At 42.3% G+C, this 144,179-nt stretch overlaps 2 protein-coding genes and 1 long non-coding RNA gene across 3 annotated transcripts in view; 1 reads left to right on the top strand and 2 right to left on the bottom strand.

Annotated features, from left to right (window-relative positions):
* LOC132072882 (uncharacterized) overlaps positions 1-2,313 on the bottom strand; it is a 10,023-nt gene extending 7,710 nt beyond the window's left edge. The window contains exon 1 of the long non-coding RNA XR_009418422.1: positions 2,269-2,313. This is a non-coding gene — a long non-coding RNA (uncharacterized LOC132072882). The remainder of the gene's footprint in view (positions 1-2,268) is intronic.
* A 25,951-nt stretch (positions 2,314-28,264) lies between these two features.
* On the top strand, positions 28,265-99,352 carry TET2 (tet methylcytosine dioxygenase 2). The gene is made up of 10 exons (XM_059471150.1): positions 28,265-28,299; positions 75,289-78,661; positions 80,866-80,956; positions 84,405-84,498; positions 85,609-85,817; positions 86,631-86,781; positions 88,951-89,040; positions 91,531-91,668; positions 93,018-93,378; positions 94,626-99,352. Exons 1-10 carry the CDS (start codon positions 28,270-28,272, stop codon positions 96,041-96,043), a joined length of 5,955 nt encoding a protein of 1,984 aa, XP_059327133.1. The 5' UTR covers positions 28,265-28,269; the 3' UTR covers positions 96,044-99,352.
* A 31,470-nt stretch (positions 99,353-130,822) lies between these two features.
* The window catches only part of PPA2 (inorganic pyrophosphatase 2), a 40,363-nt gene continuing 27,006 nt past the window's right edge, over positions 130,823-144,179 (bottom strand). The window contains exons 9-13 of the mRNA XM_059471215.1: positions 139,484-139,611; positions 137,634-137,719; positions 136,514-136,583; positions 132,058-132,097; positions 130,823-131,004 (exon numbers count right to left, since the gene is read on the bottom strand). Of these exons, the coding sequence (XP_059327198.1) occupies positions 130,976-131,004; positions 132,058-132,097; positions 136,514-136,583; positions 137,634-137,719; positions 139,484-139,611 (353 nt within the window). The 3' untranslated portion in view covers positions 130,823-130,975. The remainder of the gene's footprint in view (positions 131,005-132,057; positions 132,098-136,513; positions 136,584-137,633; positions 137,720-139,483; positions 139,612-144,179) is intronic.

Below are 144,179 nucleotides of genomic sequence, written 5' to 3'. Positions count from 1 at the left end.
AACATCATTCCCTGTGAAAGCAGTTGATTTTTGTCTCAACCTGTTGGTTCAGGTTTGTACTCCTGGCACTGCCTTAGCAAAGAGCTAGGACGGAAAAGGCTATTAAGCTGCAGAGGCCTTTGATCTGCTCTATTATGTTTTACGAGGCTTTAGAGCTGGACAGAAGTTGGGGCCTGCACCTCTCATCATCTTGGGAGGTAGAGCAGCAACAAATGCAGCAGGACAAGCTCCCCCAGCCCATCCTGTGGGCATCCTTCAGTGTCCTTGAGTTTGTTGTAGAATGCACTATGGTCAACCTGGGGACACAGAGTGGGAATTAGCTCTGGGAAAGCAGGGCAGATGATGACTCTACTCCATCCCAGCAATGCAGCATTTCTGGCAGGACACTCTCATCCCCTCCACAGAGGAAGCTTTTGGAGGCTGCAAGGGAAGGAAGAGCAGGATGAGGCAGCAGGGCTGCCAACAAACCTGCCTCTGACTGACTGTTTCTTTGCTTGGGTGGACTTTGCCACCACATGACTTGTCTTGAAGCTTGGTTAAAAGACATCATATCTGACTTTGCCCACATGTAGCCCATTCATCTCATGGGGCTGATGACACACTTTAATGTAAATTGAGTTAGGTATTCTTAATACATGGCAGGGTTTCATTCTGTGTGCACCTCTAAAGCACAAACCTCCTCAAGAAAACTTACTTGCTATTAGCAGAAAGTATTTTCAAGAGACTGCGTGGCAAAGAAAAAAAATAACAAAGGCATCTTCAAAATGGCCCTGGCTACTGGGACAGCTTTATGTGCACTTTAGAAAACAAGACCTCCTGTAGGCCAGGAGAAATCATTTGGTGAGCACATTGCAACAAAGAGGTCAGAGAACGTGGCTCTTTTCCCTCCCTTTTGTTTGAAACAACAACAAAAGCAGCTGCTGTTTTTCTCCCACACTGGCTGTGGTGTGCTCAGCCCATGGGCATATTCCAGAGCTGCAGAGGATCCCACCAGGGCCCGTGGGAAACCAGAGCTCTGCACCTCTGTGAGCCAGTGCCAGAACAACCAGCCTGATGCACACAGCACCATGTTAGAGGCTGCTCCTCAAAGTCTGGGACTAAGGGATGGGGTTGTCTGCTGCAGGGACCATAAAGTCACAATGAGTTTGGAATGTATTATAGTGGCCTTATTAAAAAAAAAAACACCTCCACTTTTCTGTACAGGAAAGACAAGGCAAGTTCTCTCTGCCCCAGGGAGATGCTTACACAGAGAAAACTCAGTCTCTAATGTAACATGTTCACAGAGTTAAAGAGAGTTCTGTAGCATGCGAAAATACCCCAACTATGGTTATGTTATAAACACCTGGAAAAGCAGATTAGATCAGTCTGTTAAAATGCTCAAATAACACCCCAGGTTATTTCTAGGGCAATTACAATTTCCTGCAGCAGCTCATTAATGGAGATGTCAGTGACACTTCACTGGCATGTCTTGCAACAGTTCTTGGTGACCCTCACTGCCCTTTCTCACATCAGTCTTTGCAACAGCAGCAAGTTTGCACTGAAGCATCCACTCCCCTACTTTAGATTCCACAAAATAACAGGAGCATTTGAAAAAGGCCTGAGTTCTCTCTTATTTAACAGTCTCATGCTAACATTATTGAGGATGACTCTCACTCAGACTGTAAACTAAAGCAATAAGATGTGAGGTTTAGCAGGGGCAAAGCATGTCCTACAAACAATAAAAATCCCAGGCAGTTGTCAATTGAACCAAGAAAAAAAAAAATCCCTTGCAGACATTAAGCATACTTGTCCTGCCTGATCAAAAAGTCTTACTGATGTTGGAAAGGGAAAACATCCTGTGGCTGTACCTGCCCTGGCTGATTTCCCTGGCAGGGAAATCCTCTGCATGTGCCTAAGCTGCCCATCCTCAGAAAGGCAGCACAGGTGCCTGTCTGCAGTCAGCCCTGCTCCCCATGCACTGCAGCGCCTTGAGGACAATGTCCCCTGCCCACCCACTCCTTTGTGGCCTCATTTCCCATGCTGGAGAAAACCAGAGCAGCACCCAGCTCAACAACCCTACCCATGCCCAGCACTCAGCTCAAGTCTCCCAGCACCCCAGTGGAAAACTCCTACTCTAGTGTTGGCCTGAAGTACTCATTTGTCTTCTTCCTATTTAATAAGGCAAAGGACATACTCCCAGACTGAAGGGCACTGATGTTTGTTGTCTTATATACCAAGAGTTTTCTTATCATTATAGTGCAAGGATTCCATGTCACCAGGGCTTCATACCTCCTCGATTTCTTGCAGGCTGCTCCTCTGAGCACTGAATCTTCCTCATCCTTACAATAGTCATCTGACTCCTGATCCTACCAATCCACTCTTTTATACTATTGTTCTTATTGGCTACAGGTGTGGCCTGTTGAGATCAGGCCTGCTTCTAATCTTTAGTAATTGGTCCAGCTGCAGCTCGTTGGGGGATAAGATGACATTCTATACCACCTTCTTTACCCACACTGTATCCCCCTACAGATGTTGAAAGCCTTGCCATACATCCTGGGAAGGAGAGCTGAACTCTCCCCATTTTCCATCTGAATTGCATCCACTAGAGCCATCTCTGCTGCCTCAGAGGTGGGGGTGAGAGGTACTGCTTCTTGTTTCTGCTTGGTGTCAGTGAAAAGAAAATTCTCATACAAAAAAGATAACATTTCCCCATGTACAAATAAATACTTGCCTGAAGTCTCCGGGTAAGATACATTTGTGGAAGTCTTTCCAGTGAATGTAGAAATTTGTTAAACATTTCCATCTGCTGAGGAGTCTGGCCATCAATTTGTCCTTCTAAATTCTTAAGTGCCATTAGTCTTCCAACATTGAAAAATGGGAAATTTTATTTGTGGGAATATCCAAACCAATAAATATTGCGCAGACATCACATATGCACATGGGGAGGGGGGAGGAGAAGAGGGTGGGAGGTAATGCACAGGCTTGCTCTTGCCAATTAGTTTAGTACTCCTAAACCCCAATGAGGGGTTTAAGAGTACTCACAAAGTCGTCATGAAAATGGCCTTTTAGGCAGGCTGATATCACCCTGATGTTTTTAATTACAATGACTCTGGGACTAATTTCTCGGCTTATCTGCCACTGCCCTCCAGCACTGGTTCCTGTTGATTGAATCTGCCTCACTATCAGAGTACAACTTCGGCTGGAGAGATTCAGTTTCCTGGTGATTGGGTGTTAAGGCTTCATTGCATTTCCAGATAAGTTAGCACAGACAAGGGAGAGCAGGTCCATAGCATGCTACCTCCTTTGTCCTGATGTATGCTCAGAGGGTGTTCCTGTCCCTCTCTCCACATAAGTAGCCCTATGTGTCCTCATGAGCCAGAAGTCAGTGGAGATGGATTCCAGAGGGGACGAGGACCCACAGCTATGTTGGGGTAAATATCATGTTGAAAGGTAAGAAGATCATTAAACACAAGTTCCTCTGCCCTCAGTGGCAGAAATAGCTCATCCCACAAGCCCCTCTCCTTTCCACAGACAGAAACCTCACAGGGATATGTGAGATCCCGCAGTCTCAGACCAAGCATGTCATGCCACTCCAGCCAGTGAAGGCATCACCATTGGACTCGGCAGGGTGGGAGAAGGTTTAGGGACTGAGGCCCCAGCTCCAAACTGGAACACAACAGCTGTACCAACACAGCCTGGTGCGAAAGCAAAAGCAACATGAATCACTGGCAGCCCAGTGTCCTAGCAGTGGCCAACAAGCAGTAGTTTTTCTTCAAATCCCTCAGAGATTCTCCAAGTTTCAGAGCGCTTTAAAAAGCCCTTATGAGTGTAGAGCAGGATTTGAGCTTATTAAATTAAGTGCAATTCATTTTTTGTAAATCTCTGGGAGGATTTCACATCAAAGCCTGGTCTTGAGAGATATTTTCAGTCATTAATTTTCATTGCTTTCACTGGGGAGGTGTATACTGCATACAGCTTAAACTGTTTCTCTGAGCCCCTTTAAGAAAGCTACATGGAAGAAGAGCCTCTCCTGACCACAGGTGACCCCTAATTTGATGCTCCTATTACATGCGATCTGAAGCAGTCTGTATCTCTGTTTTGGTCCAAGAAGCCCCTTTTCAGGGCAACACTATTAGTTTTTATGAACTTCTCTTTACATATTTAAAGTGACTGTAGCTCCACTAATGGCTATAATTGTTGCAGACACCCATTAATTTTGATTTATTAACTTATTCAATATCCCATATTGTAGTCTTGCCCACACTGTAAGTAATTTACTGTTTTAATATTGTGGGTCAATACTAATCATATAATCTGTAAGTTGTTTAATTAATAACAATTAGCACCTCCCATCAAGAGCTCATTTTCCTGAATGAGCACTGTTAATGTAATTTTTCAGAATCATTACCTGTACCCACTCCCAAGTGACTATTCAACATGTTTCACCAGTAAAGACACTTAAAGCAGCTACAGTAGCTTGTCTTATTCCATGATTTTACCAAGAACCTTGTCATATTTACTTTTCTTAAAGCCTTGGCCTTCCAGCTGAGTAACATCATGTGCACCTCATTTTCAATGTAATAAAAAAGTATTGATACAGCATATGAGTGTAGGAAAAGAGCTTACCAACATAAACAGCAGCTCAAAAACCAAAGGGTAAATAAGAACTAAAATGGCCTCTCCACAGATGTGTGTGAGTGTATACTCCTTTCCTTCTTATGATTTTAAGCTGACTTCTGTTTTTTTTCTGAGCCTGCCATTATTTTTTAGTATCAGCCACTGGCATTACTGTGGTGTTTAACAAGGAATGCATGGGTATAACAGTATTCAAGTCCCTTTCATAAAAGTCTCTCCAACCCCTCTATGATGTGGCCACTTAGTCTTACATGTCAGCAACAAACACAGAAATTAATATTCAAATTAGTCAATATCTATTTGTGGACCAAATACTCATCTTCCATTAGTTTTTCACCAGGGGAAAAAAAAATCTAGTTTCTGAATTCAAACTGAATTAAACCCCCCAAAACCTTCACATTAATATGCAGTGGCTTGCCTGGTGACATTGCAAAGGCAATGAACTGTCATGCATCAAAAGACATGGATTGGTCACACTCATTTTAGCTTAGGAGCTAAGCAGGAATGGAAAACAACTAACACGCAGTGTGTTGGAGATAGGAAAGTGTGTTGGCCAATCCTGGCAGCACATCCTTTGAAAATGCTGAAAGCTCACATAGGTTTGAAAGAGGCTTAGATGAGCTCCTACCAAAGAAATCCCTCCAGCACCATTATGGAAAACCTTCACTGGGGAAGCTTTTGCTGGAAAACCCCACTGTAGCTCTGCTTTACCCCGGGTGCCCACCAGGGCTTTGGCCAGAGGACAAAACACAGCCAGAGGCTGCTATACCCCACCTATTGCTGGGTGTGACTCCTCACCAGCAGTGGGAGTCATTTAAAATCCCGCATGGCTTTTAAATCCAGAAGTGAAGGCAAGGGATCAAAAATCCTGTCAGAGGATGCTGCCTGAAGGGCTCTGAAATGCACTGCTAGCACAAAACACCCCAGCACCAATGGAAGCAAAATAAAAGACAAAATATACACACAGCAAATTTATACTACACGATCATAACCCAAATGATTGTTTCTCATCAGGCTTCCTACACGATTTCACTATGAAGAAGGTATCTGCTAGGTGCAACCAGCTTAAGTCACTTGCAAACCACATATCACTTTTTTTCCCACATTAGTATAAACCCAGACTTTCCATGTGGTCAACAGAAATGCACACACAGGACAGCAGCTCTCGTGCTCTCACTACCTCCTGAACCACGTCAGGAAATGTGGTTAACCCCACGCGAAGTACGGCAACGCTAGCAGTGACACACCAAACAATGCGACATGGGAAAAAAAAATCAATGTTACTATTTTTACACAAATAAAGTAATGCAAAGAGAGGTGAATGACACCTTGAATAGAATGGGGAACCCCACAACAGACCTGAGCCAGGTTCTTTATCCATTCTTCTTCTCTGTGGTTCCTGGCATGGGATGGTCACCACTCTGCACCACATCCTCACCTTTCCTCCCTTGAAACTGGCTCTGTTGTGGTAGGTGCCCATTCCAAGTTTGTCCTTTCCCAAAGGAAAGGGAGGCAAGGGAACAATTAATACAAATACAAAGTTCAGAAAAATACCAGACATGGGGGTTAACATGTCAAATGCTGTCAAAGAGATATTTACCCCAACATAGCTGGAAAATGTGTTGCAATGCAATCCTTGACAGTCACTTTATCTTAATCTTCTATGTTAAAAATTAAAGACTGTATTAACACAATGTCAGACTAACTTAATAGTACTCTTTTATCAAGTTGATATGATGGTAGCTAATTATTAAATGAGTTAATGTATGTCTTGTTATTTAATCTTCCATGACTGATGGAGACTCTGTCAAATACTTATTAGACACTCATTCCCTCTACACCTAGCTGACACTAACATAGCCCACAATGAAACACCCATGCTCCCTCACTGCCAGGCACAATCACAACACTACCCAATGAGCCCAGTAGATATTCCTTGGTCCAAAATGGGAGCCTCATTCTCCATGTGCCTTATACTGACATTTCTTTATCTGGTTCAACATCAGCCTTTTCATTAAAGGTGGTGGCAGTAACTCAGATACAGACAAGATGCTTAAGAAACTCTAGGCATCATCAGGCTCTAGAAACTTCACCAGAACATCCTTGAAGCTTCATTGCAAGAAGCTGAGCTGGAATCCATTCAGATGTGGCTTTTGGTCACAGCACTGCCAAGGGAGATGTTTCCTTTGACCACAACAGGTCTTTCACTGCCAAAGGATGAATGTCCTTCATCAGCAGGAAGTTGCCACAAGGTACTGCTCAGAGCAAGCAAATTTCTTCCCCATTCCTGGAAGTGTTGAAGTTCATGTTGGACAAGGTGTTGAGCAACCTGGAAGGTCTCTCTGCCCATGACAGAGAGGAGGGTTGGAACAGGGGAATCTTCACATTCACTTCCAACCCAAACTGTTCTATGATTCTTGGGCGACACTCTCATTGCTTTTCTGCATTGCCATTCTGTCCATCCAGCAGGAGCATTCAGCTGGATGCAAAAAAAAAACAGAAGGAAGCCACCTACCTACTCTCTTCACACAGACCCACTGGCCACTCCTTTTGGGGTTAGGGTCAAACAGAGCCTCGAAGTAGGAGTGGAGAATGCTGTTGTACTGGAACAAGGCTACTGCTCTTGGGACCAGAAAGAGTGGAGAAGAGGAGGAGGAGCAAGATTCAAAGCTCAACATACCTAGTTTGCTTTAGGTCTTCTCAAATTGCTGCTCTTTCACCACTAAAAGAACAATTGCCAGTCAAACTGACAAGCAACCTAATATTGCATTCACTTCAGACATCAAAAAATACATCCTTCCTTAGCAGGAACTTCTCACAATCACCTAAAGCCAACAACAGAGTGGGGCAATTTCAGACAGGCAAGCACTTTCTGAGCACCTGCATGAGCCATCCTGCTAACAGCCCAGCCTGCCCCCTCACTTTGGCTTAGTTTCAGGGAGCTGAAGGTGAGATAGCAAAAGCTTGGCTTCATCACTCCCTGATGGAGCTGGCTTCAGCTCATGTCCACTTTCAAACCTCCTGGCCAGGGCAGTGTGTCTGCAAGCAGCCCTGAAGTTCTGATGGAGTGTGAGCTTACAAATGGGATTTAGCAAAGCGCCTCTGAGTCTGTTCATACCTCTGGAAAACATCCCAGTGGGCTTTCAGAGGAATCTGAATGCTAGGAAAATGAATGCTTTGAGTTATTCACACACTACTCTCACTTCTCTGGAGAAGTTTTCATAACTTCTAGCAGGCTTAGGACAAATCTTCACCTGGGATTTTGGTTTCTGTATTGTAAGGTGGCCTTGCAACATGCCAGGGCATTTTGAAGTTCTTGCTACTGGGAAAAATCAAGAGTGAAGCAACTGGGTATTTTATTTTATTTGCTGACTTACTTGGAGGAAAGGGCAGAAGTCAGAAAGTATAATATTAAATCCTGTCATAACTTCAGCTCATATACAGTCTCAGGAAAAGGCTTAGTGCTAAAAATGGAAGAAAGTTGTTTGTCTGCTCATAAACAAGTCAATTGAAAATAGATTAAAATATAGACTGTATCAGAAGAGCTTCCCACCTGCCTATGAACGCCTAAGGGAAATTACCTGAAAATGCAGAAACTGTTATATAGATCAAACAAAAGCACTTATCTATAATTACTGGACTTATCTGTTTGTCCCGGGACTAGCAGCAACAGCTCCCATTGTCAGGAATAAATATGGTGCTGTGATTTGTATTCTCTTCTTCTATCTCTTCCACCAAGATCACTCAGAAAGGATTCAGTTTATCAAAAAAAAAAAAAAAAAGTTTCCTCAACTTCACTAAATAAAGGCAGATTGAAGAGACTTGGCCAGATAAATGAGGGAGGGAAAGAGAGCAAGAAGAATAGCCAAAAGCTCTTTAGAGTGGATTTTCTTTCCTTTTAATAACTTTAGAGGTGGACCTGCTAGTATCTCAAAGACTTTGGAAAGTCACCTGGGAAACTCCTCACATTTCTGCTATGTCCTGGCTCTCATCCTACTTATTCAATAAATAATTCTTAAAGTTTTAAGTATTCACAGAGGAAACTTCCTGTTGCTTACACTGAACAGGCTCCTGCCAACTTGACAAGCCAACACCGCATGGATGATACCGAAGCCAAAGGACAATTATCCGGTTTATATGAAGCTGAAGGAAGTGAGTGCCCTGCTGGTTTGTAATCATTTGCTGTTGGCCAGCAGCCACAGGGACTTGTCTCCATCACACACCCTCAAGTTTACAGCTTTCTCCTGGGAAAAGGTGTGCCTGTGCAGCTCCCGCTCAAGGGTGAAAGAGGTTAACCATGCCCTACTAACTACTAGAGTTCAGGAGGCAATTTTAAATACAACAGAATAGAATACCAGAAATGTGTATGTCATGTCCTAGGGATGCCCAAAATGCATCCCAGTGGACAACATAGACATCCAGATGATCTGTGTCACGTTTGGCCCCGCAGGCAGATGGAGACCCGTCCTCTGTGAGTGGTCACACCTCCAACTGCAAACACTCACCACCCTGTGGCTGCTGAGGGAGAACAAGTCACTCCTGCCTGAGCTACTGCCCAGCGCCACTGTGTCCCCAGTGTCACCAAGTGCTGAGGTTCCAGGTGACAAATGAGATGCCTGTGCATTCCTGCACCCCTGCATCTTCCAACACCTCCTTTCCAGTCCTGCAGGCTTCAGTGCCTAACAAAAGACCAGGCACAGCCCTTGTGCCAGGGCCAGGGTGGGAGCTGTTTGCCATGTCTATGTCACATTTACAGTGTTGCCAGGAGATTCTCATGTGCAAGTGGGCAGCATAGAGGGCAGAGCATGGGGCTCAAGCTGGGGGGACAGGTGAAGCTGAGAGGGATGGGGATGTTGGAGGGATGATGTGGGGCTTGCCCAGGGGTGTAAACTGCACAGGCTTGGTGATCAGGGCAGCTCCCAGTAACTTCTAAGCCATGAAACTGTCATTTCAGAGAGGATGTAATTGCTAGAGGAATTACTTAGTTAATCATCAGGGGACAGATCCATTATAAAAAAAGAAAAGCTCTATCAGCAGGGCTCCCAAAAAAATCAATTACTGGAAATGGTCTGCTGGCACTCCCTGGAACCACTATTGGCTTAACTGATTATTTCTAATTTAATACAAATCACACACTCCCCCTCACACTTTCATCCACCCACTTCCTGGAAGCCAACGTGATGCCTGTGCCTGGATAAAATATTCAATGAATCCTGAACCATTGTTGCTGCAGCCTTTTAGAGACCTAAATTCAGCTGTTAGGTATTTTTGAGGACTTGTGTCTTTAGGTGCAGCACTGAGCTCCTCCTCCAGCCCTTCAGACAAGAGCAGGTCCCAGAAAATGCTGAGCCCATTATCCATTTCCAAGGACAGCTCCACCATCTTTCTTTCTTTTTCTCCAAAGATGATAGAAAGTTGGTACTAAGGTGCACCAACAGCAAACTGCGGTGCTCTTCTGTGGAAAAAGGTCCAAGCTCTGGCCATCTTCCTACCACCTTTTCAGAGGAAAGGTGTAAGCAGATAAACACGTGTCTGGGCACTGCAAGTCTTCAGACAAGGGTTAGGACGAATTTCTGAATCAAACACACTTACAGGAAAAAATTAGGTTTCCCACAAAGCAAATTTTTGCAAACCTTTGGCAAGCTTGCTTTTTCAACTGACCATCTAAAATCAGAATCCTTGGAAGAGGAGAAGGAAGAAAGTGAGAATTTTTGGCTATAAAGGTTTGTGCTTTAAATCTCTCTCTCCCAGGAGTCCATCTCATGCTCCCTGGACAGATTTTCCATCACAAACTGTCCCACACATCCCACCAGTAACCCTGGGGGTGATGCACCTGCCTAGCAATGCAGCACTGGACCACCTAAGCCCAAGAGCCTGTGTAGAGAGGGAGGTGAACCCCCCAGGTCCCTTTAGGGAACCCCAGTTTCCCAGGCTGCAGCCACCATCCCCTCCTGCCTCCACCAGCTCTGAGCCCAGCCTTGGCTGCTAAGGAGGAGCATTTCATCGTGCACTACAATCAGGGAGATGACAGGGAAAAAAACATATGGGAAGAAAACCTGGATCCTGATAGCTCTGGAGACTTTCTAAGCAAGTATTTTTGTTATTGTAAGGAAACCAGCTTTTGTCTGCAGCAGCTGTAATGGGTATTTGGGCCAAGCTGTGGCAGATGTAAAAACCATCAGCTTGCCTCTGCACCCTCCCATCCCATGGGTCTCAGCCACTCAGCCCTCAGCCTTCTCACCTTGCTTTCTCCAGCTTCACTGCAGTTCCTTACAAAACAAAGTGCTGCACACTCTGAGACAAATTACCAAAATTTAGCCTTTTCTGTTTTCTTTTTTTTTTTAACAATGGCTACATTCAGAGGCCAAGTGTATTTGTATGGTGAGAGTGCAATAGGATGTGTGATGTCAATGTTTTCCCTTTCAAAAGCAAGTGATAATGAAACTAGCCTCTTCTTAACTTCATCTATTTTTTGCTAGCTTTGGGGTTTTCTTAATATGCAATAGGGAGTCTTTTAGGAAATGTATTCTCTTCACAGCTTTTTTTTTTGTCCTACAGTAACCCTTTTTAAAATGCTGAGTATATGCTTGCTCAGATAAATGTGTATCTGAACACACAAGCAATTATCCTATTTTCATATAATTAATTTTTTTCAAGCTTCTACATGCATTTCCTGCTCATTTGACCATGCAATAATTAATTAGCATTAATTATCTTAGATTATACCTTCTCCATCTACACACAAATTCAATTAGAAATGCAGGCATTTTACAGCCCACTTCAGAGGGAACACCACAAGCAGTGAAAACATATCCATGGTGAGGACATATTTCGCACCTGCCAGAGTATTCTGAGAAACTATTACTATTTTTCAAGAAACACTAAAATCAAAATCAAAACCAGAAACCCACATGGTCTCTGCTGCATCCACTCCAGGGACTGGACCTTCCCCCTTCTCCTTCACTGTCCCTCTTTTCCACATCCATGGGGATATTTTCCTCCCAGAAGAAAGGTTATTTCCTTACTCCAGATAGATGTATTTGTACTTTGAAAGCTCTCCCACTGTCTGGACCAACCTCATGGCTCTTTGATGTCCTCTTGTCCATCTCCAGCTGGTGCTTGCAAACACTCAATTTAAAGCCCTTGTGCTCCTCGCTCACATTACTTCCAGCAGCTCTTTCTCCCCACTTCAGGAGCCAGCAATTACAGCTGAGGACCAATATCTAACCTGGCTGACAAATTAAAGGGTTTCACCTCTGTGCTGCTAAAAGCTGAATATGTGTTTTTCCATACTGGATAGGCATTCTGGTTTCCTTCAGGAGGGACATGCCCACTCAGTCCAGGGAGAGGTGAGATCTTTTTGGTAGTGTAAGACATTTTCAGCCAAACCATTTCCCCACCTTTATACCAAGTCCTGCAGGAGTGAGATTGGAGGATGTTGTGGTAATCACTGCCCTCCTAAATTATTAGGAATGAGGTGGAAGGGAAAATTATCCCTCCTGGATAGCTAATGCTGTCTGGATGCTACAACAAGCCAACCATAAGTTAACATGAAAGGAAGGAGCAAAGTACAAAAACCCAGACAGTGCAGCTTAGCACAGAGAAAGGGAAGTGGTAGCACAGTTTTCTTTAGAAGACCAACCACATAAGACAGTGCCCCTGGGACTAAAGCTTTTGAAGTACCAGCACAAGGAGATTAATCTTGCCATTTAAATCTTGCCATTTAAAAAAAAAAAGAAAAATATAGAAAAAAACACATCTAACCTGAGACTGTGCAGATGAGCATCATACTGATGCAAGAGATGAATCATCTGCCACCTGTGCTGACTCAGAGCAGCAGCATGGGAAGCAGCTGGTGCCAAAGGCTGTGCTGCTGAGCCCCTGCACCCCCACACTGAAACAGACACCCATAAAGCCCCCAGGGGAGAGGGAGGGAGAGAGACAGAGATGATGGGGAATGTGTGTCATGGTGTGACATCTCTGTGCCACTGAGTCAGACCCTGTTCCCTGGTAAAAGCTTTGGGTGCATGTGCTGTACACATGCATATGTGCATGCATATAAACCTGCATATACATGCACGTATGCATGCATGACTGCCTATGCAGCCATTTGTACACCCAGTACACATAACTTGGCAGCTATTGGCACTGAGGGGTGTTTGTGACTTCTGAGAAACTGAGCATCCTTCAGCCACATGTCATAAACCTGTCACCTGAAAAAGGGAAAGGAGTTTCTCCTCAGGGCATGTAAGCAGCTTCTTATCCCAGACTTGCGACCAGGGCTTGGTCCAGTCACTGTCCCCTGTGCGGTCTCTGAGTAGGGGATTAAGTTCCCTGGAAGTGTTTGGTGGTGCTTCTGAGATCTCTGCTTCCTTGGAGGGGAGATGGCAGTGACATAATGGCCCTTTGTCCCTCCCTTATGAAGCCCCTTTCTGGGCAGGAGCCATTTCCTTCCCAACAGATGCTACAAGGAGCAGACTTGGCCTCTAGGTAAAGTGGCATGTGTGCAGTCCCCACACCTGCCCATGCAGCTGGAGGCTCAGCTGTGGCAGGGAGAGCACCACCAGCACCCCTCTTTCCCAAAAAAGCCAAGAGGAGATGGGACGGGAGGTGGGAGAGATGCATGGCAGCCACTTTTCCTGTGTTTTGGTCTGGTCCTTGCACAGCCAGGTGAGGAAGCAAGAGAGCCTGAAAAGAGAATGTTGAGGCTGTATTTTGGAGTTATGAGCCTGCCGTTCAACTGGTGGTCCTAACTTTGCTCCTGGAGCACTTCAGAGCATCTACCAAAACATCCTTTGGTTCTTCTAGGCTTCCTTCATTTGCCTGAGGATTTTTAGCACGTTTCTCCCTAGCAGTGCAGCCATTGGGCAAGGCTGGCACTTGTTTCTCTCCTCAGACTCCCTTGAGAATGCTTTTGGCAGATGAGATTAAACCAAACTACCCAAAAGCACCCAGCAGTTCTCTTCCCACCACTCACATGGGGAGCAGCCAATCCTACTCCCATGCACAGAACTGAAGGAATGAGGAAGGATGGTTTTCACATGTGGGTGGAAAACAGGTCAAACGATGTGCCATCAGCTGGGATGTATCTGCATCCTGTGGCTTCCCAGCCTCCTCCAAAACAAGTGTCTTCCACAGAGGAAATGTGCTCACCAAAGGAGCATCCCTCGAGCCCTTGAGCACAGCTTAGGCACATGTGATGGCGCTCCTCGACTGGGGATGTGTGCAGCCCTCTCTCAGGAGGTAGGCAACAGGACAGCAGTGGTTCATTACAGACAAAAATGAGGTTGCTTATAGAATTTAGTTGTGTAAAGCAGCACCAAGGAGCTAAACTTTGCTGGGCAAATGATTTTCCTCGCACTGGGTAATGATTTGTATACAGGTAGATATGCCAGGACACGGTTACAGTTCATTATCTCATGGAGCCACGAGCAAAAATTAAAAAATACTCCCTCAGGACAAAGTCTCCCAAATCCAGCCCGGCAGATAGCATTTGTAGGAAGGTTTTCCACATCTAAAGATCCTTCCCACATAGCAGACGTAAGGATGCAAAAGCTGCCCTCAGGGTCGGCATCCCAGCCAAATCCTACAGGAAACCTCCTGACACCTTCACTGCTGTGCAAATGAGAGCCTTACACATAAGCATTCAGGAGGGGGAATTCATGTCCCTGCACATTTTAAATCCTCTGGAAATGCCTAGCCCGTGGCTAAACGGAGTAAATGAATGAGTGTTCAGTGCCACCGCAGGCTGTGCCAGCAGCTGGCACCCCGGTGTGTCTCACGCCGCGACGCCCAAATGGCAGCGTCCAGCAGCGCCGCGGGCAGCAGCGGCGCCTCACCTCGGGCAGCCGGGAGAGCTCGTGCAGGGAAATCTCCCGTGAGACCGAGAGGCGACTGCGGGCGCCAGCGCTGCCCGGTGTCTGCAGCACAGAGCCTTTCATCCGGGCAGGGCGGAGGTGATGGGAAGGAGGGTGGGAGGCTCGGGTGGAGCCCTGTTCCTCCAGGCAGTGCCTCCCGCAGCACTGGGATGTGGCCCCGAGGGCCAGGATTGCAGGAGGGCATGATGGCCAGAGGGGGCTCTCCCTGCTCCCCCGTGTTTTCTGCCAGGAGGAGGAGTGCAATACTTTAAGGAGGAAGAACCTCCCTGTTCACATTAGAACAACAACTTCTCTTCCCCTCAGTCTCCCCAGGAAGACATAAGTTTATCCTTGTGCCAAGCCCAAACCCCAGCTCCATGAGACCTGGCTCCCCTGTGTCCCTCATGCTGTTGTCTCCTTGCACCACAAAACCCCACAAAAAGGTTTGTGTCTCTCTGGGCTGCAGAATGTTGGCATCTCCTTCTCCCATGTCTCCTTGGAAAACAAATCCAATAAGGGACAGGGACAGAGAATGAGGATGGAGGTGGGAGCACTGACATCTCCCACACCCAACAAGGCTCACCCTTCCTCTCAGCTGTCCCTGCTGTGGACTGTACCAGCCCAAAAGCAAGCTGTTGTTCAGCCCCAAGGAAGATCAAGCCCTTCCCCATGCTGCCCTCTGGTAACCATAACATTTTGTCAGAACAAGAAAAAAAGCCAGAGAAAAACCCAAAATGTCCCTATCCAATCACTCTCAGATTTTTCTAAATGACAATTTAAATGTCTGCCAGTCTATCAGCCGATAGCAGAAAGCAGATTGCGAGTGTAACAGGATGCAGTCGAGTCAGACAATTCCAGGGAGAGCAGCAGAAGGCTTAATATTAGGACTATTGGCATTCACAGCCTTTGCTAATGCTTCATGACTGTGTGTGCTGATTTGGGCTGGCTTTGCAGTGCAGAGAACAACACTTTCTGTTCAAAGCTGAAAGAGACCATCAAGACTTGATGGTCTGACTATCTTGGTGACAGCTTCCCTGTAAATATATTTTTTCCACACCTTAATGTGAAATAAATACGTAAACAAAATTAACAAACAAAAGTCAATTCCCCAGATTGCAATCTCAAAGAATGGACATTTTATAGGCAATTTTTCAACCAACCATTACCTCAGGAGAAAAAACACACCTGCAGGACTCAGAGGGATTTAATGCCATTGAAATCCTTCAAAAAGCACCAAAGAGAAGACAAGAGGTTTCTGCTGCCTAGGGCTACCCTTCTCTTTAGGGAAATCCACCTTTAAATTGCCCCTGTTGCAACTGGGAACTGCGCTGCTCTCTTCAATTTGCTGTGTTAAAGCCCAGGCAGGCTGGGTCACACTGTCACTAAGATTGCCCCCCTGACTTTAAAGTGCCTGTGCATTTAAATTAAAAACATTTCTCCACTCTTTCGAGGTGAGTTTGGCTGCTCACTGATCTGCACCAGTTGATGCCCATCCCTCCTCAGGCTGCTCCGCCCCTGAGGTTCATGCTGTACCAGCACAAGGTACTTTGGAAAGAGGTCCCAAGCCCTCACCTCTGGGAAGGGGTACCAAACAGAGCAGGCATGGGGGGATGGCCAACACACAGGAGACTGCCAGCCACATGTGTGACACTAATCAGCACGTGCAGACACTCAGTGCTTATAGCACCTAGCAGCAGGGAGAGTGTCAACACCTTTTGGGTGGCTTAGAAGTAGATGTTAATCGTTAAATCTCATTTAGTGCTTCCCATGGGATGAGGCCTGGCATACTATGAGTGTTTTTTCTAAACCCACTGGCAGAAGAAATGTCCAACAGTTAAGTGGGGAAAAGTGGGGGGAATTTTTTTTTAAACCTGAATAACCTTGAAAGCCACACAACAACCAATTAATCTCTTAGGAGGAATAGCCCCAGACCCTCAGCAGCCTGCAACATCCCACCCAGAACAAACCAAGGTTTGTTTCTCATTTCACTGGGTAGTAGCGCTCACAGCATCCTGAATCCTGCTTTCCCCACAACCAGACTAGCCAAAATTTGTGATACCTTAAAACAGGGCTGGTTTTACAGCATGAGGAAAAGGAGATGAATGCTGGTCCCTTGCTTTCTCAGCTGCCCTGGGGAGAGGTGGGATGTACCTTGAAAAGAAGCTTTCCATGGCTGCATTCTGTGGATGCTGCTACAGCTGTGGTGATGGGCCTGCCAACCAGTTCCCTATAGAAAGGAAAGGCTGTTGCTTTCCTGTGGGACCACAAGATGGACTGAAAATGTGGCTGGGAAAAGGGATGAAAAGGAGAAAGGATGAGAAGAAGATGAGCTCAGAACAAGCAGGTTTTTTCTTTACCTGGATGGTTTCATTACATGTCACATTTCATACCCAGCTCAGTGCTCTGCTGAGGGGCAGCTCCCTGCCTTCACCACTGCCATACCTAAAGACAGAAAACAAACCAGGAAAGCAAGACAGGGGCAGGCAATGAAAGCATTGTTTAAAAATGCAAATTCCTTGCAGCTGCTGAATCGACTGAATATGCGCACAAGGTCTCTGCACTCCCATGCTGCTCTTCTCCACTCTTCCCCATCCACAGATACCACCATAGATGTGCATGGGCCAAAAGGGCTTGGAGGCATCATTAAATCAGGCTGTCACCTCCATACCAAGGTGACACACGTCAGGTACAGCAACGCCATGAGCAGGCTTCAGATGGGGATTTTTACTTCCCCATTGCTGCTGATTTGCATGTAGCAAAACCATGGAATTGAGAGAAATATATCAATGAGTTTAAATGGACTGAAATGCCAAAAACATCAATTCTAGGTGACATTCAGCTTCCAGACCAGAACTTGCCCTCCTTGCCCCAGGAAAGATTGTCCTTAGTAAGACTCAGACTCTGACCTGCACTGAAGCCTCAATGACACAATTCATTGCTCAAAAGCTGGGCCAGAGAAAAACAGTCTGAAAGAGCCAGCACACTGTGGGGGATAAATATTATCCGCTGAGTAAACAATGTTCAAAGTGCAAGAAGAGCAAATGTGAAATCAAGAGCTTGTTTTTCAACATGCAAAGCATGGGTCTCACCTAAGTTTGGAGTGAAGGGGCATTATATTCATCAAACTTTTAAGCTATCTTTCCTGAGAGCATTTATGCATACATATGTCTACATCCCTGTCACTAATCTAGTACAGACACAGGTGCACATGCACAGGCAGTGTCTACCCTTGGGATCAGCATCTTTGCCCTCAGTGCAGCTGACCTGGTGAAATCTCCCAGCAGATGCCCAGAGCTGTTACAAACATCAGCCTCAGCAAACATCAGCTCTGCTGCCTGTTGGTTCTCTCTAATGCAATTAGGACAGATTAACATGGGTGACTAGATGTGAAAGACAACTGCACCTCGCCATCTCCATCCCACTCACATTTATTAATTTGAGTCCTGCCCTTTCCATAAACTTGCTGCTCTCTTGACCTCCCTCAGATGGAGCACCCATTTTTTTTTTTGCTGCTTGAAAATTAAGAAAAGCTCTGGCAGGGAAGCACAGCCAGCTGAAATAGTGAAAGCCACAGGAGCCCTACAGCAACAGCCCACAAAGTTTCTTTGATAATCTGGACACATGTGGGAGGCTCACAAGCTCCCTAGTGGGCTAGCAGCCACCTCTCTTGACTCTCTGTCAATCCCTGGTTTCAAAAGCCCTGAAAGGACTGTGAAATTAATACCATTACAACTCTTTTGCATGGGACATCTTGATTTTATCTGTTCACTTTGGAATGCCAGGCATCTGCTCCCTGCATAGACCTCCAGCAACAGGGCAGACATCTTCGGGTTTGTGTCATGCTTTTGTGTCACAGTAACAGTTTGTGTCACAGTAACAGCACAAATGGCTTAAAAGCGTGATCCACTGACCACACAACCATCTTTTCTGACTTCTCACACAGCACAGCCTTTAGGTAAGCAGCTAAAGCACCATGGTATGTCTTTTAGACAAATCCTTGATTGAAAGGCTCTGGCACTTCCTGTGCTAAATTATTCCACAATTTAAGAAAAAAAATGCCACTTGCTCTTAACAATGAGAACCTTTCAGGCTGAATCTCTCTAGCTTTATCCCTCATGTATTGAGTTTTGTTTTGTCTTTGATTCCAGGTTCAGTCCACCCCTGGCATCCTAGCAAAGAGCAACGTAAGGTGTGCTCCCTCCTTCCCTTGTGACAATGCGTTCTGTAACTCCCTAAGTGTGGACAGCCTAGCAAATGGCACCTCTCTGCTATTTATCTCACTCCATGCACCCAGATTTTATTTTCTGTGTGGTCTCCAACCACAACATTATTGTTCCTCCTGAGACTCTTAAAAAAAAGTCCATCATTTTCTTGAGATGATGCAAACATGGGTCTCTGAAGGACTGTAGGGGGTTTTTGGTCCATCCTTGGCCTGTGGGGATGTTTCCTGACAGGTCTTACCCTGCTGAGCCTTGGGTGTAATATTTTCTTCAGGCAACTTGTTTTAAGTGCAGAACAATCTTTACAGTCAGAAATTACTGTCCTGGCAATAGATGCACATTGCTGCCAATTAGCCCAGGTTTTCCTTGCTTTACTTAGAGGATGTGAAGGGCACTTGATGCTCAGCATTTTAACAGGATTTAACATGGAGCAGATGACTTACCATGTCCTCACAGCTGCCAAAATCCCAATTCAGCAACTCCAAACCCTTCTGCTTGGGGGAGAGCTTTGCTGTATAAGCTGTCATTCCTGCAGATGACCTCTGAACTCCCTCATCTAATATATTCCTGGAAGCTCTCCAGCTGGCTGCATTTCTCCATGCAAAGCTTCACCAGGCTGTGAACACCAGAGGGTACCTCTCTGTGGGGCACACTCTGCCCTTGCACAGCACCCTGGGCTGCTGGCTCCAGAGCAGCCTGTTCTGCTGATGCTGAGCCTGTGCCCTCCTGGGGAGCTGTGGGCAGGGGGCAGGTGCCCATCACTGCCAGGGGGTGACTGCTCAGCAGCTGCTTGCGCTGCATCTCTCTAAACATCTCCCTTCCCACCAAGAGGGCTGTAACAACCCTTCTCTTGACGTCCTCCTCTCTCTCCTCCTTATCTGTCTCCAAAGTCATTCAATAAATCTTCCTCTTGCTTCCTCACAAATGTCAGATGAAGAACAGCCTTTCCTGGTATTTGTTGCAAAATTTAACCCCCGTTTTCTCTGCTTAGTTTTCCTATATCAGCTGTGCCCTTTCATATCTGCCTTTCCAAGCTGTAATCTGTCCCCCAGAGTCTCTGTGGTGCCTGTTAAATCCTGGTTTGCTTCTGTGCTAAATACCCAAATACTTCCTGTTTATTTTCTGTACTTCTGGCATGATTTCTGAAGGAATTAAAACCAAATCTGTTTATCTTTGCTAAATCCCTCTACTGATAAGGGTATTAGTGTTCTTATTTACAAATGGAAGAGTAAGGAAAAGTAGGACTGGAAGTAAAAATCTTATAAAGTGAGTCCCAAATTTCAGATGTCCTGAAAATATCCAGCAGTTGAATTTTCTAAAAATGCCAGAGAAAATATCCTCTAAAATTCGTGGCCCTTAAGGTGCTTCAGTTTAGAGACCTCAAATCAGTGGCATCCCCACTCCCTTGGTACTGAAGAAAATTGAGGATCCTGCCACAGAGGTGGAGAGCTCATCCACAGTTTTTTGTGGAAGGAAATATGATAAGTACATTGCAGGCTATGTGCCAGTCAGAGTCCTTGGTCACAGATAACCTTCTTCTATCAGGGCAATTACTTTTTAATATGTCTCCTAATTTTTCAGAGATGAAATTAGCAAGGCAGACATCACCCCACAGCTATAATTTTTTTAAAACTTTTCACCAGGTTTATAAAATCATTCTTTTCCTTGTCTCTCAACACCTTATTAAGGGAAGCAGAAGACAGGGCAGGTTGCCTTCCCCAAGAATCAGTACAGCTATTTTTCATTTTGACAGTGGCATTCTACATTGGAGGCAGTGGCTGCATGCAAAGGTGCATGTTGCCAGTTTAAGGCTGACCACTGAACATGCTTTGGACTCCAGCCCTCAGCCCTGCCCAAAGCACCTGCTGGTGCCAGTGACCAAAAGCAAACCCCACCTGCAACACCCCGCTGCCAGCCCGAAAGGGACACACATTGTTACATTTGGATGACAAAGGAGACCTTGTGATAGTGAAGGCTGCCCCAATGAGCCAGGAAGGCAGCTGCCTTTTCCTGAAAGAAGAGAGAATTTGTGGTGTTTTAAAGCTGCTCAGGGAGGCAAGGGCTTCTGCTGGTGCCTCACAGCTGCTGAGCTCTGACAGTCTACTCTTGTTGCTCTTCAAACCCTGAGATAAAAATGTACCTTTTAATATAATGCAGTGACTGTGACTCTGATGGATGCTTGCATCTTTCAACAGAGCTTCCCAACAGCTTTTTGAAGAAGGGCAGAAGGACAACTGTATATAACATCCCCACTTTCACCTGAAGAAAAAGGATTGAATGCACAGCTCCTTCCTTGAGCTGCAAAGCCCTAGGCTGCTGTCAGTTTGTGTCCAAATGGGTGTTCCTTGGGTGTCTTGCCCCTGAGGAGATATGGTGCTGACTCCCTGCCTAAATCATTAGCAGGCATGTAAGAAAAACTCAAAGCAAGCTGACAGTTCAGCTAGGACCACAGACAAACTGCTCTGCCAGAGAAGGAAATCAAAAGAGACAAAGACAGCTACAACATGTATCTTCTTTATACATTGCGTCTAGATTAGAAAATCCACACTACAGAGATCACTGGCACGCACACATTTACATTGCTTTGGAACACTATTTAGCTGCTTAAATGCATGCTGCAAAGCAGCCAGCTTTGCATATAGCTTTCATTTACAAGGTAAAATTGATTTAAGCAGAATTTAATTCGATATAATTGTGCCTGCACTAAGGATATGAACAAACATGACACTTCTGCTCATGGGCTGAGAATTTTTGAGTCACAGGGTAATGGCAACCCCCTTATAAGGTTTGGGTTTTTCATCTGGATGCACTGGGAGAACGGCAACCAACAAGTAAAGTCCTACTGAGCTTGTTAAAATGACTAATGATTAAAAATGAAAAGGTAAAGCTCTTTGAGTCATACAACGTTACAGCCCCTGCCTTTCCCAGCTCCTGCCCAGGCACACAACTAAGGCTCCTTCCAAAGACTGGCATTTGCTGTATCACATCCCAGGTGTCTGTATATCAGCCTGTTTAACTGTTTCATCAGTCCCTTCTAGTTTTCCCTTGGCACTTTTCCCTTTGCAAGACTCTCTTAGGAGCCAGCTTTCATTATATGCCAGGAAATCACAGGCTGCACTGCAAGAAGTGGCACATATCCTTGACTTCTCTCAGTTAACAGCAAAACCTCTTCTTTCCTAATTGAGAGATGAGCTGTAGAAAATGACCAAATTCCTGATACCTAAAGCTGTATGTTAAAATATATACATTGGGAAATATTTAACTGAAAGGGACCAGTACTGATTACTGAGACTGTCACTAGTGTCACCAGGGGACATCAAGCTCACCTGGAAAAAAGATACCTTTCCTCAGTGCTACAGACACAGGGAGACTGTTTTCAGACAGCTAATTTGAAAATGTGGTTTCAGGAGATCAGTGCTCAGTCACTCCTTCATTTTCTACCATGATGTTCTGGGGAATATGAAGTCGGTTTCCAGGGAAAAAAGACACCAAGCCCCTCTCAGGGCCCAGCAGCTGTAGGAATTTATCCTTCCATCCATTCTGTTCAATTTGTAGTCAAGCAAAAGTCATGTACAGGGACAGATGAGAGAGAAGCCCTTGAAAACAAGCCACTGTTCAAACTGGGACACTTTCTGGTAATGCTGAGAAGGCAGAGTGAACACTACTGATTTCCAGCAACAGAAGCACCGAAGTCCTGCACTCTGCTTCACACAGGCTCTGCTCACACTGCTACTCAGGCTCATCATATGCAAGGGATGCCCTTCCATCACTGTCACCAGCAGAGACCAGGAGGAGCCCAGAGGACACTCCATGGCCTCCTCCACCTGCCTGCTCCCTTAACGCTGCTGTGGAGCCACAGGGCAAGAGCTGCCAGCAAGCGAGGTGATGCTGAGCAGTGCAGCAGAGCCCATGGACAGCACATAAGGATCCACACCAGGAAGCCACCCACAAGGCTGTGGAAGGCTTTGAAGATAAGGAGAAAACCAAACACCAGTAGAGAAGGCAGGGGGAAAAAAAATCAGTAAAGGATTTGGCAGCTGTAGCATGCCTTTCCTGCCCAATCTACTCAAGCCCTAAGCTATTCATGCAGCTGCAAAATGCTCACAGTTCAGGGGTTATCAAAGGATTTTAATTCCTCCAACAATCAGAGGATGGATGGATACAGCTACCAAATGTTGCTCTAGCCCAGAAATTCAGTGAGAGATGCACATTGTCACACACACAACGTGACACCAGTGCAGCAGTCCTGGTCGCACGTCACTGCTCAATGGTTCTGAGGGGGGTTAAAAGCACAGTTTTCTCCCCAGAGCTGGACTGACTGATGGTGCAGCTTCGAGCCACCTGATGGCTGCACCTGTAATGCGCTCGACAGAAGCAGCACAGCTCACCACACTTTGCTGTGACAGGCATTTGCCTGTGGGAGAACATCCACAGCAAGCCTGACTGATGGAGTGAGACCGGCTGCCGTCTCTGCTCACAGGGAGGTGTTTTGGGGAAGAGCAGCCATGCACTCTGCTCCTGTCCCACTGCGTGTGTTGGTCTGTGGTACTGGGTTGATGCACTTGTTTTCCCAGCTTTGCTGCCTTTCCCAAAGTGAACACAAATGGGCAATGCTGGCAGGCTGGAGAGGGAGATGAGCAGAGCAGGAAGAATTGATTTTGATCCTGAATGTCACCAACTCAGCTGCATCTAGGATCTGTATCACACTGCTGAGTGCACTTTCTTTGCAGGTCAGCTTCTGGCCCTTTCTTGGAAGGCTATTGCCAGAAGTCAACAAAGTCAACTCAGGAGTAACCACAGACCTGGTTGTCCAGCCCTCAGCCCACACTTTCCCCTACAACCCCTCAGTAGAGCTTCTGATTCCCTTGCGTAGAAGATTCAAGATTTTACTCCTACAACGATGAAAAGCAAGCTTGGGAACCAAAAGGACAAGCTGTACCTTTAGAAAGGCTTCTCCTGCTTCACCTCTGTTTAAGCCTCCCTTATCCCTTCTCATCTGCCAGGGGCTTCCTTCCCCCAGGGAATTCATCCCAACCATGACCCTGGGGGCAGGAATTGCCCCTAGCAGATGTCTAGGGTGCCAAAATTCAGGCTTTCCAGCCATAAATGCCTTAGCAATCACAAGGCTACAGTCACCTTAGAGCCATAAACACTGAAGAGCAGCACAAAGACATCTACACCCACTGGCAAAAGCCAGGGGTTTAAAAGCTGAGCCATCTACAGCTCTTAGGAAACACACATCTCCCACCAACACAATGACAGCACTGGGCAGACAACTCATCCCACTGTCCCTGCAGGCATCCCAGCCACTGGGTACCTCACTCCCAAATAGACAAACAAAACTCCTACATCTTTCCTCTGCAACAACTCATCTCTGCAGTCCTGGAAAAGTCCCCTCCTGTCCAGGGTAGGAATACAAAGACATGACAAATAATGATCTTTGATGAATTCAGGGCAAAAAAGTGAGGTGGCATCCTGTCATCAACATGAGTCTGGCAGGGCCACCTCCTGCTGCTTGCTGGCATGGCTGCAGCCCCAGCATCAGTGTGATCCCTCAGCTCTGAGGCTGGATTCTCAAGCTCATGGATGAGCTGATGTCTCAGGACCTGAAAAAGCCCTGCTGAAAGTATAAACCAAAGCAAAACAACAGCTCACTGGACTGGTCCTGTTGCCTTTCCCTCACCTTGTCCCTCTAGGGCTTCTGGTGGATGCTGCTGTGATCCAGACATGGGCCCATGAGAAGTCAGTGTCCCTCATGACAGAGACAAATGTCTGTGTAGAGAAAGGACACAGGATATTTTCTGCAGGCCCATCACATTACAGCAGACAGTTCTCTGGGCCCCAGAGGTTTGCTCGAGGAGGTGAAATGGGGTATCTAGCAAATTTCTTTCCTCTCACCTCACATAGCTGTTCACACTTTATTATGGGGGCAAGACAACATGAATAAAAACGACACGAAAATTTGAAGTCTCACTAGAAACAATTGAATTATGGTCTGAAGTATTTGTTGCACAGAAATTCAAAGTCAGAGTTCAATTTGTCCCTGCAAGCTATGTGAAGTGGGTAGCTAATACAAGCCCACTTATTCTGCAATGTACGGCACAGGATGAAATACTGTCTGCACTGTACATCTCTCTGGATGTTTCATCTGGGGCTTTGAGGAGGCCACGTACATTACATTCCCTCAGTAAGTCAGTCAGGTTTGCTCACTGCAGCAGGAATCTGGCTGCAACTCTCATCCTGCTCCCCCCAACATCCTTGACAGTGAGAAAGTTTTCCTCTAGCAGAGGGGCAAGGCCCACACTCTTTGAAACTGCTGGATTAATTGTGTGCAATTACACACTGTACACACAAATGCTCTCATTGCAGGACGCTTTTCACCTGCGGTTTTGCCCATGAGAAATGGTGTGGCTGAGATAGTTCTAGAAACAGCTCCAGAGCATTGTTTGAGCTAAGTGCATTTCAGCACATTTCCAAAGAAGCTGCATATCTGTTTTTTACAGCAGATACTTGCTTTGAGGAATGCATACAGCTTAAGTCAGGGAACAGCATGTTGGAGAGGTAAAAGACTTTTTGCCCCCAACTCTTTAAGGGTGAAAAAGTGTGGGGGGGTTTATGTGACTTCTCATAGGGCAAAGCAACACGGGTCGAAATGTCTCATTCAATAAATACATTGAAGCAAACAGAACTACTCCAAGGGAGAATTTAGGTTCATGTCCCTCCCATCAGGCTGCTAACAGATACCAAGTAACATGCATTGTAGAGCACGCTACATTTGACAGGGGTATGCAGGACAGAAGGCCATTGTCTTGGAAACCAAAACATCCTGGTTTGTCAAGATGTAGCAGGATGGCACCGGGTCACTCAGGAGGTTTGTAGGCTGAGACAGCTGAGCACAGGCTGGCGGTACAGGGGAGGCTCGCTAAATGTGCCTTGTGCTCCGGGAGGCAAGGCAGTACTGCTGGTTCAGCAGGACTGCTCCAGAGTTTATTGAGCCTCGTGATTACAACAGGCTGTCATTAGGGCAGTAAAGCTGAAAGAGAGAGAGAGTGAGAGAGCAAAGAATAGGGAAGGGAACCACACCTATGTCAGGAAGCATTTAAAAAATGCACGCGTTTCTCACATTCATATGTGCAGGTAAAACATGCATGAGTGGTCCCTTATCTTCAGCACAGAAGCACAGTCAGAAAACAAAAGAATCCCAGCTCAGTTTCAAACTCCTGCTTGTGGCTTTTGGGTTTGGTGGTTCTTAGAGGGTTTTTCTTTCTTTTTTTTTTTTTTTTTTTTTAATTTTTTTTTTATTTTACCCACTCAGTTACCCAGGTTTGCAGCTGCTTGCTCATGCAAAGGGAAAATAGGTCTTTGCTCCGGTGCAGCAGCGTCCTGCCAAAACCAGCCACCTGCCTTTTCCAGCCACAAAGGGCTCACGGGCACGGGAGGGACCTCTCCTAGCACAATGCAAATTGCTGGAGAAAAGCACAGGGAGACGCCCGGCAAACCCTGTCAGCGCCGAGCCCTGGTTGGGCAGAACCAGGGCACAGAGGATGGAGGTATCTGCAGCGCCCTTCGAGCAGCTTAGGGACGAGACAGCGCTCGGAACCCACTGAGAGGCTGAGCATGGTCGCTCCTTGTCGTGTCAGCTGGATGTGCCACACCAGGGGATAAAGCAACCCCAGGCTTTAATAAAACAGGCAAACCTAAAAGGGTTTTAAATGCTGATTAAAGCCTGTGGAAATCGAGCAAGTGCTGTGAAAGCACAAAACCCGGCACAATTGAGGCAGACCTTAACCATTTTTTGCATCATTTACTTTTCCAAGAAGAGAGAGACCTGCGTCTATTTGCATAGATTTAGTCTGCACGAAATGCTGCTGAAGTCAGCTCTGCAGAAGTACACACAAAGGTCTTTGTCAGAAACCCCAGGCACTTTCCTGCAGGATAGGGCTAGCCAGCCCAGCACCTTTCCAAAGGCTGGGGAGAACGAGCTGCCTCGCAAAGGTACCAGTGACACTCTGCCACCAGCTATTTTAGCAAGTTGTAAGGGCAAACTTTTACCTCTAGTGTACTTCTGAAATGTTTCACAGAAATTAAAGTAAAACCAAAACAGTGTACAACATGTGATATGAAAAACAAATTACTCAGTGATGACCTGAACTTCCTAGAAATCACTCTGATCTGCATCAAATGCACCGGATTTGTCATCTTGCCGAAGCCGTTTTTCACCAGCCTGCCTTTGCCAGGCAGGGGACAGATGCGGATTCAGCATCTCTTGAGCACCACTGATGAACGCAGCGCTTGTAGACCTTCTCCTGGCACCCCCTGGGGTGAAAGACACACCGGAGAGGGGGAGAGGGCCTGTCTGGAAAGCTCATGCTCTCCTAAAATCCTCCCGGGCCCCGCACCTGCCCCGGACCAGCGGAAGGAAAGCAGCCTGTGGGCTGCTCTGCTTGGCGCAGTGGTAAGTGGAGGGACCCGCGGCAGGGGCGGCCCCGGGCTTCGTCCGGCGCTCGGCACTCCGGGCGGTGTTTCGGCGGTGTGAAAGCCCAGCGCCCGTTCCCAAAGAGGCGACTTTGCATACTTTTACTTCTGCTTCCCGCAGCTGCCCCGCTCGAAGGGCTCCAGCTCCGCCGGTGACAGGCGGCGAGCGGCGCACGGAGGGGATGGCAGCGGGGAGCTGTACCCGCCGGCGGGGGCGGGCAGGCTCGAGGGGCACCAACCTACGCTCCCGGGGCTGGGACCGGCAGCCGGACCTCCTTCTGCGGCTCCGGCTGCCGCGGGCACGACACCGTTTGTCCTGCGGCGAGCCCCGAGCCCGTAGTTTGGGAACGGTGTCGCTGGTCCCGCTCGTCCCGCGGGCTGCGGGCGCTCCCGGGAACGAGTGTCCAGCGCACCCCGCGCTGAGCAATCCCCGCTGGCAGCTCGGTGTCTGCGGGCACAGGGCTTCATTTTGGGGAAGCCTGAGGAAGTTTTTTTCGATTCCCACACACCCCCCCTCCACTTTTCTTTCTTGGCTTTTGTTTTACTCTGTCAGCCGGCCACCGCGCATTACCGAGCTGCACCCCCAAGCCTCTCGCCGCAGCCGGGGAGAGCAGCCCGCGCACAGCAGACGGGCTCCCGGGGCCGTGGGAAAGTGCCGCGGGCCCCCGGGGACGGGAGGGATGCGGCACGGGGGGTGTCGCACGGGGGGTGGCGGGGGCTGGCGCACGGAGGGCGGTACCCTCCGCCCCGCCGCGTCCCGCGAACGCACCGGCGAAAGCAGAAAAGGCGGAGGGGTGCGAGAGGGCGGTGGTGGGAATCCCCAAAAGGCCGAAAGAGCGTCAGCAGCCGGGAAAAAAGCCCCGCGCGGTCGGGAGCGGGGACGGCGCCGGTGACGGTGCTGGGGGCGCCCCCGCGCCGCGCGCTGGGGGGGACCTGGGGGAGCCGTGCCGCGCGCGCGGGGCGGTGCGCGGGGCGGGCGCCGACGTCAGGGCGCCGCGCGCATATTGATGCGGGGGCCCGGCCGCGCTCGCCAAGGAGCAGAAGGAAGCAAGATGGCGGCGCTGTAGGAGCAGGGAGCGCGGCGCCCGGGCTGTGCGTGCTGGATGTCGGCGAGGCTGAGGGACGCGGCAGAGGTCAGAGCGGGATCTCCGCGCCGGCCGCCTTCCCCGCCCGGCACCGCCGGGAGGTGTCGCGGGGCAGCGCCGCGCCGCGCCGCCGGGGGTCGGCGAGGAGGGGGCGCCGCCGCGGGTCCCCCAACACGGCTGATTGACAGGGGCGGCCGGGGCGCCGCCGCCCCCTCCCCGCGGAGCCGGACCCGGGCTTCGCCTCGCCGCCCCTCCCCGCGCCTTTGTCTGCGGACGGGGCACGGCGGCCGGAGGCGCCCCGGCTTTGTGCCGCTCCCCGGCCCCGGGCGGACACAAAGGCGGGCGCAGCCCGGGGAGAGGGGAGAGAGGCGGGGGGCTCGCGGGGCCGGGGAGGGCGAGGGGGCGGCGAGCGGAGCGCGGTGCCGGGGGCTCGGGAGGGAGAAGTGCGTGCGGGCGAGGCGGGGGCTCGGAGCGAGGCCTCCCGTTTTCCGTGCGATGGTCCACGCGCGTGTTTCGCCCGCGTTGCTAAACCCCGCCGTCGGGGCACAATGTGGCCACGGGATGAAAAGGAGAATCACTTTCCCGAGCGCGTTCCCCTAAAAGAACGCTTTCGGCGAGGTCAGGCTCGTTCCCCGCCAGATGACAGACAAGAGCAACAACCTCGCCGCGCCTGAGTCGGACGCGCGGCAGTGTGCGCTCGCTCGCTCGCATCGCGGCGTTTACCGGCGTTAAATCACCCCCTTAGACACCAGCACTGATTCTCTTTCCCAGAGTTAAAAGGGCGCTTTTCGGCTCGCGGTCTGAGTGTTGGAAATTCAGCAGACTCTTTTCTGCTAAGTAATTTTCCTTTTCGGAGTGAGGTGAAGGGAAAAGTGATGCGGTCTAGCGTGCTTTCATCGAAACGCTGCAGCCTAAGATCTCATCACAAGATTTGCTTTCCATGATGAGCCGCGTGCCAATGTGCAGGCTTTGAGCAGTGATCGGCAGCTCCGAATATATGTTCAGCATCATTTTCTTTTCTTCTTCTTCCTTTCAATGTGAAGTTGAAGAGTTTCAGAGATGAGCAGATAACAGTGTCCCTAGTGAAAGCAGGTCAGTGGGTGTTGTTTATCGGGTAATGAGGCCGTTCCATTCGCGTGTTAATGGCAGGTTGATTTACTGCAGCAGGGGGTGAGTGCAGTCACACATTCACTTGTGTATCTGCGTGTGTATTCCACTGTAGCACTCTGGAAGCTGCAAAGTGCGAAACAGGACATGGTTGCCGAAGATACTCGACAGGGAGAAGTCAATGATCAATAGTCATGTCTAAACTGGAGTTACAGTAGGATCTGGCTGCTGCTGTTAACTCTCTGAAACAATGTGCCCATCTTGGATTTTATCCCGCAGAAAATCACCATTTGGAACCAATGGAAAAAAATCTCTGTTAGGCAGTATTTTGTCTCTCTTGGAAAGCTTAGAATGACCCCTGCCAGTGAAGTCAGAAAACATTTAAATCTAGAAGCCTGGGTGAGGGGAGGAGGGAAAATAGGAAATGTAAAGCTGTGGAAAACAACAGTGTTTTGGTGGTGGTACTACACTGCTATTAATGTGAAATTAAGAACTCAAAAGTCATATTTCAGTGGAAAGAGTTGTCACATTTTGGGAAGTGGCATAAAAAAACCCTTTGTAAATGCATCCAGGGAACCTCAGAAAGTGGTTTTGTATTGCCCATTCTGAACAAATCTTCAAAAGAAGACAAGGCTGAACAGGAGACACTAAGGCACCCGAATCTACAGAACTATCACTGTTGGTAGTAAGGTTTTTAATGAGAACTTTGGCATTGTGGTGATTCATTGTGGTGGCTTTTAGCCAGAAAAACTGATATTGTTTTTATATAGTGAACATGGTCTTAGACTTTGGCATGTCAGCATTGTTCAAAGAACAAGAAATGAGCGCTTGTTGCAGAGTTATTGAGTTATTAGGATGGACAGATTTCCAAGGTCTCTTGTTGGTACCAGTGCTGCACTGGGTAGCAGAAATACGAGGTTGTAAATGTTTTGGCTTTTGCATGTGGAATTGGGAGAACCTGTAGCTGCTGCTGAAATTGACATTTCAGCTGCCAAAGTTGGATGGGATTGTTCCTTCTTGCCCAAGCACTTCAGATGCTGCTGGCCTGTGTCCTCCACACTGTTCTCTTGAATATTAACAGGAGCCAAATAGCCCTGAAGAAAAGGGGGGAAAAAACCCCTAACCATAGTTTGGAGCAAATCTGCTGCTTGAAAAAACATGAAGGTCATGTTGGATTAATGTTACTGACTCTGGTCAGGTTTACAGGGAGTGCTTCACTCCTAAGTTGCATGGACAGTAGTGTTTTTATCAGTGTGCCTTAGCAGTGACTTTAAATCCCTTGTTCCATTTAGTTCCAAGTGGAAGATGTATTTTGTGTTTCGACAGGAGCCAAGTAAGGTCCTTTTTGAAAAGCTGACAATTTTTCAAGGTGGAATTCCAGAAGAGCTGTCAAATTTGGCTGGTCACAGGGAGTGACCCCTCTGCCTCTCTCACTGGGCTGCTGCACAGTAGCTCTAGGCATGGTAGCAGCATCTGTAAGCTAGCTTCACAATTGGAGCTTGAAAGTGGTAGAACAAAGTTGCCAAGTTTCAAGTAGAGTTGGTGGTTATCTTGGAAACTGTGCTGGAGAACACAACCACAAATTATTTTGGCAAATAATATACAGTATTTATTTAGTCCAGCACTCTGATTGCTGTTAAGGCAGACAGCCAGCAGCATTAAGAGTTGTGACATCATTTTGAAAGGCAATGTGCTGGTTCTGAAATGGAGTGGGATGTACTATGATTCATTATAAAAAAAAAAAAGAAAGCTGTAGTCTGACAGAGATAAAGCATATGACTGCATCATGGCTGAAAGCCAAAAAGAGAATTGTATGAATCAATCACACTTGCAGCATTATTCCCATCCCTTACTTCATAAGGCAGTGAGTACCATCTTACTCATTTAGTGACATTCTGCAACAGAAATAAGCCTTTGAACACTGAACAAGTAACTACTAACAAGTTGCCATAGTTCCAGTTGCTACTACATTATCTCTGCTTACATGTTCAATTTGCATACCTGGTTCCAATAATCCTAGATAATAAAGCCTTACAAATGGAAAGTACCATGAGTAATCATCCTCTGTCACCCATTGAAAAGAAATCACTTCTGCCTTACCTTAGGGTTGATAAGTTAGCTTAAAAAAATCTGTATATATATAAATATATATATATATATATTATATATTTTTTTTTATATATGGGTGATTTTCCATATATCTATATGGAAAATCACCCATTTTGCTAAGAAACTGCTCAGTGGGTAGATGCAGAGATGGTGGGGTTAAGGAATAAAATTCTGACCCTCCAGCATGAGCTGGACTAATCACAAGGACAGCTGATGACTGACCCAAAAAGGTTGTTTGGATTAAAATACTGGGAATGTGCTTTGCATTACATAGCAGGGAGGAAGAAGGTAGAGAAAAACAAGGTCTGAGAAATAGAAATAACAGCTAACTAATTTTACTCATGTATCTCATACTGTTCTTGAAATAAAGAAAAAAATAAGTCCTAACTTTTAGGTGGATCAAAAAGAGTTTTCTACTAGTTTTTCACAATAAAGAATTTTAAATCTGAGATAACTTTAAAGACAATTGCCATGCTTTGAAAAACAGTTTAACAAATAAAAGGCATAAAGATTTAGATTCCTGTCTGTCTTTTCAAGCAGGCTTGTTCATCTCTGTAAAACACCTTCCAGAATGCTGAATCATCTTAGTAACCTGAACAAAATTGAGGCTTCTTTAAAAAGCAAAGTTTTCTGTGGAGGCGGGGATTCCAAGTTGGAGTGTTGTTGCCTTGTAGTATACATATGGCAAGAAATCCCAGAAGGATTATTCTTACAGACAAATAAAGGCTTGCAGTATTTGACCTAATTACTTGTGTGTGTGTTTTTCCTCTTACTAAAACAAAAATAAAATGTTAATGCAGGAGGCATTTCTGTTGCAGCGTGGAAAGGAACAGGCTTGTTCAATGTTCAAGTTCAGCAAGAAAGGAAAACTCAGCATTTTAAGCCTAATCAAGTACAAAGTTTTGTTAAACCACAACAGACAGTTTCAAAGAAGTGAGCAGGTGAGTGTTTAGATAGCTAGGATAACCAGGAATAGCTCAGTAATCAAATACCCCTTGGAAGTGTCTTCCCCAGGTACAGGGCAGTACCAGTCGCACTCTGATTAAATACTATGATGCAATTTAGACAACATGAAATAATCTTTGCATGTTCTACAGCATTACCTCTAACCTCAAATATATTCCACGTTTTCCCAGCATAGCAATATTGGTTTTACCAGGTGTCTGCACAGGGGAGGGGAAGTTTCCAGGTTTAAGTTGAATTTTTGCAGCTGTATAAAGAACATCTTCAGCACTCTACATGAGCTACCCTGTCCTTAAACTCACATTTCAATGACTAAAGTTTAAACAACTCTTCTGCCTAATCTCCTTTCCAATAATGCATCAGCAGTCCAAGTTTGTGTTCCAGTGTCCTGGCGTGAGTACTCTAAGTCACAATGTGTTGGGAAAGGCTTTGGCTCCTTTGCAGCCAAAGCCCAGCTTACCAAGTGGGGAGGTTTAGGTCAGGACGATGACTCTCCATGTGGTTGCGTGCACGTGGTTTGAGTGTTTACAAACAGTGTCCCAGCATCCTCAGCAGCTGCCTTGACGCAGCCAGTGAGGACAGAGTTCTAGGAATGTCCCTACTCCTCGTGACAGCAGAGGAGAGGGACAGAAAAAAAATGCAGAGTTTTAAGAACTCATATCATAGTTTGGGTTTTGGCTGAGCTTTCTGCATCTGTGTTGCATTCTAGACCACTGGATCCTTTGTCAAATGCTGTTGTTTTTTTTACTCTGCACCTGAGCACAGTCTGGGCTGTGCTGATGGGTTTGTCTGGAACAGACTGACCTGAAGTATGAGATGGGGGTTAAGGGAATTATTGCAAAGGTTTCAAATTATTTTTGTGCCCCTCCTCCCCTTTTAAAAATGTATAATTAATTCAAGTCCCAAAAGCTTTTGTGGCAAACCAGCTCTTTACAATATAAGAATCCCACTGTAAATGGTTATATATTTTTTCCTTAATTAAGCATGATTCACTGCCTGTTAGGATACTAGAACAATTCCCTTTTTAAAGAACAAGAAAGAAATCGTGAATCCCACTAACTTTATGAGGAAAATCAAATAGCTGAAAGTCTTTATTACTTAATGAGACATGTTGACACAAAGAGGCATTGCCGTTATGAAAGCTTATACCACTGCAAGGCAAGTTCTGGATCTCCATTAGATGTAAGAAGCTTGGTGGAAATTTCTGCATTTACCCAACCAAATGAATAATGCCACCAAGCTGTTGCTTAAAAAAAAAAAAAAAAAAAAAAAGGAGGGGAAAAGTGGTGTTAATTGTGTTAATTATTAGGGATTCCTTGCAGAGACAAAAATGTTGTGATTCTGTGAAAATGCACTGTAGCTGCTCAGAAGCATCCAACTGACAACGTTTCCTGCTCTCACCTGTAGACCTAAACCAAACCTGTCAGGCCAGTTCTGGTCTTCAGAGACGCTTGAAGCCTATGCCCTGCATGTGCTGTGAGACCTTATTATCAGAGGTTCTAATGCTCCTTTTCTGGTCCCATGCACATTTTTCAGACTTTCTTAGGCAGTTTTGCAGGAAGCACTCAGAACATTTTTCAAAGCACATTACTTGCTTTACAAAATGAATCCCAAGATCTGTTTTCTCCTCATAGCAAGGAAGCAGTTGGTACAAATGTCTCTTCCACGTTCTGAATTTGTCTGGATGAGTCATTGTATTGTAATGAGTCATTGTAATGCAACAGAGTAGGAAGGCTGATCACAGATCTTGTTATACACATGGCTTCTGCTAGCAGTTGTATGTTCACATTGGTTACTCCCATTTTCTGTTGATGTCTATTACAGCACTGTTATTTTGTAATTACATTGCAGTAGTGTCTTCTCATTTGCAGGATAAAATTATTTGTGTCATATCCAGAATCTGCTTCTGTTTCAGTAAGCTCTTCAACCACTTTTCATTTTCTTTTCTGGCCTTTTTTTTTGACCCACAGTTCCCAGTACTCTTGCACTGTCTGGGCAGCAGAAGGTAGCAAGCAAGAGTAAAGCATGTGAAAGAATACGTGACAAAGGCATTCCTGAGTTTGTGCTGACTGTTTTTTCCTTCTCTTGCCAATTCTAGCACTGTTAGAGAGATCAAAGGGTAAACATTAACCCTGGGCCTGATTCTGGAGGGAGAGTTTTGCCCTCATCTTCTCTGTCCTTCAGCATCTTTCCAGATTTGTCCCTTCAAATGAAAGACAACTGTTCATGCAATACTCACCCCCATTTCATGCCCCCAATGCTTTTTTTCCATCTTTGTTTAATATGTTTGTTCTTTCAGTGCTACTTCACTTGTGTTTGAAGTCACATTCTTTGAAGTTATAAAATTTTTATACTTGCCAAAGGACACAAAACTCTTTCAGCTCTTATGCAAGCAAAAAGGAGAAAAGAATGATTGCATATTTTCTCTTGTGTGCAAGTAGCATTGGACTCTCCTGTTCATGGTAAAATGAGGAAAAGGAATTGTTGCATTAAAACAGGAGTTTCTACTGCTTTCCCAAAGTTAAAGACCACAGAAGTGAGGTATTTCCATGAAGCTCCAAGTGCATGTATAGCTTAATAAAACAAATGCAATTTATCCCTAGAAGAGAACTTATGAAAGCTGGCAAATACATGGGACTCACCTCTTCCTGGGATATGCAGCAGTAGTATGTGTGCACACATATTACAAATTTTAACATACTTTCTGGTTACCAAATTTCTGTTCCCTCTGCACTCCTTTGCTTGCTTTTCTATTTAATTTCAAGTTTGTCTCTCCAAAACAACTATGAAGTATTACTTAAATGGCAACACTAAAAATCAAAAACATGAAAGCTGAACAACTGGAAAGGGTCAGATTTAACAATTCTTTCATTCTGTGTATCTAGTAGACATTTTGTGGGAAGGAAAATGTATGGTAGCGTGTCTCGCATTGCATGCACAGGTAATTGCAAATGTACACATCACATACCTAGGAACAAGTGAAAATACAGACCAAATAGGGAAAAACACTCTTGATATTCATAAAGATGAAAACCACACAAAGCAGAAAAATACAGCAGCCTTTCAGTTCTCTGTTGTTTCTATGGTGCTTTCCATACTTTACATGGAAGATTTGTTTTTCCTAAATAACTTCAGACCTGTACTTTTCTGCTTCCCTGTAATCCCTAATGCACAGAAGCTTCTGTAGGTGTGAGAAAGCAGTAACAAAACCAAGAACTGTGCTGATCTGTTTTCTTTCTATTACTCTGTGTACTGCCTGAGAAGTGAGAAACCAGGCAGGAAAATACAGATTTCTATCTATTTTTCCACTGTGTCTATGTTGTACAGTTGACAATACATTAAGTATAGGTGGCTTTTTTTTTCCCAATATCAGCTGGCTTGTGATCCTGCAAACTGCCATTTTCACAAAGCTCTATTCATTCTTCTTGGGCTTGCAAAGCTATACCAGAGACACCTGAGGCAGTGAGGCACCTAGTCAGTTATATATTCTGTAGTACTGAAAAAAGAAAAAGAAAGGTAGGTCTTTTGGGGTTTTTTTTTGTTTTGTTTTTTGTGGGGACAAGGAGAAGAAATGGATGGAAAGACTACAGGTATAGAAGCTAAAAACCAAATTTTTACTTAGAAACCCCAACTTTTCAAAGCAGTTGCAAGTTAACATGTATTTTGCTATAAAATGTCTCTAGCTGATGAATAAGAAGTTTGCTTCTGGAAGAGTGGGTCTAGCTACTAACAGAATAGCTGCTTTTTCTTGAAACAGTGAGCTGGTTAGAGATACTTTGTTGGACAAGCTGGAGCATGAGTCTAATTCAGGATGGCAACTCTGATGCTTCTAAATATAAGGAGAGTAGATAGAGTGAAATTAATTATTGCACATTAGGAGGCACCTCATATCCCAGCCACGAAACAGAATCCCACTGTGCTTGGGGCTGTACAAACATAAGCCATTTTTGTTCTGTCTTACTATTTAATTCAGTAAAAGAGGCAGAGAAAAGGGGTCTGGCAGCACACAAGGGGCCAGAGTGTTAGTAACTCTTGTTTATAGCAGAGGCAGGCAGCTCCCTTTCAAAAAACTAAATATTTGCAGTAAATAAAGCAAAGCTGCTATTAGTGCCTGCTCTGCATGTGTGTGTGTGTGTGAGTGTGTGTGTGTGTCACAGGAGTTCCTAAACAGAACTGCTGCAGCCTTTTCCCCAGGGTGCTGATGTTAATGAGCAGGCAAAACACGCAAAGAAGGAGAGAAAGGGTATAAAATTAATAAGCAACAACTGAGAGCCAAAGCACACAGAGATCATGCAATGTGGTACAAACCCTGCTGGAGTCATTCATTTCTGTGCCTTTTTTTTCTTAACACTAGAAGACCTACAGGAAAGCTGTGGTATAGCTGGGAACTGAACCCATATCTTCTAAACCCCAGTGCTTTACCCTCCTTCCTGCTCATTCAGAAGTTTACTGATCATTTTCTCTGCTTACTAAGATAACAGAAGTATCAATTTTAAGAAACAGAAACTAGACACTTTTCACTTTTTTTTAAAATTTGGTTTTCAGTAGCATTTTCTGTTGATTGACAACATGTTCTGGTTTTGCTGCACAAACTTTCGGATCTCTAAATCAGCAGTGCTTGTCAAAAACAACTCAGGAAATTAAATAAATCTCCTCAGGGAAAAGTATGACTTTTTGCTTTGTGGCACTGTTTAAACCCTCCACTCCAACTGAGAAAGGATGCAGGGAAGAATGTTATCTCCATTTTACTGGCACTGTAAAATGGTACATGTCTCCATGTACCTCCAAACAAATAATTAAAATAACAATAATTAAAAATAGTAGGTTGTGTCAGTTAATCACAGTGTGTGAAACAGTTATGACATTTCTCTAAGTAGGTACTCCAGTTAACTCCCTTTAATACCCTTGATCCTCCTATTCATTCAGGCAAGATTTCCCACAGTCTGCAAGCCATTCATGTACATCAGCTCCAATCTACCACACAATTCCCATTTGATTTGTTTTATTAATTAAAGGTAATTATGAAGGGTCCACGAACCTTCATGTTGCCATCACACTTAGTTGCAGAGCTCAAAGGAGTTAAAAATACCAAAATAAAATCAATTTTCATTTGTTGTCAGAAATCTCTCTGCTGGAGATGGGATGCACAAGCCTGCATTGACCTGACATTAACCATAGCAGCATTCATAGCTTTCTGTTCAAGAGTCCACCTTCTTCTCCTCGACCTGAATTGGAGATGGTAATCTTTAATGTCTCTGGCCTTTGAGAATTCCTTTGCTGTTGATCAGTCCTAGCTCAGCCTGCCTGGTTACATAGTGCATTTAACCAAGCACCCTGTTTAACTTCAGCACATTCATGGACTTGTGATACAATCCATGATGAACTGCATTTGGAAATAAAATCCAATAGGTCATTTAGCTCATGCAGCATCTCTGGATGCTGGCAGATGCAGCTGACCGTGAAGGACAGATGGATTTTTCCCTACATGTTTAGAGATACAACACCACTGCAAATACGTTGGAAAAAGATGGAGTGGAGCATTGGGAGCTCCGCAGCTGCTCCTCTCCCCAGAGCAGTTTGGAGGTTCAGCCAGCCCAGCCCCACGTGGCTCACGTGCACGTGGCCACGCTGTTAACAAACACCCTCCTGGGTGTCCCCGCACCGCTGGGTGCCACGCTGCAGCTTGGGAGAGCTCCTGTGCTTCACCCACGGTCCTGGCTGCTGGCAGCAGTCGTGGCTGAAGGCAGGGCTCTGATGGGCTGTGGAGCTGCTAGCTTGTTCAGGTTTACTCATTTTACATTTAAGCAATATTCAGGCCAGGGGTTTAGAGCAAGGTTGTCCACAGTGAGTCAAAAATAGAAACTTCATTGCTCGATAGCGTAGTAGCACTGGAGAGCGCTAGCTGGATGTACACACAACAGTGAGGAAGGTACTTTTCTGCTTTCCAGAAACACTACTAAGGAATTGGGTAACAGTTACAGTAGGGCAGGATTTCAAAAAGCCTGTGGAAATGAATGGACACTTTTACTGTTTTCATTTCCCACTAACAAACCAGGGACCAAGTCTTGTCCTGGTTTAAGAGATGGGGCTCAACAAAACACAAATAATTCAGAGCAGCTAGTATTTAAAACCAGAGTTGCATTGTCACTCAGAGAAGACTTACTTAGTTCTGCTTTGTTTTAGCAGGCCACTGGCATACAGTAAGAAAGAGGTTTGAACAGCTGTGTGTTGCAGCATTAAATGGCCTCCTATAGCTGAGGCACAAAAAGACAAAGCTCGTTTCTTTCCAGCTGCTCAGCTAAAATTGCATTCACTTACTTTTGCTACTCTCCTCACCGGTTCAGAGTTCAAGGACTCATATATCTACCGTCCCTTGAGTTCAGATAAAAAGATGTAACTACATGGAGGGAAACAAACAGAAAAGTTCCCATTCTTCAAAGACGAGCACTTTTTCTGTACTTGTTCCCCTGTTTTGTTTCAGGGTGTGCACAGTTTATTTTTCTCCTTTTGTTTCACTCTCCCTCCCCGCACCCCCTCCCGTTCACCCTCTGCTGCGAGCACACCCTCTTCCAGCCGCCTCTCTGGCTTGCCTGGCCGAGAAGTGCAGACTCAGCAGAGACTGGTAACACTTTAACTCTTTGTCCTATTCTCAGCTCCCCCAGGAAAGGTCAAAGCAAATGAGACTTACAGCTGCGCTTGAAACAGAGCCCCTACAATGGAGAGGGACATTGACCACAGACTGCTCCCCCTGTCACATGTTTTGGTTTTTTTCCTTGAAGCACATAAAGTGTGTGGCCAGCGTGAGATGAAACTTTGCATAGGTTTGGGTGGCTGAATCTGCTTATTTCTCGTTAAGAGGAAATTAAAGACTTGTGACTTTTGTTTGTACTGGCCATATCACGCAACTTCTACTGATAAACAGAAATAATTTAGGAGCTACTTCCTCAAATGCCTGAAACATGGTCTTAATTTCAACAGTGCAAAGCCAGCAAAAAGCTATTACAGACACGAAGTTTCTGTTATGTGTCTTTGAAGTCATTTTGGAAACTCTGGCAATGTGCCCTTGTACAGCTCTTTTCCCTAAGAGTCACAGTTTTGCATTGTGTTCTGGGACCATGTGGGCTCCAATTTTAGTGACTTAGGGCAGAAAGGAGTCCCATTTTTCTTAAGAACAATTCAGCACTGCCATTTGCTTACACTGACAGACGAACCTGCGGGGCCACCATCAACACTAGCACACATCCACGTGTGCCACGTTCAGGTAAAGGTTCCCACTCACCCTTCAAACACCGCGCCGTGGTGGCTCCCAGGGCTGCACGGGGCGTGCGCCAGCCGGGGCGCTGGCACTGGTTGGCGTAGCGACATCACCCTGGCGCCAAGCTTTACCTCTTGGCTTCGGCACTCCAGGTCATGCTGGTGTCTCGCCACGTGCTTACGCGCACGTGGCAGCAGTGTTTACAAACATGACCCCAGAACTCTTCCAGGCAGTTATGAAAGAGGCAGCGAGTGCCACATCCCGCGCGCCAGGCTGACCTAGATCGCCAGCGCTGGGAGTGAACAGCGAGGCGCTCGTACCCACACAGGCTCTGAGAGACGTTCAAAGCAGATGATTTTGCTCCCAAACTGTTCTGAAGTATCATTGCCACCATGAGAGCGTTTTCCACCATAAACTAAAAATAGCTACTATTAACTAGCAGGAGCAGCGGGTAAGTGATTCAGCAAATCAGGGATAGAAGTGACTGTATTCTTCGGCACTCTGACTCTGTTTCTGCACTGAACTAACTCAGCACATAAAATTGTCACAACGGGAAGGAAATGCAAAGCTGGATTACTTTGGCTAAAAGAAAAGAACACTGCACGATCATGTAGTTCCTGATTGACAGTTCCTTTTTTATTCCTTTATTAACACTTGCACTCAAGCACTAATGAATGCTTTGTAGTCAGGCTGTGACCATCCATTTAGGAAAAAGATTGCCTTAGTAATTTCAAATTAAACACTTCCATCTACAAAACATGAATACCACTATATGGCTGATTTGGTTTTTTGACATGGGCCTTAAGAAAAAAAAGCATAGCAGAAATGCTACTTCAGCAAAATAATCACTGAGTATTCAACTGTCAAATGTCCATGTTCTATCTTCACACATACATTTTTACAGTACACATCTACTGAAAAAAAAAAGGAAAGCATTCCTTCCTCATCGTTGAAGCTCTTAAAAGAAGTTTGTATTGTATGCCAAAGTACTCCAAACCAGTGTGCTTTCTAGAAATTAGCAGTTTATAGTAGAGTGGAGTACATGATCCAACAATTCGTTTTTGACAGATTTTTAGATTCTTGGAGTTGTCTCAGAAATATACGTATGTGGAGGAAGACAGGTACTATAACTGTGAGTGATTGCTTAAGATAATCAGAGTTTTCTTGAAAAAACTGTGAAATGAGCAAAAATAACCCATCTTTGTTAAAAATCACTTCCAGTCTTCATTTTTGGAATTGAAGAATTTAATCTCAGCTTTGAAAAAGCCTCCTAAATGACGAAAAATTATTTTCCTCCTCCCAAATAGAAAGTTTGACTTTTCAGAAGCAGATGAGATGGTAAAAAGACTGTAGTTCTATTGTAATACATTGCAGTGTTTGTAAATATCATAATGATAAAGCCTGTAGGAAAGAACACACTATGAGCTTCTCCACGCTTCTTCTGCAATACAGTTCAATCCCACTACTGAATAAAATTTTTCTAGGTATAGATGTCATCTTTTCCAACCATACCCGTGGCAGCTCTACATTAGTTGTCAAAATTCCTGCAAAGATTCTTTGCTATGTAAGCAAATGAAACGAGAGAGGGTGACACGTGTTCACTCTGGCTTGGTCACTAGCTCATTTCATGAGGTCTCTGATAGCTCTAACCTGAGCTGGGGAATGGCTCTGCAGGTCATCCCCTGACCCATTGCCAGTTTTGTCCAGTCTCCTAACTATTTTTAATCTTGTATTTAGAACGTGAGCAAATGTACTTGGTCAGTTATTGTTGTCTTTTCACTGCTGAATGTTCATTACACTGTATATAACAGACCTAGAAATAAGAATGGAAGTACTGAAAATAGGTCACTGCTGTGTTCCTATTCAAGAGCTTTTTGTAGCATTTCTCCTGCCTGAGGAAAGCAACTCCACCTTACTGTGAAACTGTACAAGTATGGGCAGAGTGGGAGAATGGAGAATTAGAGCCTTAGTGTAAAGTCATCCCTTAATGTATATAGCTTTCCTCTTGGGTACATCATTGTACATCCTCTGGAGTCTTTCTTCAGAAACCCTAAAGCACTTCTTAAATTATTCTGAATCAGAAAGTACTGAGGTTTACAAGGACTAGATTATTGGTATTTGTGATGTCTGTGGGCTTTACCAGTACATTTAATTTAACCTGTGTAATGACTACAGATACACAAATTCTGTCTGGTGAATCTCTTACTCAGAGAATGTTCTTATTGTTTATAATATTTTCTTACACTATATGAAGAGCTTCTTTTAGTCATCCAATGAAGAGAATATAAGGGAAAAAGTGCTGCTTATGACGAAATTTATTTTATTCAATGCTTTTAGCTGGGGGCAGGAGGTAAGGGAACAGTGTAAGATTACCATTGTATGCTACAGGGTGAATACCGCCATTGTGTCAGTTTAGATGAGTATCTCAAAATAAATACAGACTCTCTCATGGGTTTGTCCTCTAGGTAAAAAAGCAGTGGAAATCTTGTTTAACAAGTTCAGCAAAAGGCACACCTAAAGTTTAATTATGTCTTCAGATGCACAGGTACAAGTCTTACTAAAGAGTTTTACTCGACTCCCAAAGAACAGACTTAGGACTTTTGATTTTTCTTATATTTAGATGGATTGATCTACAGTCATGACAGTGCACAGTTTGGGGAAGAAAATCCCTTGGCATAATAAACAACTATTCCCAGCCACAGCTCTCTCTGCCACCTAGGTGTGTGGGAGAGAGCAAGAGATTATTTGCCAGTTCATATTTTTCAGTCAATACTCTCTCTTTCCTCACCACTCTGAAAAGCCAATCTACCAAAAAAAGCAGGGGAAGATGGAGAAGAGATGAAAAAACACTTCTGGTATTTACCTGAAGGTTCTGTATTAATGTCTCTTGGAGCTGGGAATCTTGGATAGGATCTGAATTGCACATCAATTGTGCTCCAAAAGTTGAAGCACTGAATGAGGCAGTAAGAGGACTTCCTGACCTAGGAGACAGACAGACGGGTCAAATTGTTCCTGTTTCTCTTATTTATTGTTTTCTTAACAGAAGATGGTTCCTTTACAGACCAACTGCTTATTGGTTTTGTGCACAGAGAATAAAATGTACAGAATACCTGCTGGACAGTACATTAAGTTACACTAACAACTGCCTGCAGCACTCAAAGGCAAGGTGGGAACACGCAATGGGCCTCCTAAATATATGTTCAGCATAAACCACTGGCAGAAAATATTTCCTATCACCCTACTTAAAAATATAAGTCCTGTAAATTCAAGAGTCATAAGAACTATAATATGTAAATAAGAGAACAAAAACAATGAAAGGAACAAGGAGCATTTCAGATTTTTTACAGTACTGGGGAAAATTGCCCAGAGATGTTCTTAGGAAAGCAAGAAAATCCCCCTTATAGAGTGAGTTTAAAAAAACAAAGGATGGCTGAACCCTACCAGCTCTTCTTCATATACACAGGATTAAACCAGTGAGGTCCTGAGGTTTCTTCCCATGTCTTTCAGTCCTACAAGAAACACTACTGTGCTTTACCCACCAGCCTGGCTTTGGCCATGGCCAACCTCCAAAGCTTCAAAATATGACAAAAGCCCTGTTTCTAGTAGTCAAGTTATATATCAATGCAAGAAAGCAGCTGCAAATATTTAACAGCCAAGCTGCAGAAACCCTGGTTCATTAATTCAACAGAGATACACCAGAAGCAGCAAAATCAGACCTTCTCTTCTACTCATGTTTCACTATCCTGGCAGCCTTTTTCTTTTTTTTTTTCCCTGATTTTTTTATCCTTGCTGCAGGTCCACAAACATAGGCTACGGTTGTCTCAAGAATGGCAATTTCCATGAAGCTACATGAAAAGAATGTCATGTTTCAGTGTAAAGTTTTGATGTGGACAATTTGGGTTAGTTTAATTTTGAGAGGAAGAGTGGCCAGTATCTTTCCTTTGTGAACTCCTTTTTAGCCTATTCAAACTTGCTTGCACCCTTACCCAGGAAAATTCTCATCAGGATGTACTGAACAGCCTTTCCCTGTACCAGTGCACAGCAGTAAGAAAGATGGACAAGCTGTTCCTAACAGTTGTATGAAATAGTCATGGAAGGACCATTTTTTCCATCTTCTTCTCCCAAGTCAGCCAAATCATAAAACTGGTACTTTTGATAAATAGGTGTATAATCTGCTCTAGAAGACCTCTGCTAATAGAGATTCTGTACTCTTCCAGGTCTCCTCATTTTGATGAACATTTTTGCCTTTTGGACAGATAAAGCAATCCAGCTGAAGCCCTGCCAAGGCTAAAGAAGAAAAATAACTTAATGTCCGACAAAGCCACAAAAAAAAAACCTGTGCAAAAATTGTCTTTTTTCTCAAAAATGTTGACATAACTGCTCAGCTTGATGTTCACTCTAACTCCAGGAACTCCTGCTCCTCATTCAGTGTTTTTGTTCATGATTGTTCCTGCTTTGAGACATTGCCCTCAGGCTACCAATACAAGGAACACCCTAAGAACTTCAGAAGAAAAGCTAGTGTGTGAAACAGGGAAGTTAGTGTCATCAAGGAGGAGGAACTGCATAGTGGGGGGATCTTAAGTAATTACACATTTTTGTGAGGATCTGGTGATCCATCAGAATGTGCAATTCTTGGCCAAGTGTTATCTGGGCACACTGCTGCTTTTCTCTGCATGATGCAGAGTTCTCTGCCATAGAAGAAGATCTGGACAATACAATGAACAGCTTAAGTGTAGGCACTTGCTCAATGTGGCAGTAAAGAGAAGTGGGAAAAACAGATGAACACAGTACTTAATCTTAGCAGTATGTATGGCTTTGTTAAGCTGTAGTGAATGAAGACAGAGAATTCAAAACACTAGAAAATCTTTCTCTTGAGCTATAGTGCCAGAGGTGTATGGTTTGACCATGGGAAGATCTGACCTCTTCTCTTTCTTGTTCCAGTTGGATTTTCAGATAAAATTTGCAAATTATGAGTGTTCCCATGTATTCTGACTCCAAATACAATAACTTGTGCTGGGTCAGGGCCTCAGAACAGGCAGCACAGAATAAGGGAGCAGGAAGTAAAGCACAGTGAAAGTAACTAAGTGGAGTGTGAGCTAAATAACATACAATCAAGACAGAGAAGGGTTCTGAGGAGCTACCTTTGGCTTTCTAGCACAGTCTGAAGAAAGACAGTATTTAAAGAAGGTAGCAGCCAATTTATTTCAAATTGCTGAAAGGAAACAAAGACAGTGGATGTGCTTAATCTAAAGACCTTGCCATCACAACCTGTCACTTAAGCAGGTTCCTTTGTCAGCAGCAGACATTTCTGTGAATTAGGACCACGTCTAGGCTTCTGCTCCTTAAGGATACAGTCTATAGGGGGTTTAAGTCTCATGGTTTTGGCTATCAGCTGGAGGTCGGCTGAATGTATTACTGAGTGATTATACATTTCTCTGAGGCATTTGCCCTTCAGCAGACCATGATAAAAGCAGACAGTTGTTTGCTTCAGTGTGGCACTTCTCAGCTGCTGCTGGCTGTTTTCCTGTGTGCTCCTTCCTCTAAAGACTTCACCACAGTATGCCTGAGAGTACCACTGCAGCAAAAACAGGGTCCAGAAAATCTCTTGTTGGAAACATGTACAGACTGACCGCCTACCCCAAGAAGCTATTTCCTTCATTTTTTCATTTTTGCAACATCCCAGAAAGTTGTAGTTTATGTCACCAGCAGCAAGCGTGGCCACTTCCACAGTTCTTTGTAAAGCAGTGGCACGAACTGTTAAATTATCTAAAAAGAGCAAACAATTGTTGGGGTTTCTTCAAAGATTAGATTGAAGGAACAGGAAAAAGACCTCTCTCTTAGCTCTTTCCCTTTGTTTCTAGTTTTAATATTTAATGAACATGTGATACCGTTTTAAGCTAGTCCTGATGGTCTTGTGAAGTAAGTATTTAAAGCAGATGGCTGCAGTGCTTTAATAAGGTGGTTACTATAGAAACACAGCACTGTGAAAGCAAGAGTTACTGTAATGCATGGTTCTCTCACAAAACATTTTAAAGACTCCTGATCTACATGTAGCAGGCCCAAAGAATACCAACCAAGAAATGCAGAAGAGAGATAATATGCCTGGAGTATTTACTTCAGCTGGGGTCCACTTTAACTTAGCTGGATAGCTAACATTTTTGTGGCTTGCTAAAGAGCTGCTTGAAACAACATGAAACATGTGAGGAGAGATAAGCACAAATATTGATGGAGGAGATGACTGTGGGCAGGAGACAGATCGTTTCAGTTATCTTTTTTTAGAAGGCATGTTGGACTCAAACACTAACACAAACAAATTTAAAAATGCAAAACACCCCCAAACAGTTAGCTAATACACCCAAATATTTACTTCATAATCCTTGGGCTTTTTGTTTACTTCATCCTTGCATATCTAATGTTGCCTATCAACACACTTGTTGCAGCCGAATGCATGGGGAAGGACACTTCATGTGCTTTCAAGGATTTGGGCTTTTTATTACTGTCTCTGGTTTTCTTTCTTTTGCCAAAATTGTTTTAACCTGAAAATACCTAAATTCCTCTGCATGTGCCAAAGCATTTTACAGGCTATGACACAGAGTTTAGAAATCCTTTCAAAATGTTAATTATATATATGAATATGATTTGAACTATTCAAGGGGGTAAATGGCAGTCCTTTTGGAAGGGTTACAGGTTCTGTGTTCAGAACTGAGCAGGAAAGTGCTACCTCATCTGATTGTCTCCTTTCCTCCGGGGAATTTACAAATAGTTTTCAGCAGTCTCAGAGGGTGAGTACATGGAGATATTGGTTGGAGAACTGTAGAGACTATGAAGCAAAGAAGGTCTCAAAGCAACACTGGATGTAAAGATAGCACTTGTGAGAAATAAACATCCTTTCATACAATCTGGGCATCCTGCAGAAACTCCTGTCTTGCACTATAGTCAGCAACAGTGCTGACCTGGACAAGGTTCAGAGGAACTGGAAACAACCAAGGCCTTTTCTTTGTTTTATCCTTTCTTTTGTTTCTTTCTGTTCTCCTAAACTCAGCAGGTATTTGTGCTTCCATGTTTTCTGCTTCCCTCTGTACCTTAAAACACCTAAACTGGGCAGGTTCTGTTGCAGGATTTGCCTCTGTTAGGGAGCTGAACATCATTTTTAAAGCAAGAAGGGTAAAAAAAACCCTGTGAGAAACACTCAACTAATAGGGTTTTCCTCTATCCTGAGACTTAAATTCTCTCATCAGTTCCTGTTTCTGTACGGTCATATCTGATTCCTTTATGGGCTTTTTCTATGACTTAAAACTTTCAGAGAAAGAAAACCACATGCGATCTAAAATGCCTCTCACTTTTCTGCCTTGTCACTGTGACCTTGCCACTGTCATCCTCTACACACCAGTCAAGGTCCATCTTACCTACTTAGCTCTGTCCTTCAGTTTCTTTCCTTCCAAACATCCCTGTTGTATACTCCATCCCACTTATGAGGCTTAACCTGCCTCATTGCTCTTTATTTCTCTGTATTTTGCTCTTTATTGCTCTGTATTTCTCTCATGCCTGGGAAGTATTACTATGAGCAGCACTGCCCACAGTTTTGCAAGTTTAGCAAGTCTAGAAGTCGGAGGTATTCCCTGCTCTACTTTACATACTGTCTGCTTTGGTTTTGATGTATTTACAGTGCAGCAGTAAAGCTATAGACAGATACTCAGAAACAGGTATCAAGCCCTTACCATGATGCTCACTGTTTAAATAATCCTTCAGTACAGCATTCAAGGATTTGGGCATCCTCATCTCTGAGGATGACGAAGCTCACCCTCAGACTACCTCCACGTGCACTTACAGGTACATTAAACACACAGGCACAGCACACAAAACCAGAGATCTCTGTCTCTGTTTTCATAACAGGAATATTTTTAGGCATGACAGATACTACGAAGGCACTCTGCCTGGCTGCACTCCGGATAGATGGGCACGCTATTTTAGGTTATTACATAGCAATTCTTAAAAAAGAAAGCTTTGTAACTTGCAGGCAAAAGCTGAGGGAAATCTGTCCCTCAGACATCAACAAAAGGAGCCCTAGGGGAATGGGTAGTCCTGTGGTCTGTATGTAGATTTAGCCCTGAACCCATTTGGTGACCTCAGAAGGACTTGTGTGATCCATGAGCACCTGTTTCCAGTTCTGGCCTTTGTCTGCTGCTCCATGTAGGATTGTGGTCCCTGTACTGAAAAGCTTTTTCCCCCCTTTCATTAAAAAGAACATGAGTGCTTTTCACAGTGGTGATTCTTTAATCTCACAAATAATGTCACTGACTGCAGTGAGATCACATGTGAGAACTTACATGCATCCATGCTAGAACTCACTCTATAGCCCTTTGGGAAGAACACTATAACAGTGAGGGAAGCCAAAAGGACATTTTATATCCTTCCAGTATCTAAGAGGAGGTCCCCTAGCTCAGCAGATGCATCAAGACATGCTTGTGGTATATAAATAGCACATAAATATTTTTTCTGTATAATTTGTTAATTGTTTTTAAGTGCAAATACTGGGTAGAGGTGCACAGCTTGGAAGTATATTGAGTGAGATGGTGTAAAGTTGGGAAAATCCTTCACCCTAGACCTTAAATTTCTGCTTTTATGGTAGAATATGAGTCAGAAGAGGCAGAAAGCTCTTTGTAGGAAGATAACAATAGGAAAAAAAAACAAACAAAAAATAAACAAACCCATGCTTAGTATGGCTTGCAATAGAAACATTCTATCACTTGTCTGTGGTGGCAGTGGCTTATCTTTCACACAAGCAGAAGCAGAAAAAAGTATGGTGATCACAGCCTCTGGAAGATTATCTCATAGCACTATCTGGGTTAGTCCTAAAGGGCTGGAAACCTTTTACATTGATGCAGTCATAATTAAATGTGATCCAATTGCATTTGTGGAATTAACTAATCACCAGTATGAGTAAGGGGCTCACAAGTCAGCCAGAAGTTACTGTGGGAAAACCTCTGTGGCTTAAACTGAAAGCTCTTGAGAAATGTTGATATTTAAATGGCAAAAACAGTAGCTCAAGAACACGGGGAATAAGCAACTCTGCTTCTAACACTTCCTGGCATATGACAGTTTTGAAAAGGGGATTACTCTAAACAAAATTCTCAGTCTCACGTATGTTCATAGCTTTAATTAGACCAAGCGTAGATGGAAATTCACAGTCTGCTTAACCTATTTAAATCTCTCTGATATGTTTCCTTTGCACACCTGTTTGAAATAAAGTGTGAGTGGAAAGAATAACCTCATGGTGCTCTTTCAGGCTTTTATTGCACAAGATGGGTGGCTTTGTCTGCCTGAGCTGCCTTATTTCCTTAGTATTTAGAGTATTTTTTAGTAGACAACCAGGATCTGTGTGTGGAGAATGCCTGTTGGTGGGTGCAGCAGGAAACTGCAAGGAGCAGGCTACAAGAGGATACTGTAAGCTAAGTAGTGTGAAGACTCCACTAGTTAAGTCTCATAAATGGCCACGATCATGTGCAACTAATATATAATCCTGTCCCAGTTCTGCCTGTAAATTATATTTTCTTCAGTAAAACTACATTGTTCATTCTTTCAAAACCACAAATTTGAATGTTACAAGCTAAGGGAAGGGGTTACTGCTGGTCAGCAGGGGCTACTTTCATAGGTTAAAGTGTGAATATCAAGTCTCTATATGTGATTTTACATTAGCTTTTCAAATGTGTTTGCTAAAGGGGATGTTAGGCCTATTTAATTTTGAAAAAAACATATGCAAAGGTGCTGAAAATCCTTACTACAAAATATAAAATCACTATTGTGTGGTAAAATTAAAGTGGCAGCCAGCATCACAAGGATTACACAGCTGTACCCACCACACCTATCAGCTTGACCGAGGAGACCACAACCCGCAAACTATGTTCTGAATTACAGGGGTTGCATATGTGCTGACACTCGTTTTAAACCAAAATTCTAAAAAGACCTTCTCACAAGAAGATGTAACCACATAAGAAGACTCTTGATTTATTAAAAAAAAAGGAAAAAGTATGCTCTGTGAAAGTCCCTGCCACACCCCCATTAAAACGGTACTTTTTTGAACTCCATTCTAAACTCACTGAAGAGAGTGAAACAAATCTAATTTCAGTGATCTTGAGACCATATCTTTAAGCTTAATTGAACAAATGCTGACCAAGTGCCCAGGTATAAGGCTATGAAGAACTACATCAACTTTTCATTAGAAAGCTTGCATTAAATTCCCACCAAATTGAATTGTATTTCTTATGAAATCACCAACCTTTGGGATCAAAGTTCCTGATGATTTATATTTTAGCAGCAAGCTTGCCTGAACACTTGAGTATTCTGGGGTTTTGTCTGCTGACTTCTCCCCTTCCCCCTCCCCCTTATTTACTCTGTTCTTTTCCTATCAGTACGTGCCACTGTACTGTACACGGTGCAGTTACATTAGCATTTATCTGATGGAGCTGAAAGCCTAGATCTTTCTCTGTAACTTTTGTGAGCCAAACTTTAAAAGCTTCTCCTTCTCCTCCCCCTCCCAGATCCCTGCAGGGAAGAAGCAATATGAACAAGAACACGCACAGATCTCTCAAGAATACAAATTATGTTCTGAACAGAAAGTTGGCTCATGCATGTCAATTACTTGTTATAAAGAATAAAACATTCACCTATAGTTAACCTTTAGAGGGAATGGAAAACACAAAGTTATTGCTTGCTATATGCTTTTTACTGAAGTGGCAACTGGCAGAATGAACTGTGAAGGGGGAAAAAAAGTTGCTCTAGAGGATTCTGGGAGAGTAATTTTGAAGCAGCAGAGAGAAAGTCTTGCAGCAAAGGACAAAATTGATTTGTTGCCAGGGTGTGCAGCATGGGAAGAAGAGACATGCTCAGCAGCGGTGCTTAATTGTCCTTTTTATACTCACTGCACTGTGTGTAGTCAGGAGGAAGAAAAAAGAAAGTCCAATCCTGAGTAAAATAATGGAAATGCAGAGGAGTTTGGCTTGCCTGATCCAATGGACCTGCTTAAGCTTCTTGCTTATGTGTGTTACTAAAATACCTGTGGTCACTAGAAGATGTGCTATGAATTATTTACCATGCTTGTTTCTGGTGTATCTATTAGTAGGTGCCTTTTCAAAATGCTTTTTCTTTTTCATTTTTGCCCTCTATTGCACATTCTCAAAGCAGTAGTGTATTCAGGAGACGACTGCATTGGCCTGTAGTGGCACAGTTGTAAGCCTGTCACTCTCATTAGACAGGATCAGCATACTCCATGACTTACTAATGTAAATATATGGAAAAGTATAATTAGTATGGCAGAAAGAATAGAAATTGCTTGGCCAGAGTGAAAGCATCAGAGCTGATGGACAAGGTAGTGAGTAATAAACCTACTGAGAAACAACCTACTGAAATCAAATAAACTTTTTTTATGAAGATGCAAAACCACAATTAGCGTACCTAAGCTTGATTTTTTTTTTTTATCCTCCAGTATTAATAAACTGGACGTCATTCACTTCTACCCTTGCCTCAAGTCCATGCTGCTCCACACTGCTAGGGAGAACAGACTCACACCCTTCACACTGAAGTGTTGTGCCATAGACTTCTTAATACATTGCAAGGACCAAAATATCCACTACAGTTTAGTGGATAAAACAAGCTTCTAAGGGCACTCTAGAAGCTACAGATGAATACTATGGGGTTTTTTTTAAATAATAGAAATATGTCCTTGGGATCTTTCTGGTGCCTGTGTATGGGTATAAAGTCTGGTTTCATAACAGAAGCCAAAGGCTTCTCTGTTCACAGTTCAGACCCGAGTAGGAAGTTGACGTGTGAGGTAATTTAGTAGTCTAGATCCTGACCTGATGATGTGTATCTCAAAAGCCACGAGGAGTAGTTCACCTCCACACTTGCTCCAGACACATTCCTGACAGAGGCTGGTGCATAACTGTAATACTATCTTTGGTGACAGTCAGGTGATGGGGTGGTGTCTGGGATTGCTCAGGTCTTTATATGACTCTTATGGTCACCTTCTGGAGGTGAAAGCAGAGCACTTAAGCCAGGCATCCAACTAGACCATCAGGATGTAAAGGGGTACAGCAACTACATTAAGTCGTTCCTGGATTGTTTGGGGTGGAAGGTGTTAATCAAGAGCATTTCCTTCTTTGGGAAATGGGTACTTGTAATAGAAAGCTATTTTTAGTCACTCTGTGCTCCAGGAGTTGATACACAGAGCCTTGACCTGTCTGCTGATAACACATTACCTCATTTGCAGCTTCACTGCTGACGTGTGCTCCACCATGTCCTTGCCTGACCTGGCAGGCACCATGTGGTACAGTTGTCATGGCATTGTCTGAAGCATTCAGCTGCAGCGAGGAGGCTGCTACCTTTCAAACCGATGCAGAAACCCCAAATAAATTCTCAGTAGCAACATATCTTAACAGGAACACTTGAGGGGCAGGCTGACATCTGTGTTATACCAGGAAGATCTGGAATGGTACCATTTTACAGGAGTGCAGTAACAGCCTCACTGTGTAATGCCATTGCTCAGACCTTGAGCCAAAACACAACCAGTACAACTCTGCTGAAATCAGGGCAGCTACCCTGACCCACAGCAGTGCAACACCTGCCCTCGTCTCTGGTATTTCTTGCAAAATACCAGATATTTTTGGGCAAAGCTAACAGGGCATCCTCGGGAAGCATTCAGTCTCCGTAAAAAGCTTGTCACAAACAGTGAGTGGCTACCCAACAGACTGCCTTCCTCCTCTCTGCCAGGTTTCCACTGCTGCCAGCACAAGGCCACATCCATCTGGACAGGCAGACAAGTCACCCTCCCTTGGAGGCAGCCCGGCTGCCTTCCCACGAGCTGGCGCGGGGTTGGCATGGCGGCGTGCCGAAGGACCGGGAGCCTTCCGCCCGCCGGGAGCGCGCGCGTCACCTCTGGGGCACGCTCGACATCCCTTGGCCTGAGGCCCGTGGCCTGCAATCATGAGTCAATGCTCACACTGGGTTTGTCACCCAGCTGACAGTGTAGTGACCTTACTCCAGGACACAGATTTAGTTCCACGTGCTGCAGAAAAGATATCGTATAAACCATTTGATCATTCTGAATGGCGCATTCACAGCACATCTTGTGAACTAACTAGATGGGTAAATTCATCCTCCTGTATTTTTGCCACGCCAGAGAACTTTTTCTCATCATGTCCATTACTGTTACCACTTGGTCACACCACACTAGCTCTTAGAAGGAAAGAACAACAACTGTCATTCACAGAAAGCTAAAGTTCACAATTTTGTTAGTTTTTAAAAAAAAACAGAAAATTTGACTTCCTATCTCATTTCTTACCTCTATAAACTCTTTTTCACCTCTCGCTTGCTCTGTTCACTTTCTGCAAGTTGAAAAACGTAACTGCTTTATTTCAAAACATGCTTTTGTAAGCTTTTTCTTCCATTGTCCAGAACCTCATTTTTTATATCTAGCCTTCTCCATTTCACATTCTCACTCATCCCTTCTTGCCCTCCTTTAGGATACTTCCTTTGATCTCACTGCTGTTTTTCCCAAAGAAGGCCAGACATCTGAATAATCTAAGCAAGGTCTGCATCTGTATCTGGATATATACAGCACTCTCCTTGCTCAATTCTTGGCAGCTGCATGCTCCCGAAGCACCTACACATTTTCTGCCTGTGTGACTACCCTGCTTCCCTTCATACCCATCAAACTTCTCTCTTCAGTTCCTGCGACCAAACTTTGCAACTATCTTCAACTCTTTCCAAAACAGCTCCCTTCCCAAAGTAAAAAATAGGAAGGGACTTGTTCTAGCACATTCCCAACTTTCTGTCCCTTTTAGTTCTGAAGCCCTCCAGCCTTTCACGTGTGTGTCACTTTGCTGTGTGTGAAATGCTCTCTGGGAAAACTTGTTGACTGGCACAAATTTCCTACCCTCCAGTTGCATGACTTAGCATGCATTAAAACAGCACAGAATTTTTCTAAACTGTACCACCTATCTGCCCTACCCCCTTCTCAAGCATTGCTGTGGGCTTTATTTCTGACTTACCTTCCCCAAAACATTACTTATCAAGCTTCTCTCCATAAAAGACAAGAAAGCTGGAAATCCAAAGTACTGTCCTCTAGCCAGTCAAATTACAGTAAGCCTGTTGCTTCAAAAAGACCTGGTCAGTTTTACTCTTATCTTCTCACCACTCTCTGTGATCCCAAACAGGGAATGTCTTCCTGTGAAAAGCTTCCTGTGAAGCAGGAGAATTTCACTGCTGAAACTCTCAGTCACCCAAGAAAAGCAAACCCAGGGTAATCTTAATCTTCCTGAGGCTTGGTGCTCCTGAAACTACCTGCTTGGAAAGCACCATGGGTCCCAAATCAGGAATAGTTCCCACTCCAGCCAGAATAATTTAGCATTTGCATTTCAGCTCAGAAATACTAAATATTAGTACAGCATGTGTTCTTCATGCTCAGAACACAAGTACCAGTAACGGTACCACAATCCCTGGAAAAGACCTTACCTCCTAGGTTTGCATTTGGTTCTAAAAAGCTCTGTAAGTAACTCAGGATAATGACAGGTGTGTACTGACTCTGGAGATGGATTCAGCTTGTTTGGGTTATTGATCTACTAATTCTCATGTTATAACACTTCTACTTCTTCAGCAATGAGATTTCTGTATAACCTGCTCACTGCAGAACGATCTACTTCAATGGGATAGAGGTACAGCTTTACAGGATCCTAATAGAAGTGTTTATTCAGGGGAAATTTCAAGACAAACCAGGAGGTTTTGAGGAAGTCTCAGACTACATAGTATTAATACTGAAATAACTACCATAAGAGGCAAGAAAAAATTCTTTTCCATAGTGCCAATGGGATTTAGAATAACCTATGCAAGGCTATAGAGAAGAAAGAAAACATATGGCTGAAAACACTCAGGAGTATTCTGGCTTGCACGCAGCGTCATGCTCACTTATACAATTATTCATACTTCTATATATAGCTCTGTGTATCCCCCAGATTGTCAGGGTATTCTGGATAGCTTACATAAATAAAAACCTGACCTGTATAGATCACTCTTTTCAGTTCCTGCCCTTTCCTTACTCTGAACAAAAATGTAAAGTACTTTAGAGGAAGACCGATTTTTGTGCCTGCAAATCAGGCTACTTCATCTTTCTGTGTTGAGGGTTTGGAGCTCACATAAAGGGAAGGTGGATTTACATACGGAAATATGAATCCTACTTCCTATAGCATTTGGCTTTTCCTTGTAACTAAGTGTATATACCTGCTTAGCAAGGGAGGTCCAGTATCAAGGTGAAATTGCTACTGCACTTCTTTTTTTTTTTCTTTTCTTTTCCAAAACACTAACCTCAGCTTCATAAGGCTGATTCTGGCAACTGTTCACATATTGTCAGGATGTTGTGGAGGTCAGCAGCAGACTAAGCAGGTTCCACAAACTACGTATGGGACTGCTAACTGAATGGCACAGGCTGATGTTATGGAGAGTGGGCTACCAAAACACCAGCAGTCCACAGCAGAGCTCAGGTATCCTGTAAGACAGCTGCATTCACAAGGATCTGACCTGTGTATTCTGTGGTCATCAAACCTGCATACCTGACTTCTGGTCAAACAGGCCCTAAGGACCATCTCTCCAACAGCATTCAGATGTTTGGAGAGTCAGACTGGTATTTCTGTAATTCCACAGAGTTTCTATTTATGTTTGTAAACCCCTAGGACGTGTCCATCTGCATGTCTATGTGCTCAAACACCACTGCACCTTTTGGCCCATCTTTTGCTCAGGTTGTGCTGAGTGCCACGCCGCCGTAGGCTCAGCAGGAATAACCAGGCTTCCCTCCGTGTCCCCGAGCCCTGCGGGCACGCCCCCGGCAGCCTGGCTGTGCGTGGAGAGCTGCTTCCTCAGCAGCTGGCTCACAGCCAGCCGGGAGGCTGCCTCCAAAGCACGTGGATGCACATGCAGCTTTTTCCAGCACGGCAAAGCCGCTCCTCTCCAAGTCTTGAGATCAAGGTCCTCAGAAGGTGCCAGCTTGTTTCTCCCATAGGAGTTTGTCCATTCTGCCTACAGGAAAACTCTTACGTGCTTGAAAGTTTCACAGCAATTATTCCCAAGTTTAGACAACAATGAACGCACACGCAGTAGAGCAGCAGTGAAAGCAGTTCTCAGTGCTTCATGCACACACTGAGCTGATGTTAGTCACGCACAGCAGCCAGATCAAAATCCAGCCTGTTGCTTCATGATCTCTGATCACTGTGGGAATCATTCTGTTGCCTGCTTTGCAGTAGTCACCTCACCACTGCATTCTCCTCCTGCATTTGCTGGTTTTCCCCATTACACAACCCACTTAGCTATTTTTCCTGAATTAAAGTTACTCCCATTCCTTGCATGTTTCTGTGATTACTCTATGATTATCTATGATGTAATTAAGAGCTCTGCCATTTGGCATGGTGTATGCTTTCTGGAGTAATGCAGCACTCTGCACGCCTACTTGGTGCCTTCTGGTTTCCAAGCAAGGCCATGGGAGGACAGATGTTCAGCTGAGCAGCAGAAGGGTTTCTCACTGAGACCTAACCTTCCTGGCTTCATGGAAAATCTGTTTATTCTCCCCGCAAACATCCAAAATGTTTTGGAATAACAGAATTCTTCAGCTTAAGCGTATTTCCTCCTTTTTCACTATAATTAGGAATTGCCTGGAGTGACTCACCTTTCCCCATACACCCCCTCTTGACGACTTCCTCCTGGACTGTACTCTCCCAGCAATGCTGGCAGCCATCGGGGTGTGAGAGAAGAAAGGGACAACCACCGTGGGTATTTTCTTCAGACAGAATTGTTCCTGAAGTGTTCTTTCTTTGGTGTGTTCATTATTGTTGTCCATAAAATAATGAAAGGAAAAACATGCCTATGTTAGCCTGTCAAGGGAAGGAAGCAGGGCAAGAGGCTTGTTTTTAATTAGTCGTTTTGTGAACATTTGTGCAAGGACAGAGTCTGCTGCCAAACAGCATCTCAATTAGCATGTCCCTGTGGGCAGACCTTGCTTGGACTGATCTGTGACTTACAAAGGTGACAGAGAGAAAATGCAGAAAGGATTAATTTGCTTTTTTATTACCCCCCTCTTTTTTGTTGCTAGGAGAGGAGACTGGTACAGTGGGTGGTGTCTAACTGGGAGCAGTGACCCAGTTCAATAAACCTGGCTTGGCTCCTGTGGGATTGGAGTGAGACAGTGCAGAAGAGCAGGCTGGGACCATACCAGGCACAGAGCAAGAAGCTGTTTCTAGTGCTTTATTAGGGAAGAGAGGTGAAACATGAAGCAGTAAGGCAAGGATGAGGAAGGATTTGAGAAAGTAAAAGTACACTGAGCAAAGACACACATACCCAGAGAACAGGTTTTGTCACTGGTTGGTAATTATTTGCAAAGTATCAAGTTCTCCAAACTTGGAGAGGATTTTGGGGAGGGCTGGAATTGAAGGAAAAGAATACTTTTTTCCTAAGAAAAAGTCAATGAAGAGTATTTTTCCCTACTGAAAACAAGGTGTGCATCCAGGCTTTAAAAAGTCATGATATTTCACCAGAGAGATATTCTAGAGGTTTTGGTGTTTTTGTCACACAGCAGAACAGTGCTTTGCATCACTGAAACTCCCTGGGGAGTGCAGTAGCATTTCTCAGCATGTTAATTGTCACATAGTGCAGCGGGTAGCTTTTGCTCAGGAGAGGAGGGTGGCAGTGAAGAGATTAAAATGATGATTCAATCAGGAGACTCTCAGAAATCTGCCTAGTGACAATTTTTTTTCTTAAAAGACTCAGGCTCTGTGGCATAGTTACAAAGGAGGAGTCTTAATTAAAATTAGCAGGCAGTTGAAGCATTTGAATGGGCATCTTTCAATTCTTTTTCCCTTTCAGTTCACAGTAAACCCTCTTCTTTTTTGTCTTTTCTCACAACAGCTTAAGTTTGCTTGAACAGTTTTGCTTGCCCATTTTCTTTTCATCACAAAAAAACCCCAAAAATCCTTTAAATTGTAGTGTCTCTAGAGTGCCACACAAATAACTTGCATTTCTATGATTCCTTTCAACCAGGAACAATTTAGAGGCAGTTCTGCTTATCAGCATGTGAGTTAGTCTGTATATCACTCACTATCCCGTTGTAGTTTGTGTAACAGGCACAGAAATTAACTTAGGGTCTGCATCATAATTAGCTTTTGCTGGGTGTCCATAACAGGAGTTACACATGGCTTATTTGCAAGTGTATCAGATCAGAACAGAAATGTTGTTCAACTCTGGCACCAGCTGCTTCTGTTTCTGACACCTGTTGACAGTTAGGGATAAAATTTTATGCACTAGGACAGACAGGCAGAAACTCTAACTGTGGAGATCCTAAAGCTAACATGAGTCCTTGAGCTTTCATACACAGACACACACACACACTCACACACATATATATATACACACTGTGCAAGATTTCAGTACTACTAGCAAAAGTCACGTCACACTACATGAATTCAGATATAGGTGTTATAAATGATGGTAATCAACAATTTAATTTGCACCTCCCATTTCACTACCCTTTCATCATGCAGGAAAGACAGGCAAAGGTCCATTGCATGCTTTCACCAGAGCAATGAAAACCCAAACCCATTTCAAATCCTTAAACCAAATTTTTCTGACTAAGCAGATAGGAAAGAAAGCAGGTACTCTTGAGTAAGTATCAACATTGAAAGGACAGATGAATGAAATCTATTTTTGATTATCATCATCATATGGTTAAACAGAACACAAGGCCAGATAACTTGGCTTTTAAGTTTCTTATATTCCTAGATTCTGGAATAGCTTTCAGCTCAGCATCTTGCTGTGTATTTACTTTGCCAGGCAGAACAAGCCAGCTTGCTGTATTTCTTGCTAGGGTTTGGAATTAAAATGTAGATTCAAAACAGATGGGGATGTTTCTGCAGCAGCTGAATAGAAATACACAGAAAATGAGAAAACTCGTCCCTCCCCTCCCCCTCCCAAACAAAGTCAGCTATCATCTCCGTCTGACAAAGGCCTATTCTTCTGCAGACCACATAAAATTATCTATCTGGTGAATATCTGAATTTATGTACTATCAGGGCCCTTTGTGAAGTGCTGGCGAGCCCTTGGGCCAGCAGAGCCTCATTGCTGGCAAGGTTGCTCCTCGAGAGGAGCCGAGCGACCTCTGTTCAGGAACTCCTTCAACGCTTGTTTTACATACAAAGGGAAGGGAAAACAAAACAACCAGAACCAAAATCAGCGAAACAGAAAATGATTTCCTAGATGGCTGGTACCTCATCGACACTCAGTCTAACCTGTTCTGTATTGGAGCAGCACAACAGAGCCATCCTCCTGGATTAGAGGTTAGTAAGCACAGACAGCTGGTCTCCCCCTGCATCTCTCCCCTGCACTGACCTTGCACAGGGAATCCCTCCCTCCTTTATCCTTAGATAAACTCCTGTCGCCCCTGAAACCTGAATAACTGTGCCATCTCACAGTCACACTGCATCTGTCAGGCATCATTGTGAACCACCTTTGTTTCAGCAGGGAGTTTCAAGTCATTACCTGCCTAAAATAGGATTCAATCATTGTGTTAGTAACTCTGAGAGTTTTCTTTACCAAGGCACAGGGAGATTTCTTGTATTGGGATTTTTCTTTTCTTGGCTATTAACTAAGCATTTTATCAGATGATGACTTTAAATAATCAAACAAGAACAAATCCAACAAACCCATCCCCCCCTCTTCCTTTCTATAGAAAGTCAGTAAATCAATTCAGTTTCAGATCTGAATGCTAATCTCTGCCATTCTACCCTTGGTGGGGGCATTTTACTTCTATAACCTTTGGATGCCCTTCTTCACTGTTGCAGTTTCTTTTTCTTAGTCTTTTCAGTATAATTAGTCTCAGCTGTGATACTACATATTTTCTTCTTCCCCTGGGCAAAATATCCCCCCCAAACAGTTTATGTCTGTTCTTTCCCTCCCTCTTTAAATAATAATTTACCTTTTAAGAAAACACAACTGCCTCTCTCTGTGATACTATCCTTATCTCCTTTATGCACAGCAAGAACAAGAATTTCTACTTCTTGAGAAAACACCCATAAGCTCATGGAGAGAAAAGGTCAACTGTGACAAGGATTATGCATTTCTGAAACTCCTTCTCCTATCTACAAAGATTCCTATTTTATGTCCAAACTATTGAACTCAGGTTTACCCTTGCAAAACCAAAAATCTTGCTATACCACTTGTATCACCTGCTACAAGGTGATGATACTATTCTTCATTATTCAAACAAAAGCTTGTTTTTCTGAATTGCTAAAATGCCGTTTAAAGCTAGGAAATAATCCCTTTCATTCACCCCTAAAGATAGCCAAGAAAAATTTTAGCTCTGTTTTACAATTGGAAGAAATAAAAGAAAAAGGATTATGGAACTCTTTCTGTGAGATGAGAAGTATAAGGATGAGATTTTCCTAGATTTTCTTTCTTCCTCAGCAGCCCTCAAATACAACTGAAGTTGAAATGAAGACAATAAAAGCAACCAGCTGTGAGGACTGGAGAACTGAGGAAAGAAAGATTTCTGCCCATCCAACACTGATTCAGTTTTCCTCTACAAAGCATTTTTAGTTCTGCTTTTAAGACAGACACTGGACATGGACCAAAGTCAGATGGGGCATTAATTTACATTCCTTCCTGGGTGTGGGGAATCCTTTCAGGAATACCCCCTTATCCAAGACTTTGTGCTGTCATTTTAACTTTTCGGGGCTCTGTCTCAAATGCTCAGATGCTAAATATACATTCAGGATCAACATCATGTAGGGCAGGAAACTAATGCATCTACTTTGTGCATTTAAAATCACCAAAAATTTTAAGTGAAGAAGCACAGTTTCTCATTTTTCATCTGGGTGATTTGACTTTAACCTTTCTGTCATGAGTAGAGATAACAAGTGAGAGAACTGTGTAAATCTTCCCAGCAGATGATGTATTTGACAGCCTAACTTTGTCAAACACTGTCTAACTATAACATTGAAAGAGAAAGCTGATGATCTTTGCTCTTTTGAGGTGTCAGGTACTTAATAACATCTGTCTTCTTCATTCAGATACTATAAATCTATTTTTTCCCTTTTAAGAAAAGACAAGACTAGAGTGAGATGAGAAAATGAGAAATACAGAAACTAGAGTTAAAAAATAAAGGGGTTTTTTGTTTTTTGGGTTTTTTTTAAAGGCTTACAGAAGAACTTCCCTTCAAGCAAAAAGTACAAAGAATGCAAATAAACATTGTCAAGCCATGAAACACTGTGTTACAACAGAAGAGCACTGTGGGAGTTATTGGGGCATGACCAATACACAAAATACCACCATTACTTTTCCTGTAATCGACAGTAGCGCCTTTAAGTTACTAGAATCTGTAATGTTTCTGCATAAAAATCTGATATCTGGCCTAGTCAACAGCAGTTTTTCCATCCATTGCAGTGGATGCAAAAGTTTATGGTCCTCTTTTCCATGTACAATCCACAGAAATGGAAGTATTAATAAAGTAACAAACAATTTTGCAGGTATGTAAGTTGTTATACCTAAAACTAAATCAAAATTATGATAAGGCCACAAATGAGAAAAAAAAAGTCAATAACAGATTGTTACAGCTGCTCCTCTTTTCAGTCAGCTTATTGAAAACCCAGTAAGTCTCAACTCAAGCAAGTTCATTTAAAACTTAAAAGCTTAGCTGTTTGTGTTACAATGCCTATGAATAGCTCATCCCTGAGCTTCTGGTTGGAAAAAAACACCCTATATCCTGTCCTATGTGCTCAATGTTTTGCCATGCCACGCTGTACACAGTTCATGGCCTGTGGCCACTGTTTTTCAGTGTCTGGCCACCCGGAATCCTTCAGGGAGTGTCACTCAGTTATGGCTCAGCATAACATGCACTAATTACTGTTCATGTCTTCGTATGTGAAGTGAAAATCTTCTCCTGAAAGATAGTGCTGGCAGTACTGGCCTTAATTAACCTGGTTCTGTGTATTAAAAACACATGTCTGTAGCTTTAACAGAAAGAAGCAACAATGATGCTCAAAGTGCTTACAAAATGTTTTTCCTGTGTTTTGTGCATTGTTATGTATTGGTTACTGCAGTTCCCTGTGAGTCTGTATCTGTGGTTGTGACCTGCATGAGCAAAACAAGTGGCAAAGGCCGCTGCCCTGCTCCAGCTGGAGCGGGAAGGAAGTGGTGTCACGTGCAAGCCCCAGCATCATTCAGCAACTCTCTGTGGGGAGTGGGAGAGCTCTGCAGAGACAGCCTCAAAGAAGTGGCTTCACAAATCCCACAGGTGGGATCTCAGTGTGTGCTGGTGCCAGGCTAGATGGGAGGAGAGTACTCCAGGGCAAGTTGGCAGAACGGGGAAGGCCTATGGAGCTGCTGTGCACTGGGAGGGGTCAGAAGGTTGCATGGGCCAGCTCCTATAAAGACTGATTTGAAAAGTTATTGCAGTTACTTGGAAATGAGTGTCACAGTTGCAAACCACAAGCTGAAACCTTCAAATAAGTCAGTGCAATTCTGCAGCAGGCTCCTAGCAAGCCAGATTCGGGGGAAGCCTCTGTAATTAACACCCAAGGAAGGTCACTGCCTGCTGATTCCAGGGTTCACAGGCCAACCCCCACAGGTGCTGCAGGGGCATCCCAACAATGGAAACTTGAAGACTTTTGGTTGGCAGTCCTTGGTAATTTCATCTCTAAAGACTACTGCCAGTGTTTTTAGTCATCAAAACTTTTAGCCACAGTCTCCAGCTGCTGCAATGGCTTCCTCCAGCTTCAGCTTCCTGCAGTTCTGTGGAGCACATTCCCTCATCCCCATCCACTTCCTCTTGTTAACCTTGTAATGGAAAATCTCTCTCAAAATCTCTCTCTCTCTCTCTCTTCCTTGTTGCTATCTGAAGTACACCAATCTTTCCTCCAACACAAATACAATCTGACACAACAAACAGAAGGAGAGTTATTACTGCTGACCGCATATTTAATCTTTCATAGCAATTTCCTTTGGAATCCTGATTGAGTTTTTCAGTATTCGGTAGACACAGACTGTTCCCAATGTGTCTCTTGTAAAGGGGACTGCAAATCCTTGAGCTTTATATTTCCCCCCTTTAATTTAAAGTAACAGCAGTGTCTACCAGCATCTAGTTATTTCCATGATAGCCTGTTTGACCAAGTCAGGATTTAAAACCGAACTTCAAAGAAGCATCTTCTATATCATGAAGAAGCATCTTCTATATCATGGAGGTTTGATTCATTTACAAGGCTGTGCACATTTTTACAAAGCAGTTCCTCAGCCATTAGCCCACAATACCAGACTGGTTTTAGATAATCTCAGGATCTTTTCTCTAATTCATCGGCAGTGGCACCACTAGAGTTAAAATGTTTTGGTGTTCTGTTTTAGCTCTAACATCTTTTTGCTGATTTCCGAGTATCTTGTTTTACAATAGCCTCCTTCAGGCAATAGAGTCCAGAGCAAAATTTAATCTTCAGAGAGCATAACAAAAAGAATCAGCCTTACTTACCAAGAGATCATTAAGTAGTACCAGCTGTTTTCAAGACAGTGAATTTTTTCAATGAAGACAGAAAAACTGAAGCACAGACAGACTTTTGTGCTGCCTGGTTATACTGCAGTGTATGAGAAAACATCTAACAACTCTGAAGGTATCTCTGCCTCCACAGCTCCAAGGGCTGGGGCAGGGAGCTCAGGCAGGGGCAGTTTGGGAGCTGCTGGGATCCCCAGCAATTTCCAGGATGGGACTGGGGCTCTGCTGGGTGATGCTGACACATGCCCTGTATACACTGCATGCTCAGCGGGCTTGAAGAGAGGAGCATGGTTTTCTTGGGATCTATAAGTCATAGGACTTCAAAAATGCTAGAGGGAAAAGGTAGGAAATAGGATGGGCTTGGAGTTGTCAGCAGCCTGAACGTAGAGTCCAAACAGCTTCACAACATAATTTCTCTCTGTCATGCTGCACATTTGATGCACAGCAGGTATGGGGACACATTCTGTCTCTAGCATTCACTTGATTTGCTAGTCCTCCACAGGCTTTTTTAAAAGTTAACTGCAGGTACTCTAGGATATTTTTTCCCCCATTTTGTTTTCTAATTTTAGGTGCAACTAACTTTTCAGAACATTTGCTTAATCACCAATACCTATGAAAGACTTTTAAGACAATTTTGGATTGGGAAACTGAGGTACACATCTCATTTATTAAGCACTGCTTCCGCAGAAAGCTGTTGTGAGCTAGATGAGGCTGTTAGGAAGGTTTGTTTGCTGGGGAGTGTAATAAGCAGATAAATTTTGCCATTCATTTTGTCTCCCACCCTTCCCACAGTAAAATTATTAGCTCATTTTCTCATAATCAACTTGGCTGACCCTCAAAGGTTAACAACCAAAGATAAAGTACCCTTATATGCATTTGACAGTGGCATTCATATTAGCTTAACTGACTGCATTAGACATTGAGTATCCTGATAGATGTCTCCTCTCTTCTCCCAACTCTCCATGCCTTTTTTTCCTAAGAAAAAGCAGTTGTTCATTGCCCCCAGAGGCTGTATAGAAGTAACACTATCAGTCACAGTCTGCGCTGTATTTTTTCTGAGTAAAACCAGTTGCATAAATTAGATCTTAATCCTTGCCTATCATCCTTGCTTTGCCCTCAAAACTGTTCTCCTCCTGCTGTGTTTTGGAGGCTCATGGGTGACAAGGGGACCATAGGTTTGTGTTGGCAAGAAAAGCAGGGACTGTGCTGTGCAATCCACTTGGCACATGAGAACACACATACTCTTACGGGAACTCAAGCACACAATGCAGGGCATTCTCTCCTACACCTGCATTCCTGAGCTCAAGACCACCACAGCTCTGAGGCTGCTGGCTGAAGGACTAGCCTGGTAAACACTCTGCATAACCTTGCCAGGTAGGAGCAGTTCTGCAGGGCTTGTGGGATCAAGTCTTCATTGCTGGAGGTGTGGATTTAAAGAATGAAAAGTCACCTGACCCATTTGAGGAGAGTTCCCCTGCTTAGGTCCTCTTAGGGAGACTAAAGAGAGGCATTTTAAAAGCTTCCATTAACTTTCATCGTCTGTGGGAAATACGTTTACTTAAGCTGAAAAAAGTCTCAGCTATGATTTATGAGTTTCATTCAAAGTAGTCTCATATCTTAGATTTGTCTGTAGTTCCCAGCTTTCTAAATCCAGTTGAGTGTGTACTTTACAATGGTGAGCCTTTCATCCACACCGCTTCTTTGTGCACTAAGAGCATGGCTGTGTTGGGGACAGACAATAATCAATTAGTGAAACGGTATCTTGTGACTGAGAATATGAAGTGGGCTTTGCAGAGGCTGACAACAGCTCTTTTAACTCACCCGTTTCTCTATGTCTCTTAAATACCCCAAAATATCAAAGGTCTTTCATTAGAGCTTCAGACTCTCTCAAATCCATGCAGGCCGCTGATACCTCAGAAGACCATGAACTGATGTGAGCCGGCAGCAAGTGGCGAGTTGCCAGAACGAAGAACAGCCGACTGTTTTCAAAGCTTTGAAAATATTTGAAAAGGAAGGACAGAGAGGGAAGTGTTGCACTTCCCTTCAGGACTGCTCAAATGCTGCTCTTCCAAGTGTCAGCTGTGGGAGTCTAAAAGTCTTAGTGAGAGTTAAATCACAATCTGCCAGTTCCCCTGGCTCCTTTTAGCTTGGCAGCAGTGAATTTTCTGCCTCTTCATGTTGCATCCCGCCACAAAGGGGAAAATTTAAACAGGAGAAACAATGTTCTTTTGAATTACTGGAAATTAAAGAAAAGCCGGAATGCCAGCTCGTTCTCGGGTCCCAACTGTTTCTCAGCACAGCAATTCCAAGTCTTTTAATTTAGTTAAAGGGGAAAACTTTCATGCTAGAGCTGTGTTTTTAAGCAATCATCCTATTCACAAAATCTAGACTGGTTTCCAGTTTCCCTGGAATACCTAAGTGATATTCTACACAAAGGAAAAAGCTTGTGTCCTTGTAATAATATTTTTTCTCTAGTAGTTTTCATAAATGTTTCTTTTCTCAAAATACATATACTGACCATTTATGCTTAAATACTAAACAGTTTTAAATGGCTATACATAAAACCCACATCCTTTGTAAGTGGGGATAGAACAAGATAAGAAGTAACTGCGAAATGGCCTCAGTTGCGTGGAAGCACAAACTGGAGCCTATCACTTTATCCTCAGAACAAGATTAACAGCGGCCTTCTAAAGAAAAACCTAAAACTCTCTTGGAAAGGGATATAAAACTAAAATTAGAAAGGGAAGAAAAATACTGTCACTGAGATGGTAACTACAGAAAATATGTTTTTCAAGCCAGGCTTAAGAAGCTAGACTGCAACTCCTCAACACATGCTGCCATGATGTGTAGTTGGGGTCTTTTGACTGACAATTTGTTTGGGTCCTGAGCCTTTTCATCCAAGAAGATCAATAACCAAGTTCTTCCCAAGCTTATATATTGAGTATTCAAATTGAAAACAGAGTACCACATCTTCATTTCAAACCTATCAGCAACAGTAACCATGCCAAGCTTTCTTGTGTGCTTGGAACTGTGGTACAGCAGCACCAGCTCACGTTTTGTTTCTCTCCCAGAGTTTTGCTTTTATCAAGATTAGACCTCAATGGTTCTTAGGTTGTCAGCTGGCTCTGGTCATCAAAACCATCTTGTCTTCCATCTCTGGTACATCTGGAGAGGTAACTAGAACTGTTTTCTCGGATCTGGATTTCAGCCCAAAAATCTGTGCCATTGTTCTGTGTAGATTGCAATAACCCACATGAAAACTGCTCCTGAAGACCACACACAAATGCAGAAAAGCTGAATGGCAACCATAGCTCCAGGGAGCATCTTCTCTAAAAATGCGTTAGATTCTTATCTTCTGTGATGCCTCAGCAACAGTGGAAGTCAGAAAAGATGTTTGTAAGAGTAGCTCAAAGACTTGAGCACACTGGAAGGTTTTAAGGAAACCTTTTCCATAAAGCCCTGCTAGGAGTAACAAGCCTATTCTGCTGATTTCAGTGTGATTTATACAGTGAGGGAAAAAAACTGCTTAGTTACTGAGGTGAAAGTTAAGGTAATTCATACAGGTTTTTGGAAGATTATATAGATACCTGTTATAGCTGCTCATATATCAAGCATATAAATTTGGAGAAAATCTAGCAGAGTGTAACATGTGCATAATGTCCAGAGAACAGACTGTGGATTTGCTATGTGACCTCCATGCATTTGGTCAGGGAACAAATGGTATGGATATAGATCCACCCAGGGAGGAGATTGGATGTCATGAACTGGGTTGTTTATTCTGTCTAAGGGGGAGCATTAATGATAGTCTTCAGTTACATGGGGAGAAAGAAGCCATAGCACAGAAGGAAAAAAAACCTGCTCTGCATGTCTGTGGCAGATGGGATGAGCTGATCTAAGGTTATGTTTTAAGTGGTAGAAGCTTTCTAATAAGTTAGATTAATTACTGCATGTAACTGTGTGTTATTATGAAACCTCATGATCAGAGACTTTTGAAAGCAGGTTGGAGTGGACTGGTACAGGTCTGGCTGGTGTTGTCCTGAAGCCAAGGAACAGGGCACTGACAAACCTATTTTTCCCATGTGTTTATGAGCAATTGGTCTGGTTTATAAGTCGCAAAAGGCACAAATTGGAAGGAATAAAACTAAATCACAGGTGGGAATGAAAACACATTTTGAAATTAAATCATGCCATAATTAAAACAGTGTAAGATGTTTCCAAAACAAGTACCCTTGTTTTGGCTTGCCTCCTCCAGCTCCACTGTGTGGAAGTGAAGCCCCCGCAGGACATGCAGGGACAGGCAGCATCTCTCACAGGGACATGGGCATCTCATGGCTCACTGGCCCTGGCAGGGATCCCCAGAACCTGCCCCTTGGCTATATCGGCACACACACAGCACACTGTGTAGTGTGGGAGCTGCCTCTTTGGCTGCCTCTCATTTCTCAAAACACAGCAGCCAAAAGTTGAATTCACTACAATATCCCAGCCTAGGTGTGGCAGAGCCATGAGAAAAACAGAGGAAGAATGTGTAGAGGGGTGTAAAGGCTACAGTAGTGAGGCCAGTGAAAGGGCTGAAAGCTCTGCTTTACCATCTGGACATGCAGTCAGAGTACACCTAAGAGTGATCAATGTTCTCTTTGCATTCTTCCCACTCTCCTCTCAGTATGACCTTCAACTTTTAAAAAGAAATTTAAGAAAACTGTAATTTTGTAAAAAATTCTGTTTTCAACAGAACTGTGAGACCAACAGGGTTTCCTACTTGAAGTTCAAAGGATAATGGAAGCCAGAGCTGTGTAAATAGGTTTTCTGAGGACATTGCAGCCCACAAGGTTTTATTATCTTCTATCAGTTCTTCCGCTCATACGTCTATTTTCTGATGTTACTGACACAACACAATGAAACCTTGAAATTTTTAGCTTGCCAGTGTTTCTTTTTTCCATCCAGTGGTTTTTCACTCTGCCAAAAGCTGTGATGAAATCACTATGGATAACTGACCTTCGACTGGTGCTAGGAAGTCATCAACCCAAGAAATCCTAATTTGGCTATATCCAGGTCTGAAGCCAAATGGACAAAGATCACAGAAAGTGGAAGATAATGATGACAGTGACATCTTGGTAACCCTCCCTAAACAGCAGGTTGATAACATCAAGTGTGCCTTGAGGAACGGTTCAGCCACCAACGCTTGCTTATCCTGGCGTGCTCACAAGAGGCTGCACTGCAGAGCTTGGCCAGAACAGCAAGAGAAGTCAGCTGTTGCTCTCAGGGAGCTGATTTTAATCAGCAGCCTATATCACCACTGCCATTTGACACACGGAGTAGCTGAAGTACTGAGAGGAAAATCATCCCTCATATAACCACCTTTCTCCAGACATCAGAAACGGGTCAAAGCACGGGTTGTGCACCTGATTAACACTGCTCAACACACCTAGCCTAGTATAATGGACTGAGATGAAGAAAAAGAGACTGTTCTGTTTTCCAACCCAAACATCTTTGCCAGCATTTAATTCACAGGCACTGTGGAATTACTGAATTATGTCCTGCATGGGTCACAATTTGAAATAATTTTGCTGGCCCAGACTTCACAGAGCATTTCCTCATTATGCAAAAGCATCTCACTCTACACACACTTATTTGAGCACCCCTGAGATTTAAGGCTATAACTCTGCCAGATACAAAGATTCTCAAAAAAACAGCATAGATGAAAGGGTGCTTTAATTCAGCTTTCCTGAATTTGTGAAAGACATCTAATAGTCAGGGTCATGCTCAAGAAATTGAGCAATAGTGGTCTCAGAGTATGTTAGCATCCCAGCATCCACAGTCATACCAAACAAACTAACCTGGGGAGCACTGCAGCTCTGTGGAATGGCCTGTCCATACAAACCACCTGGATCCACCATACTCCAAACCTAAACTATGGAAAAGAGCTCATAACTGGCAAGAACTGACAGAGATGCCAACCTCACCTTGAATGACTTGGTTATTGCAATGGGAGGATCCTTTTGTTTCTTAAATTCAACCTGGTTCTGAAGTTTGACCTTTAGGGAAACATTTCTTATCTCATCATGCCATGGTGGCATTTAAAACAACTACTTTAGGAGCTGTGGTGTTTTGCTAGAAGTGCTACGTAGTACAATTAGGTACAAAGTTTGTATGGAACACAAATCACAAAAAATGGGAACTGGAGAGCTGTGTGATGCAACATTATAATTTCTGTTTACTCATATTTTATAATCCTGAATTCATTTCCTTCGCATAATTGGTTTTTTCCACCCATATTGTAGAGGCATTTAATTTTTACTTCCCTTAATTTTATGCAATTGTTAGAATAGTACAATTTTTCACATCTGGGTAGAAATTACACAGTATCCAATCTTGTTGATGGTTATATAATGTAGCAAGTGGAAATCACCATTTAGCTTTACTGTCATGCCCTCTGTATTAAGGTGAAAAATCAAACTGATACAAGTGCTTTTGAAATTAGATCATTGTATCACTGAAATGCAGGAACTGGTGTCAGTAAATTGAGGGGGGTTTAGCACTAGTTGATTTTAAAAATGCATGAGTTTTGAAGTGTCTGGCTTGGAGAAGATTTAATGAATTATTAATCCTCATATGTCACAAATCCCATACTCTTCATTCCTGTATGTCTGCTTATATGTATATTCACTAGTCATCATTTTCCCTGTAAATTAAGGATAAATTAGCTATAAATTAGGTAACCAGTTTTATCCATCCCACATTTTCTTTTGTTTGACACAGATTATCGTAGATCTAAATGCCAGAGAAGACAATTATATTCATGTAATATGACCTTCTGCAGAATACACTGACAGTGTCATTGAGGAGTTTCTAGATTAATCCCTTAACTGCTCTTTAAAGCTACAATAAGAAAGCAATATGCATATTTCAGGAAAAAATATAGCTTTAACTATAACTTTAAAAAACTTCAAGGGAAGGCAAGGCATGGCATCCTTACTCAAGTTTTTTCCAAAGCATTGCTAATGCCTTAAATAAATAAACTATCCAGATGAAGAGATAGTTGAATGTAGTGCAAAAGCCATAGAGCTCAGCTAACAATAGAGTGTCCTTATCCTTCTGGGGCCTCCTTTACATCTGCCTTTAAGCTCCAATGTGTTTTCCTCAGCCATCACATATGCAGTGGGGCAGCACAGCAGTGCTGCTGGTAAGGAGCAGAGCAAATCCTTAGGGGATGTTGAGGTGTTTTGAGCCTCAGTTCACCTTGGGTATGAATACAATCTCTCTCGAATCTGTCTCTCCTCTAAGTTTCCATGTGGAAGCTCATGTTGTTTCTCTGTGTATAAACTACAGTACCTTAAGTGCAAAACATACAAGAAATCCTTAAACTATACCACAAGTGTTCAAATTTTTTATTCCCAGCAATAATGGAAATGTCTCACTAATAAGGAGCTTTGATGTGTTACATCACCCCTTTGCCATCTGAGTTCACCGCACATCTTTTCTCCTCTAGGGACACTGGCAGTTGCTTACAGGTGTTAACCAAGGGCACAGATGCAGCAACTGGTCTTTAGCTAGGCCAGGGAATCACATCCCATAATACCAAATCCTGGTGTTAACCATCATTGTAACTGCTTACACATCTTGTTCCAATGTTAAAGAAGAGAAAGCTTTGTTATAGGGTTAATCAGAAACAATTTTGCACATATACAAGTCCAGAAGATTTCAGGTTTTAGAACAGAAATTGAACTTTCTGACAACATCACACATGAGTGCCCTTACCTAAGTAATAACCACTCGTGCCTCTTCTCAAATTTTCATTTGTTAGTGAAATAGGAAAAAACCCAAACCTCTAACTTCAAGAGCTTTTTCACATGTTGGAAGTTCAATATTTAGAACTCTTTGCCAGATGCATGAATTTCAGAGGAGAGATGCAACTGCACAACAGCACATAAGGATATGTAGTCACAAGTGAAGCCAGCTACCGTACATACAACAGGAGCAGGAGAGTGTAAGCAGAAAGTACAACTTACCAAACTGGAGTTTGGCAAGGCATATGGGCTAATTCACCTCCCGTCGAGAAAGTGCTAGAGGGGTTTCTTGTCTGGGAGCAATTTAGACCTCTGTGTCATCTGGCAGTGGCAGAAGGGTGCCAGCAGGATGGAGGCTGTGGCAACACCCCAGGAACAACCCTCTGAGCCATCAACAAGCTTCTGGGTATCTGACTTCTGCTTTCCTGAGTCTCATACTGATAATCAGTTGGGCACAAGTCAGCTAAGGCTTTGATCTGAGGATGTATATTTCTGCTGGGAAAAAAAAAAACCTCTGGGGAGATAAATGTCTATCTCAGCTAACCCTAGAAGGGGAAAAAACCCCATCTGCTATCCTACCTTTTGGTCCTTTTGGGTCTGTGAGTGCTCTATCACAGCTATTCCCCCACCTACTTTTTCTCCTGGGAATCTTGCCCAATTTTGCAGAAGACTGTACTCCCCTGCAGTGGGTATATTTATTCATTCATTCATCTGAGCTGCTTTGCATTCACAAACTCCCCAGATACAGGTGCTATGGAAATAAGCTATGAACCTCAAGAACTGGTAAAAACTAAAGAAAGATTTTCTGTGAAAGAAAATGACACAACTTCTGTTGCTGCAGAAATGTCTGTTCTGCTCGTAACAACACCTTCCACAGTACACTGATAAGAGGTGGCAGGAATATACCAAATTTGTCCATAAAACAAACAACAAAAAAATCTCAGGCTCTCATTCAGTGCCTAGTTTCCAGTTTGTGCCCTGTGTGTGGCAAGAAATAAATGTACTTACATCGATTGCATCTGAAAAAGTCAAACAGTGCTGGCCTGAATTCTAACTTGAATGCATATTGGTGGGATGAGATGCTGATCCATTTGCACAGTAATGTGCTATATTTAAGTCATGCATCGTGGCATCTTCAAAGAGGCCAGTCATAATTATGATGGATTAGACTGCAGAGTCAGTCCTAGATGCAGTAATTGTTTCATAGATGCTGATGATGTGACTTGAATTTTTAATGAATTATAGCTGAAGAAAAATATGTGGTGCTTCTAAATGATCTGAATAAAATACAGCTATGGGAAAGACTAAAAAGACTGACTGCTGCACTTGGGGGAAGGTAGATTTACTTTGAGAGGTAGAGAGTTCATCCCACAATGACTGTAAGGACAACGACAAAGACTTTTTAAGATGTAAGCAAGTAGAAATACTATTCATAGTGTCCCAGTTATAACCAGTAATAAAGATATCATGGCCATTTATTTTTTGACAGTTCTACATTACAAATTATGTTACTTCACATTTGCTGTGATTTGTAGTTGCTTGAGGAAGGTTTTTACTCAGGTGTGACTTGAGGATAGTGAATAACTTGAGTGTAGACAGCGAGGGAAAGAAGTATAATGCAAAGTTACCCCCATCCTAGATGCATTTCAAAGAATACAAATCTGGCATTTTTAATGCATGAATTTACTTTGTATTTTGAAGAACCAAATGATTTCCATGTTTTTTGCAATGTCTAACACCAGTCCCTTTTACACTGCAAGTGGTCAGAATTTGGGGGAACATAACATGAGATCTTTGAGAATGATGAACAATAATTAATCTCACAAGATAACCTTGTGGGTTTTGAGAACAGCATGAACCTAAGACTCTTTTCTGACCACAGATGTGGTCAGAGGGCTCCTTAGAGGGGTTTGCAAGCTAAGTTTAAAGAAATCAGAGCGCTCCCACTTCTAAAGAAAATGGTGGGTTTATCTGATAGATAGTAAAGAGTTGAGAAGAAAGATTGCCTGGGAATTCCCAGAAGGAATTCGGTTGCAACCCACAAGGCACATCAGAAAAAAAGCCCCAAGGCAGATTTTGAGGGCCAGCCAAAGTTCCTCGCAGCTTAGTCACACAGACTAAAACTTTTTTTAAATAAATAAATCTTTTAGAAGCAGCTTGACAGCACAGTGTTAATCACTATGGTGCCCTTTATTTCATTTTGTACTTGCAAAATGCAGCAGCCTATTCACTCATGTCTGTGGTACACCTGCAGTTTTTAGGAATGAAAGGTGTGAAGGCAAAGTATGGCTTCCAAATTAGTCTGGCATTTTATTTTTGAGACACTCTGGGAGCACTGTTCTGCTGCCTGGCCTAGAATGACACATCAGAGGAATGCTTTTCACACAGCTTTCTGCTAAGCATGGAACATCATCTCCCTGGGAAAGCTGCAAAGACTCATGTCTTGTGGTACTATAAAGCTAGGGTGGGAAATACCTCTAGAAGGGAATAAGCCTACACTACCATGTTAAAAAAACCCAGGGAAGACAGACAAACATATTTCTCCATCTTCCTGTTCTTAGCTTTCCATGCAAAAATTCTTTTTCAAAATATCATCACTCGCAGCAAGAACCTCTCTACTTCTGTTATAAAAAACCCCATAAATTGAGTAAAGGAAGAAAAAAAAAAAAACTTCAGGAGGTCAAAAGTAAATCTAAAAAGTTTGGCAATCAGAGGAAATGAATACAAGTTATCATATAGGTGCTTGCTGCTGAAAGTGTGCATTTGAATTATCCTGCTACTGAAATCAGAGCTGCAAGCAGAGAGAATTCTGCTGGATGCAATGTATTTAATGTATTAATATTACTTCTAAAAGCGTTTTAGAATTACATTACTAAACTAAGGCAATACTGCACTGAAAACTATACAAATTACATTTAAATAACATTTAAAATTACATTTTAATAACATAAAAATATTAATGTAGGACAAATACATAACCAGAGCAACCATGATGGGAGAATTTTTTCAGTATAATAGTTCTTACTACATAGTGGCAATACCAGCCACATCTCATGCTTCTCCTGACTCTGCAGGCCAAGCAGAGCTGACCTGGTAATAGAGAATCCTTCAGATTCTCCTTTATGCAAACCAAAACTAAAAGCTTCAGAACAGACAGGCATATATACAAATTTTCTCTGTGTAACTTCAAATCTGTAAGACCCACTGTCAGTCTGCCTTCTGTCATTTGTGACTGGTTGAGAACCATAAACCAACAAAGAATAAATTACAAGCAGAGTCAAACAAGGGCTTTATCTATGGGTCTTTAACTGGGTCTGTGAATTCTGGGAAGATGCATGTGAACAGGATTAGCTTGTCATTGTATGGAATTTGCTCACTGCACATTGTCAGTACTTTTATACAGCTAAAAACTTCACTTTGTAAGTAAAGAGTATATGAGAAAATGGGATTTCCCATTACAACAAAGAAGAAAAAATCCTAACTCCATAGCTGCAGAGCTCAATTCAAAACCCAAAGCATGGTTTAAGCCATGCTTGATGCCTATATGTAAATTTGAAAGGACATTGATACCTGAAAAAAAGTATTTCCATCAAACCTTTCAAAAATCACTCTATTTCTGCCAACTTTACTGATCTGCTGATGAACTGTAAGAGTTCTCATGGACAGCAGTCAAGTATAGCTTTGTCATGTGTATTGTGCCACTTGCATGGTCTTCAGGCATGCCAGTTTTAAAAGACCCTGTCAGACAGCTGAGGACAGGAAAAAAGTTTTCCCCTCTAATTGGAAACTTGGTGGCAATACTCCTTCAAGTCAGACAAAAGAGGTTTGGCACACTTGATCAAATTACAGGATTAGCACCAAGCCTGGGAACCATGGTTTCAACGTGACTTTCTGCCTTACCAAGGGCAAAATGTGATGACATTTTGAGGAGTCTGTGCTAATCATTCAAAAGCAGAGAATAGTTTTTGCACCATTACAAGAGATTTCTTCTGGTAAAATATCTTCTTGTGTGTTAAATGGGGGTAAGGAAGTCACTCTGTATTTTTATTCTCTTTTTATCTTCAAGAACAAACCTTTAAGAAAAAGGGAGACCTGCAAGAAGCACTAGGATAGGGAAACACCCCTTGGGTGTGCTTGCAGGCTCACGCTGTCAGGGCAAGGGGTGCTTGAGTGCTGCAGGAATTGCCAGTTACTGGCTGTCCTTCAATGGAAACTAAAACTGACTTGGATTCTCTCCTGTTTCTTTTCTCTTTCAGATACGTTCAGAGGGTAGCCTTGTGGATGGCCTCAGAGCAGGCCAGATGGAACAGGACAGAACCAACCATGTTGACAGCAATAGATTGAGTCCATTTCTAATACCACAGTCTTCTCACGCCTGCCAGGCAGAGCCTTCTGCAGTGAAGCTACAGAATGGGAGTCCAGCAACAGAGAGGTCTGAAGTAGAAGTAAATGGAGACCACAAGCCACTATTCAATAAAAGCAACTTTGGAGTGCCCCACCCGAAGGGAAGTCCAAACAATCGTGTTAGCCCAGACCTTTTACAAGAAAAGAAAGTATATTCCAAATATATGCAAAATGGTGGGATCAAACGCACTTTTAGTGAGCCCTCTCTGTATGGACTTCATGAGAGCAAGAAAGTGAAACAAGATAAAGAGATAAATGGAGAAAAAGCTGAGCCAGAGGACAATAGTGAAAAAGCAAGTGTCTCCAATTGTTACAGTGAGAAGAAATCTGAGAGTTTTAAAAGACAAGAAAACGAAGCTTCAGATTTGACACCGTCTACAAGATACAACAGCGTTGGTTCAGAAAACCCTCATGACCTTCTGATTCAGGATGAGCAGGAGCAGGAAAATATTCATTGCCATAACAAGGACATTGTCTTACTACTTAAGAACAAGGCAGTGCCAATGCCTAATGGTGCTACAGTTTCTGCCTCTTCCATGGAAAGCATGCATGGTGAACTCCTGGAGAAAACACTGTCTCAATATTATCCAGAACATGTTTCCATAGCAATGCAGAAGAACACATCTCATATCAATGCCATTACCAGTCAGGATACTAATGAGTTGTCCTATGAGACAACATATTCATCCCATACCTCAGGGCAGATCACTTCCCTACAGACCTCAAACTCTGAGCTGCCTCAAGTGCCAGCTGTGGTGGTTACTGAGGTCTACAACACAAAAGACTCCAGTAAACCACCAGGTAGCTGTTCACTTCAGAAACCAGATCTACAGCTACAGCAACAGATTCCAGGCTATGATACTCACCAGTTACCTGTAGGAAACAGTAATATTCATGGAAGCATAGGGCAGATTCTCAACCAAGACCTCTCTCTAAGTTCCAGCAGTAACCTGCAAGCTCAGAGCACTGCTCTGGAAAGGTACTCTGAGCAAGCAGAAAATAATGGTGCTTTCTTTACACAGAACTCAATGTTTCACAAAGATTCCTCCACTGCTCCTGCTCCAGAAATGAACAGTGCACTGTCTGCCGCGGTGCAAGAAGGACACCACTCCTATGACAATAGGTGTGATGAAACTCTTCCTGGGGAGATAAAAAATGAAGGGCAACAGGAGGGACCAATGTCAGAAAGTCCCAGCCTCAGCCAACAACAACTTCAACCTCAGCAGAGCCTTCTGCAACAGGCACAAATGTCACAAGATGTCAGTGAAAGCAACCCGCAAGCTGCTGTGGCCGCCTCGATTCTGCAGTGCCCCGAAGGAGAGACGCTGGCGTCAGAATCTCCCCTCCAAAACCTGCACGCACACAGAAGTGAGGGTGAGTTGCAACAACACTATCAGCATTTCCCAGGACAGAGAGAACCTGAGACTCCTCCTGACAAAGAAAAGGACCAAGTGAAAGAGCCTGTACAACAGGCTCAACATAACTCAAAACCAGCCTGGATAGAACTGGTTTCCACCCAGTTCCGCCAGGGAGAGCCTCCCCAGAAGCCCAGCGAAGCATTATTGCGGTCTATTCTTCAGTACCAGCCAAGCACAGCCCAAACAGTTTATACAAAACAGTATGCTGGAAGTCCTGATTCATTAAAGGGGCCTTCAGGACAGGCCCAGAGCCAGAAGATAATGCAACAGGAACAATTTCCTCCACTGTACAAAAGCGAGAGCTCCAAGCTGCAGCCGCATCCCCCAGCTGACCAGCAGCTGCCGTTCCAGAAACACTCACCGCAGCCACAGCTCACAAAGGTGGATTCCCTTCTCAAGTCCCAAGTGCAGCAACACCCTCCACAGCAGCTCCATTTCCAGCCAAGATCAGAACAAGCTGAACAGCCTTTAGGGGCCCCCTTGAAACAGCAGCACTTGAATCTCCAACCAGGGGAAAATGGGCAATTCCTGCATTCACACATCTTACAACAGATGCTGCAAAAACAGGCACATCCAGTGCAACTACCATGCAGTCCACAGCTAACCCCAAACCAGCAGCAGGCTCCACAAATGAAAACTAAAGACCTGCCCCAAGCTGTACCCCACCCCCAAAGCAATGCTGAGCAGCCTTTAGACAGGACGTCCTTCAATCAACTTAAAGCAGATGAATGTTTCCAAACTGGGAGTAAGTATGCTAAATCACCTGCATTCCCACTGCCTAACCCTCAGCTAGGCCTGGAGCAGGTACAGACCATGAACAACAAAGCTCCCCTTTACACTCAGAAGGCAAATGCCAGTCTCCAGCACCCTTGCCCAAACAACAGGCACCTGATTTCCGAGAAGAAAGGGAACACCGCAAATATGGAACGCTTTGGAGCCAATAAAATGCAGGACTTGCAGTATGTGCAGTATTTTTCAAATAACTTGACCGCAAAGCAAGATGTGAATCACTGTTTTCAAGAACAAGAACAACAGACACAACAAGCCTCAGTTCTGCAGCTGCCACCCCTCCAGCCCTCACAGGGCTATGGTGCTAGTCTGAACCAAGACCTCCCGAGCAAACAAGCTCCACAGATCCCTCAGCAGTACTTACCACATGGCCAAACTGCCCCCCACGCCCAAGAGCAGAGAGGCTGTCATTTGCAGTCCCAGACCCCTAAGGATTTTCAAAAGCATGCTGCTCTGCGGTGGCATCTTTTGCAAAAACAGGAGCAACAAGCATACCAGCAACCCAAAACTGAGATTGGTCCCAGTGCAGCACGCAAGCCTATAAAAATTGAGGCTGGCACAAAGTCTAATGTCTGCATGCGCCCATCAGCTGGGCAGCTGGAAAACAAAACGTGGAAAAAAACAATTAAACAAGAGAATCAGCACTTTGGCTGCGAGAACACGCAACAAAAGAGCATAATTGAGACAATGGAGCAGCAGTTAAAACAGATACAGGTCAAATCACTGTTTGATCATAAGACTTTTACTCTCAAATCACCCAAACATGTGAAGGTTGAAACAGCAGGCCCTATTACCATCCTCTCACGAAATACCAGTGCTGCAGATTTTGACACTCAAACCCCAATCTTAGATCAGCAAGCAAACTTGTCTGCTGAGAAAACCCCGACCAAAAGAACAGCTGGAACTGTTCTCAATAATTTTTTAGACTCACCTTCCAAGTTATTGGATACGCCTGTAAAAAATTTATTGGACACACCTGCCAAAACCCAGTATGATTTCCCATCTTGCAGCTGTGTTGGTAAGTGTTGAGATGTACTAAAAACATAATAGTTCACAGGAAGGAAATGAGCCTTCAAGCTGGGATCACAGAGTTAGCTGGATGTTTTTGTTGGAAGATTTTTGGGGGTTTTTAAAGAACAGTAATTAGTGAAGACTTATAAAACTGGGATTTTACACACTTATGCCTACTCCACTTACCAACCCTACACAAGGCCCCTTTAGCATTATTTCATAAAATCATATTTGATTTTTCAGTCAGAATGCTTGTGGCTTCAGATCCATTCTCCTTGAGCAGCAGAAATGTAACAACAACATACTGATAAAAAATAGGTCATAACTTTATGACCTAATTTATTTGTCAAGGTTAGATACAGCTTTTAAAAAAACTACCCTGGTCCAAAACTTCTTGAGCCTTGTGGACATTTTTTGCTCTAACAGTGAAATTGTTGAAGTTTCCCTTAGTAAAGCATAAGAAAAAACAGATGTCAGATTATTCCTCACTTGTTGCAAGAGTTTATCCTCCTTTTCAGGCATTTGTCTCCTGTAAGGCTAAAAAAATCCACAGTTTCATAGAGAAGCTACATAAGCAGCACCAAAAAAAGCAGTGGGGAGACCCTTGTTGTTGCTTGATGGCAAACCCTGTCTCTAAGAGCTGGAAAAATAGAGCAGAGGGAAGCAGAGTGACAGGCATGGTCCCTAGCCCAGGCTTTCATACAGTACTGACACTGCACATAGCCAAGTGTAACAGGCACTTTCAGGCTCTACTGCATAAACTATTCAGGCTGAGACAAAAGCTTCTGCACCAAAATGAGAAGAAGAAAATAAAAATCCTTGTTACTGTTTCAGTTACTAGGATTTCGTATTGACTATAAAAGAGGAAAGTTGAATCAATTCTCCAAAATGCAAAATGGACCTTTTTGCTTTTTTGAATGTTGGGGCTGTGTCTCAGAGATGATATGTGGGAACAAAACTAGGAAGTGGTGTATATCTAGAGCTCGAGCTCTTAGGAAGAACTCTGGAAGCCAGTTCCTTGCTCTTCCTTGTTTGATAAGAAACAAAGAAACAACCTTCAAAAGATAGGGTTTTTTTGAAAACACAGTTGTCATTTTTTGGGGTTTTAAAATATTGTTTCTTCCATATAGTTACCACAAGTTTTTCTGGCACTTATTTCCTTATACTCACTTTTTTTTTTCCTACTGAAACCACTAAGCAAACTTAAGAACTTATCCTTCATTGCCATTTTAATTCTTCAGCCCTAGCAGACAGTAGGAAATATAAGAGTATGGAACTCTCTCTGAAGAACCCAGTGCCACAGCATAATCTATAGGTTTATTGCTCTTTCTAATCAATATTGTCTTTAAGAAGATTAAATTAAGCCATTCCCCACTGACACATTCATATTTATACCATGCCTTCATCGTGCTTCCAGAGGCTGGCTGTCAAGAGCAGCACCACCCATCCAGCCTGTGGAGTTAGCATGGCAGAAAGCATCAAGTCAGCATTCAGACATCAGCCAGCACAGCTCCACCATCTCCTGACCCCAAACAGGGCCTGCCCATTTCTTTCACACAGCTGGAGCCTGCTTCCTGATATCAAACCAAACATACAGCATGTGTTGTGACTGCTGATATGGTCCTACCTACACACAGAAAACTGAGGCCACATTCTTGGCATACAAGGGTTTTTACCAGGCCTTGGGCATGATTTTTTTCAGCAAACTTGGGGAGGGGAGGGGTCATTTTGCAGTCTTTTCGTGGGTGGCAGGAATTCTCTGTGTAACCTTAGTGGCCAGTTTTTCAAGCTCTAAGTTCCTGCACTGTAAAAAACAAGTACAATACAGCTCCCTAACATCAATATTTACCACTGTTATCCCATTTATCCTCCTTTCTATATACTGGGAGAGGAGGAAGTGGGAGAAGGAGAAACAATTGTTTGCTGATAACAGGAAAATGCCAATTTGAACGTCAGTGTAGAGCCTGAGGTGTGGAATAAGTGTTTGTGCTAGGGAAAAGCACAAAGTCCCCCATTCACAGCTGTTTGCAGGATTGGCCGTTGCTTTGCATGTTTAGTACAAACTGTGTGGGCAAATACCTGAGACATAAGTGTTTGAAAACTGACCCCAGCCCATGCAGCAGTCTTCTAACAAGCTAGAGGTAAGTTTTGTGACATTGTACATGAAAGAACTAAGCTTCAAAGTAATAACCTTTATTTTGTTTTAAACAGAGCAAATTATTGAAAAAGATGAAGGTCCCTTCTATACCCATCTAGGAGCCGGTCCTAATGTGGCAGCTATTAGAGAAATCATGGAAGAAAGGTAATTAGTGCAAAGGCACAGAGCAGATTAACTTTTATCCTTTTGTGGATGTCAGAATTTTTCCAGCTTTTGCACATAAAGAAATAAACAACTGCAAATCAAGTAATTACTTGTAGGCTCAGCTACTCCAGCGTTGCCAACATTACGCACCCTGCTATTCAGCAGAGAGTCACAATATTTGACAGGGCTAACAGCCTGCTGGCTGGCACGGGCTGGGCCCTGGCACACAAATGCCAGCAAACCCAAGCCGGAACAAGTTCTCCCCAGCCTGCCAAGCAAGGCGGCTGGCAGGGGCTGCAAAGGCAGGCATGGAGCTGGTGCTCCCTCCGGCTAGGAGAATGCCAGCAGAGAAGGAGGATGAAGAGCAGAATACCAAATTTCAGCATGTTTCCCCTCACAAAATTACTAAATGTTTAGATCTCATTCATTCATGTCCAGAGGAGTGCCACCAAATTGCTGGATGGGATTTCAGCCCAAGAATCGATAAGCAGTGTTGTGAGAAAACATTCCCCTGCCTTGGAGTATTGCACAAACCCAGTCTTATCTTGATTATGGACAATCCCCTCTTATCATGTTGCATCATGTGGTGTATTTATTACATCAATGCTAACCAAACCAGGAATTTTTAAAGGCACAGAAAAGATATGATATGTGCTGTTTAAAAAGATGAGTAAGCACAAACCCCACCAGCCTACCTAAGATACACAAATTAAAAGCTGTCACAAAAGTGACTTCTGCACTGTGAATTCTGCATTACTTGTAGCCAATAATGACCAGCTTTTTAGAGGTATCTGAGAATTCAGTTCCCCCCTGAAGAAAGAGGCAAAAGAAAAACTATTCAGTTAAGTCAGAGACAGATGGGAATTTGATTTGTTGGTACCTTAAAAATCTGGACTCCAGAATAGCAGTGAAGCTCCAGTTAGTTTCAGCTGGAGCTTCAAACAAGCAAGTGGGCATTATTGCAGTGCTGGGTCTGAGCTAAGGAGCACCATTTCTTAGCAAGGTCTGTTAGCTTGTGTTCATCGCTGCACGACTATGGGGCACTTGTAGCCTATTAAATCCTTCAGATTAAAACCTAAAGTGTTTTCTCTTTCTTAGCACCTCTTTCCCTGTGACTCTTCTGGCTACTGGTTTGCCCCAGTAATTTTCAGCTTGGGAGCAGCTTGAGTGTATACCAACTACATAAATCAGCTTCATTCTGGGAAGGAAGTGAATACTGATTCTCCGAAGAAATTCTTTACCATCTGTTATCTCCAGAGCTCTCACAACTGGTTCTTTAGTATTTACAAATAAAAGAAGAAAGTGATTCATGTTGTAATGTCAATTAGAGAGATGACATTTTTTCTGTTTTTTGACATTGGAAAGTAATTTTTCACTCTTAATATTGACCTTACCTTTTTTCTTTTTTAATTTAATTTAATTTCATGTTGGTAGAAGGAAATTAGGAGATACCATAGCCAAAGTGCAACTAATCAGCCAGGTTCAGCAGAGTATAGCAGCAGCCAATTGAGCAATGGCTAGTGTTCAACTGTACGGTATGAACTACGAAATTCTCTGACTGAAGAACTCCAGAACTCATTAGTTAATTTTGTATTCCTAAGTAAAAAAAACCCCAAACCCTTCATTATAAAGATACTCTCAAGCAGATACGTTCAGTTGGTGACATTAATCACAACTCAAGCACTTTTAACCTGACTTGCCATGCATATGGATTGACTGGTAAGGTATCAGCACTGCTAAAGAAGCTAGGATTTGGATTTAGACTTACAATTAATATTTTAGCTATGCCAAAACTAATTTCTTGCAGAATCCATAGCAGATACAGACATTTTACCTCTTCCTTCTTCCAATTCCTACTTTTGCTCAGTGAGATTTGCTCTAGTTTTAAAGCCAATCAGCTTTGGCCTGAAAGCAAGCATGACAAACATCAGGCACTAATTCCTTTCTGACAGTTGAAAAAACTTGGGAGGAAGTCCATTTAATTTCCAGTGTGTAATGGCCAACATATTTCTACAGAGGTATCCACACAATTGTCCTGCAACCAGATTAGAAAACTGATAGAAAATATTAAGATTTAAAAATGTTTTTTTTTTTAATGTTGTTAATTAAAGAAAAAAATAAATACTATTATCCAAGCCTAAGCAGGAAAAAGTGACCTAACAGTTGCCTGCAGAACATGTGTAGTACAACTTCATTTTGTTTGTATAATTTCCTGTGCCACTGAAACTTCACTATGAGATCACATCTAAAAATAAGCATTTTTCATTTCCTTTACAGGACAAAAGTTTAAATACAGATACTGGCCCTTAAATATATCACCAAGATTTTAGTGCCAAAATAAGAGGAAAAAGGGTCAAAAGTCCTTAAGGAATCAATAAATGGCTGCATTAACAGGAATATACCTTGATTACTCTGCTGGTAAAGGCAAGGAATAAGGAGACTGATTTAGACAGTCCCCACACTTGGCTATTACAAGTTAACAGCAGTGAGAGTGGCAGAATTCCAGAAATGGTGATGGAAGTGCAGTTTGCCCAGTGCCCAAGGAGCAGCCAAGTGGCTAGGGTGGCTCAGTCTGTAACACTGAGGCCACTGTGTGCTCCTGGGCTCAGCAGGTAGGCAATCCCAGAGAAATGCCTGGAACTGGCTCAACACATCCAGCACTTTTTTTATTGAGTCAAAATATCCTTCACATGGCATTTGCCACATATCTCCACCTGGAAAGTGGATCCTCTTTGCTCTGGCAACAGCACTGCTTGAATATGGAGCTAGATCCTGCCTTGAGAGTGTAATCCCCTTGTTTGAACACTTCAGCAAGAGCTGAGCTTGCCCACCTTGGCTGCAAATAGGCACACAAATAGTGTTATTTGAGGCACCTTGTGATCCTGTCTGGAGTACAGAAGTCGAGTAGAAGTAAATAAGTAACAATTTATGAGAGGATTATAAGGTTAAAAAAATAGATATGGAGCAAATTAATCCTGACTTAACTGAGTCACACTAAGCCAGAAACAAGCACAAAAAATTAATAAAGTGACTGTTACATTCCAGCTGTTCCCTGACAATTTAATTATGCGCATTTCACAGAAATAACTTCAATCCAGAAATTAAAATAAAAATATAAAATTCTTCACCAAAATAAGGAGACTTCTTTTTTTAAAAAAATCAATTTTTAAAATGTCATCTATAACAAATGCTCTAAAGAAATGTCTAAAATATTTGGTAATAATAATGTGATACTGATAATCTGGGATGTATTAAAGACATTTGCCTTTCTTAATGTATCATTCCACCACTGTAATAAAATCATTAAGACAAACCCATTGCACATCTTTCCCTGTAATTCATAGTGCTTATTTTTCTAAGATAAGACTGGCAAATGTGCTCCATCTTTTCAGTGTTCACACAGAACTACATGAATCTGCTTACTGTATATGTTTTTGTTTTGTTTAAGATTTGGACAGAAGGGTAAAGCTATAAGGATTGAAAGGGTTGTCTACACTGGGAAAGAAGGCAAAAGTTCACAAGGATGTCCAATTGCTAAATGGGTAAGTGATGTAAACAAATTCATGTAGTTTGGTATGATGGTTCATGTGGCTGACAGCAGTGACGTGTCCCGTTAATTGACATTAGGAAACTTCAAATAGCTCAGCAGCAGCAGTGATATGGGGTGCCTGTAGCCTGCTGCCACCCTTCTCTCACTCCATTGACTTGTTGCATGGAGAATAGCAAGAATAACATTTAATTCAAAGGTATGAAAACCTAAGAAAAAGAGCATGTTTGCTTAAAGTTTTGCACCACCTGACATTTTCACTGCTGTTTAATTTTAGCCTACAAATAAGTCCAGTAAGTGTACCACTGTTTTGTCTTTAAAACCACCTCCCAGCTTGAGAGAGGTGTTAGGACATCCTCTCAGCAAACACTGTTGTACTTTGGAACAAATTACTGAGTGGTTGGGATTGCTGGGGAAAGATAGCATGAGGAAAAACGAATGCATTATAGTTTTTATGCATGCCAGACTGCACCCTTTTTAGGAAAAGCTTCTCAGTGCTTATGCTACTGGAAGGACACTTTTATTTGAAAAACATCTACTGCTTTCCTCTCAACACTGTAATATTTGTATATAATAAGAGGAGGTCACAAAGCTGTGAGGCTGGTTATGAGTATAGCTGGTTAAGTTTGGAAGGGAAGGGGAGAGAGCTCCCTTGTCCAGTTATTTAGTCCCTTCCTTACTGCCTGCCTTTGCCTGCATGCTTCGTGCCCTAAGACAGGTGTCCACTACCCAGCTCTGTGCAGGGAGACACCTCACTGCTCACTTCCTTGTGCTCACCAATCAATCTGGGCCACACTCCTAACACAGATTCAGGAGAGGAATCCTGCTTTTACAAAGCTGGTTTCCACCACCACAGCTTTCCATGCCATCAGTCACCCTCTTAGAGACAGCTTCATTAAACACAAAGAGTGTTCAACAAAGAGTAGCCCTGCCATATCACAGTGAGAAAAACAGACTGAACTGCCAGAAGCAAAGAGGAGGATACAAGCAGAAGTAAGCTCCCCAGACACACAGTAATGCTGAGGCTTCCCTCTCTCTTGCTCTTCACATTAAGAATGGCATTGTTTGTGTTGGGGCTCTGGGGTGTGTGTTGCTGTACATGCAGGTAGTCCGCAGAAGCAGTCAGGAGGAGAAGCTGCTGTGCCTGGTGCGTGAGCGAGCGGGACACACGTGTGAGACGGCCGTCATCGTCATTCTCATCCTGGTCTGGGAGGGGATCCCGACCAGCCTGGCCGACAGGCTCTACTCGGAGCTCACCGACACCCTGCGCAAGTACGGCACGCTCACCAACCGGCGCTGCGCCCTCAACGAGGAGTAAGTGCAGCAGGGCTGTGCTCACCAAACCTGCAGCTCCATCTTCAGACCCAGCTCCTCTACTCATGCTGTTACCCTGAAACATCTACCTTCCCAGCTGTTTCATGCGGTTTGGAAACCCACAAACTTTGTAGGAAACCCAAAGTAAACACTCTTATAAATAGGGAGAAACATTTTCTCAGAGTTGTGAAGCATCTCAATATATTTAAAAGAAGATATCTCTTCTTAGCAGGAGCCAGGATAGCTGATACCTCAACATTGAAATAAAAGCTGGGTGCACTAAAGCATACTTGTGTAAGCTGACACAGACCAGCCTGAATTTAAAGAAATTGCACTGTATGTCTTTCCCATGCCTTTCTGAGAGACAAGAACATTTAGACCAAAATTACCACAGCTATCACTGTATGTTACTTTGGCTTCATGGGTAGAGTCATATTTCAGGCAATATTGCTTAGCCCCTGACAGAGGGCTCCCACATTCCTGCAGGGCTGTCAGCACAAGGCCATGAGGCACTATGAATATCGGTACCTAACAAGGCACCACATAAACATACCCTCACCCAAGCAAAGCCATGTTTCTTACACAAGTGTAGAACCCCCAAAGACCCTGCTTTGTACCCAGGAAATTATTCACTCTGATAAATTCTTCTGTTATGATGTATATGTCTCCCTCTTGCAATTCTACATTATTTACTGCTGGGAGATTATCCACGCTGCTGATTCCCTGGAGCACTGGCAGAACACTGATGGCCACTGCCAGAGCACCACAGGGGGACCTGCCTGCTGCTAACAGCTGTGTTCTCTTATCTTTTAGACGGACTTGTGCATGCCAAGGGCTGGACCCTGAAACTTGTGGTGCTTCATTTTCCTTTGGTTGCTCCTGGAGCATGTACTACAATGGTTGTAAGTTTGCCAGAAGCAAGATTCCAAGAAAGTTTAAGCTGATGGGGGATGACCCAAAAGAGGTTGGTATCCATTTCTGAAATTAGCTTCATTTGCAAAGAAATGTTTTCTGTTGCTCTGTAAATAGAGATACAGTACAAGAGAGCAGGGCCCGAGGCCTCCCTGAGTGCTGTACATGTAGGGTAATTAAATAACTGCCAGTCAAAACCAATTGATTCCAGTCACTGAGCCAGCTGAATTGACTGTCCAAATTCCGACAGCTGGTAAAAGCCCTGAGACTTGAAACCATGTTTGCAGGCTTTCACAATTAGAGGAGAAGGCATGGCCTGAATAATTCTGGCTGTATTAGGCCTGCAACTGAGCATTCCCCAGTGGGACAATGGAATGGTTACCAGCTAATGGCACATAACACTGCAACTGGGAACCAGAGCAGACTGGTTCAATGGAGACAAACATGATGAAACTCTGAGATGACAATAGGAAGAAGAGGATAGGAAGACTCATTCTACATACAGTCCTGCCCCACTGAATGTTTCCAGACCGGGCTCTGTGTTACAACAAACTGGTGAATGTTTAAAACGAGCCAGAGTAATAAACATTGACCTTAGCCTGGACACAAGATACCCTGAAGCTATGACTGCAGTGACTCCTGGACACCTCCAGCAAGTCATGTGAAGCTCCAGTGGCCCAGTCTGCTTTCTGGCAAGGATGTGCCAATTTAGTCCCTTGCTTGTGCTCTGGCATGCTAGTTTCACTGTATTCTGATGTCTTACACAAACCCAAGCATTACTCTCTCATAATCAGAGAGACAGATAATTCCACATCCTACAGCCTGTGCTGAAAAGAGTGCACTGTCAGAATACCATCATAACTAACATACAGGTTTTCCTGCCCACTGCTCTTCTACAGCACCAAGAACTACAGAATAGCTCTCCTCCATACATGCTGTGGCACAAAGCCTTCTTTATCACAGTCTGCAATCCTAAACTACCTACATTTCTAAGATGATACCTGGCCAGAGCACACCAGGGCACTCTTCCAACTTGCATACTTGAATTTACTTCCTAGGAAAGCCAGATTTATGCAGGAAAGGGGGCTTTACCCTCCAGTCCTGGTCCCAAAGTTAGGGGCAGCCAAAGCATGCATCCAGACCAGAGACTGGGTTCCATAGCACAGACACCGTTTACAGGCAGCACAAACAGAATCTTCACCAATAAAATCTAGAAAATTCACTAACAAATGCTAACCTACAGGCCATACAAAAGCTCCACATTCTGGCAGCAGGCACGAGGTCACAGCAAGATATTTTTTGACAATTTAATATCAAACCAAACTAGGACATGCAGGGAATAGTACTAGGATAGTAGGGAATGCAAACTTTCAACACACCAAATGCATTCCTCTCTGAAACCTGTTTTTTCCCAGCTCTTCAAATCTTCCTTCAACACAAAAACTCCTAAAAACAAATATGCCATTCCAGTATGCCACCATTCTGTATGCATTTAAAATTAAAGATATGATAAACCTCATACAAGTGAGGTTTTGAATTTGGGATTCTCATCCTTATATGATGGTAAACAACTCTGGAGTATGTTTTAGATTTTTTTTTTTATTGCTTTATTTTGACAGTGTGCAATTCAGAGAAAAAAGGAAGTGTGGTCATTCCCACCTTCATATCACCAATTACTAGACACATCCATTCATTGCCTAAGGATTGGAAGATTTTTGAAGGCTGCAATATTCAAATACTTTGAAATTTCTGCATATAAAAATATTTCAGTATGTCAAAGTGTTGTCATCGCAATGTGCAAACCCCTTAAATTAGCCATATTTATTTGGATCATTCTGATGTTATTTCTCTCAAGCTTTCTGAAGAGTATTATTTTTCCACAACGCCAAAAAGGAAAATAATGAGGATTATCACACTTAGATCTAAAACATATCCATGTTGAAGAATGCGATTTTTCTTAATATAAAACAAATTAGGGGTATAGTATATGGTGTTCTACTGCAAGTTTTCCACTACACTGCTATAACTGCTCTATTCCTTTAAAGGCCTTAGAACAAAGAAATTAAAAGGAGATTCACAACAGTCACTGTCTAAACACCAGTGATACTGGTTCATGCCTTTACACAACAGTCCTTACACACAATTGTGTAAAGACCCCAACTTGTTGGATCCCAGATGTGCAGTATGGAAGTGTCATTGAACCCTGTTTCATCTCTAACAGGAAGAAAAACTAGAATCCCATTTGCAGAATCTGTCAACCCTGATGGCACCTACCTACAAGAAGCTTGCACCTGATGCATATAACAACCAGGTATGATGGGGGAAAAAAGGAATATGAGCAGTCATGGAAATAACCTGGTTTTTAACATACTTCCCAATGCTTCAGCCTTGCACCAAACCATCACATACATTTTGTGCTAACATTTCTTTGATATCAGCATGAAGACAAATAGAAATGAACAATGTCACTTTAAATGCTCTCACAAGTAAAACTAGCAGGATTTGGTCCACTACATAGAATTAACCTTTTCAGCTACATCAACACGATAAAATTATTTCACTCTTCAGCTCCAAAATATAAATTTCTTGATTTAGCACGAATTCCCTTCCAAACCAACAAAGCTGCTGCGTATATGGCATGAAATTGGCAACAGCTTGTACTCAAGTCCTGAAGCCACAGTTTCAGTTCTGCTCTCTCAAGCAGCAGATGAATTTAGTTTTCACCAAAACACCCTTTATAAACATGCTTTTAAAGTGAAGTTCTATATTTTAATACACTCAGTCCTGTGTACGGACTCAAGTGCCTGCACCAGCCTTCTTGCACGAAGGGATCTGTTCTCAGACAGGTTCAGAGCTCGGAGGAGTTTCCCACTGAGGCTGTGTCTCATCTACATTTCATTACAAAATATCTTTCAGATAGTTACACCAAAATTTGACAGCACACCACTTGCAAACATGTAACTGTTGACCTTGTTTTCGTTGCTCAGGTTTACCACTGTTAGGAACATTCACAGAACTTGAGTCCCCAAACTTTCAGCATCTACCGCAAACTGTGACATCACCCTGCTTTCCTATTGACAGCATGGTACAACCAGTACAAGACAGATTCTCAGCTTTAACAGAAACAGTCAATTAACAAAAAACTGTCCATTATTATCTGCTGTAAAATTCACTCCTTTACTGTGTACTTAGTAGCAGCTAGACAAGGTAAACAGACAGTGCAGACTTACCCAGTTTCACTTACCTGATCTGATAATGTTTGGAGACTCATTATGGAGAAAACTGTGGCTATGTGCCCACTAGCTGTGATTATCTGTCCAAATATCTGGGAGACATTCTGCAAGAGAAAATAAGAAGAGAAAGAAAAGAAAAATGAGGTGGTGAACAATAAATTGTTTCTTTGCTTGGGCTGCTTTTCTTTTCCCACAAAAATTCACTTAAGAACTTCTCTCCAAGTAAGCTGTGGTGCTGCCCAACATTTGTTGAAAATACATGCTTTTACAAGTTTCAATTTTTACCTTATGTAATAAGGCATGTGTATAGCTTGGCTTATTTCAGGAGTTTCATGTAGACTTTGTATTTGTGGGGAAACTGTACTTGAGCTACTGCCAGTGGCTTTAAAGGGAGATGACTGAGTTCTAATTTGTATGATATTGTAAAAGGTTCTAAAACCAAAAAAAAGCACTAAAACCACATTTCAAATGCCCAGATTTATTCTAATCCAAATCTGGACCACTTCTGGATTACAACCAGAAGTGGAAAAGGACTGTTTCCCAACTGGACCAAACAGAACATTTCGGAGAGCAGCTAAACCCATATAGTTTGATCAGACAATTATAGTCTGGCTAACATTTCAGACTGCTCACATTTAATTCCAAAGAAGTTTACACAGTTTTCAAGGTTTTTTTCTGGTCTTGTTTTCAGATTCCAGGGAAGTAAATAATCCAGATTTGAAAAATAAATGTCTGTGAGCAAACTAGACATATTTTTAGTGATTTTGAATGAAGACTTGGCAAAGCATCTAATTTGACTTTAACTTAAAAAGGGATCCATTAAGTTCCATTAAGTGTAGATGTTCCATGCATTCACTTGAAAGGCTCAGGAATTTCAGAAAAGCATTTTATAAATGTGGTTTCATTTTTAATTTTTGAAATAAAAAATGAAACCATCATTTTTCTAAGGCTTTATCTTCCATTACAAAATCCTTTCTTTTTGTGTAAGGTGTGTTAATGCATTTTTGAGTTCTTTGTAAAGCTCCTTAATAATGACTGCATGGGTACAAAGAACTGTCTTGACTGAATTCTCTCTCTTTTCAGTCAGGGTGGTTTAGATTTGTACTTAAGCTAATGAAATACATGTTTAGCATGCCAAAATATTACAAATCAAAAAGCAAATTATTATTTTTCATTAAATCATTCTGGAGTCAGTTTTGTAAAGCCATTTTCCCTTAATAGCTTGGTATACTTCCAGTCTACACAAACATATCACTCTCAGAGTGCCAGTCACGAAAACCATGCACTGCATTTGTCATGTAAAAACACCAACCCCTGGCAGAGTAATACACAAAGAAAAGTATTAGTGACTAATTTCACCATCGTGCCAGAGACTGAAGGTACTAGGGAACAAAGCAGCAAGGAAAGAAGCATGGATACAAACCAGCCATCTAATTGCTGTAGTTTATTTGCTTTCAAGATGTGTTTGTTGTCACCTCCAAGGCATGAGGGAGACTTGCCCTTTGTCACAGCAGAGCATTCCTTGTGCCCTCGTGGAGCACGCAGTGAACCCTGTCCTGTCTCTGCAGATCGAGTACGAACACAGAGCCCCCGAGTGCCGCCTGGGGCTGAAGGAAGGTCGCCCATTCTCTGGGGTCACTGCCTGCCTCGACTTCTGTGCTCATGCTCACAGAGACTTGCACAATATGCAAAACGGGAGTACTCTGGTAAGTCTGGGATGTGTAGCAGCCTCCTCTCTCCAGCACTCAGCTCCTGGCTTTCATTCATTATCTCCTCTCTGTTTAAATTTATACTGCATAATGCAGATCAGTAAAAAAAAAAAAAAAAAAACCATTAGGCAGTAACTGAGCTAAGTTACTACCCCCTACACATTTTTCTTTCAAATGAATGAGACTTATAGTATATTAAAGAAAAGTTTAACACAGACCTGGTAGAAGAGAAACTGTGGAGACAATGGAAAGAAGGTCCCAGCAGCACTGAAATGCTTGTTTCAGTGTTCCTGGCACAAAACAGTTCCTATTTATCCTCCTGAAATCCTTCTTTTTCTAACAACTTTGGATTATATCTTCTAATAAAATAAAAGTAGAAACAAATAACTTCTTTCTGAGAGAGAGTTTTGGAAAATTTGGATTTTATTCCTGCTTTGGATGAGCAGAAAGTCTGCTAGTCCATGTACCCTTGACTCTCCTCAGTTCTGATTTCTAGTAGGTACAGCAGAAGTTCTGCAGAAGATACTAGAAAAGCAAGTTAGTTTTGAATGTGCATTGGATTATTTCTGTAATAAAACAGTGGGGCCAAACATAGGAAAGAATACTCTTAAGGCTGTAATTAGAAGCAGCTCCCTATATTCACAGTGCAGCTCTTATTATGACCAATGAGAGTATCTGCCTTTTTAACTCAAACTGAATTTTTCCTGTTTCCAGGGTCTGACTTAACTCAAAAGTTAATCACCCCTAATGTACATTTCCAGCTGAGCTTTCTCTGCAAAGCTGGGACAATTATTTTGCTGCAGAATACATCCCTATCAGCATCTTTTTCCACAAAGATCCTCCCAATACCTGTTCTAGCTAGAACTAATACAACAGGCTCGCTGCAGTAACTCCCCTAAATCTTGTTATTAACATTACAGTTGCACTGTGAAGGGGCTGTGAAGTACAACACCAGTGTGCTATATTGCACATTCTCTCTAATAGGTAGCTACCTCGTGTATTGTAGTGAAAGAATCTTCAGGTGAGTACCAAGTTCCAGATTCCACTGCTTTAGCTCTCTAGCCATGGTACAATGGATCACAGAGTTTTATTTCACATGAGGTTTCTCCCTAACTCTACTGTTAATTTAAGCACAAGTAAAAAAAATAGATATCTATACACCTTCTGTTTCTTTTAACACTGTCCAACAAAGTAATGGAAGAAATTACATTTGCAGGCTTGTTGTGATATGCAAAAATTGCACAGAAATTTACAGTTTACAAAGAGATTGCCAGATGCCAGCGCTGACAGTGTCAGGGCACAATGCAGAGGTAGAGTTTCAGATCTCTAATACACTTTCCTAACAGGTTTGCACACTGACTAGAGAAGACAATCGTGAAATTGGCCAAACACCAGAAGATGAACAGCTCCATGTGCTCCCGTTATACAAAGTCTCTGATGTGGATGAGTTTGGAAGCACTGAGGGCCAGGAGGAGAAGAAGAGGAATGGCAGCATCCAGGTCCTCACGTCCTTTCGACGAAAAGTACGGATGTTAGCAGAGCCCGTGAAGACCTGTCGGCAAAGGAAGCTGGAAGCAAAGAAAGCAGCTGCAGAAAAGCTTGCCTCCTTGGAGAATGGGTCTAGCAAAGCTGAGAGAGAGAAGTCTGCTGCAGCACGCAACAAGCAAGGCACCTCTGAAGCAGCGGGTCATGCAAAGCAGCTGGCAGGTAAACACAGGAATCTGAGTGGGGTCAGCAGTGGTAAGCATCCTACAAACCAGGGCCAGTTATAATCAGCCTCAAGAAAACCATTATTTTCAGCCCAAGAATGTAATGAAGTAAAAAGGCAAGAGATTTCTTGAAAGCGAATATCAACATTATATAAATACTAGAGTGCCAAATGTGGTATAACTCCAGAGAAGAAAAAATATTAAAAAAAGTTGCAATGAGAAATCCTTTACTGTTGGATAATTAACACTTGTAGAAATCTAGAAACAAACTCTGCTTGCCATCCAGCATATTGTAAAGTTATGTTTAAAGGATTAGTAGAGCTAGAAGCCATGAAGAGAAGTTGTGGTGTTGCTGCCAAAGAATGACTTACACATCACTCAATGTCTGCCACTGTTACAGAGCACCTCCTGATTTCAGGAGATACAAACATAACCTCTTTACCACTATTTATACTCTCTGCCTCAAGACCAAAAGCAAAGCAGGCTTTCCACAGTGGAGTAAGAGTTTATGGCAGTTCTCAGCAGCAGATTTGACAGTCCTGAGCAAAGGAGTTATCAGACCTATTTTATTGTTGCAGCAGTTTTCGTAGAGAGGAAAAAAGTGATACATCTAGGGCCACCCAGAAGGTCACTGAAATACCTATGAATAGAAGTCAGCTGTCCCATGACCCAGGCAAGGGTTGTGACCATTAAATGATGCCATTGCACTTTAATGAATGTTATTTTTGCTCTCATGTCTTCAGTTAATCTCACTTATTACTGCGCTGCTCTGTCTACCAGTGAATGTTGGTTTTAACATACTGCTAGGGACATTTCCTGGAGTCAGTTCTATTCATGTAGATGAGAAGAATTATTTATTCTTGGGGAAAAGAAAGTCACTTTGTGCACGGCTGTTTGGGAGCACTTTGATGATCCATTTCATGGGCTACTTAAAAGACAATTCAACTCTTTAGATTTTGTGCATGTGACTCTGAACAGACTGCACTGTCCTCTTTTCCCCACTGCCACTAGCATCTGATCTTGTTGGACACATGCCAAAAAGGAAGAGTAGCCTTAGTATTTATTCAGCTTCTTAAAGGATGGTGTTTGAGATATGAGAAAGGGAGCGTCTGTTAATGAATCTACTTTTCTTAGAAATTTCATATGAAGTATGTAATTTGTTGGGTGGTTGGTTGGTTTGGGGCCTTTTTTTAAAAAGCCTGTTTGTTGTGTGGTTGTTTTTTTTTTTCCTTTTTACATCTACAGATCTTTTACGTCTTTCAGGACCAGCCACACAACAACAGCAGCAGCAGCAGCAGCAACATCCACAGCGCTCTCTCCCTAACAACCCTCAATCAAATCCCATTAACTCTTACTCGGGTTCAGGTTCTGCAAATCTCTATGGAAGGTTGCCTAATCCAGCCAATGTTTATCCAAACTCTTCGTACACTTCAGATCCATATGGAGGGTCCAATCCTGTGAACCTCTATCCAACCTCATCACAGTCTGCGGGGTCTTATTTGAATTCTTCCAGTCCCATGAACCCTTATTCAGGATCTTTAAGTCAAAATAACCAATATCCCCCCTACCAATGCAATGGAAACATAGCTATGGACAACTGCCCCTCTTACTTGGGCTCCTACTCCTCCCAGCATCAGCACATGGACTTGTATAGTTGCCAGAGCCAAGACCATATGTCTAAACTAAGTCTACCACCCATTCGAACATTATACCAGCATAGGTTTGGGAATAACCAGAGTTTTGGTCCCAAGTACTTGAATTATGGAAACCAAAATATGCAGATAGACTCCTTCAGTAATTGCACCATAAGACCAAATTTACACCACGTAGGGTCATTTTCCCCTTACTCAACCCATGAGGCCAATGGCCATTTTATGGAGGTTTCCTCAAGGTTAAAATCTAATCTGAGTAATCCAAGCATGGATTATGCCTCCATGAGTAAAACAGGTGAACATCATCACATGCAACCCCCTCCACATTTATCACATGACTACCATTCTGCTCCAACTATGTTTAGTAGTCCCCCTAATTCACTGCATCTCCAAAATAAGGATAATGAAATTATTTCACACGCAGTTAATGGTTTGTCTAACATGCTTCCAGGTCAAAACCATGACAGGACTACTCCCCAGGGTGGTTTAGATAAAACTGACGTGCTGAATCCAGAAAAAGCAGAGGATCCCGATGAAGTCTGGTCAGATAGTGAGCAGAACTTTCTGGATCCAGAAATTGGAGGAGTGGCAGTTGCTCCATCTCATGGGTCAATTCTCATAGAATGTGCAAAACGCGAGCTCCACGCAACGACTCCCTTAAAAAATCCCAACCGGAACCATCCCACCAGAATATCCCTTGTATTTTACCAGCACAAGAGCATGAATGAGCCAAAACATGGTCTGGCTCTGTGGGAGGCGAAGATGGCTGAGAAAGCAAGAGAGAAAGAAGAGGAATGCGAGAAGTACGGCCCAGACTACGTGCCTCAGAAATCCTACGGCAAAAAAGCCAAGCGGGAGCCCGTGGAGCCCCACGAGCCCTCTGAGCCAACGTACCTGCGCTTCATCAAGTCCCTGGCACAAAGGACACTGTCGGTCACCACGGACTCCACCGTCACCACATCTCCATATGCCTTTACACGGGTTACAGGGCCTTACAACCGATACATCTGACACCTTGGCTGGTTACCTCATTTGAAAAAACACCTTGTCGCTAGGGTAGTGGTGCTTTAGGTTTCGTGGAAGGCAAGGGTGGAGAAGAAAACAGTGTTTTTACAGAGCTCATCGGTGGAAAAAGCCTCAGCACACCAGCAAAAAGAGGTAAATCTCACTAGAGCACTTGTTTTCCACTGATTTTTAAGTGGTCACAGATGGCACGTAGGAAACAGACCAAAGCATCCTATGCAAAAAAAAATAAATTACAAACAGAAGAAGAAAATAAAAGGAAAGAAAAACAGAGAGAACACAACAAAAAAGTGTTTCACAATTTACATTGGAAAACACTGGCTCTATTACTGAAAGAGATAATCTGCAAATGGATTTTTTTTTCTTACAGTTTTTCACATCTGTGGCCACTTTTAATGTCATCAAGTTTGCATAGTCATGGAACAGGAGCAAAAACAACCCTAAAAAATAATACTGTAGTATTACAACTGCAGGAATCTTAAAATAACATCTGGTGCTGAATCTATGATGTACTGAAATACTGGAATTATGGCTTTTTAACACGCAGTTTTTACTGTAATCTTAATAGTATTTTGATTTTATTTAACAAAGTAGATAAGACAAATAGACAGCAAAACACTGAATTTGTTTGAATATTCTAAAACCATGGTGCTATCCAAGAGAATGGTGTCTTTATTTTATCAGTGAAACAGTTAATGCCTTTATAACAAAATGTCAATGATGTAGTCAAATGTTCTTCAGCAACAGGGAGGACCTTTTCATTCATGTATGTATTGAAGTTACCTGGTGTTAAAATAAGCTTACTTTTTAACATATGGGAATTACAAAGACCTCTGGATTTTGCTCATCCAGTCAAGTCCTAGAAAAGGACAATAAAATAGAGAGATATTTTTTTTTAAATAGTGTTTCAAAAGCACTTTGTCTACCTAAGCTTGGCAACTTGAACAATGCTAAGGTACTAAGACATTAAAAAAAAAAAAAAAGAAGAGTTTACTTTGATTTTAAAAATGCAAAGATAATTTTTTTAAACTAAAAAAGCTTTTAAATACTTTTGGTTTAGCCATGCATCAGCTAGTGGGCTACATATCCATTTTTAATACAGTCAGTTATGGTAAAAATGGGGCTTACTGGATATAAGGGAATACTTTAGTACACAAAACACATTTTTTTTCTGGTGCTCATCTCACACAGCTATACTGTAAACTGTTTTCTACAATTATTATGACAAGTTCATTGCTCAAATATGTACAGTTTTAAGGAAAGAATTTTATATTAACCACAGGTAATAATTAGCAGCATGCAACAGACTACACCTAGTTAGCTTGGGCTTCTGCTGTTTCTAGAGATCTGTGTGCTCCCACTATGGAATGGCAGAACTGCTTTTGTGTTGATAATTATGTACATTGTGGTGCAAGTCATTTCTCGGTGCAAGTGGCCTCTTTTCCAGAAAGACTGAGCAGACCGATGCCTACACAAGATGAATGAAACAGGGTTAGTTCTGTGCGATTCCGTTGATTCATAGAAAAAAAAATAGGCAGCTGGCTTGCTGTGGTGGTTTTAAATCATTAATTTCTATTAAAAAATTTTAAAAGCAGGAGAGTTGTATAGTAAATTAAATTGTAAACAAAACTTTTTTTAACGCAATGCTTTAGTATTTTAGTACTGTAAAAATATTAAATCTATATATATTTGGGTTTTGAGCTGAATTCACATCATGGTGCTACTCAGCCTGCTACAAATATATCATAATGTGAGCTAAAAATACATTAAAAGGTTTGAGTGATGTTCCTACTTGTCATATACCTCAACACTAGTTTGGCAATAGGATATTGAACTGAGTGTGAAAGTTTATATATTGTATACCATCTTTTTCCCCCAACAGCCTTTGAAAAAAACAAACAAAAAAAAAATTAAACAAAAAACTCTCAATACTTGATATTTTAGCAAGTATAACTTGAACTTCAACTTTTTTTTTTTTTTTTTTTGTTTCTAAAAATTCAGGGATATTTCAGCTCATGTTCTCCTATGCCAACGTGTCACCTGTGTGTATGTAAAGCTGTTGTAGGTTAAATATATTATTCTTGGGTTTTTTGTTTTGTTTCTTTTTTCAGGGATTTAATGTTTTTCTTTTGAATCCCTTTTCTTATTTTTCTTGCATATGTATTGTGTAACTAAAACTAATTTTGTAAATTTGTTAGCTCTTTTTATTGTAACAGAAGTGTTTAAGAGATTTAGAATGTTTTGACTGTTTCAAATTATTAAACAAAAAGAAAGTAGAATGCACTGAGCTGATTAAAGGGAAAAATGTAAGGCAGGGGTTTGGCAAGTGACTGTTTGCTAGAGTTGTTCAAGTCACTCTCTAAACAAGGCTTCTTGGATACTGTAATTAATAAAATATAAAAAGGTACAGTCAGTACAAGGGCTTCCCTAAACATGCAAACCTCCATGTCCCAGCTATATCTTGTGCAATATACTGTAAGATTATGTTTGGTCAAAAAAAAATTCTATACAACAGAATCACAACCTAACTCAAGTAAATCAAAGGAGGCCTTTGGGTTTAATGGTCAAATATTTATTACAGCAATTTTGGGTTTTCTCAGTCTGTGACTTTATCCACTCACTGAAACAAAAGTTTTGCCTTTTTGGGAAAAAAAAATGATGGTTCTATGTCTGATTAAGTAAATCATTATATATCTTCATCTCTTGGTGATTTTTTTTTTAATCCTATCTAATTCATGAAATCCATAGTAGATGTTTGGTTAATATGCCATGCACCGTCATTTGCCAAACTGCTGGCAGCAGGAGCGGGAAGCTTAGCTGGAGAATCAGTTTTATATTGTAAATACCTGAGCTGTAATTTTTGGTGTACAGGACCCTGCCTCAGTTGGAACGAATGACAAAGCAGACAGAGTTGCTTGTATAGGATTATCAGGTCGATTATAGCCATACTTGAAGATGCTTCTGAGAGTTGTCAACTTTACTTGAATGAATTTTTCATCTTGATTGACGCACAGCAGTATGAAGTTCACTTCTAAAGCTAGTGGTTAACTTGTGTAGGAAACTTTAGCAGTTTGACACTAAGGTAATGAACTTCTGTGTGCATTTTCTATGTTTATGTTCTACTTTTTTTTTTTACTTTAGTTTCATTCATTTTCATGAGATGTTTGGTATGTCTATAAAAAGAATCCAAGGATGGTTATAAATACTGTAAGTATTGTAATGTAATGCAGGTTATTTGAAAGCTGTTTATTATTATATCATTCCTGATAACGCTGAGATGTGGGTGTTTTTAATAAAATTTATATTTATTTAATGCACTCTAAGTCTGTCTTGCAGAAACTTGTCTTTCCTTGTCATTTTTGCCAGCTAACAACAAAGCAGGCATAACGCTCAAACAAAGTGTATCACTAGGGACCTCAAAACAGGAAACCCAGACATCACATTTATTCCTAGTTCTGCTTTGACTCTTACTTCCAACAGGCTGGGACACAGGCTGCTGAGGCCAGGCTACTGCTCCATAAAATCTGTGTTTACAGGGAAGGAGGGAGGCATTTTTATGGGCAGGAAGAGACAGTAGAGCTTCACTGCAGTTTTTCCATTGGTGTTTGTGTACACAAATGAATATGGCATATTCACTGTGCCAGTGCCTTCACTGCTCAAGTAACAGCCACAAATGCACAACTAGCAGAGGCAGGACAAGGGGGAGACTCCAAGCATTCGTTTCTTTGGGGTATTCAGCTGTACCTGGTTAAGCATTTTTCTACTTTATTTCAAATCACTCCCAAATGGTGGGAGGCTCCAACAAATAGTATTGTGCCAGGGGAGGACTAGATTGGTTGTCAGGAAAAATTTTGTCACCAAGAGAGTTGTAAGATTGGAAAAGGCTTGAGTCACCATCCCTGGAGCTACTCAAAAGACTGCACATGTGGCACCTGGGGACAGGGTTTAGTGGTGGACTTGGCAGCACAGGTTTACAGTTGGACTTAAAGACCTTAAGCAACTTTTCCAACCTAAATTATTCTGTGACCAAGAAAACCTCAAAATCATTAAAGCCAAACCCCTCAGGTATAATCTAAATCACTCACAATCTAGAGAAAAGCAGAAGCAGTAAGAAAGTGTGTCTGAATCAATACCAGGACATACATTCTTGGAGGCATCAGACAAAACCTTGTTCTCCTGGACCCTTTGTTTAACTTCAGGGGATATCAAGACTGAATTCTGAAACAGCCTATTCTGTGGGAGAAGACAGAAATTGCTCTCACCACAGTTGCAAAATGTTTCTGTGACAATAAGAAGAATTCTCAAGCTTCCTTTTTTAAGAGCCTGAGTTTGTTATCAGCACTGGTCCCCCCATCTGTTGGGTTTTTGTGGTTGAGACGACCCTTGAGGTATTAGAAAGTCTTTTTTTCCCAGCCTCACAACTGAAGAAGTTGAGATTTGTCAGTTCTGCTTTTCAAGGTTGTTTATTTTTTTCTTATCTATTACATTCTCTCTCTGACCTGCTGAGATCTGTCCAGTGGATCGGATTGTGGCACAGCGACTGCCTTTGTGGTGGTGTTAACTTTTTATACTACAAACTATGTGTACTTTATTTACAATAATTTTCCAATACCTATCACTTATGTTAGACAGTCTGTCTCTACTTTAAACCAATCAAAAAGTGTCACCATCCCAGCAGAAGATGGAGGACAAGAAGGAGAAGGACAGGACACACCAGGATTCCTCCATCTTGCTTCTAGAGCCCTCATTTTAAAACCCCAAAAGTCTATTTTTTCACCCTGTGACAAATTAACTATCATTTTACTCAAACTCTTGTGGTTTGTAAATCTTCACACAAAGTTGGTAATAGTTTCCATGGACTAAAATCAAAGGCACAGGTGTTTTTGATTCCATGCCAAGGTCCCTGAGCCCCTTGTCAGGGTCTCAAATCACCCAGAGCAGCCAGAGGAATGTCCTGGGTCCCAACACCCATCCAGACCCAACTCTACAGACCCTGGAAAGCCCCCCTGCTATGCACATGCAGATCAGTCAGTGTCTTGGGAACAGTGATTTAACACTCCACAGTCTGTAATGTTCCCCCCAGCTCTCAGAGTACTCCCAGATGGGAATGTCTTGAGGCAGGCTAGCACCCTGCAGCAGCCAAGTGCTGCCCTTTCCTGTGCGCAGGTGCATGTTCCTGCATCAGCCAGCTGAACAAATGGATGCACTGGCTTTAACAGAGCTCTCTCAGCCCTTTAGCCTTCCTTGACAAAGAATCCTGCCATTAATGAACATCCCCACTTGTGTCTTTCAGCATGATTTCTCCAGTGTACTTTCAGAGATCTCATTCCAGAGGTGCTAACATCGCACAATGTGCTCATAGCCAAGACCCAGAGAAGTCAAACCAGACCTAACCAGGACACTTCTGCCAGGAACACAGGCTCTTCCTGAGACTTGGGCAGTTTGCTGCTGTGCCTCAGGGGGCCATGACCACTCACTGTCACCACCCAAACCACTGGCTGTAGCCACCATACGGAGGTTACAACTGGGAATGCCCAACTGAGCATCCAAATAACTTCTGCCTCACCTTTTCTCTTCACTTCCCTATCTGTTCTGTCATTTCTCACCTTTTGACTCCCACAGAGAGGACAATACAGCTTTTTTATGGGAATGACAGGAAAGCCTGTGGTGAGAAGCCAAACCAGGGTGAACAAACCCCAAGCAAAAACTAAGAGCAGCAGGTAATGATGCTCTTATGGAAAAGAGCATCCAAAATATACGGAGAAGTATCCAACGCAAAAAGGATGTGAGGAAAAGCACAACAGATTTCTCTTGGAGAAGCAAAACAACTTAAAGAAGACAGGGATTAAGTTGTGGGCAAAGGTAGTTTTACTATATGCACATTTTCAACACACTTTCAAATAGGAAATGTTTTAGAAAAGCTCAAATCTTTTCACTCAAGTAAAGCTCCAAGCAGAGGAACAAGACCTTGGATTTAAACATGAACCCTGTGGTTTACACTGTCTGCAAAACAGAGTCTATAAAAATGCACATTCTCTTGCCTTTAGGCTGTTCCCAAGAGCAAGGCCCTGTCAGCAGAGCTCTCTGTTACTTCTACGTTTGTGTGACAAATGCCACCCCAAACCTGCAAAGGTTTGTTGGTAATCCAGCAGCACTGATACTAAAACTGGCACATATCTCAGCAGCAAATTAATACTCCGCTATTTGACACAGTAAAATTTCTTTTTCCTGAAAAAGATGCATCTGTCAAGTTCTGTTACAGTTGACTCTGTTTACCTAATGCAGACAAAACTAATCGTTTTGAGGCACATTTTGTCTCAGAGTACTGACATTTCCACCCCCACCAACCCATGAGCCGCAATGACTGCTCTCCTTGCATCACTCTGTGAGACACTCTGCTTTCCAACTATGTTTATACATTAAGCAAGTCTATTTACTTTGACCTGTAAATTATTCCCTAAGTTAGTTTAATTAGGGAAAATATTGTGCTGGGAGAGATTCTTGCAGAACTGGGGAGATAAGTCAGCTCTATGTTTTTATTTGCCTCACCTCTAACCAGCAAAGGGAATACCAGTCATTAGCACAGAAAGTGCTGCTGATTTAAAGAAACAAAAAATGCTCATTTTCAGAGGGAAGAAAAATCTTACACTAGGGGCAGGAACATGAGAAAGAAGGAAGAGATGTGTTGAAGATCTACTGCTGTCCTTTCTGATGGGAGAACACTGAAGCTGCTTACTTGACTTGGATGTTGCAACATGCGGGCACTTAAGCCCCAGACAAACACCACTGCCACTGCAGCAGAGTGGGGGCCAGGGGCCCCTGAAGGAGGGATCCCCAGATGCTAGGCCATGGAGAAGGGAATTATATACTTCCCACAAAATGCTGTAAAAACATCTCCAAGGCTTTTCTGGTTAGAAATCTCTTTACTGTTGACTTCAAAAGGTCTCCTTCCTTGCAAGTTTGTGAGAAGAACCACCATCCTTTCTCCCTCAAAACCATTTTGCCATTAGTTCAGGTGCTTGGAATACTCACAGTCTTAGCACTCAGGTCCTCCGTGTCTGGACAGATTCAGATTATCATCATTCTAAAAGGCTTGAAGTACTCTGGGGTACACACAAGTCCATCCCACATCACAAAGAAATACTTCCCACCGTTCTATGAATGACTGAGGGAAGCCTGCTGTCCTACTTAATTTTAAAATGGGGTTTAATTCTCAGTGTAAAAACCAGTGCCACCCTCTTGTTTCATGCTCCCGGCAGAAGCAGAACATCACTGCTGGAGGCAGCTACAGGAAGGTTTGAAGGGATTTTTTCTTTTACAACCCAGCCAAGCCAATCTATGTTAACCCACTCAAGATTTGCTTCAACTGCCACACTAAATACTTTGTCTTCATAGTATTTTACACAAGGAAAGGCCATCCCAGGGTAGGGACATTTCCTCCTAACGTCATGGCAACACAGCTGTACACTCCTAAATGACAGCAGAAAAGCCAGCCTGGCAGGAACGTCTTGCGATTGTGGTTCAGCTTCCTTTTAGTTTCCACTGCATTAGCAATTGGAGCCTCATTGCATTTTCAGGCGTAATCATCTTCCTCTTATTTTTCTGCTCCCATTGTGATTATTTGTAAAAATGACAGCACCATTATCTTCTTGTATGTAAGGCTTCATACAGACCACTTTGGTAAAGAGATTTAACTGGAGGGAATGGCCTAAAGTGCAGTCTGCTCTGAAAAGGGCCAGGCAAAGTGGCATCCTGGGGCTCCCAGTCTGCATTTCAATTATTGTTGTAGGCCAATGAGCCTGATTTGGAAAGGGGGGGTGCCATTTCCCCCTTTCCCGTCCATCTATCCCTCCCCAGACAGATGTACCAGATCTCCTCTGACTGGCCCTTCCCACCTGTGTAGTCCTGGCTCTGTTGACATTTGTACAGGCACAAAGCTGGTCAGATGGCAGCAATCCAGTTATAATTAATGGGAGCAAATGGTTTGCTATAAACAGAGGAAGGGTTGGCATGGGGGAAGGTGACAGATGTCAAGCAAAGGGAAAACATCCATTAGCTGTTCCATCCTCCACTGCCACCCCAGTGCATTTGTTTTGCATGACAGCCCTTCAGTTCAGGCCCTGGTTTAAAACATCCAGACTCCAAATATTGGGTCTGTATTTGAACATTTGCAGTATTTACACAGCCCTCCTAAGCCAGGACACTGGAAGGGACTGTATAAGGCAGAATTTTAAAACTTCAGGCTTGCCTGCTCTTCAGGAATTTATACAGTCTTATAATCAGTAACCCTTGCAAATCTCCCCTCTCTTTGTCTCTTCTGTGAACACTCTCCATACCAGAAGCAAGCAAAGGCTTTTTGTCAGAAGGCTGCAGTTTGCAGGCATTTATTCTCCCAGCTCTTAAGATGAAAATGATTGCTCATTTGCACAAAAGAATTCCAGTACCTCTGGTGCAGGATGCAACCAAGAGCAGCCTGTTTCCACCTTGATCCAGCTCCTGCAGGAGCCTTGGGTGAGCTGCAGAAACTCCTCAGCTGAGCTGCTCCAGGGAACACAGGGAGCAAGTCCATGGCACAGTGCACGTGTCACAGAGGACACTCTGGGCTACTTTTGTCCACAGTGCCAAGGCAAGAAACACTAGCACAGAGGAAAGTCACCTGTACTAAGACAATGCTGCTGTGAGGGGATGCCAGGTGATACCAGCCAAACCAAAGCAGTACAGGAAGAAGGGGGGAGGAGTCTGACAGTTCCTGAAGCACTCAAATTGCCAGGCAGAAATCCCAGCCACATCAGACAAGACAAAGGTGAACCTCTCTCATAGGACTACCAAGACAACATTTAGATCTGTTCTCTTGGTAATTTTCCCAGCAGTAACACACTGGCATTTTACACAAGGATTTGCATCTCAGGACTCCTAGCCCCAGCACAGACAGAACATAGATTCCAAGTTAAATCAAATTGAAAACCAGATGTGCTTTTGACAAGGAAACCAGGTCAAGTGTAGCCATGAGGTTTCAGATCTCCTGCAGCTGTGCCTGTTACACGAAGAAAGCAGTGCTGCCTCCTCCTCCACCACAGTCTCTGCTGCTGCACAGCAGCAGCTGCTTCCTTGGGAAAAGCAGGCAAACAGCTTAGTTACACATTCGCAGACTCACCCCAGAAAAACACATTTTAAGTGCCAGGGAAAATAAGAAAACTTCACAAAGTCTGAAGAGAACAAGTTCCCGTGAATCCAGCAAGTGCTCTCTTCATGCATTTGCAGTTAGGCACTAAGGAACTACCCAGATACACAGCTAAGTATACATGCCACAAAGTCACAGAGGATGGGTCAGGCTGGGAGGGACTACAGTGACTCATCTGGTCCAACCTCCCTGCTCAAGCAGGGTCAGCCTAGAGCACATGGCACAGGATTGCATCCAGATGGTTCTTGAGTATCTCCAGTGAGGGGGACTCCACAAACTCTCTGAGCAATCTGTTCCAGTGCTCAGTCACCTGCACAGTACAAAAATTCTTCCTCATGTTCAGGTGGAACTTCCTGTGCATCAGTTTCTGCCTGTTGTCTCTTGTCCTATTGCTGGGCATCACTGAGCAGAGCCTGGCTCCATCCCCTTCACACCCTCCCTTCAGATACTCACAGACATTGATGGATTGCCTTCTCTGTCTCTTCTCGAGGCTGAACAGACCCAGCTCCCTCAGCCTTTCCTTCTGAGAGATGCTCCAGCCCCCTCATTGCCCTTGTGGCCTCTGCTGGACCCACTCCAGGAGCTCCATGTCCCTCTTGTGCTGAGGAGCCCAGAACTGGACACTCTGCAGATGTGCCTCACCAGGGCTGGGCAGAGGGGCGGGATCACATCCCTCTACCAGCTGGCAATGCTCTTCCCAATGCACCCCAGGATGCCATTGGCCTTCTTGGCCACAAGGACACCCCCAGGCTCATGGAAGGCTTGTTGTCCACCAGGACACTCAGGTCCTTCTCCATAGAGCTGCTCCAGCAGGTCAGCCCCCAGCCTGTGCTGGTGCCTGAGGTTATTTTTCCCTGTGCATACGGTCATTTACAGCTGACATAGATAGGAATATAAGAAGTCACTTTCTTCCTCTTCCTAAGAAAGCAGCTTGCTGACAGTTGATAGTCACAAGTTACATGTGGCTGTTAAGTTACACTGTGAAGATCTTTCTACACAGAAAGCCATGGATCGTCACTCTAGGAAAGCCAGTGACCTCTTTTAGGAGTGTTATACTTGTGCTGATAAACAAACCAAAGGTTTGCTGCATTTGTGGGGCTGCCTGCTTGCCTCTAAAGCACAGACCAAGCAGGGAGCAGACACTGTTTGATCTGTGGAAGGTCCTGCTGCTAGCAAGTATTCCCGAACAACTCCTGCAAAAGAGCAAAGTGCTTGCTCAGTTAACACCAATCAATCAACTACAGTTAAGAAGAGAGATTATACATTATACAACCCTTGCCTACCCCACACACAAACATCTTCCAAAATGCAGCTGAGTTCCTGTTAGGAGGCATGGTTACTGTTTTTAAATGACTGCCAGAAGAGATTCAAGCCCTCAGTGCAGGTGAAAGAGCATTAGTCCAAGACATGCACCTCCTCGAGGAAGGGGACTCCTCCTGCCACTCAATCCAAATTATAATAATGCATGTGCTGGGCCAGAGGGAGGAAATTATGCCTAAGGGGAAGCATGACTCTGTAGTATGGGAATGAAGAGCTCTGCTGCCTGCTCTCATTTCTGCTTATGGATGTGATGTTAATGTTAAACAGCACATTAAAAGACAGTGCTCAGAAATAGCACTTGACCCCTGCCTTCCTCTTCACAGGCAAGCACCTTCCCCTGTAGGCTCTCTCCTTTCCCAGCTACAATTTAAAAGCAGCCAAAACAGAGGTGTGATGCTTGTCAGGAGCTTGGTTCCCCCGAGCACTGAGTCTACTTTGATCACAACTTAGGCAAAGAAACTCTTCATGTTGGGGTCAGGTCACATTTCCCTGTGAGCTGTGCTGTGGGACTCCCATTCTAAGCAGTCCTGAGTGGGTATGAATGGAGAATCCAGCTGATCAGAGATGTCAGGGAGGTTCCTCACCTCCAAGGGTTAGTAGGGACTGAAGAGGGAATAGACAGACAGCAGCCTGGATTTCAGCATCTAAACTCTGCTTAGAACCTACTTTAGATATCCAAGCCCCTAAACTCAGTTTCTAGGTCACAGCTGACTTCCAAAAGGTTCTGCTCCAAACCACATGGGAATGTTACAGTAATAAACATATTATCAATTTAAGTGTTCAGATACTGTGGTAACAGCACCTGATTTTTGTATGCTTGAAGTGGGCGAGCTCAACTGCTTTTTTTCTGTTAATGTTAACTTTCTTTTTTCCTGCTTTAAACTTCCACTCTTATGAGGTAAGCCCTATTAAAACACGGGTTTTCTTCATCTTTGCTTTAAAAGTACCTCCTTTAGAGAACTGTTCTATTGTCAAGCAGTTTATTTAAAAAACAAAAAAGAAAACGAGAGGGTGAGGGAGAAGGAATGAAAGAGACAGCTTTATGTAAAATCTTCAAGCTCATCTAGTCCACCTCAAAGCAGGTACAGACAAGAATAGCTGCTCAGTGTGCGTGTAAAATTGTTTTACTAAATGTGGAAGGCAAAGCATTGATTCAGTCTCCCAGACACGAGAAGTCAGGATTGCACAGAGCTGCCATTAGTGCTCTCACTGCTGTGAAATCTGAAAGGAGTGGAATGGCCACTCGCTCAGAGGCCAACATAAAGGCAATGAAAGAAGCCAAAATTACTCTTCTGAATTTCCTCTCACTGCTGCTATAATTGGGCACCCCAAGGTATTTTCTTCTTGTTCACAATGCTGAGCAGTCAAACCCATCACTGCATACATAGTAGGCAGCACAAAACTGTCAGTTTTTCCATTGATTTTTTATAATATGATCAATAAAATATTTCACTATGACCCATAAAATCCTATGTGCATCATCAGAAGATGAGAAAGATGCTGAACAGAAAAAAAAAAAAAAACAACGCAAAATAAACTAACCAGAAACAGAAGTGCAGATCTACTTACTACTTTTTCTCCAGTAAAAGCCCATACAAGATGGCTTCCTTTCCAATTCTAATCACATCACTGGTGAGGTGAAAAAATCAAACCCCATTGGCCAGAGTCAACTTCAACTGGAGAAGTGCCACACAATTCAACAACCATGCTTGTAGTTGCCTCAACAGCCAGAGCAGTGTAATAGGACTGGCTCTCAGCACTGTATTCCCTTGTTTGGAAATAACAGCATGAAACACTAAACAAAGCAGCCCTCCATGCAAACTTTACCAGATTGCAGCGAACTGCCCCGAATGGCAAGCTGCAAAGTGCAGCTTGCCACTGGCTGACAGCTCTACAGGCAGAAAGGCCCTATCCCAACTCATCAGCAGTGACCTTGAAGAGCTGATGGGGACTGCAAATGGCCCTGGGGCAAAAAGTGTCTTTTTCAAATGCACTCTTTGGCCCATTGGGGTAAGATAATTAGAGGTGAAGACACTGAAATTCTCTTCCTTGAATGTAAATCCATGCCTGCAGAAAGCAAATTCCCCACCACTCTGGCTGAAGGGCCATTAACTTGAGAGCTGGACCTGATGATCACAGCGGGTCCCCTCCAACTCAAAAGAATGAAACAAATCTTGAAGTCTATAGAAAATAGGTGGCCAAATATACCACAAACTCTTGGAACCTTAAAAGGTTTCAAGCTGTGCATGCTGAAAATCTTGGAAAGCCACCTGATTACTGGAATATAAGCAGGTACTTCAGCTTCTTTTTAACATCTCACATTAACTAGCCAACACTCAGCTGGTCACTTTGAGAAGTATTTGAGTGCAGACTAACTGTGGATCGGACTGCAGTAACATCCACTTCCATACTTATTGAAACATCTTTTTTTTTTTCTTCTTCCCCCAGTTGTAACTGGGGGAAGACATCTGTAATGTAAAAAAAGCTTTACATTGTAAATTTACAAACAATTTTTGATTGCTCACAAAACAGTCCAGATACACCGCAAAACCTAAATTTTGGAATATAAGTAGTAGAGATTCTGGGAATTGGTTATGAAATGAAAAGCTTCCTCAGAGCCTTGCTTTACAAGACTGAGTTCAGAGAGTGAGAGCTGTTTCAGACAGCACTGCTCTGAACCTCTTGCCTTTTTAAGATCCAAGAAACTCTCACAACAGCATAGTTCTCCAAAGGTCCTTCCCAAAAGGCAATTCATAAAGTCTGAAAGCACTAAGATGACAGTGGATATGGGACTTGTGGGAAAGCTCAAGGCATGACAATGCAGCCATTCTGCAGAGTGCTACAGAATAACCACAAAGGTGAAAGAACTGACAGAGAAGCAAGGGAACAGCACTCACCCTTGCCCATCAGTCAGCAGTACATCAACTGGGAAGAGTTTGCACAACTCCACTCAGGCTCACCACAGCTTTTACTCCAAGATGCACACAAGATACACAGAACCAGAAGCATCATCTGGTAACTGCTACCGATCACAGTAAGATGTGGACTGGGGATTTCTGAGTGAATCATATGTGACAGAGGAAAGGTTGGACTGAAAGAAAGAAAAAGGAACATGCTTCATCTCATTCCATATTCTCCTTATGGAAAAGGAAAAAAAATTAACAGAAGTAGTGAAAAACAGCACAATTCCAGCACAACACAGAAAGAGGAAGGAGAGGGAGGACAGTCCAAGAAGAGAAACTGTGACTGTTTTTTGCTGTGGTTCTGATTGCACCATTGCCTGTTACAAGCTGCAGGAGTCAGGCTGAGACAAAGAGGATCGTTCACACTGCAAAGACAACCTCCTGAGTGTCCAGTTTCTCCATGGGCCTCATAAGCTGGGACCTGAACACAAACCATGACCAGACAGCACTACCTACAGAGCAGCCCCTGGGAACCGAGCTTGGTGCATCCATGGGAATGGCAGAGAAAACCGATCCTGGCAGCCAGAATTGTTTTCAGAGCTGCAGCAGGGGACTACCAGGACGTCAATAAAAACCACAAAACCCTCTCAATTCTATGCAGGGCTCTGGGAGTTTCTACAGCTTGCAAATTCCTTCAGGGATTTTGAAGATTTCCTTCTTTGCATCCATTTTCAGGTGCTGAAGAGATCTATTCACACAACAGGTTGGAAACAGATTTCTCCTAACAGAGAAGGAGGGTCTTTAGTAAACACCATTCCTCAGGCTGTTACTTCTGCTTGGGACACCCAGACTTTTATGCATCAGTTACAAGACCTCTTATATCCTCTAAGAAATCCTGCTTTCCTCATCCCTCAATAGTCTCAGACCTTTAAACCTCACTGCATTGTGTCAGCAGCTTTGCAGGAGCCTTTTGGAGCGCTCCCATCTTCTACCAGGATCACCACACTGACTCAACAGCATCAGCTGGCAAAGAAATTTTAAGAGCAAAAATAAAAAGCCATTCTGAGAACTATTAGGTGAATTCTACTTGCCATTGTGCTATTTCTGTTCACAGTGGAATATTTTATTAAATTGTGCGCTTGTGCACTACCTCCCATCAGTCAAAAAAAAAAAGCCCAAACCTGCTTATGCCTTCATGACATTTTCCTGCTGTGGATCTTTAATGCTGTGGCCATCGATACTAATCCCAGGAAATTAACAAAAGCCTTCAACCATCAAGAGGCACTCACACAGGACTCTACAAGTGAACATCAGGACTCTACAAGTGAACATCATATCAGCTTTTGCAGCCACCAAAATGCTTGTCAGTCAGTTTCCAAAAGAATCATACCTATGAGCTCTTTTTGTTTAATCCACTCTAGCCCCCTTCACAGCAACTCAATAACCTGTTTACCATGCCTACAGAAAACAGCATCATAAAAAGATTATTTGTGACCTATAAGAAAATTAATGAAAAAGCTTATCTTGCAAAGTGGCAAGGAATGGGATCTAAACCAAGATCTAAATCTCAAAATTAATTGACATGCATTGTGACCCTTTCACCTCTTCCACTTTAAGAGAAACAAAAAATATGAGCAATAAAGCCCCTCGCTTCGGATACTTTGAAAGGAAGAGTCAGTGCACAACACACTCTTCAAGGACTCTCACATGGGAGCCACACCCAAAATTAAAATTTTTGATTTTAAGACATCTTGAAAATGAGAAATTTAAAATGGACCTGGGGGTGACTAATTCCCTTGGGCTGGAAGATGGCATGATGACTGTATTGCTAATAAAAATAAATTCTATTCAGAAAGTCTAGGAAACAAGTGATACACTCTATTGTAACTAGCAAACAGGAGGTAAGAAAACCCAAGGAGCAAATGCCAGAACTTCCTCTCACATTAGAAGCAAGTCAGTCCCACTCTTTTTCAATGTCTTTCACACGAAGAAAACACCGTCACTTCTGTAGCCACAACGGACCTCTTGTAAAACAGCCTGACTCACTCTGGATACAGTCAGCAGGCAAGTTTATTTATTTGGTCAACTGGTAGTAGGTTGTGTAAACAGTGTAAGATCACCAGGTTCCTTCACCTGCTCCGTGCCAGCCTTACTCACACTGGGCTTGTCCCCATTGGAACGGGGACATTCCACTGCTAATGAGCTCTCCAAGCCTCCACCCTGCCCAACTGGGAGCTGTCTCAGCTTCCATAGTTACACTTCTAACACAGGGTGCTCCTTAGCAGCTGAAGGGAGAGGTTTCAGCCTGCAAAGTAAATGCTTGCAAGGTCCACAGGAAGAGAGCCTAAGCTGTGGTTCCTTCTGTAAGGCACAAAAAGCATTAACAGTGTGAGTAAACAGAGAGAAAGGTCAGAAGCAGTCAGTTAATCAACTAATTCATGCTTCTTAACTGGAACTCAGTCCCAAAGCTAGTAAGGATCTAGCTGAGACCTGAAATGTTTCCACATGCAGGCAGCATCTCAGATTTCTCTTTGGTAACCCAGGTTTCAATGGCATCGTTCCCCTTGACAGGAGGTTTTACCTGTTTTCTTGGGCCCCAAGACACTAACCAAACTTAAACGCACAAGCTTTTGAGCTGAATCACATATTTACTTCCAAAACATGCTATCACACTAACAAAACAGTCTTACCAATGATGTATCAAAATCAAACAAACCAACCAGACAATCATCAGCTTCAAGAGCATTTAATCACAGCCTGGAAAAGGTTAAATGCAGGAGCAGACTTGTCCATAAATCACAAAAGTCCTTTTCAATTTCCAGTGACAACACAGACAAGCTTTTCACTTTCTCACGGCCCATCAGAAGAGCCTTAATCACAGCCTCACACTCATTCCCTCGCCCATCAAACCAGAGCGGCTGCCACAGCCCTCATCACGGCCCATCCTTGGGTTTGCTCACCCCTCCAGGCAAGGAGCCTGGGACGGTGTTACAGACCCTCTCCCAGGCTATTTTATCACACGTGCAGCACAGAAGGAACACGGATAGCTACACCACAGCACAACCCAGAGTGGTTTCATCATTTTCCAGCTGGGTTTTTATTTAATGGGTCTTCTTAAATTTCTTTTTTTAGAAGTCGTATAGTAAAAACAATTAGCCAAAAAAATAAAATCTAACTATCCCTTGTCAGTTACCAGGTGCTTTCTTACACAAAGTATTTTCACAGTGATTTCTTTTCTGACAGTGCTGAGGGCTAACAACACGGAATTCAGCCACAGTGGGACTCGAGCAGCTCCACAGGTGGCATTGCAGGGTGTAACCAAAGACAAGGCCTTGGGTGGAACTTGGGACTGTGTCAACAGAATCACTGAGCTCACCCAAAGCCCAAAGACAATCAGGTTCCTCAGGAGATGCAGGCAAGGGGCAGAGCCCAGCCTCCCTGGGACCTTCTGGTCTTTATGAAGAAGCAACATCACTGGTCAATGATGCACATCCTCTGATTAAAAGAAAACACCTCTAGTCCTACTTTCAAGCCAGGAGTCATTGCTTTTAGACCATGACTAATTTTGACATTTAGCTGAAATGTGGTAGATTAGGCCTTAAACCCTCTCCATCTGGGAGGAGATCCAATTTTATAATTCTTAGCTCCAAGCTAACAGTATCCCAGAGCCTGAGCTTTCTCCACTCTTCCAATGGCTATTCATGCATTTGTCATTGTATGGAGAAGAGCATGAAACACTAGAGCCTCCCTCTTTAATTCAGATACAGGCACTCACTACAAATCTCTCAGGCTGCAAGATAAATTCAAAAAGTTGGATGAAGGCTGCTCCCACTGAACAACCAATTGTTTCCACTTCACTGGAGAACTCGACAGCAATGCAGAAGGTGAGATCTCCACGCCCTGAACCCAAGGAAGGAGTTATATTGCTGCCTCCTCACAATTACCTACAACCATAATTTTCTTTCCCCTTTTATTGAGCTTTGCATTTCAGCCACAGCTACCATTTCATGATAGGAATTACACTTCCACTGCACCAGAGCAATGATACCCAAGAGGGCCATAAAGAACAAGTCTTGCTAAATCCTGCCAGAGCAGTCACACTGCAAGGAAGAGTAACACATACTCTGAGGTGCAAGCATGGTGGGAAGGGTAAGAGGCAACAGAAAAGGCAGTTGGTACTGCTCTCCAACACACTTCTAAAAATCCTTCATATTTTAAGCTTCAAGATTTCTTGCCAGTTACATAGCTCAGTGCCTTACACACACACCAGTAGTAAGTACGTATTAAACTGAACTCACCTTCTTAACTTGTTTTCCCCTAAAAGCTGCCATGATCTGCCTTGGAAAGAGACCACCCCTCCTTTGCTCTTATTTTGTAACCTCACTTAAGAGGCAGCAGGTGTACCCTGGGAAGGGAAAACCCTAACTGCTGGAGAGCAGCCCCCAGCCCAGTGCTGGACTAGTCCCAGTCACGCCCACTCTGCCCAGCTGCAAACCCTCTCAATCAGCTAACACAGAACAGGTGAACACATTACTAAAAAGCTGTAGTATTGTGTCAAAACCAGAGTGGTTTCAGCTGGGCGCTCTCCTCCTTAACAGTGCCTGTCATTTTCACCTATAAACTGAAATATGGTACCCTTGACTGATTCTGTCTCATAGGTGTGCCAGTTTACCTTTAAAAAAGTGAAAATAACAAAACCTGCCCTTTGCGTTCCTCACAGTTAATTGGATTTATCTGGGTGGGGAGGAAGGGAAATCTCTCTGCCCTCGTTTGGTTACTTTCCGTGTAATGGTGTAATTCAGCTTTTCCCTGACACTACAGAACCCAGCTATGCCTTGCTTAACAGCAAACTCCCATTCTGGGAATCCAGACAGTTTCTGTGGCTCCACAGCAGACTGTCTGAGACTGCTGTCTGGGGCACAGAAGCATAATTATACTAATTAAGAGAGAGAAAAGATAATAGATACAGAAGTTCTTTTCCCTAATCAGCTCCAGGTCAAAGCTTTACCTACAGCTAACAAGGAAATAATCTATTAATGAGCCCACATCAGGAACCAGCATAGTCACAGCAGTGCAAACACAGAAAGTCATAATTTGCAACAAATGGGTTAGAGCTACATTTTTTAAAAATTGCAGTCTTGGGCTTATTTAGCTAAAGACATTATTATCTTTAAACTGCAAGTGCCTTGGTGCTTGGTCTTAGCTTAGAAAGAAGGGATCCACCTAAAGCAATGAACACAATATACTGACATTTCAGAGCTAGGGCTACCAGAACAAATGCTGAAAATCCAAATCAGCCTCTGAAAATGCCAATGGTATTTGGAAGATGGATTTTCTTATTCCTCCTGCTAAGCATGATGCTTATTCAAGAGAAAGATGCCATCTATTCTTGAATTATGCTAATGCATATATCACAGGACTCTGAGTGTTAGACCATTTCAGGCAGCTTAGAGCTTTCTAGAGAAAGGGAATGTTTATTTCTTGTACAACTATTTTATTGTGTACTCTATATACAGTACATTGTGTACCGTATATATATGTATCTATTGTGTACTCCATGTACAGTCTTTCTTAATAGAAGACTAAGAAATTGATTGACAAAAATATCAGTGCAGACTTTGGATATGCTACAGCTGGTTTTTTTTTTTTTTTTTAACAGCTAGTAGACGTCCCACCAGCAGCTGAAGTGCAATGGGATGCAAGGAACTGATTGTCTGTGCTGTGTTTTTAAGAGCATGGTGATGCACACATTAGAAGCTATCCTGGCTAGGTCTCATAGCTGCTGCTGTGACTGATAATCTTTTCAGGGTAGCTGGCTGGAAGCAAGCGTGCTTTTTCTTCCCTGAAAGAAAAAAAAACAAAAAAACAATTGCACAGATGCAAATCACAACTGACAGGTGCTCTGCTGGCAGCCTGCAGTGAAGGCGGGACATGGGGTCTGGGCTTTATGGGTAGCTCCTCTAATTCTATTTCAACTGTCATAATTGTGTAGTTATTGGGGGAGTTAATGTATATTTTATATGCAGCCTGCTGGGAGGAAGGTTTGGGAAGAAAGCAGTGCCAAATGCTACCTTCCCTCTGTACAAGCACATACTTCCAGAGTATTGTGGTCTTAATGTCCCCTAAGGAACAAGTTGTTAATCTTTTTGTGGACCTAGGTTTTTGGCACAGCAGGGCTGCACAAAAGGACATAAAACTATTGCAGTCTCCAGATTTTTCAGCAGAGGCAACAGTTGTGATTTCAGCAAGTAAGTTCCGCATGCAACATGCAGGAAAGAGCACAGTCCATGTAAACTGTTCCCTGCAACACAACCTGGTTCAACCAGCACGGGGGGAGCACCGAGGAGGGAGAAGCTCCTTCAATCCCCCTCTTCAGGGGCTCAGGCTGTTCATGCAGGGCAACAGGAGGCCCTGCTTTTCATCTGCAGTTCAGCATGCTGAGCTCTGCCCTGCCTACCCCTTTGCTCTCAAGATGAAGAGCAACATCTCTGCAACACAGCATGAGCAGAGGAAACAGGAGTTTCCTTGCCCTTCCTCAGCGGTTACAGCACTCATTCAGGATGTGGGAATAAAACATAGTTCTGCGTCTTCATGCTGGAACTCAGATCCATCTGGTGAGTTTTGCAAGGGCTGAATTTCCTCAGAAATTGGAGAACTGAACACTCTGAACCGTGGTGTAAAATGACCTGCCTGGAAGCTGTTTGGATGGAGCACTGCAGGGAGAGCAGCCTGTGTATGGCTCAGGTGACACAGATGTGCCACAGCACTCAGCCATGAAGAATAACCCAGAAGTGTTTCTGACAATGGCAACAGCAGGACTGTCCAAGTCCAAGGATTTATGTATGAAAACCAAGGATCATATGGTTTCCAAATTTACATGGCCACAAGCAGGCTGCAATAGGAGCTGTATTAGTTCTTCCTGCAGGCCAGGGCTTGTGACTTCCATGCTCCAGATCAGAGGCAGGACAGACAGCATCTCATGTCCATGATAATCAGGTCCACCAAAACAAAGCCCAAGCACCCAGACATAAATAAATCATAGGACTATCTGTTCATTCAGAAAACTAAACAAACCATATCCAAGGCTATGCTTACTTCCCTGTTAGTTAATAAAATTTCCCAAAAAGTAACAATGGTAAAACTGTGTACCTGCTAATAATTTGCCAGGAATTTCCCATGTTTTATGGCTGACCAGCAATCAAGGAAACACTTGCAGCCTGAGAAACACTTGAACAATGAAGGTTCTTCAAATACTACCATCTTTTTCTAAAAAGATTTAATTTCTAAAGATAATGGGGAACAACTATCCAAAGCCAGGCAAGGCAGTATCTCATTTTAAGAAAAGTTTGACAACCTCATGTCAAAGACAGAGGTCAGAGCTGCTTTTTTTGTGATCACAGTTCCCAGATCAGAGACAAATAAGGAAAGCACTCACTGTAATGGAGTTGTTAGGTTCAGCTGGGAGAATGGGAGAACTAGCTTACACTCCAAACAGGATAAACCAGCTCCTACCGGTTTACATAAAACACCCTAAATAACAATGCCAACACCATGTGTCAGATCACTGAATCAACAGAGCATAAGATCAAATTGCTGTTGGATAATCAACAGGGCCTCTGAGCCAGAGTGTGCTTATCTTCAAAGAACTGCTGTTCACCAACTGATTCTTTAAGGCGTCTCATGCTCGTACACCCTGATTTTCTTTATAAAACCTTAGAATGCCAAAAAGATGGTAAAGGGGAAGTACAAGCATATTATGGGGAACATCTGATCTTCTCTGTTCAAATCCACCTTTTGTGGCTACCACAGGACCCTCAACATACACAGGATGGTCCTAAGCACTGCACGCCTCCTGAGTCCCCTCCTCACAACCCTGCACTTCTAATATTGTCTTCTAGGCTCTCACCCAGCTGAAGTGACCTTGGCTGGTGTGCAGAAAGTACTTTACATTGCTACATACTGAATTTAAACATCTCTGCACTGTGTTTCTAGTCTGTCTGGCTCAGGCAGCTCTACCTCAGTACATTCTTGTGCTTTCTGTACTGCAGCAGCCATTCAATCACTGTACCATATTTAAATATGATTCTAGAAATGACACAGCAGAAGTCCATTTTTATTTGTACCACCAATTACTGATCACTGCCTGCTTCTCAGCTTTTGGGGTGGTTTGCTTGTTCTTGAGTTTTTGGTGTTTTTTAGGGATAGGATTCTGTTTTGATTACAAACAGGACAAAGAGAAGGGAAAGTAATTGTTAACCTTAAAAATCTGTAAACATGAAAGCTTTGTGTTCTTTTTCAAGTAATGCAAGTTATTTCCTGCCTTTTTATTTGTGATTGTAATTATTCTTATGTTGATAATGTAGGAGTCAAAAGCCAATCTGCTTGCTTTTAACTATGTTGACCATGCAAAGCAGATTTTAATCTAAACAATAAGCAGATTGAAGCCAGAAATAAATGCTGGTCTCCAAGTAAAGGAAGCCTACAGGATATTCCCAAAGTAATATTTTTCAGGATTGTTTCCACTGATACTTGTTAAGTGAAATAAATTGGCAACAGTTCCCTTACTGACAATAACAACAGAAACCACAGTAATTCTAATAATGATTTCCATTTCTTAACATTTATAGAGACCACTAGTTTTTTGGGCTTTCTGGCTTTTGGGTTTTTTTTTCCTACGTGATTACACAGCATAGATGTAGTTAAACAGAGGATCCAAAATGCATCTGCCCACCTTTGTCAGTGCTGCATTTCCCCTGACTTATTTAGTAAAAAAACAAATTAAACTCCAGATGTATGGGGTCTGAAAAAAAGCCCTTAGTGAGAATCTGATTTGCATAATTGAAGTATCACCATGGAAAATAAATGTTATTTATTATCACAAAAAAGCAACAAAATTGAAGTGGTGTTATTAGGTGTTCACTTGCATTGCAATGGGGAGAAAGGTCAAAAGCATTTAGCATTTTTAAAAAAGCAAAAATATCTTCAAAGTCACTCACTTCCAAACACCTAATTCATTCCTAACAATTCACTATAGCTCACACAATTTATGAATCCCAAGGATGCACTTAAACATCTGCAATTTCATTATTTCATATTTTATACCATTAGCTTAAAATTTTGACGAGTCATTGTGCAGGTAACAAGTCGAGAAGTTGAATATTACTGCTGCAGGAGAAGCAATGAACACGGCTGTTCAGCATGATCAAGAAAGGATTATTTCCTGTGACAGGTCATAGCAGAGGATTTTCTTGCTGTTGTTTAATACCTGCAACAGCTGAAAAAACAGCTGCTTGGTTTGAACATTTCAAAATTCCCCAATGAGAAAATAACCTTTGTTTTTAACGTCTTTTGTGTTTTGAGGAGGCTTGTTTGGTGTGTGTTTTTCAAGAAAAAATGCAGAGCTCACAACCAACTCATTTGAGATCTTTCAAATTCATAAAATCCCACTCCTCTTTTACCAAACCATAGCAGTTTTCACAAAAAGCAGCAGAGTAGACATATCATAACAGCCTCAGGAAATAAACAAGGCTGTTTTATATATACATTCAGCAAAAGGTACTGAAAATTTGGAGCATTTGCAGAATGGCAGTGAAATACTATGCAGCCAGTAGTGAAGAGCCTCTCACTCCTGTCCTTCCACAGAAGTGGCCACAGCCACTGGTAGAGCAGCATGCCTTGAGGATATACTTTGCCTCACAGGACTTGCCTTTAGCCAGAGTCTAACCCCTTATTCCAGTTTTCTCTCCCCTGGTAATTACAGGAAGTGAAGCTGATGTCTCAACTACTCCGAGGCTTTCAAATTCACACACTTTCTCCAGGAGTTGCTCCATCACAACTCATAGATGCCTCTCACATCCTTTTCTGATATGTTCCGTGAAACCAAAGAATTGCAGGAACAGAACTAAATTAGCCACTACCATGTCTGCTTCTGCCTCCTCTATCCAATTTCTGCATTTAGTGTTGGACTCAGTTTAGAGAAACTCTGTCTGATTCAGCAGTTCTGCTAATGATCACACAAGGAACACCACTACTGGCTTGCTGCACCGAAATGGTAACAACTCCTTTTAGAAGCAGCATTCCCTTGTGGCACTGGAGTTTCAAACAGGCTGAGAGCAGTAATTCACCAGCTTCCCTTCATCTAGGTCAGGTTTCCCAACCCGTGGTTTCCACACCATGCATGATGTGCAAAGCCAGCTCGAGAGATATGCACTAAAACCAGACCCGCCCACAGTTGTTTCTGTGCAGGAAACAGGAGCAGTAAATACTGCCCGTGTAGCTCAACACTTCTTCCTCTTGTGCCTGCCAGCAGTCCCAGACCTGCCACCATGTCTCTTCGTGTGAAAAAAAAGTTAATGCTGAAGGTGGAAGTCAACAATCTTTGAGTGTTTACTTATTTGGACAAGACTTCTTTTGCTGTGCTCTAGGCCTGGGTTTTCACAGAAGCAGGCTTTGTGCACAAGGGTATTTATTTCACTGTTTTCAATGCTCAGCATGAAGTATAGCACCAGAGATTCTCCCGTGCCACCATGGCAGTGGGTCTCAGCAGTCCCTCTGCTTTCCCCTTCCCTGACTTGTCCTTCTGAAATAACCAACAAATTACTTAGTGAGGATGTGAATAATGTGACCATGCAGCCATGCAGCTGTGCTCAGTCATCTGACTGCCATGTGGCATTAACTTGGAAGCTAATCTGGATGAAGCGGTCATTTACTTTCCCTCAGTTCACCTTCCTTCTTTCCATACCTCATGAAAGCCTCCTATAGGTTCAAATGGCATTTTCCCGCTCAGGGTATTGCAGCATTTGCCACAAACTCATTTCAACATCAAGAAAGCAAACTTCCTAACCAAGTCCTGCAGGGGGCTGGGAGAACTAAAAAGCAACGGCAGTAACTCCCATCTCCATGCACACCTCCACAGGCAGCAGCATGCTCCCATTCAAACACTCCTCTCAGCCGACACCCTGCACCACTTCCCCTTTCCCGTCGCCGTCCCAGCGCAGGCAGCGCAGGGAGAGGCTCTGTGGTAGCTGCCCTGGTCCCTTCTGCCAGGGAGGCAGGAGCAGGCAGGGAGCGGAGCGGCGGCCCGGGGAGCAGCGGCCGAGCTACCCCTGCTGCTGGCGGCCAGAAGTGCGGGGCGGGGCGGGGCGGCTCTGCCCTCGGCCGGGAGCACCGGGAGGCGGCTGCCGCTCCCCCGGCTCAAGGCCACGCTCTCTGTGGGTAGGTGTTTAACCGAGAGTCACCCAAAGGTCACTAAATGACTCCATCTGCAATAAAACTTGAAAGTACTGATGCTGTAAATCTGCCACTTGCTGAAACCACTAAATCACGTGTAGGAATCAACATCTATAGTAAGTCTTCAGTTTCACAAAGCGTGACCAACACTTCAAATTTGGGATCTGGGATGCAAGAGACAATTTTCTAAGTACTTCAGGAGGAAAAATTAGACCAGACTTAAGCCCACTATTTGTTTTTGATAGTTTAAAATTTGACTTAATATTTACATAGCTCCCTCCCCCAAGCATATTTATTTTAATTTGCCTGCACCACTGAACTGTGCTCTCCAACCAACTTCCATAAGTGATCACCTTAGTGGAATGAACCATTGTCTGTTCTAACTCGATACAAGGAATTGGACCAGGTCACTGGATATAGAGCAGTAAAAAAAAGCCATTAAGAAAAATTTGAAAAAACATGGTGAATGCATGGATCAAAGCTTTCTGCAAACATGGAAGTACTTCTTCTGTTCCACCTGATATTTCCAAGTGCCATTTTTCTTCCTGGGTCAGTGCCTGCATCCTACAGGATCTTTTCTTAAGACACTAGATTGAGAGCTTGACAGCTTTTAAGAAGTGAATGAATCAACTGTTCCCCTAAGATCATGCTCCTTTCAGAAGTGGTTGGGGCCTAAAATAACTGGGGAAGTTGAGGCTACCAGCTCTCTAACCCCTCACCACAGTCTGACCATGTTCTCAGAATGAGAAACAAGCTGCTGTGGTCAGTGTGTGTCACGGGGTTTTGCAAATTATACAGAAAAGATGATGGGCTCTGAGACAAAACCTGGGCAAAGGGGGCCTCTTTCATTCACTCCTGCTCACAAGTATAAAATCAGAACTGTAATGTACAAGGTGGGGAAAAAAGATCTCTCACAAAAATCTGCTTCTTTCAGCTTCACAGACTCTTGTTTTCATATATATCACTTTCTTTCACCTTCAGCACCCAGACAACTCCAGTTCCAACACTTCCTACAAATCTATATTCTCCAAAAAGGAGGGCACAACCCTCAGCTTCCTGCATGCTCACTATCCCCAGTCTCAGAAGCAACAGCTCAGCAAGGAGGAAACTCTCTAGAGCTCTACTGCTGCCTAATCTACACGCAGATCAATTTTTCCTCTGTGTAAATTCCTCAGCTTTTCATTCTCCACTGTACAGCTCTTCTGCTGCCTTCTTGTCTCAAAAACAGTCAGAATGTCTCTGAAGGCAGACATATTTCACACGGGATGCCAAAAGTCCATCTTCTGCAGAAATCACTAGTGGCTGGATCATACTATGATGCTAAGTCCTTGTCAGCCCTCCCCATGAACATCTGAAATGGGCCTAACGAGAATTAACAATTTTGGAAGGGGAAAAGGGAGGGAGAAAAAAAGAAAGAAAAAAATGGCCTAGTGTTTGCCAACAAACAAACCATAAAAATTCCGTTGAACTTCTCCTTTCTGCCTTCCTCAGATGGTTCTCTTTTTCAGATGGAAACGGGAACTGTATAAAGAAAGACTTTTCTGATCCTCTTTCCAAACTGGCTTAATGATCATCCAGGCATTCAGGCTGCTGTTAGGAGTTGGGTTTTAGTGATTTTTTAAAGGCTGAATGCTTATTCAAATTCTGCACTTCACAGTCACGTCATCCTACCACTAGCTGTGACCCCACCAAGTAATGCCCTATTCCTTACTGTTTAAAACAAAGTACAGAGATTTTATTCCCGCATGGCTGTTCCACTTCTGACAATCTATGAACAGACCATTTCCTCTGGCTGCAACAGAGATGTCCATCACTAACTGTTCATGCCATGCTTAGCTCAGTGACCACTTCCTCAAATCTGCTGACTTGTTTAGTCTGGTTATTCCTCTGATAGACATTTCTATCAAAATGCTCTTGCTCCAGTTAAATAACCAAAGCTATAAAACTTCGAAAGCCTGATCTGAGAAGTGGAAAGCTCATGAGGCATTTGCTACAGTTAGATATCGTGCATCAACAGCCGTTTGGGGACAGTCTACTCAACTGCATCAGTCTTATCATAAAATCTCTCTTCCAGAGCTACTGCTTAATTTAACATAGCTAAATTGTGCATTGTTAAAAGAAAGACATGTAACATTTTCTAGTCCCCTAACAAGAGGGAGGGAGGATGGAATAAAATTCTGGATATACTCACCCACCTATCCCTCACTCTTATGAGCCTCAGGCTCAAGCAGAATACCTCTTGGCATTCCTCCTCTACACTGCTGCACAAGGGATTAAAGTAGTGATTAGAGCACAACTTCTAACAAGAACAGATCTGCCTCAGCCCATTTGAAAAATTAGAGAGGAAAAAACCCAAGATATACTCAATTGATTATCACAGTTGTTTTTTGCTAGTAATACTGTAATGCAGTTAATGAAGTTGCAACTGAGTTTAACTTGGCTCCATGTCCTTTAATGTAAATAATCTGCTGCTGGCATTAAACATGTTAACATTTGAGCATATGGTTGAAACACCACACTTCTACTGAAACAAACATCATCAGTTTGAATAAAAAGCCAAATACACAGATTCCTACACCAGAACATCTTATTAATGGAAATCTGCTAACAAATATAGTTACTTATTGGGACTACATGAATAGTTGAACTTGGATGACTACAGTCCCATCATACAAATGTTTTCTGCCACCCTGCCAAAGGAATTGCCTCTAGTTTATACTTTCATTAACATACAAGACTGGAAGTAAGAAGAAAGGAAGGACTACATTAGGTCTGCATTATGTGCAGAAATTTCTTCATGTATTAAAAGATTTTAGCTTCCCACCCCTGCTACCATGTGTGAGGTGAGAGTTCTCTGTCTCTCAGAGAGTGCTGTAGAAGTATTTTACAGTAACACAGGCTAGGTAGGTGAGTAATCTCTAAGCCAGCTCAAAGGCTTAGACAATTTAAATTATGCTAGCTTAACCCCTGGAAGGCAGTGACTCTTCACTCACAAACTCTTCAGTCTGGCCACATGTTAGAGAAAGACATGAAGGTTGGTGTCATTCCTGAAAGCTCCAGGATTCAGCTGACAAAAGGACACAACAGATAGTGTTTAGATCCAGGGAAAAGAACTTCCTCAAGGTAAATCACACTTTTACCTCCTCTGTGAACACAAGGATTCCTTTTCTGGACCTCTGCAACATGTGGTACGTAGGTCAGCAAGACATAAGGATACAACACCATACATTTAAGGTCCCAATATCCTACATTTTTACTATATAGGGTATGCTAAATTTATCCTGCTTGCATGACTGTTTTGCATTACAAGCAGCTAGTCTCCTCCACATAACACAGAACTGTCAAACAATGGCACCATGACATTGCAGTATGGAAGGTGAGAGGTCAGGGTCTATACAGAGCTCATCTCTTTCTCAGCCACTGCCCCTGAGTAACCAGCTGGTATTCACGTGCTCCTCAAGTTCTCTCCATGGCACAACAGGAAAGGCATTTAATTCTTCTACCATATCTCACCTTTTTCTTACGCTTATGAGTGTTAGCTCTTTGAGGTGCTATGTATATTTTGATGTACCTACGACAATCTCTCTGATCATAATTACTAGTTCTAATAGATGCAGAAAATGGTTATGGCTGCAAAATTTGGTTTCTCCATTATTCATATTCTGGAAAGTAGCATCTTTAAAATCAGAAAAAAGTTTTCTAGATGTTACACAGAATAAGCATTTTATTTTTAAGGATACTCTGTATCATTTGATGGGTCAGAACACTTCAGTGCAACATGGTTTTGAAATGAATAATTTAAAAATAGGAGTTTTTAAATAGGAAAATGTATAATTTAAAAATTCAGAAAGCAAAACCCAAAGAGAACTGGGAATGAGTCAGCTACATCTATTCACTATGCAACTAATCATCATAAAGAAACTATTTCTGCTAAACTTATTTTAATAAACTTATATTTAGAAACGGATTAGGCTTTTAAGTTAAAAGGAAAAAATCCTAAAGTTTTAGGAGCTACTGTGCATATGTTCACTAACTGATACAGCTTGCTTGGTCCCTTCTTGGGACAGGACATATCTCCCATTCCACCCCTCATCCCTATTTCTCCCCCATCTTTGAAGAGATTTCTTTTACACAAGATCACCAGATCACAAACTCAGTGAAAAATATCATGTGCTGTGCAACTTGCATACGTTACACTTTCGGGCAGACCAGAAGAATATTGGTATGATTCAGATTAGCTGTACTGTGTATGCAACAAAGAGCCCCTACGTCACACAAATATCATTATGAAATTTTCAAGAACTGTCACTTCTTCCAAGAAGTGTGAATTGAAGAGAGACATCTAAGACTAATTTGCATTTCAGTTGGAGGTACCTTGAACCATTCCAACTCAAGATAAAGTGCTAAGTGAATCCAAGAGCAGACTTTACAAAGCAGATTAGTAATCAGGGAAGAACACCTTTACAGGGCTTGCAAATAAGGGACAAAGAGGTTGCAGTAACACTTAGGTCCACAAAAACACATCTCCAATCTCTTCTTGTAGTGGGACAGGAGATGGAATTTCCTTTCCCACATCTGAGTCTCCTTGGTCTCCCCTCTTGTTCTCCCAGTTGCATGACTAGCTACAACTTTCTTTTCATAACACTTTACAATAGTGCTTATCCTGACTATTTTCTCTTGCAGGATTTCCCTTCTACGTACACATAGCAAAAGAAACTTTCTTTGACAGGATCCCAAAACTCCTGAATACTGAGAAGCTTTGTGCTGCCAACCTACAGGGTCAGAGAGACATCTGTTAGTGATCAGACTTCTTTGATCTTTAAGGTTTTTAAGCCACTAATGTCCACAACATTACTGTAACATAAACAGACAGTATCCCTATTTATAGACACAAAAAGTGAGGGAGAGGTTTGTGTGGTTTGTCAGTCAGAAAGCTCTTGATTCCCAAATCATAACATACGAGGAATCTAGTTATAGCAAGGCAGTTTGAGGCAAAAAGTGAATTTCAGTGAACAGCTGTCAGGGGAATTTTGTCCTCAGCTGACTGTACCTTCCCTCTCATCCCAGGTCTCCAAGGAAAGCAGGTTTCCACTCAGATGTGATTTTTTTACTACACTGTAAATTTTTAAGTAGCAGGATATTTTTACTTTAACTCTTAAGCCAGCTTTGTTTGCAGGTCTCCTATGATTTAAAGTTAAAATGCTCAAATCTCCAGGCGGTCAGGAGCTATACTTCAAATTTGGCATTTCTGCACTCCAAAAAACCCCATGAATAGGCCCATTAGGGGACTTAAAGGCTTGCTTAAAAATTGAGTCTAATCTCCTTAAGAAGTCACAAGGACAAGACGCTAATTTACACCTTGAACTTTCATCACCACTGATACTCTTTTCACACTTAAAATCCTTATGCCATCAGACAACCCTTGGGCAGATCAGTCTGACTAGCAAAGCCTGTATCTTCAGCCAAATCATGCAAAAAGCCTGTCAGTATAGCCCACTCCTCACTGTAAACAAAGCTGAATGAATCCTACATTTTCTGAGACACTGGAAGGAGTTCCCCCCTTGCAGGGGCAAGTCTCTATTAAAAATCAGACCACTCATAAAAGAAACTTTTCTACCCATTTTACAGGTAGAATTAAGATTACTTGGCCTGCCCAAGCCCACAAGGTATGCCCAAGCACACTATGGAGAAGCAGAATTTAAAGTTAATTCTTTGTAGTTCAATGTAAAGCTTTTGACTACAGGTAGATGTTTACTCTTCAGCAAATTAAAAATGTGAAATACAAAATGCTTGAGAGAATCCCCAAACTTGTAGTTGGTACAACAGCAGCAGGCAGATTACATAGTAGGCCAATCAGCTGCATAACATTCCAATATCCCTATCCTCACACACGCACCAATAAATGAGCACAGGACTAATAACAGCTATGAAGTGCAGCCATTTCAGTGACTACACTTACTCTCTTCATCCCAAAAGAGAAGCCTACAAGACCATCAAGTGATTTTTTAGAACTGGACACTGCACAGAAAACCAGATTTTCAGGTCTAAAAAAAAACCCTTAGTTTCCAGGCAAGTATTAGTACATACACAGAAGCAGTCAACTACGTGTACAACTGAGCACACAAATTTGCATATGTGCTCTAACACCTCAGTAATGCAAGTATTTTTCTTCCAAAGATAATGAACAAAAAAGTTAGTCATAAACATGGTGACATCTATAAAGAATCTACAAACTTTATGAGGATGTTGTTAGGGAAAAAGCTAAAGGGAAGCAGTGCTCTGGTACATAAGAAATACTCTTCATGCATAGAATAGTGAAATTATTTCTGGTTTCTGCATTTTCCCTTATGAAGAGAAACTCTTTTTTGACCCTTGCAAGTAGAGCAAATCATCAACAAAAATCCTACATACTGACTTAACATTCTGAATCACTGACAAGACTGACTCAGTTGTAACTGAGCAGATCTAGAATGAAAATTTTAAAAAAAACATGCAGCACTACTTGAATTCTGCCCAGAGCAATTTAAGACTTCTGCTACAAGTAGTGAAGAATTGATTAGCCAAAGTTGACAAATAATTGCAAAGTGATAATCTGCTGCAGTAAGCTTGGCTTTTTTTGGTCTACTCTCTAGACCCCATCTGTTGTTTCAGGAAGAGAAGGCAGCAGTTACAGTGAGCTGTGAGAAAACAAAGACTCTGTGTGGGTGTATCAGTCAGTCAACACTGCTGAGCACCCAGGTCATATCTGCATAACCCAAGAGACTCCCAGGAAATCAACAGTATATACAGTTGCTGCTTTCCATTATCTTCCCCCATTTAGGTGGCTAAAGATTAAAGCACTGTTCCTGTGCACTTAGGGGATGCAATTACAACTTTTGTGTGGTGGGTAAACCTTCTTCCTTGGCAAGTGCATCCTATTGACCTCTCCAGTTGCATGAAATCAGCATTGTTATGTATTGCCCTAATTTTTAGGCATGTTTTAAAGCATTTCAGTCACACCTATTTAGAATTCTATTCATTATTTTTATTTGCCTGAACCTCATAGATTCTTTCTGTTCTCTTCAAAAAAGTGAGCTTTTTTCCTATTTATTCTCTAAATCCCAGAAGTCCGATCCATAGGGAGTAGAACCCAGGTTGTCAAACCTGATAGGAAATCACCTTACACTTTACAGCAAGGGCAGAAAAACCAAACTCTTTGCACCCTACTGATGTAACAATAGGTCTGCCTTTTCACCAGAAAAACTGAACTCCAAGCCATTAAAAAGATTCAATCCCATTAAAAGCAAAGGGATGCATGAAACACTTCAATCAGTTTAATACTGCTTTTATGCTGTAGCTCACAAGTGTTAAACACAGAAAAGTTATAGCAAGAAGTAACATCTTCTTGCATAACATCTATGAACAGTTCTCCCAAACATACCTCAGAATGACTTCCTCTTCTTCCAGAGGTTTTCAGAGTATATCCATTATTACTAACAGCATGAAAATAACATCCTGACAGGGACAATACCATCCTATTTTCACAGTCCTTTTATTTTCACACTTGAAAGAATGAACATTATTGCCACATAAGTAAAACTCAAACCCCGCTTTTGACTGGGGGGATACATGTGTGAATTCCATGCCAGTGAAAGGTACTATTTTGAGCAGCAGCTAATGATTTAGGTAAGCAAAAAGAACCCTCACTGTTAGAACAGCAAGGGGAGAAAAAAAGTAACCTCTCCTTCCTCTACAAAGAGGAAATCACGACGAAAATGTATATTGAAAGTATATATATGTGAGTATTATATATTCAACACAGAAAAAAATACAGTTAGGATGGATTTATTTCTGGGAGAAAAAAAGTGATGTTTCTCTTAATGTCCTCATTTGCAGGAGTATTAGATATAAAAAAGTTCCTTTCATAAAACTATTGAAAAGTGGACACTGCTACACTTACCTTCCTGCTAAAATGAAACCAATTTTAAATAGTACAATAAACGCAAATAAACACAAAGAGAAGGCCTAGCCTGTGAAAAAAGTGAAAAGAAAACAAAAGAAATGCTTATTTCTGACTTTTTTTCCTAGGATCTGAAAAATATATTCTAGTTTCTCTGTCCCATCTCTCTATAGCTCCTTTATTATGCTTAATTTCTGAAAATTTTCAGTAGTATCCAGTGCATTCTCTCAGCAAAGCTACGTGTAACAGCACATCTTTATATCCCACCTGGGAAAAATCTTCAAAGAATGAACATGAACACTTGCCTTTCCTTCAAACTACTTTCACCATGACAGTCAACTGCTTATATTCATATTCAATAAGAAAGACATACTTAAACATTTTCAAATTTACAGTAGTATTAGGCATCTCTGATCACTTCAGTTTTCAGTTTTCCCAAGTACTATTTGTTATTTCCCTGCACAAGGCCTTATCTGATTTAAAAATTTATTTTTGCTTCTGAGACTCATAACCACATTCCATAAATATACTTAGAAATTAAAGAATTCTGCTAAAATTTATGTGAAGTAAAAATGAAGTAACTTACGGCCTATCTTGATAATTCAGCATGGGTGCATTTGTAATCAATATTTGGTTTTTACATGGGTATGACTTTTCATGCTGTCTAAAAAAAAGGTAAGAAAAGGACAGCAGTGACCATGTAGAGGGAAAATAATTTGATTTACACAGTGCCCTTCATTGTTCAGCTGTCCTTAAGCACTTCATAAAACAGCAAGCCTCCTAGGTGTACTACCATATGGGAAAATACAGCAGCTGTTCTGCAAGCTACAAGAGCTCACCTCTAACCAGAGGAATCTCATCCTGAGAGGCTGCATGCCAACACAAGCCACTCAAGAAACATCTACTCTGTTTAAGAAAACCTGGGGGTATAATTTTGCATGTACTTAGAATTCTTAAGTATAAAATAAAGCATGGAAAATCAGCGTTGTAAGTGTATGCTGGATGCAACATGTCACTTGACTACAAAAAATAAAAGTAGCCCCTAATATCTGAGGTTTACATTGCATTTGTCCTATCACACTTAAACCCTGCATATAAAACAATGCAAAACTCTATGCAGATGGGAGAACTTCATCTCCTCTAAACTGCTGAGGCCCAGACTGAAATCTCCAAAGTGACTGGAACTTGTACACTAAACAATACACTATAGGAGTTTAAAGAAGGGAAATTTTATCCTAAAATCAGAGACATTGCCAAAGGTGAAACCTTTCTTACTAAAAACTTACTCTTTATAAGGAAAAGTTAATCCTCTCTGGCAAGCCATAGCCTAACTTTTGCTGTTCTTTGTCTTCCATTTCCACCCTGTGTCAGCAGCGCTAACCTTCTGTTTCCGTCATGGGACAAAGCAGACAATGCTCACCTTTGGTCTCAGTAACAAGCTGGATAAAGCTGTCTGTCTATATTATCATTTCCTCTCTTTCTGCTTAATAGCTGCCTTTTTTGTCTTTAATGAACACTGTGGCCAGACATAATCCTGCAGTAGGAAAAAATGGCAGATATTTGTACCATGAAAGCACAAAGCTCAGTTCTGTACATTTTATTAATCTCGTCTCATTGAACAAATAATTATCACAAGTATACAGAGTTCTAAAAATGGAAGTTTTCCATAAGGAAAATCCTTCCTGTGTGATGAAACATACAAGTTATCAAAACAGGATGTAGAACAGAGAGCACACGTGCATCCTTACTTCAATTGTTATGGCATTAGTCCTTCCTAGTCGAATTAATCTTTGGAGGAATGTTGTATTTTTTTTAAAGCAAGCATGCTCTGTTCCTAACTCTATGAAGCCTGCAGAGACAACTGGGCACAAAAGTAAATGCAACTCAGGAAACAGTCACCTATCAAAGAACATGGTAAACTCCTAAGCCTCTTACATAAAGATTACTGTCAACTTCAAACGGATTATAGTCAGGGTGGCCAGAAAAGCCCTGAGACAGAAATCAACACCCAACGGTTCAATTATTCCAAAATCTGGAGAACAGGGTTGAAGACAACTTATATCTCATCTCATTTGGCACACCTCATGTGTGGGTAAGAGCAGCTCTGCAGTTCTGAGATTCAGAAACAAACAAGCAAGCAAGCCCCTCCTCTTCCCTCTGCTCTACCCTACACAGACATAGAAAGGAAACATTCATTTAATATTGGCAGAGTTTATTTACATTAGAGAAGGTTTACACAAGTTGAAAAGTTGTTTCAGCAGGAATCCAACAATCAGTGCTTTTGTCCATCTTCAAACAAAGGGATGATTTTTAAGATTTGATGATGCATGTTCAGAAGACCTTGATGATCACTTGGGGAAAAAGTACCAGGAATCAACTAAAACAAACAAACAAAAAATACAAGAGTGACATTAGTTCTATAAAACTAGCCATATACAAACACTTGAAAAAACAACATTCTGCCCTTTCAGCTACCTTCCCTCCCATAACAATACTGCTATGTTAGCAGTATTAGCTGTGTTAACTCTATTCCCCACCCTGTGAAAAGCATGGCCTCAAAATAGTATCTGTTCATTTTAACAGTTTGGCTGTACCAGTACTGCAACAAGTTATAACACTGTTGTGACCATCCCTGGAAAACATCACAGATCAGGCAGATGATGTTCAGTTGTCCGTCAGAGTTCTAAGATCTGATCCTTTAGTAAATAAATGCTATTTACTGGCATGCCATATAAAGGCAAATGGAATGCAACTTGCTTTCCCATGACATGGGCTACACAGATGTTGCTCCTCAAACACTTTGGCACTTGGCTCATGACTAAGTTTAACTTAGTATTTCTGTAACTCTCTCCATCTCAAAAAGCACATATGTCTTCTCTGTAGTTCCTGCCAGCAGAAAAATCTTTTTTTAAAGTAGTTAAAATTGAAAATGTAGGATGCATTCTTATTTCTTAAAGAAAAACACATGTTCTGTTAACACGAAAAACAATCGTAACAGTGAAAGGATAAAATTTTGTCTTTAGAACTTACACTTGAAAATTAGGTAAGGTTATGTCAATTTGAGGAAAAGGAGCTATTTGATTAGTTACCTACTGTGAGGAATGACAAAAGACTAAGGCAAAGCAACCAATCTCCTTTAAAAAGGATAAATGTCATGCATTTGCCTTGCATGATCAGTAAGAGAAAATTTTTGTCTGATCATCTTTTTATGTGGACTACACTTTCACTCAAAAGTAATCTTCTCCCAGAAAGCATTCATAATTTCTGTTCATGTTCTATTTAGCAGAAGACAGGCAAAACCACATGACAGGATATAGCTATTATCATTTTCATATACACAAAATTGCCTTTTTGCACCAAAAGAGTTTTCATGTCAATTTTTAAAGCCAGCAATTAAGAGAAGTCATATGACATCTGAGAAAAAGGGTACCTTCTGGTGAAACAGGACCTCCATTCATAAATGCTGGTGCCTAAAAAAGAGAAAAAAAAGGGAAAAAAATTAAACCAACATCTCAGTACTTAAGGTTTCATAGAGAGCACCCATATTCACTAAACCAGAATTTTCTGTTGCCCCCACAGGACAACAGTCTACCTTATAGATTTCTCATCCCCACTGTACAAATTCCTTTGTTGCTCATAAATGACAAAACAAGCACATGAACAATGAGTGATAGATTAACACCTTACCTAATGCAAAGGGGATTTTTGATGACTGTATTACCTTTGAGAATAACAGGATTTGTTGCTAACATCTAAAGAGTGTAACAACTAGAAAGGTATTTTTACATGTTTCACTGTCAGGTATGCGTGTGAATACATACACACACATACAATTTACATTAAATACAAGCAAACCATTTAAAATAAATGTGTGATGATACCCTTTTACAATTCCATGTTGACAGAATAATTCAGTTCTGTAGAAAGTGACTATTTGTTTTAAAATTCAGGTCTGGCATTCCAAAGCTAGATATGCCACTGTTCAATCACAGGAGTGCACAGCCTGTCTTGTCCTGTAACTTAAAGGACAAAATTAAAGACACTTTTAACACATCTGGAATCACCCTGCCTCATGATCAGGATGTAACAATTTTCCACTGCCTTTCCTTAGCACAGGAGCACTTGGGCTGAGCTGCACTGGTATGACACAGCCCTCCTGCATCTGAGCAGGCACAGGGCTCTAAACACTGAAGAGCAGAACAAAGCCCCTGAGGAGGGAAGGAAGAAGCAGGATTCTACTTCCCACCTATCCATGACAATTACCTGCATGGGGGGGTTATGTGACTGGTCTGAAAGGAGGTACCAGTATGACAAACATAACCCAGATCCTATCAGCAGAATATCCCCTCTGTTCCCAGCAAAACCCAAGCTTTATCTCATAAGACAGGGAGATCCAGAGGTCACCATTTATAAGCAGGTGCCTGCCACTTCTGCTGAAAAAGCTTAAGACAAGGAGTACTTTCCCACCATGACTAGATCAAATTCTCATCTCACTGAACCAAGAATCTCTTCACTACACAACACTTTCATCTAGAACACCATTAAAAAACCAAATAAAATAATTAATTCATAAAAACAAACTTCACCAATCTCTTGCTTCACAACTGGCCACTACAAAAAATTCTACCTTTACTAAATCCCAAATGGAAATGTTCTCACAGAAAGTGTGTGGGGAGAAATGCAGCAAACAAACTTTCTTGCTTAGATCTGAATTATTTAAAACACATCAGTAAATATACAGATTCAAATTTGGTTGGAGATTTCTTTAAATTATCAGGAAAAGTCAAATATTTTCCCCTGTAAAACACTGTTCTGCATTTTATCAAGAGACAAGCGAATCTTTCCTAGCTCACTTTCCAGTCTTATAAGAAAGAATTATGTGGTAAGTCTGAGAAGCATTGCTCTACTAACTATATATAGATTGCCTTGGAGATTTTCCAACTTGCAAAGTCCTCAGCAGCTTCTTCACAGAGCAAGTAATTCTTAGGATTAATATTAAAAAAAGGCTTGGTGGTTCTGGTCAGTTTTACAGACAGCAACACTTAAAAGCCTGAAATAAACAGTGTATCTTGGCACTAACACATTCATTACAAAGCCCTATGACTCCTGGGTTTAGTGTGCAACGTATACTGACACTGGGGCTGAGACACAGATGAAACAACTTTCAGAGGCTAGAGAACACCAGAAACGTTCACTACGTAGTGATAAATTCATCTAGATTTGTTGTTGCAGGGGTCTGGTGTAATTTTGGCTGGTTCAAATGTTCAGTATTTGCTCTTAAATGCACAGGCTATCTTTTATCTCTTTGGAATTGATGGTCATGGCAATTTACCTGCTGGGGAATCATTCTTAGTTTGCCCCCAACATGCCAACCATCTAGAAACTGCCTCAATGGAGTGGAAATTCCCCAACCCAGACAAGCCATTCTAGTTCCTCATCTGTAAAGTAACAAAAGGTCAAATAATGCTGAGAACAAATGGACTACCTTGGGAACAACACAGTCAAAATCTATAGGAAATTCTGATTAGTGCACCCTTGGTAAGGATTTGAATGTTTTCTATTTGGTTCTGTTATAGTTCTCTTGCTCACCATGAAAACTTTTCCACAGCAATAGTGAGTGTTGCCTCTTGGCTTTTGGGGTCTTTGGGTTTTTTTGTTTTGTTCTAGGGTTTTTTTGAGAACTCAATATTATCTGATTTAAAGCAATAATCACTCGCTCAAAAATGCTGCAACTGAAATCTGATGCTGCAAAAAGAATTGTAGGGAATCAGCTTTCACTGCAGAAATAGCTCAGAAATTTTGCAGTAGATGAAATACATTTCTCACTATATTTCTCACAAGATCTGCTTCAGCTTTCATTATTTTGTTTTTATCCAGGACCTAACAGATGGATATAAATTAGAAGAAAATGTGTCTGCTTTTAGTTTCAATTAAAAATAAAAACAAAACATCAAAAACCCAAACAAAACTCTCTGCAAACACAGGCAGCTTTCATTTGAGATCACCACAGCCATTAAAATTCTGCAGCCAACACTCACGTACTTTCACTTCAGTGTGAAAGAGATGAATGTCTGACAACCAAAGCATGCACTGTAGTGTATTAGACAAAAAGATACCTGCTTAAAATGTGCAAGTCAACCTCCCTGCTTATATTTAGAGTTCAACTGTCCATGATTCCTATCTCAAGGCCATTTTACTTTTTTAGTTATTGCAGATCAGCAGCTGTATGCAGTATGAACAGCATTTATAATAGAATATTGCATATTTTCCCTGTCTGGAAAGCACCAAGAGGCAGCACCCTACAAAGATGTAATTAAAATACTTAGGCTGAACTGAAACAGAATGATGGAATGGAATATGTGGAAACTTCACAAAAACACCATCACTTACATGAATGTGAGGCACAAAAAAAGGCAGGAAGTCATACTATTTAATAAGAAGGGAAGCTTTCATATAAGAAAGGCATTACAGTTTGATACAAGCTATCTATTTTATGAACTGATTTTACTAACTTCCTCCCCTCCCCAAAAACCACGGGGAAAAAAAAAAGATTTGTTATTGAGAAACAAAGTAAGACATACTGCTGATTTAATGATTATTTACCCTGCATGCCTCAAAGTACAAAGAGCAGAGAATGCAAAATATTTCCTCTGCACATTTGTAACAATTCTAATATATTTGGACTTGCAGCTTTAGTTAGATATAAAGACTCATATTTATTGTAAATTTAGAACTACAGAGAAGGTAAATACTTGCTTATAGCTGTGACAGACATGTCTAAAATTATATTTGAATTCCAAAAACAGTTCTTCTTTCATTTAAAATTTACAGTCCCATTAATCAACATTCACAAATACAACACAGAAATACTTAAAAGAAGTGCTGAAAGCAAGGTATCTGAATAGGAAAAAGTTTGGTTTTACACATATTTATGACTTAAACCAACATTTCTTTCCAATTGAGTCTCATTTGCTTGTGACACAACAGCATCCAGGACAACATATTGTTACTAGAAATGCAGTTGGAATGTTAACTGCACAGACACTGGACAGCGTGTCCTTTGACACCTGAACTTGCATAATTGCTGTGACTGGTGAGGCGAAACACTGGATGCCCTGGCAGCCAGGCACACATGCAGAGTATCTCATGTGGTCATGAGCACAGGCTCAGTCACAGCCTATGTTAGAAAAGAAAAAGTAATACTTGGGGGCACATTTCTCCATGTAATTTCTGGTAACCTTGCCTAATTTCTGGCATCAAAACTAGTGTATTTTGAAATGGAAAAAATTCTCCTCCACTAACATTTGCACATGAAAGCATAAAACCTGCAGGATATTTTTCTTGCCTGAATGGGAAACCTGCATGTTTTAATTTTATGTTAATTTTCAGAATATGACAGGTATTCTTTAAGAAGCATTAAAATAAGCATCACTTCTCTTACAGCATTGCATTTAATTATGCAAGTAGACAAAGGGTCTGTTTAGTGATTAGGGACTACAGTCAGCTTGTCAATGAGTTCTAACACTGGGTGGTAACTCATGGCAACAGGGGAGACAGAGAAGACAGCAGGCTAGATACAAATAGCAGTCCATCTTGCTATTCAGGATCAGAAGAAACAGCACCACAGAAGGAGAAAAAATGAAAGAACTCCACCAGAACAGTAATGAACCTTCCAGAAAGCACAATTGGACCACTGCAATGAAAGGTTTATATCACAATGCTTACATTTTCCCCACAACCCTTCTGCTCCTCCTTTTACATAAATTTTTGCTTAAGGAAGGACCATTTCAATTTAGCTGCTTTATTTCAGTTTTGGAGCTCCGAACAGTCTTTTCCAATTAATCATTAAAAGAAAAAAAGGGGTGAAAAAAAGTAAACATCCTTACTGACTGCACAATTGATCGGGCATCCTCCTCACTGCAACAAAATGGGCTGCCACTCACCAGAATATTTGTGCTGAAAAATAAAATTAAAAACCTGCTTTATCCATCAGTGGAAAAGAGCCACACACAATTCAGTACTTATGGAAAAAACCCACCATCATATATAGATCTCAGAAATGCGTATCTGCAAGAGATGAGGAAGCGAAAGCCACAAAGTAAGGCTGGAAGGAACAGGTGTGTGGAAGGGTGTTCTTTGTTTGTCTGTGTTTGAGGAGGTATCTAGGCTGTGTATTCTGTATTAATGCAAGCACTGCTCACACTCAGTGCTTCTGGCTGCTAGCTTGCGTTCAGTGCAGAGGACCACAGTGGAGAAGCTAAATTCAAGAAGTCAGCAGAAATAAACTGGCACTTCCTGAAGGAGCTGAGGAACACCTTGATGGCTAGCAGAGATGATGTGAGTACACCCCATCTCTTGTGCCTTGCAAAATGGCCAGCAAGGCATGGCCACCATGGAACTAACAGCATGTTACCTGGAATGTACCATGAAATCATCGAAGTAACAGCAGGTTACTTCAGCAACCCACCTGTAGTATCTAACAAGAAGAAAAAACAGGCCAAAATTCTGCACCTACATCAAGCAGCACATACCTATAGTATTTCCAGACAAACTCTGGGACCACATCCTTGGCAGAAATGTTTCCCTATGAATCTGCATCCTTGCACACCAAAAATTAGTTTGATTGTGAGTTTTTAAGGTCCTACAGAATAAACTGCACTAAATTCAATTCCCCAAAGCAACAGAATGAACAGTGACAAGAGGCCCAAGATTCTCCCAAAACAATTCTGAACAAACACTCTGGGACCATTTCTCAACAGCTGAAGTAATGAATGTCACATCTATGTAATCAATACATTTCTGGAGCCACTTACCAGTAAATCATCATCATACAAGGAGCAATTAGTCAATCATGCTTTATTATCAATTAATTATCAAACCCATTAATATTCCTGTCATCTCAAATTAAAAAAAAAAAAATCTAAGCAGCTCATGGACAGCTGCAACTTGTTGAATAGCACCAGTATAATACAATACGAAGAGCAAGAGATGTGACTGGATACATACCACTTTATAGCACCTCCATCAACTTTTTTATGAAGCAAAGCTTTCCAGTGTTCATGGGTAGATTTAATAATTTCAACAGCAAAATCCTAGTTTACAACAAGGAAAGTTTTGTAAATTAAAATGTTATTAAACAGAAAAAAGCCACAGAGCTGGTTTATTAAAACATACTATTTCCTATGTTATTTTAAGGCATCTCCTTTGAGGCCTCGTTAAATTTCTGGAGAATATAACACCCTTTTTATGTAAAGAAACAAACTTCACTGTTTATCAAATATATTGGCAACACATTCAGGACTTTCCCTCAGTCTGCAGCCACAAAACATGAATGCTACGTGAAAGAAATGAAATCAGCACTAGATGCTACAGAGATCCTTACTGCTGTAGAAAACTGAACCAGGCTCTAAATAGCATCAAGTGTGTGAGCTATGACTCCACCCTTACAGATGCAGGTCACTGTTTGAGTTTCCCCTCTAGAGGCATAATTTGCATTTACTTTATCAGTGCCCAATCATACACTTAAGCATTTGCAGGAACATAATATGTCAGCTGCTTAACAGTTTCTGCTTGTTTGAAAGAAAAATAATATTGGGAGTGGGGCTGGGATGAAAAAGCTTCCAAAAATTAATGTAAAATAAGCCCTCGGTGTCCAGATGATGACAGCTAGGCTTGCAAAAAGCTGCCAACTGAACATTCACATTTGTTAACAAGGAGTGACTTGGAAAAGTGCCACTGGAACATTGTGAACTTCACCAGAGCTGCTGGAGCATAGCCACAGCAGCCTCATCACATCCTGGGTCTAGAAATGCTTGAGAATTATTCAAGTGCTCCAAACCAGCTATCTCAGGGCATTTAGTGCCTTCAGGCTCAACTCCAATGGCCTGACAGGGATACACTGGTCTACTGTCACTCTACAGTGCAAGAGCACCTCTAAGAGCAGTTCCTGGGAGAACAGGGGAGAGATCAGGTTATCAAGCCTTACAACTCCACAACTGATTGATTTAAAAGGCAGTTTCAGTGCAGAGGGGAGTCGGGGCATTTCTTTAACCAGACAAAGCATGTAAAGCTGCCTGTGCTGGTTAGAAGGCATTACGTAACTCTGACAGCACCCTGCAAGGCTGAACTGGCCGACACATGGACATCATTCATAGGAAACTTGTGATTCTTTGCCAAGAATAATCTACACAGAGCATGCAATACACAAGTTGCAAAGCAATTTTACTCAAATCACATCCAATTTCTCTGGAAAAATCCAGGTATTTCCTTCAACAAAGTCTATTCCCTAGTCCGATCTCCTTACAAACACTGGTCATTCCTACTGTAAGTAGTCTAAAAAGCTGGTTTTCTAAAAAAAAATAAGGCAAGTAATTTTTCAGCCTTCAAGCCAAATGTTCCAAATGTTTTTACAGAGATTTAACAGAAAAAAGTATGCCTTGAGCAAATACAAAATATGAAAAAATCTGTAACCCACTGTCTTAAACTGCATACCCTAAAAACAAAAGTTAGAAAATTTTACCAACAGGACTACAGAAACAACTGAAAAGACAATCTGTTCATTACTCTGACACAGAGAATGAAAATGTTTTAAAAAACATCTACAAACACACAGATGCATGTGTAAATCTCATCAGGATTAGGACTAATTTTTTTTTTTCAGACTTTCTTTACTGACCTATGCATTTTTCCGGAACAAAATGGTAGGCAGAAAACATTATTTAATCCTAGCCTAATAAATTGTACACAGAAATCCCTCCCACCAAAATTCTGTTCATTAAGCTTCCTCCTTTACAATTCTAAAAATTCTAGAGTCCATGTAACAGAATGATGTATTTTTAATTTTGCATTATCTTCACCTTGTTTTTAAATTCTCCATTAAAAGCAAAGTGATTTTCTGGTTTACCATCAGGGACTTTATAAAATTGGAACCAGTCAATTGTAGCCTCAAGATAACCCGGTTTGTGCTTCTTGACATCATCAATATCTGTAGGTTAAAAAAATTTAAAAAAAAGAACTGATCATTTTCACTCACAGGTTTCAGAACATCAATTTTTTAAATTTTCCTAAAGAATCTGCAGCAATTTGATTTCACTGAATACTTTCAAAGTCATTGGTAAACTTTACTTTATTACATTAGCTGCCCATAGTTGCTAGCTTATGATTTCACAACCACACTAAGCAGGTAAAGCAGTCATCTCCTGCCCTTTATTCATTAAGAGCCAAAGGTACAATGAATAAAAGGACCATATTTGTGAAAGGAGAAGGAAATCCCATCTTTATCTCAGTAGGTAGCTCTTGCAATATTTAGATTATTCACTGACACAATTTTTTCTTCCAGCAACTGCTGGGCCTACAAGCCATTTTTGATAATGGAAGAATAACTATAAAAACAATTTCAACACATGGATCTTTAAACCAGGACCTCTTAACAAAATACAGGCTTGACTTGTCAACATTATATTAAAAGTCACTTTTTTTGCTCACATTAGTCCCAAATTAATCCCCTTCAAGATATGACAGAGACGTGCCAGGAGCTCTAAACACTAACTTTACTGATAACCTTTACTGATACCTGCATACTCACAGTGACAAACAATTCTACCTCTACAATCCTGATGGACAAAGATGTGAAGGACACAAAGAGGAATGTATTCTATTTGTGGGACACCCTTGTGAAGCAGAGATGAACACTACCCTGGTGTATGCAGAGAGATGAAACATCACAGTAATTCAGCTTGAAGACTACACTGCCATATCAACGATGCAGTTCCTGATTCTCCACCCCTTACCTGCTCTGCATATCAAATTTTAATGGGCTGTCCTTGGAGACAGCCACCACTTCTGTCACTTGCAATGGCATGGCCCTGTCAACCCCTTAACAAATTAACTCCCTGGCAACATGTTTACATAGCAAAAGCTTTCAACATGTTCCAATAATTTTGATGTCATAAAGGATTTCGTCCATCCCAGAAGCCAAACACTTTGTACTGGTGTGATCTTCTATTTCCTTTCCACAGTCACTTCTGATGGAAACGGGAGCTGACCTTTTACTCCTGTAGTCTACCAACTATTCCATAACCTCACTCTGCTCAGGCCATCTTCCAAGGTGTTACTCTCCTCTAGTGTTTTGCAAGTGACTCGCTCATGTCTCCCTTCCTCATTCCTTCTTGCTCTCTCTCAACTCTCCCTGGTTCCCTCATTACCTTCTCCCATAGGTACACCTCACTTGATGACATCTGGTCAGCAGTGATTTCTGCTAAGATGCTCTTCTGTCTATCCAGTCCTATAAAATCAGAGTTGCTTAGTCCATGGAATTGATACCTATGCTTTCCATCTTCAAGTGCCTAAATGTCTTTTAAATTTCACTGTGAACCTGAACAAAGACATCAAAGTATTTCTGAAGAGAACAATAAGTGAAGAGAAAAGGTCTTGTGCTACAGACCATTCAATTCTCAGTAGACCACCAAGAGAGATGACATGTAGACTGAAGTGGGAGGCCAGACCTATGCCTCAGAAGACATTCTGAGTGTTAATAGCATGTCATAGATGCCACTGCCAAATTCTACTGCATTTCCACTACCCAAAGAATAAAGCATGGAACTCTGAAGAACCCCATGTAAATTTTTGTTTTGCACACACTTTACAGGGCTACGTGTTTACGGGCTCAGAGTAAAACATTTTGAACTTGGCTGCTGGCCATCTGTCTGTAGGAGATCAGGGAATTTCACTGGCAGAGTCCCAGAAAAAAGCAAGGGCACATAAGGCTGTGCTATGTCTTCTAGCTGAAATACGTGTTTAAGAGCACAAAAAGCTTCTCACTAGGATGGGGTGGGTGAGACCAACCAAGAAGGAATGATTTAGAAAAGGGTGAGATCTTGGTTGGAGCATGAATGCTTCACTTGGGCACTAATAAAACTGCAGCTCCAATTCACATCAGTTTCAGGACCCCAATGTATCATCTTGTTCTCTCCAAGCAAGAGAACATCCCTCTTCCAACTTAAGACATTGTCATCTCCTCCTCTTATGAAGTTTGAATTCACATCTAACACTTGTTGAAGAGACAGTATCTCCTCAAGTTTGTAAAGCAAACCAGGCTGCTGCAGCAATTTCCTTGGCTCCCAGCAGTAGACAAACTCCAGACTTCTATCTCTAGACACTACTTAAATTCAAGCATACTTTCTCACACTGCTGCTCCTTTTTTCTGGTTCCTATTCCAGCAAATGTCTCTCCTAACTCTGTTTCTCCACTCCCACTACTTGGTTATTTGCCTCCTACTCCCATAAAAACTGTTCATCAAAAGTGCTTTACAGTCTACTAACTGGCACTTGGCACTTTTCTCCATCTGTTGCCCCTTATTTATACGTTTTATTTACACTTATTTGAAGGACTCAAATATTAGGATAGGCTTGGAGACAGACTTTCATTATGTCCTTTGGTTAGAGATTCTATCTTCATGAATAGAATTGTCTCCCTGAATTTCACACTATCTCTACTGGAAAATACCTTGCCTAAGTAAAGTGACTTAAACACAATCATACTACAGCATTATATGGATGGATTATACTCTGGTTTTGAGGACTTAAGAAGGAGGGCATTGGTTGCTTTTATTTCCTGGGTTCCTTGCAAGGTATTCTCCTTTTCTCCTTCATCCCTATGCTTCACTTCATTATTCTTTACTATAAAAGACAGCTACTGAACATCAAATGAAATTTGAATGCTTGATTAAAAAAAAAAGACTCCAGAACATCTGTATTATAACAAAGTTGGTGGCAAGCAGAAGAAAAACATGCAACAATGCAATAAAACACACCCCAGGAAAGTATCAATGCTGTTGCTGTGGAGTCAGCATATAATACAAAATACAAGGAAAACAGCAGCTCTTGCATCACTCACTCAACAGCCACCTCTTCAGTTCATTAAAAGTCACCACAGAAAAACCTGAAAGACAGTTTGTCTTCCACTGAAATCTAAACAGCCTCTTTGGGATATCAGGGGGGAAAGGAGAAAAACCACATTCAGAAAACAAAAAAATAAGCAAAGAGAGGTAAAAGAGAAGATCCCACTAAGCAGTACAATAATTTACTACACTAATATCTACAGAAGATAGTTTCAAATTATTATGATTTTTTTTAACAGCAAACAATTTAAATGTCTTTTCTGCAGCAAACACTGTTAAGAGAGTCTTTTTTGATGTTGACTGCTTATCTTCCCACACTGTGCTCACACTGATGTTAAAAGGGGCAGGTTGGGGAGCAGCAAGTGTTTAGGAGGCCCAAAGCAGTTTGATCTCTGCCAGCAAGCCCTGCTCAAAGCAGCAGAGCAAGTCAGGCTCCTGCAGTTATGTTATCAGCAGGTCCCCACAGGGCTCTAAGCGGGAATTACTCTACACTGCCTGCATACAACCATAGGTCTCATTTTTCTGGGCACCAAAGTTAAGTGCCAAGGGTTAAAAAGAGACAGCCAATCACATTAAGGGCTGCAGTTCAGTGTCCATAAGGAAAAACCCTAGAGGCTGGCACCATGAACTGCTGCTACCTCTCTGTCAGGGGAGTGAGCTAACATGAATGCAGATCCTAATTCTAACTGGCTTTACAGAAGAGAGCAACAAAAGCATTTGTACAAAACTACCATTTTTAGTACAACAGATGCTGCTTCCAGCAAGCAAAGCTAAAACATGTTTGCAGCAAGCTTTCTAAACAAGGTCTGTGGGAAGAGAGGACATATGTTTTTAATAACATCTTATAAACATTTACAGGAAGCTGCAGCTACATTCCATATAAAGGCATTTGGTGTATTTTGTGCAAGGGGTAGGAGGGGAGACTTGGTACAGCAAAATAATTTCTTTATACTGGGTGCTTACAGAAATCCACAACAAAGGCCTTCTGGGCCTCTGCTGCTTCTCTGTGAATAAATATACTCACATGTAAAGGTCTGTAACAATATTTAGTACAAAATATACAACATGCCTTAGTTTTGCCACTTAGGGTTTGATCACTAAACCCTATCTTGAGATGTGTATTGTAAAAGCAGCGTGGCAACACAGCACAGTTAACTACACCAGTGTCAGCAAAAGGTAGCACAATAAAGCCAGCAGATACCACCAACTGCTGTTGAATAGATCCTGGCATCTTTCCAGTGAGCAATGGCAGCAAAAATGGCTGCTAAGATTCCAGGCCAGTAAATCACCTCCATAATGCCATGGACTAATACATGATTAGTCCAATTTGCTGAAGGAGGGCAAGATGACCTTTTGAAAGCCAGACTTCATACACTGCTTCAAACACAGTTCCTGCTTCAACTGCCAGTGATGTTTAAAACTTCTTGTCCAATATGAAGATGCCACATACATTTAGACCAAATCACAGCATAAAATTGTCACTCATCCCTTCTGAGCCCAAACTAGAAAAGTATTAGATATACAAGTGAACTCAAATATATCCAATATATTAAATTCAATCCAGACTATGAGATAAGCAGACAAGCAACCTTTCTACCACAAAAATTTACTTCCAACAAAATAAAGAAAACAACCCAGCCTATCACACCACCAAG

Source organism: Ammospiza nelsoni, chromosome 4, assembly GCF_027579445.1.
Source record: "Ammospiza nelsoni isolate bAmmNel1 chromosome 4, bAmmNel1.pri, whole genome shotgun sequence".
NCBI lineage: Eukaryota > Metazoa > Chordata > Aves > Passeriformes > Passerellidae > Ammospiza > Ammospiza nelsoni.
This window is presented reverse-complemented; position numbering and strand designations above follow the sequence as displayed.

Excerpts from the sequence above, each read along its gene's own strand:
- TET2 (XM_059471150.1), top strand. The coding sequence starts at position 28,270 with ATGTCGGCGAGGCTGAGGGACGCGGCAGAG. Across the intron at positions 80,957-84,404 it reads AGAGAAATCATGGAAGAAAG|ATTTGGACAGAAGGGTAAAG; the intron begins GTAATTAGTGCA and ends GTTTTGTTTAAG. Across the intron at positions 84,499-85,608 it reads GATGTCCAATTGCTAAATGG|GTAGTCCGCAGAAGCAGTCA; the intron begins GTAAGTGATGTA and ends CTGTACATGCAG.